This window comes from Eleutherodactylus coqui, chromosome 8, assembly GCF_035609145.1.
Source record: "Eleutherodactylus coqui strain aEleCoq1 chromosome 8, aEleCoq1.hap1, whole genome shotgun sequence".
In the NCBI taxonomy this organism is placed as follows: domain Eukaryota; kingdom Metazoa; phylum Chordata; class Amphibia; order Anura; family Eleutherodactylidae; genus Eleutherodactylus; species Eleutherodactylus coqui.
In genome coordinates this window covers 185883321-186027499 of record NC_089844.1, presented here as the reverse complement: position 1 = coordinate 186027499, position 144179 = coordinate 185883321, and the positions used below count along the sequence as shown (strand labels likewise).

General features: G+C 46.2%; 2 protein-coding genes across 2 annotated transcripts in view; both read right to left on the bottom strand.

Annotated features, from left to right (window-relative positions):
• Positions 1-40906, bottom strand: part of LOC136577720 (growth/differentiation factor 8-like) — a 52803-nt gene extending 11897 nt beyond the window's left edge. Inside the window, exons 1-2 of the mRNA XM_066577638.1 lie at positions 40476-40906; positions 18757-19121 (exon numbers count right to left, since the gene is read on the bottom strand). Coding sequence (XP_066433735.1) covers positions 18757-19121; positions 40476-40833 — 723 coding nt within the window. The 5' untranslated portion in view covers positions 40834-40906. The remainder of the gene's footprint in view (positions 1-18756; positions 19122-40475) is intronic.
• A 28026-nt stretch (positions 40907-68932) lies between these two features.
• Positions 68933-124923, bottom strand: LOC136577261 (growth/differentiation factor 8-like). The gene is made up of 3 exons (XM_066577096.1): positions 124362-124923; positions 78943-79310; positions 68933-73502 (listed from the first exon to the last, which is right to left on the bottom strand). The coding sequence occupies exons 1-3, from the start codon at positions 124723-124725 to the stop codon at positions 73122-73124; spliced, it is 1113 nt and encodes a 370-aa protein (XP_066433193.1). The 5' UTR covers positions 124726-124923; the 3' UTR covers positions 68933-73121.
• Positions 124924-144179: the final 19256 nt, after the last annotated feature.

Here is a 144179-nt window from a genome sequence, read left to right as displayed (position 1 = left end):
ATGAGTAGTGTGATATCAGGGAATCATGAGTGTGATGTCAGGGAAGGTCCTTTAGGCCCCGAAGCGGCGGTACAGAAGAAGAAATCGGTGCAGAAAGTTTCTCCCAGGAATCCGCAGCGGTGCAGGAGCGTTGGATGGCAGTGCAGCGAGTACCGCATAGCAAAGCTGCTTGCAAAATAGTTCAATCATTAAATTATAGAACAGATGGGTTTTTAGCAGCTTACTTTATAAGTAAAGGTAATGATTACAGATAGGTTACCTTTACTTAAAAAGCCATCTGTGGCCCCAAGATATATGCACATTTTAATTTTGGTCCCTACTAGAGATGAGCGAACGTACTCGTCCGAGCTTGATACTCGTTCGAGTATTAGGGCGAGCACCCACTGGCGTTTGCGTTTTCCGCGGGAAAAAAACGCAGCGTTTTCGCCGCGTTTCCCGCGTTTTTCCGCCCGTTTTCCGCGGCGTTTTTCGCGGCGTTTTCGCGGCTTTTCCATTAATTTCCATGGAGAAAAATAAGGACACATATGCAACTGACAGCTCCTATGTTAAAAACGCAAACGCAACGCAAAAAAAACGCCAGTGGACAGGAACACATGTTATCTCTATGCCTGTGCAGGAAAAACGCAAAACGCAAAACGCAAAACGCAGGTAAAAAAACGCCAGTGGGTGCTCGCCCTTAGCGTGTTCGAGATGCTCGTTACTCGTGACGAGTACCACGCGATGTTCGAGTTACTTTCACTTTCATCTCTGAGACGTTAGCGCGCTTTTCTGGCCAATAGAAAGACAGGGAAGGCATTACAACTTCCCCCTGCGACGTTCAAGCTCTATACCACCCCCCTGCAGTGAGTGGCTGGCGAGATCAGGTGTCACCCGAGTATAAAAATCGGCCCCTCCCGCGGCTCGCCACAGATGCATTCTGACATAGAGGAGGGAAAGTGCTGTTGGTGCCGGAGCTGCTATAGGGAGAGTGTTAGGAGTATTTTAGGCTTCAAGAACCCCAACGGTCCTTCTTAGGGCCACATCTAACCGTGTGCAGTAGTGTGGAGGCTGCTTTTTGCAGTGTTGCACTTTTTTTTTTTTTTGTATATCGGCTGTGCAGAGCATTGCGCCCTGCAGTAATTATACATACTCCAGGGCCAGTAGTGGTGGTGAGGCAGGGACAGAAGACATATATTTATTGAATATAGGCAGTGGGCCTTTCCAAAAACATTTGGGAAAAAAAATCTATTTGGGCTGCCTGTGAGTGTCCTCAGTGTACTGGGTCTGTGCTGGGTGTAGTTGTCCTCCTAATTCATACGCAGCCAGCTAAGTGTTACAGCAGGCTTGCGCAAAATTATTTCCTGGCTCTGTGTTGGCTGTTACATCACCGCTGTATTCCAGTCCACAGTGCAACAGTCTGCAGTTATTTTACATACTCCAGGGCCAGTAGTGGTGAGGCAGGGACAGAAGACATATATTTATTGAATATAGGCAGTGGGCCTTTCCAAAAACATTTGGGAAAAAAAATCTATTTGGGCTGCCTGTGAGTGTCCTCAGTGTACTGGGTCTGTGCTGGGTGTAGTTGTCCTCCTAATTCATACGCAGCCAGCTAAGTGTTACAGCAGGCTTGCGCAAAATTATTTCCTGGCTCTGTGTTGGCTGTTACATCACCGCTGTATTCCAGTCCACAGAGCAACAGTCTGCAATTATTTTACATACTCCAGGGCCAGTAGTGGTGAGGCAGGGACAGAAGACATATATTTATTGAATATAGGCAGTGGGCCTTTCCAAAAACATTTGGGAAAAAAAATCTATTTGGGCTGCCTGTGAGTGTCCTCAGTGTACTGGGTCTGTGCTGGGTGTAGTTGTCCTCCTAATTCATACGCAGCCAGCTAAGTGTTACAGCAGGCTTGCGCAAAATTATTTCCTGGCTCTGTGTTGGCTGTTACATCACCGCTGTATTCCAGTCCACAGAGCAACAGTCTGCAGTTATTTTACATACTCCAGGGCCAGTAGTGGTGAGGCAGGGACAGAAGACATATATTTATTGAATATAGGCAGTGGGCTTTTCCAAAAACATTTGGGAAAAAAAATCTATTTGGGCTGCCTGTGACTGTCCTCAGTGTACTGGGTCTGTGCTGGGTGTAGTTGTCCTCCTAATTCATACGCAGCCAGCTAAGTGTTACAGCAGGCTTGCGCAAAATTATTTCCTGGCTCTGTGTTGGCTGTTACATCACCGCTGTATTCCAGTCCACAGTGCAACAGTCTGCAGTTATTTTACATACTCCAGGGCCAGTAGTGGTGAGGCAGGGACAGAAGACATATATTTATTGAATATAAATATATGGGTGTAGCTGTCCTCCTAATTCATACGCAGCCAGCTAAGTGTTACAGCAGGCTTTATTTCCTGGCTCTGCTGTGCCTTCGGTAAGCGAAGTCAGCCTCCAACCACAGGACAATAAGCGGCACATTTAATTACAGCGTTCTGTTTCTGCACTACTGGTAATACACCATGCTGAGGGGTAGGGGTAGGCCTAGAGGACGTGGACGTGGGCGAGGACGCGGAGGCCCAAGTCAGGGTGTGGGCACAGGCCGAGCCAGTGCGGTGGCCAGGGGTAGAGGCAGGGCCAGACCGAATAATCCACCAACTGTTTCCCAAAGCGCCCCCTCGCGCCATGCCACCCTGCAGAGGTCAAGGTGCTCTACGGTGTGGCAGTTTTTCACAGAGACGCCTGACGACCGACGAATAGTGGTGTGCAACCTTTGTCCCGCCAAGATCAGCTGGGGAGCCACCACCACCAGCATGCGCAGGCATATGATGGCCAAGCACCCCACAAGGTGGGACGAAGGCCGTTCACCGCCTCCGGTTTGCACCACTGCCTCTCCCGCTGTGCCCCAAACTGCCACTGAGATCCAACCCCCCTCTGAGGACACAGGCACTACCGTCTCCTGGCCTGCACCCACACCCTCACCTCCGCTGTCCTCGGCCCCATCCAGCAATGTCTCTCAGCGCAGCGTCCAGACGTCGCTAGCGCCACTGTTTGAGCGCAAGCGCAAGTACGCCGCCACGCACCCGCACGCTCAAGCGTTAAACGTGCACATTGCCAAATTCATCAGCCTGGAGATGCTGCCGTATAGGCTTGTGGAAACGGAGGCTTTCAAAAGCATGATGGCGGCGGCGGCCCCGCACTACTCAGTTCCCAGTTGCCACTACTTTTCCCGATGTGCCGTCCCAGCCCTGCACGACCACGTCTCCCGCAACATTGTACACGCCCTCACCAACGCGGTTACTGCCAAGGTCCACTTAACTACGGACACGTGGACAAGCACAGGCGGGCAGGGACACTATATCTCCCTGACGGCACATTGGGTGAATTTAGTGGAGGCTGGGACCAAGTCAGAGCCTGGGACCGCTCGCGTCCTACCCACCCCCAGAATTGCGGGCCCCAGCTCGGTGCTGGTATCTGCGACGGTGTATGCTTCCTCCACTAAACCACCCTCCTCCTCCTCCTCCTACGCAACCTCTGTCTCGCAATCAAGATGTGTCAGCAGCAGCACGTCGCCAGCAGTCGGTGTCGCACGGCGTGGCAGCACAGCGGTGGGCAAGCGTCAGCACACGGCCCACGAACTGCTGCAGGGTCTGACAGAGCAGACCGACCACTGGCTTGCGCCACTGAGCCTCCAACCGGGCATGGTCGTGTGTGACAACGGCTGTAACCTGGTGGCGGCTCTGCAGCTCGGCAGCCTCACGCACGTGCCATGCCTGGCCCATGTCTTTAATTTGGTGGTTCAGCGCTTTCTGAAAAGCTACCCACACTTGTCAGACCGGCTCGGAAAGGTGCGCCGGGTCAGCGCACATTTCCGCAACTCCAAGACGGACGCTGCCACCCTGCGGACCCTGCAACATCGGTTTAATCTGCCAGTGCACCGACTGCCGTGCGACGTGCCCACACGGTGGAACTCTACGCTCCACATGTTGGCCAGGCTCTATGAGCAGCGTAGAGCTATAGTGGAATACCAACTCCAACATGGGCGGCGTAGTGGGAGTCAGCCTCCTCAATTCTTTACAGAAGAGTGGGCCTGGTTGGCAGACATCTGCCAGGTCCTTGGAAACTTTGAGGAGTCTACCCAGATGGTGAGCGGGGTTGCTGCAATCATTAGCGTCACCATTCCTCTGCTATGCCTCTTGAGAAGTTCCCTGCAAAGCATAAAGGCAGACGCTTTGCACTCGGAAACGGAGGCGTGGGAAGACAGTATGTCGCTGGATAGTCAGAGCACCCTCATATCTATATCTCAGCGCGTTGAGGAGGAGGAGGAGGGGGAGGAGCATGAGGAGGATGGGGAAGAGACAGCTTGGCCCACTGCTGAGGGTACACATGCTGCTTGCCTGTCATCCTTTCAGCGTGTATGGCCTGAGGAGGAGGAGGATCCTGAAAGTGATCTTCCTAGTGAGGACAGCCATGTGTTGCGTACAGGTACCCTGGCACACATGGCTGACTTCATGTTAGGATGCCTTTCTCGTGGCCCTCGCGTTACACGCATTCTGGCCACTACGGATTACTGGGTGTACACACTGCTCGACCCACGGTATAAGGAGAACCTTTCCACTCTCATTCCCGAAGAGGAAAGGGGTTCGAGAATGATGCTATACCACAGGGCGCTGGTGGACAAACTGATGGTAAACTTCCCATCCAACAGCGCTAGTGGCAGAAGGTGCAGTTCCGAGGGCCAGGTAGCAGGGGAGGCGCAGAGATCAGGCAGCATGTACAGCGCAGGCAGGGGAACATTCTCCAAGGCCTTTGCCAGCTTTATGGCTCCCCAGCAAGACTGTGTCACCGCTCCCCAGTCAAGGCTCAGTTGGCGGGAGCACTGTAAAAGGATGGTGAGGGAGTACGTAGCCGTTCGCACGACCGTCCTCGGTGACGCCTCTGCCCCCTACAACTACTGGGTGTAGAAGCTGGACACGTGGCCTGAACTCGCGCTGTATGCCCTGGAGGTGCTTGCTTGTCCTGCGGCTAGCGTCTTGTCAGAGAGGGTGTTTAGTGCGGCTGGGGGAATCATCACGGATAAGTGTACCCGCCTGTCAACTGACAGTGCCGACAGGCTTACGCTCATCAAGATGAACAAAGCCTGGATTTCCCCAGACTTCTCTTCTTCACCAGCGGACAGCAGCGATACCTAAGCAATACGTAGGCTGCACCCGCGGATGGAAGCATCGTTCTCTATCACCATCAAAAATGGGGACATTTTTGCTTCATCAATCTGTGTATAATATTCCTCCTCCTCCTCCTGCTCCTTCTCCTGAAACCTCACGTAATCACGCCGAACGGGCAATTTTTCTTAGGCCCACAAGGCTCAGTCATATAATTTTTCTAAACAATTTTTATACGTTTCAATGCTCATTAAAGCGTTGAATCTTGCACCTGAACCAATTTTTATTTTAACTGGGCTGCCTCCAGGCCTAGTTACCAATTAAGCCACATTACCAAAGCGATTAATGGGTTTCACCTGCCCTCTTGGTTGGGCATGGGCAATTTTTCTGAGGTACATTAGTACTGTTGGTACACCAATTTTTTGGGGCCCTCGCCTACAGTGTAATCCAATTAATTTTTTGCCCACCTGCATTACAGCTGACGTTACATCAGCTGTGTTGGGCACTGCAATAGGATATATTTATGTACCGCCGGTGGGTTCCAGGGAGCCACCCATGCCGTGGGTCCACACGGAGTTGTAACTACATGTGTCCACTTCTAAAGAGCCCCAGTCTGACTGGGGCATGCAGTGTGGGCCGAAGCCCACTTGCATTAAACATGACATTACCTCAGCTGTGATGGGCAATGCAATGGGATATATTTATGTACCGCCGGTGGCTTCCTGGCACCCACCCATGCTGTCGGTCCACACGGAGTTGTAACTACATGTGTCCACTTCTAAAGAACCCCAGTCTGACTGGGGCATGCAGTGTGGGTCAAAGCCCACCTGCATTTAATCGGACGTTACCTCAGCTGTGATGGGCACTGCAATGGGATACATTAATGTACAGCCGGTGGGTTCCAGGGAGCCACCCATGCTGTGAGTGCACACGGAATTCCCATTGCGGAGTTGTACCTGCCTGTGACTATTTATAAAAAACCCCGGTCTGACTGGGGCATGCAGACACCTTGACAGAATGAATAGTGTGTGGCACATAGGTTCCCCATTGCTATGCCCACGTGTGCAGCTCCTGATGGCGGTGGCACAGAATTATATTTCTCATTGCTTCTGTATAGCATTGTGGGCTATCGCCCCACCCCTTTTAAAGAGGGTCGCTGCCTAGCCGTGCCAACCCTCTGCAGTGTGTGCCTGCGGTTCCTCTGGCAGACGCACTTATAAATAGACATGAGGGTGGTGTGGCATGAGTGCAGCTGAAGGCTGCACAGGGACACATTGGTGTGCGCTGTGGACACTGCGTCGTGCGGGGGGGGGGGGGGCCGTGTTGGGCAGCATGTAACCCAGGAGAAGTGGCAGCAGAGTGTCATGCAGGCAGTGATTGTGCTTTGTTGGAGGTAGTGTGGTGCTTAGCTAAGGTATGCATTGCTAATGAGGGCTTTTCAGAAGTAAAAGTTGTTGGGGGGGGGGCACTCTTGCCGCTATTGTGGCTTAATAGTGGGACCTGGGAACTTGAGATGCAGCCCAACATGTAGCCCCTCGCCTGCCCTATCCGTTGCTGTGTCGTTCCCATCACTTTCTTGAATTGCCCCGATTTTCAGAAATGGAAACCTTAGCGAGCATCGGCGATATACAAAAATGCTCGAGTCGCCCATTGACTTCAATGGGGTTCGTTACTCGAAACGAACCCTCGAGCATCGCGATAATTTCGTCCCGAGTAACGAGCGCCCGAGCATTTTGGTGCTCGCTCATCTCTAGTCCCTACTTATTGTCAAGTGGTAAAGGTCTGACATAAGGTCTCACAGTACATGACGGAGCCAAAACCAAGCCATGCAGATGAAAGAACTGCTCAGAGACAGGATTGTATGGAGGCTCAGATCTGGAGAAGCTGTAAAAACATTTCTGCAGAACTAAAGGTTTCCAAGAGCCCAGCAGTCGTCATAAGTTTTATATGGAAGATGTTTGGAGCAACCAGAACTCTTCCTAGAGCTGCTGACCAACCGAACTAAGAAATTGGGAAAAAAGGCCTTGGCAAGAGAGGTGACCAAGAATCCAATGGTCACTCTAGCTGATGCGAGAAACTTCCAGAAGGTTAACAATCACTGTAGCATTCCACTAATCTGGGTCATATGGTAGAGTGGCTAGAAAGAAGCCTCTCCTCAGTAAAAGACACATGAAAATCCACCTGAAGTTTGACAAAAAGCACTTAGAGGACTTTCAGACCGTGGGAAACAAGATTCTCTGGTCTGTTGAAAGCAAGATGGAACTTTTTGGCCTCAATTCTAAGCATTATGTCTAGTGAAAACCAGGCACTACTCATCACCTGCCCAATACCATCCCTACAGTGAAGCCTGGTGGGGGAGCATCATGCTGTGGGACAGAGAGACAGGTTAGGGATGGTGAAAAGCTGAATGGAGCAAAGTACAAAGGTAATAAAAACCTGATCCAGAGCGCATGGGACCCCAAATTGCGTAGAAGGTCAACCTTCTAACAAGAGAATGACCGCAAGCAGACAGCCCAAACAACACAGGGATGACTTAGGGACAACTCTGTGAATGTCTTTGAGTGGCCGAGCCAGAGCCCTGAACCCAATGGAACATCTCTAGAGAGACCTGGAAATGGTTGTCCACAGATGGCCCCATCCAACCTGACAGAGACGAAATTTTCACACAAACTGAAGGCAGCCTATGAAGTCTGCCAATATGGGTAATAAACAGTATAACCAGAGTCTTGGCATTAGGAAGACTAGGCAGAGCAGTTAAATAATACATCTTACTAAATCGGTTCACCACCATCCAAACTATCACATTCTCTTTGGGGGTCGGTAAGTCAGTGTTGAAGCCCACAGAGGAGGAAGCAAGTCCATGGTTTCTCGGATACAGGCAGAGGCAACAATTTCCGAGCAGGAAGAGTCGAGCACAGATCACATGCACTAACATAACTGTAAATATTACGTCTTTGGTAAAGAGAACTAATTAGCGCTAGATCTATTAAACTCCCTACACTGATAAACAATTATGTAAAGCTCAATGTAAGGTTTTTCTGTTAGACTTCCTGGGCAAAGCATACCTTAAAAACAATGGTTTATTTACTTCTCCTGCGCTGCGCGTGAATTACCGTGGACTGGCTGGACCATCTCTGAAAGCCTGCATGTTTCCCCTAACGCCACCCCTCTTGATTAAGTACTAGCATGAACACGCACTTAGCACTACAATAGCTGTCCTATTAAAGGGGTTGTCCACTTACTGGACAATCCTGCTTCAATAAGGCTGTATAGGTTAAAATACCAAACTGAAACCTACTTATCCTCTGTGACCACCGAGATCAGACGCTGACATCACAGGAAATCAGGTGACCGCTGCAGCTTATCACATTCCTCAATTCCAAGGATATGAGCGCTGAGGCAAGGAAAACAAGCTGTGACACTACGGCCTCTGATTGGCTGCTGCGGTCACCTTACCTTCGGTGATGGCAGCTATCACAACAAATGCTAACCCATACAGCCCTATTGAAGCAAGGTTGTAACTGGACAACCCCTTTAAGTTCTGCATACTCTTCATACTCTTTATACTCTGTACTCAGCAATGTTGCAACTTAAATTGATGCTGCAGTTTCAGGATAAAATTCTGGTCCAGGACCGTTAGGGAAGGGAGATACATTGACTGCAGCTGTCCTTATATGCCATCCTTCCAATCCATCAATTCCAGATCCCATTTTTGGCCATCCAAGATGGCCGGTGCACACTTCAGGCTACTAAAGCCCCACAGTGCATTGCTAGTGTTAGACTACCAATGCACTATATCTGTTTTCTGATTGGCCAGAATAGCTCACATGATCAGCACAAGCCAATCAGAGAAAATTGTACTGTGGGAATTAAAGGGGTTGTCCCGAGGCAGCAAGTGGGTCTATACACTTCTGTATGGCCATAATAATGCACTTTGTAATATACATTGTGCATTAATTATGAGCCATACAGAAGTTATAAAAAGTTTTTTACTTACCTGCTCCGTTGCTGGCGTCCTCGTCTCCATGGTGCCGACTAATTTTCGCCCTCCGATGGCCAAATTAGCCGCGCTTGCGCAGTCCGGGTCTTCTCCTCTTCTCTATGGGGCTCCGTGTAGCTCCGTGTAGCTCCGCCCCGTCACGTGCCGATTCCAGCCAATCAGGAGGCTGGAATCGGCAATGGACCGCACAGAAGCCCTGCGGTCCATGAAGACAGAGGATCCCGGCGGCCATCTTCAGCAGGTGAGTATGAAGACGCCGGACCGCCGGGATGCAGGTAAGCGCTGTGCGGGTGGTTTTTTTAACCCCTGCATCGGGGTTGTCTCGCGCCGAACGGGGGGGGGGTTAAAAAAAAAAAAAAAAACCCGTTTCGGCGCGGGACAACCCCTTTAAGTAGTCTGAAGATTGAATGGCCAAAAATGGCTTCCAGAATTGGGGGATTAGAGGGGCAGCAGAACGATTGCAGGGGATTTACTTCCTTCCCTCTTTCTTGTCGAAAAACCAGAGAGCTGCTTTAAACGGAATATATCCCCCTTTCTTTTACTAATTAAAGCCAAAAGGATAATCATTTTCCATTTTTCTAACCTGTTTTATTTTCTGATTGTAAGATATTTTATTCTGTTGTTTATACCTGACTATCGGGGCAGACGGCCATCTTTCCAGAGCTACATTCAACAGCATTTAGAGAGATGCTTCACAGCAATTTTATGGGCCATTCACACAATTAATTTTTTTAAATATAGATCGTGACTAGAGATGAGCGAGCATACTCGTCTGAGCTTGATGCTCGTTCGAGTATTAGGGTGGTCAAGATGCTCGTTACTCGAGACGAGCACCACGCGGTACTCGTCTCGATTAAACGAGCACTGACCATTGAATTCAATGGAGCTGGCAATACAGCCGGCTCCATTGAAAGCAATGGGCTGCCGGCGAGCGTGGGATGAATTTTCGGGAAGGGCTTAAAAATATAAGCCCTTCTCTGAAAATCATCCAAAACTGTGTAAAAATTAAAAATATATATATACTCAGATTGTCCCGGCAGACAGAGTTCAGCTGCGGCCGGCCGGCAGTTCTCCTGAACTGCTGTGAGTAGTATTCAGCAGCCGGGGATTTAAAATCCCCGCCTGCTGACTGAGCTGCCTCTGATTGGTCACAGCCTCACCAATCAGAGGCAGCTCTCACTCACCCATTCATGAATTCATGAATGGGTGAGTGAGTGCTGCCTCTGATTGACAGCTGAGAGCTGCCCCTGATTGGTCCCTGCGCTGAGCCAATCAGAGGCAGCTCTCACCCATTCATGAATTCATGAATGGGTGTGAGTGAGAGCTGCCTCTGATTGGTGAGGCTGTGACCAATCAGAGGCAGCTCATTCAGCAGGCGGGGATTTTAAATCCCCGGCTGCTGAATACTACTCACAGCAGTTCAGGAGAACTGCCGGCCAGCCGCGGCTGAACTCCGTCTGCCGGGAAAAGGTGAGCATATATATATTTTTTATTTTTACACAGTTTTGGATGATTTTCAGGGAAGGGCTTATATTTTTAAGCCCTTCCCGAAAATTCATCCCGCGCTCGCCGGCAGCCCATTGCTTTCAATGGAGTCGGCTGTATTGTCGGCTCCATTGAATTCAATGGGCTAACATCGTTCTTCTCTGCCACAGCTGTTACAGCTGTGGCAGGGGAGAACGATCTTTATGCTGACAGTGCAAGGTGGGGGTCTCACTCTTGCCACTATTGTGGCTTAATAGTGAGACCTCGGAGCCCGAAATGCAGCCCTGCATGTTGCTCCTCGCCTGCCCTATCCATTTCTGTGTTTTTTACATGACTTTGGTGATTTGCTAAGATTTTCACAAATGAAAACCTTAGCGGAGCACCAGTCATATACAAAAATGCTCGAGTCGCCCATTGACTTCAATGGGCTTCGTTACTCGAAACGAACTCTCGAACATCACTGAAAGTTTGACTCGAGTAACGAGCACTCGAGCATTTTGGTGCTCGCTCATCTCTAATCGTGACTAGAGATGAGCGAGCACCAAAATGCTTGGGTGCTAGTTACTCGGGACGAATTTATCGCGATGCTCGAGGGTTCGTTTCGAGTAACGAACCCCATTGAAGTCAATGGGCGACCGGAGCATTTTTGTATTTCGCCGATGCTCGCTAAGGTTTTCATGTGTGAAAATCTAGGCAATTCAAGAAAGTGATGGGAACGACACAGCAACGGATAGGGCAGGCGAGGGGCTACATGTTGGGCTGCATCTCAAGTTCACAGGTCCCACTATTAAGCCACAATACCAGCAAGAGTGGGGCCCCCCCTACCAACAACTTTTACTTCTGAAAAGCCCTCATTAGCATGGCATACCTTAGCTAAGCACCACACTACCTACAACAAAGCACAATCACTGCCTGCATGACACTCTGCTGCCACTTCTCCTGGGTTACATGCTGCCCAACCCCCCTCCCCCCTGCACGACTCAGTGTCCACAGCGCACACCAAACTGTCCCTGCGCAGCCTTCAGCTGCCCTCATGCCACACCACCCTCATGTCTATTTATAAGTGCGTCTGCCATGAGGAGGAACTGCAGGCACACACTGCAGAGGGTTGGCACGGCTAGGCAGCGACCCTCTTTAAAAGTGGTGGGGCGATAGCCCACAATGCTGTACAGAAGCAATGAGAAATATAATCCTGTGCCACCGCCATCAGGAGCTGCACACGTGGGCATAGCAATGGGGAACCTATGTGCCACACACTATTCATTCTGTCAAGGTGTCTGCATGCCCCAGTCAGACTGGTAATATGTACCTTAACAGTAACCGCGTTGGTGGTAATGTGGTGGTGACTGCGGACCTAGTAGCGCGGTTGTATTTTGTTGGTTTTCGGAATGTGGCCAGGATTAAGTTGGCCATGGCGGGGGATGTTTTTGAGGCACTACGTGTCCTCTCCACGTGTCCGTGGTTATATGCACCTTAACAGTAACCGCGTTGGTGGTAATGTGGTGGTGACTGCGGACCTAGTAGCGCGGTTTTATTTTGTTGGTTTTCGGAATGTGGCCAGGATTAAGTGGGCCGTGGCGGGGGGATGGTGGGGGGGGGGCTCTCTTGTTGTGTCGGTAAAGGTGAAATTCTTGGACTGCCACCAGACGAACCAATGCAAAGGCATTTGCCAAGAATGTTTTCATTATTGGAGGAGGAGGGGGATGTTTTTGAGGCACTACGTGTCCTCTCCACGTGTCCGTGGTTATATGCACCTTAACAGTAACCGCGTTGGTGGGAAATGGCCTCGCCGCCATCATGTCTTTGGGAAGCCTTTGCTTCCACACCCCAGAGACATACCATTAGCAGCGGTATAGGCAGAGCCCAGAATTCGTAACATTTCAGCTGTAGCATTAGGACAGGCCCCACTAACATATCACTAGCAGCATTATAGGGGGAGCACAGTATTAGTTCCATTTCAGTAATAGTAGCACTCAAGACAGGCCCCAGTAACAATTCCGAAGCAGCAGTATAGGAGGAGCATAGTCTAAGTTCCATTTAAGTAATAGTAGCAGCCTACACAGGCCCCAGGAACAATTCCGAAGCAGCAGTATAGTGGGAGCGCAGTCTTAGTTCCATTTCAGTAGCTGCAGTATAGCCAAGGCCCAAGTTACATTTATGTAGCTAAAGTGTAGGCCAACCCCACACACCTTTCTGTACCATGAGTGCAGGCGAAGAACATAGAAATTGCTATGATTACACTGTAGGTGAGGGCCCAAAAAAATTGGTGTACCAACAGTACTAATGTACCTCAGTAAAAATTGGCCATGCTCAACCAAGATGAAGAAGAGAAGTCTGGGGAAATCCAGGCTTTGTTCATCTTGATGAGCGTAAGCCTGTCGGCACTGTCAGTTGACAGGCGGGTACACTTATCCGTGATGATTCCCCCATCTCACCATCCTTTTACAGTGCTCCCGCCGACTCAGCCTTGACTGGGGAGCGGTGACACAGTCTTGCTGGGGAGCCATAAAGCTGTCCAGGCCCTTAAAGACTGTTGCACTGCCTGGGCTGTACATGCTGCTCGATCTCCGCACCTCCCCTGCTACCTGGCCCTCGGAACTGCGCCTTCTGCCACTAGCGCTGTCGGATGGGAATTTTACCATCAGCTTGTCCGCCAGGGTCCTGTGGTATAGCAACACTCTCGAACCCCTTTCCTCTTCAGGAATGAGAGTGGGAAGGTTCTCCTTATAGCGTGGGTCGAGCAGTGTGTACACCCAGTAATCCGTAGTGGCCAGAATGCGTGTAACGCGAAGGTCACGAGAAAGGCATCCTAACATGAAGTCAGCCATGTGTGCCAGGGTACCTGTACGCAACACATGGCTGTCCGCACTAGGAAGATCACTTTCAGGATCCTCCTCCTCCTCCTCCTCCTCCTCCTTTTCAGGCCATACACGCTAAAATGATGACAGGCAAGCAGCATGGGTACCGTCAGCAGTGGGCCAAGCTGTCTCTTCCCCCTCCTCCTCATCCTCCTCATGCTCCTCCTCCTCCTCCTGAACGCGCTGAGATATAGACAGGAGGGTGCTCTGACTATCCAGCGACATACTGTCTTCCCCCGGCTCTGTTTCCGAGCGCAAAGCGGCTGCCTTTATGGTTTGCAGGGAACTTCTCAAGATGCATAGCAGAGGAATGGTGACGCTAATGATTGCAGCATCGCCGCTCACCACCTGGGTAGACTGCTCAAAGTTTTGAAGGACCTGGCAGATGTCTGCCAACCAGGCCCACTCTTCTGAAAAGAATTGAGGAGGCTGACTCCCACTGCGCCGCCCATGTTGGAGTTGGTATTCCACTATAGCTCTACGCTGCTCATAGAGCCTAGCCAACATGTGGAGCGTAGAGTTCCACCGTGTGGGCACGTCGCACAGCAGTCGGTGCACTGGCAGATTAAACCGATGTTGCAGGGTGCGCAGGGTGGCAGCGTCCGTGTGGGACTTGCGGAAATGTGCGCAGAGCCGGCGCACCTTTACGAGCAGGTCTGACAAGCGCTGAACCACCAAATTAAAGACGTGGGCCAGGCATGGCACGTGCGTGAGGCTGCAGAGCCGCCACCAGGTTACGGCCATTGTCACACACGACCATGCCCGGTTGGAGGCTCAGCGGCGCAAGCCAACGGTCGGTCTGCTCTGTCAGACCCTGCAGCAGTTCGTGGGCCGTGTGCCTCCTATCTCCTAAGCTGAGTAGTTTCAGCACGGCCTGCTGACGCTTGCCCACCGCTGTGCTGCCACGCCGCGCGACACCGACTGCTGGCGACGTCCTGCTGCTGCTGACACATCTAGATTGCGAGACAGAGGTTGAGGAGGAGGAGGAGGGTGCTTTAGTGGAGGAAGCATACACCGCCGAACATACCACCACCGAGCTGGGGCCCGCAATTCTGGGGGTGGGTAGGACGTGAGCGGTCCCAGGCTCTGACTCTGTCCCAGACTCCACTAAATTCACCCAATGTGCCGTCAGGGAGATATAGTGGCCCTGCCCGCCTGTGCTTGTCCACGTGTCCGTAGTTAAGTGGACCTTGCCACTAACCGCATTGGTGAGGGCGCGTACAATGTTGCGGGAGACGTGGTCGTGCAGGGCTGGGACGGCACATCGGGAAAAGTAGTGGCGACTGGGAACTGAGTAGCGCGGGGCCGCCGCTGCCATCATAGCTTTGAAAGCCTCCGTTTCCACAACCCTATACGGCAGCATCTCAAGGCTGATAAATTTGGCTATGTGGACGGTTAACGATTGAGCGTGCGGGTGCGTGGCGGCGTTCTTGCGCTTGCGCTCGAACACTTGCGCTAGCGACGGCTGGACTGTGCGGTGCGAGACATTGGTGGATGGGGCCGAGGACAGCGGAGGTGAGGGTGTGGGTGCAGGCCAGGAGACGGTAGTGCCTGTGTCCTGAGAGGGGGGTTGGATCTCAGTGGCAGGTTGGGGCACAGGGGAGAGGCAGCGGTGCAAACCGGAGGCGGTGAACGGCCTTCGTCCCACCTTGTGGGGTGCTTGGCCATCATATGTCTGCGCATGCTGGTGGTGGTGAGGCTGTTGGTGGTGGCTCCCCGGCTGATCTTGGCGCGACAAAGGTTGCACACCACTGTTCGTCGGTCTCTTTGAAAAACTGCCAGACCTTAGAGCACCTCGGCCTCTGCAGGGTGGCATGGCGCGAGGGTGCGCTTTGGGAAACAGTTGGTGGATTATTCGGTCTGGCCCTGCCTCCACCCCTGGCCACCGCACTGCCTCTTGCAACCTGCCCTGCTGCTGCCCTTGCCTGCCCCTCTGAAGACCTGTCCTGAGTAGGCGTTGCACACCAGGTGGGGTCAGTCACCTCATCGTCCTGCTGCTCTTCCTCCGAATCCTCTGTGCGCTCCTCCCTCGGACTTACTGCCCTTACTACTACCTCACTGCAAGACAACTGTGTCTCATCGTCATCGTCCTCCTCACCCACTGAAAGGTCTTGAGACAGTTGCCGGAAGTCCCCAGCCTCATCCCCCGGACCCCGGGAACTTTCCAATGGTTGTGCATCAGTGACGATAAACTCCTCTGGTGGGAGAGGAACCACTGCTGCCCAATCTGAGCAGGGGCCCGAGAACAGTTCCTGGGAGTCTTCCCGCTCCTGAGCATGTGTCATTGTAGTGGAGTGAGGAGGCTGGGAGGAAGGAGGAGCAACAGACAGAGGATTCGGTTTTGCAGCACTGGACGGCGCAGAACTCTGGGTGGATGATAGCTTGCTCGAAGCACTTTCTGCCATACACGACAGGACCTGCTCACACTGCTCATTTTCTAATAAAGGTCTCCCGCGTGGACCCATTAATTGGGCGATGAATGTGGGGACGCCAGAAACGTGCCTCTCTCCTAATCGCGCAGCAGTCGGCTGCGACACACCTGGATTAGGAGCTCGGCCTGTGCCCACACCCTCACTTGGGCCTACGCGTCCTCGGCCGCATCCACGTCCTCTAGGCCTACCCCTACCCCTCAGCATGCTGTATTACCAGTGATTTCCAAGCCAGGAAAGAAATTGGCGCAAGCCTGCAGCCAAAATAGAATTTTTTCCCTTGTTTTTCAAAGGACAAGCCACACTGCGTGTATTCAATGAATACTACTAAGTTTAATAACTGTGTTGTGGCCCTGCAAATGTGTCACAGAACTGCAGTGATGCAAAGTTATTCGCTACAGCAGATCAGGGATTTCCCATGCAGGAAAAAAATTGGCGCAAGCCTGCAGCCAAAATAGAATTTTTTCCCTTGTTTTTCAAAGGACAAGCCACACTGCGTGTATTCAATTAATACTACTAAGTTTAATAACTGTGTTGTGGCCCTGCAAATGTGTCACAGAACTGCAGTGATGCAAAGTTATTCGCTACAGCAGATCAGGGATTTCCCATGCAGGAAAAAAATTGGCGCAAGCCTGCAGTAAAACGTAGCTGGCTGCGTCTGATTTTTTTTAACGTTCTGCACGCAGCACACACGTACCCAGAGCCCTGAGGACTGTCAGAGGCAGGCGAAATAGAATTTTTTCCCTTGTTTTTCAAAGGAAAAGCCACACTGCGTGTATTCAATGAATACTACTAAGTTTAATAACTGTGTTGTGGCCCTGCAAATGTGTCACAGAACTGCAGTGATGCAAAGTTATTCGCTACAGCAGATCAGGGATTTCCCATGCAGGAAAAAAATTGGCGCAAGCCTGCAGCCAAAATAGAATTTTTTCCCTTGTTTTTCAAAGAACAAGCCACACTGCGTGTATTCAATGAATACTACTAAGTTTAATAACTGTGTTGTGGCCCTGCAAATGTGTCAGAGAACTGCAGTGATGCAAAGTTATTCGCTACAGCAGATCAGGGATTTCCCATGCAGGAAAAAAATTGGCGCAAGCCTGCAGCCAAAATAGAATTTTTCCCTTGTTTTTCAAAGGACAAGCCACACTGCGTGTATTCAATGAATACTACTAAGTTTAATAACTGTGTTGTGGCCCTGCAAATGTGTCACAGAACTGCAGTGATGCAAAGTTATTCGCTACAGCAGATCAGGGATTTCCCATGCAGGAAAAAAATTGGCGCAAGCCTGCAGTAAAACGTAGCTGGCTGCGTCTGATTTTTTTTAACGTTCTGCACGCAGCACACACATACCCAGAGCCCTGAGGACTGTCAGAGGCAGGCGAAATAGAATTTTTTCCCTTGTTTTTCAAAGGAAAAGCCACACTGCGTCTATTCAATGAATAATGTATGTCTTCTGGCCCTGCCTACACAATTCTATCCCTGTAGTATTAATGTCGGGTGCAATGGTCTGCACAGCCGGTTTTGAGAAAAAAAAAAAATATATGCAACACTGCTAACAGCAGCCTGGACAGTACTGCACACGGATAGATGTGGCCCTAGAAAGGACCATTGGGGTTCTTGAAACCTACACTCACTGCTAACACTCTCCCTGCCTAACCACCACTTCTGTCCCTATTGCAGGGCGCAATGCTCTGCAGATCCAATTTTGAAAAAAAAAAAAAAAATACAGTGCTAACACAGTACTGCACACTATTAGATGTGGCCCTGAGAAGGACCATTGGGGTTCTTGAAGCCTACACTAACTCCTAACGCTCTCCCTACAGCAGCTCCAGCACGATAGCACTTTCCCTCAGCTAATTTACAAGACATCTGAGCCGAGCCGCGGGAGGGGCCAATTTTTATATTCGGGTGACATCAGATCTCGCCAGCCACTCACAGCAGGGAGGTGGTATAGGGCTTGAACGTCACAGGGGGAAGTTGTAATGCCTTCCCTGTCTTTCAATTGGCCAGAAAAGCGCGCTAACGTCTCAGAGAGGAAACTGAAAGTAACCAGAACATCGCGTGGTACTCGTTACGAGTACCGAGCATCCCGAACACGCTAATATTCGCCCGAGTATCAAGCTCGGACAAGTACGTTCGCTCATCTCTAATCGTGACCAAAAATAAGGAAAAAAATCACAAAAAAATATGTTTAACCAAAAAATGTAATTTCTATAATAAGCCAAGTTCCTTAAAGTTATATAAAGCTAAATAGTTTTGACTTGTTGGATAACATGTGGAGATGATCATAAGCATATAGGGGCTTATTAACTAGTACTGTCTAAAACCTAGACAGTGCAAACTTGGGCAAGACGGTCTTAAAATGCACCGATTTATTACAAAAGCTTTGCTCAATGATGAATCTGTCGAATTTCAAGATCACCGAGTCTAACCTAAGTTGGCTTAGTTTATGTCAAAATCGTAGGGAAATTCTCACTAATTTGGTGCACTTTTGGGCAGTTTGAAAAAACTTTTTGAAAGTGTCTAAAAATGTGGCACAAAACATGTAAAACCTGCACCAGAAAACTCCTGTATCTTGAATAATAAATCTGCCCCTTTCGATGGTCTAAATATTTAGCCATATTGGTACAAATTCCAGAATTTATGAAAATTAACTAGGGGATGTTAAGCATGTCCTCCTTACAATACAGCCTGCTCTGTACATAAGAACAAAGCTTAATAATGGGCTTTCAGTAAAGTTTTATCTCATGCAATGAAGAGTCTAATTCCCATAAGTACATATTAGTACATAGGTAAAACATACTGATATCAGAGCCAATCCTAAATCCATGCCAACTGAGATATGATATTTACCAGCCCGTTTTCATTGTTGGTTACGGCAAGGTCTTCTCCATTTCCATCAAATGCTTTAATTTCAATCCCGAGATTGGATTCAGGATGTCTCAGCCAGTTTTGAAGCACAGTTTTCACATCTATACTTTGCCAAGACCCGGGTCCTGGATTCATTTCAAGTTTTAATGCTCGGATTCCAATGTGTCTTGAACCATCTTTCAAAGGCTTAATGAGCCTTAAGATTTGCACCACAACTGTTGTAGGCCGCTGGACGGGCTTTAGATGAATCCATAACTGCGCCTTCGATATTTTATTTAGCTGGACTTTAGAGCTCACTTTAAAGTAGCAGCATTTGGGTTTTTCGGTCGTATCGGCTGCAAATTCAGCTGTAAAGTAAAAAAAGACCATAAATCATTTTAAAGTTTTTTCATCATTCTCCTTACAATGTGACTTCTAAGTAGTAATGATTGTCTTTTCTCATCTTTGTTATCCACTTTATACCAACAGCCTCATCATTGCAACAATTGAGACTAAAACACTGAAATAAATAATATGGAAAGTGATTAAATCTATAACGTATTTTACCTCATGTAGTAATACTGGACTGATTTTACTTTTAAACATGAATAGAGATGAGCGAACACCAAAATGTTCGGGTGTTCGTTATTCGTAACGAACTTCCCGTGATGCTCGAGGGTTCGTTTCGAACAACGAACCCCATTGAAGTCAATGGGCGACCAGAACATTTTTGTATTTCGCCGATGCTCGCTAAGGTTTTCATGTGTGAAAATCTGGGCAATTCAGGAAAGTGATGGGAATGACACAGTGACGGATAGGGCAGGCGAGGGGCTACATGTTGGGCTGCATCCTAAGTTCACAGGTCCCACTATTAAGCCACAATAGCGGCAAGAGTGGGCCCCCCCCCCTCCCAACAACTTTTACTTCTGAAAAGCCCTCATTAGCATGGCATACCTTTGCTAAGCACCACACTACCTCCAACAAAGCACAATCACTGCCTGCATGACACTCCACTGCCACTTCTCCTGAGTTACATGCTGCCCAACCGCACCCCCTCCCCCCCACAGCGCACACCAAAGTGTCCCTGCGCAGCCTTCAGCTGCCCTCATGCCACACCACGCTCATGTCTATTTAGAATTGCGTCTGCCATGACGAGGGACCTCAGGCATACACTGCAGAGGTTGGCACGGCTAGGCAGCGACCCTCTTTAAAAGTGGCGGAGCGATAGCCCACAATGCTGTACAGAAGCAATGAGAAATAGAATCCTGTGCCACCGCCATCAGGAGCTGCACACGTGGGCATAGCAATGGGGAACCTATGTGCCACACACTATTCATTCTGTCAAGGTGTCTGCATGCCCCAGTCAGACCGGGCTTTTTAATTCATAGACACAGGCAGGTACAACTCCCTATTGTGAAGTCCCTGTCGACCCACAGCATGGGTGGCTCCCTGGAACCCACCGGCGGTACACAGAAATATCCCATTGCATTGCCCAACACAGCTGAGGTAGTAATGTCGTGCTTAATGCAGGTGGGCTTCGGCCCACACTGCATGCCCCAGTCAGACTGGGGTTCTTTACAAGTGGACACATGTAGGTTTAACTCCCTGTGGACCCACTGCCTGGGTGGGTGCCAGGAAGCCACCGGCGGTACATAGAAATATCCCATTGCATTGCCCAACACAGCTGAGGTAGTAATGTCGTGCGTAATACAGGTGGGCTTCGGCCCACACTGCATGCCCCAGTCAGACTGGGGTTCTTTAGAAGTGTACAGATGTATTAAAAACTCAGTGTGCACCTACAGCATGGGTGGCTCCCTGGAACCCACCGGCGGTACACAAAAATATCCCATTGCATTGCCCAACACAGCTGAGGTAGTAATGTCGTGCGTAATACAGGTGGGCTTCGGCCCACACTGCATGCCCCAGTCAGACTGGGATTCTTTACAAGTGGACACATGTAGGTTTAACTCCCTGTGGACCCACTGCCTGGGTGGGTGCCAGGAAGCCACCGGCGGTACATAGAAATATCCCATTGCATTGCCCAACACAGCTGAGGTAGTAATGTCGTGCGTAATACAGGTGGGCTTCGGCCCACACTGCATGCCCCAGTCAGACTGGGGTTCTTTAGAAGTGTACAGATGTATTAAAAACTCAGTGTGCACCTACAGCATGGGTGGCTCCCTGGAACCCACCGGCGGTACACAAAAATATCCCATTGCATTGCCCAACACAGCTGAGGTAGTAATGTCGTGCGTAATACAGGTGGGCTTCGGCCCACACTGCATGCCCCAGTCAGACTGGGATTCTTTACAAGTGGACACATGTAGGTTTAACTCCCTGTGGACCCACTGCCTGGGTGGGTGCCAGGAAGCCACCGGCGGTACATAGAAATATCCCATTGCATTGCCCAACACAGCTGAGGTAACGTCAGCTGTAATGCAGGTGGGCTAAAAATTAATTTGATTACACTGTAGGCGAGGGCCCACAAAAATTGCTGTATCAACAGTACTAATGTACATCCCAAAAATTGGCCATGGCCAGCCAAGAGGGCAGGTGAAACCCATTAATCGCTTTGGTTAATGTGGCTTAAGTGGTAACTAGGCCTGGAGGCAGCCCAGTGTAACGAAAAATTGGTTCAAGTTAAAGTTCCAACGCTTTTAAGCTAATTGAAACTTATAAAAATTGTTCTGAAAAATTATTTGAGTGAGCCTTGTGGCCCTAAGAAAAATTGCCCGTTCAGCGTGATTACGTGAGGTTTCAGGAGGAGGAGCAGGAGGAGGAGGAGGAGGAATATTAGACACAGATTGATGAAGCACAAATGTCCCCGTTTTGGATGGTGAGAGAGAACGTAGCTTCCATCCGCGGGTGCAGCCTACGTATTGCTTACGTATCGCTGCTGTCCGCTGGTGGAGAACAGAAGTCTGGCGAAATCCAGCCTTTGTTCATCTTGATGAGTGTTAGCCTGTCGGCACTGTCGGTTGACAAGCGGCTACGCTTATCGGTGATGATTCCCCCAGCCGCACTAAACACCCTCTCCGACAACACGCTAGCCGCAGGACAAGCAAGCACCTCAAGGGCATACAGGGCTAGTTCAGGCCACGTGTCCAGCTTCGACACCCAGTAGTTGTAGGGGGCAGAGGCGTCACCAAGGATGGTCGTGCGATCCGCTACGTACTCCCTCACCATCCTTTTGCAGTGCTCCCGCCGACTCAGCCGTGACTGGGGAGCGGTGACACAGTCTTGGTGGGGAGCCATAAAGCTGGCCAGGCCCTTAAAGACTGTTGCACTGCCTGGGATGTACATGCTGCTCGATCTACGCACATCCCCTGCAACATGGCCCTCGGAACTGCGCCTTCTGCCACTAGCGCTGTCGGCTGGGAATTTTACCATCAGCTTGTCCGCAAGGGTCCTGTGGTATAGCAACACTCTCGAACCCCTTTCCTCTTCGGGAATCAGAGTGGGCAGGTTCTCCTTATACCGTGGATCGAGCAGTGTGTACACCCAGTAATCCGTAGTGGCCAGAATGCGTGCAACGCGAGGGTCACGAGAAAGGCATCCTAACATGAAGTCGGCCATGTGTGCCAGGGTACCTGTACGCAACACATGGCTGTCTTCACTAGGAAGATCACTTTCAGGATCCTCCTCCTCCTCCTCCTCCTCAGGCCATACACGCTGAAAGGATGACAGGCAATCAGCCGGTGTACCGTCAGCAGCGGGCCAAGCTGTCTCTTCCCCCTCCTCCTCATCCTCCTCCTCCTCCTGTACGCGCTGTGAAATAGACAGGAGGGTGCCCTGACTATCCAGCGGCATACTGTCTTCCCCCGCCCCCGTTTCCAAGCGCAAAGCAGCTGCCTTTATGGTTTGCAGGGAATTTCTCAAGATGCATAGCAGAGGAATGGTGACGCTAATGATTGTAGCATCGCCGCTCACCACCTGGGTAGACTCCTCAAAATTACCAAGGACATGGCAGATGTCTGCCAACCAGGCCCACTCTTCTGAAAGGAATTGAGGAGGCTGACTCCCACTGCGCCGCCCATGTTGGAGTTGGTATTCGACTATAGCTCTACGCTGTTCATAGAGCCTGGCCAACATGTGGAGCGTAGAGTTCCACCGTGTGGGCACGTCGCACAGCAGTCGGTGCACTGGCAGCTTAAAGTGATGTTGCAGGGTGCGCAGGGTGGCAGCGTCCGTGTGGGACTTGCGGAAATGTGCGCAGAGCCGGCGCGCCTTTACGAGCAGGTCTGACAAGCGTGGGTAGCTTTTCAGAAACCGCTGAACCACCAAATTAAAGACGTGGGCCAGGCACGGCACGTGCGTGAGGCTGCCGAGCTGCAGAGCCGCCACCAGGTTACGGCCGTTGTCACACACGACCATGCCCGGTTGGAGGCTCAGCGGCGCAAGCCAGCGGTCGGTCTGCTGTGTCAGACCCTGCAGCAGTTCGTGGGCCGTGTGCCTCTTATCGCCTAAGCTGAGTAGTTTCAGCACGGCCTGCTGACGCTTGCCCACCGCTGTGCTGCCACACCGCGCGACACCGACTGCTGGCGACATGCTGCTGCTGACACATCTTGATTGTGAGACAGAGGAGGAGGAGGAGGAGGAGGGTGCTTTAGTGGAGGAAGCATACACCTCCGCAGATACCACCACCGAGCTGGGGCCCGCAATTCTGGGGGTGGGTAGGACGTGAGCGGTCCCAGGCTCTGACTCTGTCCCAGCCTCCACTAAATTCACCCAATGTGCCGTCAGGGAGATGTAGTGGCCCTGCCCGCCTGTGCTTGTCCACGTGTCCGTAGTTAAGTGGACCGTGGCAGTAACCGCGTTGGTGAGGGCGCGCACAATGTTGCGGGAGACGTGGTCGTGCAGGGCTGGGACGGCACATCGGGAAAAGTAGTGGCGACTGGGAACTGAGTAGCGCGGGGCCGCCGCCTCCATGATACTTTTGAAGGACTCCGTTTCCACAACCCTATACGGCAGCATCTCAAGGCTGATGAATTTTGCGATGCGGACGGTTAACGTTTGAGCGTGCGGGTGCGTGGCGGCGTACTTGCGCTTGCGCTCGAACACTTGCGCAAGCGACGGCTGAACGGTGCGCTGAACTACACTGCTGGATGGGGCCGAGGACAGCGGAGATGAGGGTGTGGGTGCAGGCCATGAGGCGGTAGTGCCTGTGTCCTGAGAGGGGGGTTGCATCTCAGTGGCAGGTTGGGGCACAGGGGGAGAGGCAGGGGTGCAAACCGGAGGCGGTGAACGGCCTTTGTCCCACCTTGCGGGGTGCTTGGCCATCATATGTCTGCGCATGGTGGTGGTGGTGAGGCTGTTGGTGTTGGCTCCCCGGCTGAGCTTTGCGCGACAAAGGTTGCACACCACTGTTCGTCGGTCGTCAGGCGTCTCTGTGAAAAACTGCCAGACCTTAGAGCACCTCGGCCTCCGCAGGGTGGCATGGCGCGAGGGGGCGCTTTGGGAAACACTTGGTGGATTATTCGGTCTGGCCCTGCCTCTACCCCTGGCCACTGCACTGCCTCTTGCAACCTGCCCTGCTGATGCCCTTGACTCCCCCTCTGAAGACCTGTCCTCCTGAGTAAGCGTTGCACACCAGGTGGGGTCAGTCACCTCATCGTCCTGCTGCTCTTCCTCCGAATCCTCTGTGCGCTGCTCCCTGGGACTTACTGCCCTTACTACTACCTCACTGCAAGACAACTGTGTCTGATCGTCATCGTCCTCCTCACCCACAGAAAGTTGTTGAGACAGTTGGCGGAAGTCCCCAGCCTCTTCCCCCGGACCCCGGGAACTTTCGAATGGTTGGGCATCAGTGACGATAAACTCCTCTGGTGGGAGAGGAACCGCTGCTGCCCAATCTAAGCAGGGGCCCGAGAACAGTTCCTGGGAGTGTTCCCGCTCCTGAGCAGGTGTCATTGTAGTGGAGTGAGGAGGCTGGGAGGAAGGAGGAGCAGCAGACAGAGGATTCGGATTGGCAGCAGTGGACGGCGCAGAACTGCGGGTAGACGATAGGTTGCTCGAAGCACTTTCTGCCATCCAGGACAGGACCTGCTCACACTGCTCATTTTCTAATAACCGTCTCCCGCGTGGACCCATTAATTGGGCGATGAATGTGGGGACGCCAGAAACGTGCCTCTCTCCTAATCGCGCAGCAGACAGCTGCGACACACCTGGATCAGGAGCTTGGCCTGTGCCCACACCCTCACTTGGCCCTCCGCGTCCTCGGCCACGTCCACGTCCACGTCCTCTAGGCTTACCCCTACCCCTCAGCATGCTGTATTACCAGTGATTAGATTTCCCAGGCAGGAAATAAATTGGCGCAAGACTGCAGGCCAAATATAATTTTTGCCCTTTTTGGAAAACGAAAGGCCCCACTGCCTCTAGTGAATGAATTATCTAAGTTTAATAACTGCGCTGTGTCCCTGCTTATGTGTCACAGAACGTGAGGGTAGCAGAGTTATTAACTGTGGCAGAGCAGGTATTTTTTTTCCCAATTAAGGAAAGCAAATGGCGAACCCAGCAGTAAAGCGTAGCTGGCTGCGTATGATTTAGCAATGTTTTTCACGCAGCTCACACGTCTCCACAGGCGTTAGGACGGACACAGGCTGGACAAATAGATTTCTTTTCAGTTTTTTCCCACCAACAGGCAGCACTGCGTATATTCAATGAACCTGCGAAGTTTAATAACTGCGCTGTGTCCCTGCTTATGTGTCACAGAACGTGAGGGTAGCAGAGTTATTATAACTCTTGGAGAGCAGGTATTTTTTTTCCCAATTAAGGAAAGCAAATGGCGAAGCCAGCAGTAAAGCGTAGCTGGCTGCGTATGATTTAGCAATGTTTTTCACGCAGCTCACACGTCTCCACAGGCGTAAGGACGGACACAGGCTGGACAAATAGATTTCTTTTCAGTTTTTTCCCACCAACAGGCAGCACTGCGTATATTCAATGAACCTGCGAAGTTTAATAACTGCGCTGTGTCCCTGCTTATGTGTCACAGAACGTGAGGGTAGCAGAGTTATTAACTGTGGCAGAGCAGGTATTTTTTTTCCCAATTAAGGAAAGCAAATGGCGAAGCCAGCAGTAAAGCGTAGCTGGCTGCGTATGATTTAGCAATGTTTTTCACGCAGCTCACACGTCTCCACAGGCGTAAGGACGGACACAGGCTGGACAAATAGATTTCTTTTCAGTTTTTTCCCACCAACAGGCAGCACTGCGTATATTCAATGAACCTGCGAAGTTTAATAACTGCGCTGTGTCCCTGCTTATGTGTCACAGAACGTGAGGGTAGCAGAGTTATTATAACTCTTGGAGAGCAGGTATTTTTTTTCCCAATTAAGGAAAGCAAATGGCGAACCCAGCAGTAAACCGTAGCTGGGTGCGTATGATTTAGCAATGTTTTTCACGCAGCTCACACGTGTCCACAGGCGTTAGGACGGACAGAGGCTGGACAAATAGATTTGTTTTCAGTTTTTTCCCACCAAAAGGCAGCACTGCGTATATTCAATGAACCTGAGAAGTTTAATAACTGCGCTGTGTCCCTGCTTATGTGTCACAGAACGTGAGGGTAGCAGAGTTATTAACTGTGGCAGAGCAGGTATTTTTTTTCCCAATTAAGGAAAGCAAATGGCGAAGCCAGCAGTAAAGCGTAGCTGGGTGCGTATGATTTAGCAATGTTTTTCACGCAGCTCACACGTGTCCACAGGCGTTAGGACGGACAGAGGCTGGACAAATAGATTTGTTTTCAGTTTTTTCCCACCAACAGGCAGCACTGCGTATATTCTATGAATAATAACTGTGTTGTGGCCCTGCCTATACAATTCTTTCCCTGCAGTATCAATGGAGGGTGGAATGCTCTGCAGAGGCGATTTTGAGAAGCCCAAAAAAAATGCAGCACAGCCAACAGCAGCCTGGACAGTACTGCACACGGATAAATATGGCCCTAGAAAGGACCGTTGAGGTTCTTGAAGGCTACACTCACTCCTAACACTCTCCCTGCCTATGCAGCACTTCTGTCCCTAATGCCAGGTGCAACGGTCTGCAGAGGCGACTTTGAGAAAAAAAAAAATCCCACTGCTAACAGCAGCCAACACACAGCTATCAGTGGCCCTAATAAGGACCTTTGGGGGGTCTTGAAGCCTACACTAACTACCAATTCTTTCCCTACAGCAGCTCCGGTATAAACAGCACTGTCCCTCATCTAACTCACACCGCATCTGAGGCGAGCCGCGGGAGGGGCCGACTTTTATATTAGGCGAACACCTGATCTCGCCAGCCACTCACAGCAGGGGGGTGGTATAGGGCTTAAACGTTGCAGGGGGAAGTTGTAATGCCTTCCCTGTCTTTCAATTGGCCAGAAAAGCGCGCTAACGTCTCAGGGAAGGAAGTGAAAGTAACCAGAACACCGCATGGTGTTCGTCACGAATAACGAACATCCCGAACACCCTAATATTCGCACGAATATCAAGCTCGGACGAACGCGTTCGCTCATCTCTAAACATGAAATATTATTATTATTGGTTTTTTTATGCTTTTATTTATTAATTTATTTTTTTAATTTAGTTATTTAGAATCCTTTTATTTATGAATTTTTAAATGTTTTTTAAATACATTTTTTAATTTAAAAAAAATTTAAATAAATAATTACTGTACATACTCGAGTATAAGCCTAGTTTTTCAGCACATTTTTTAATGCTGAAAAAGCCCCCCTCGGCTTATACTCAAGTGAGGTTAAAGAAAAAAACAACAAAAACCCTGCAATACTCACCTCACAGCCTGCATCTGTGTCCCTGGCACGATAGTCTCCACGGCAGTGCGGCAAGCTGCTTGAGAATTCTCCCCGCTGTCATCTCCCTGCTCGGCTTTGAATTCCCCTGCCGTCAGTGCTGTGTAGGCAAGCACTCTGATTGGATCGAGCGCCAGCCAATCACAGCCGGTGCTCAATTATTCACAGCCATTCAGTGGATGACATCACTGAATGGCTGTGATTGGTTTATCGAGCGCCGGCTGTGATTGGCTGGTGCTCAATCCAATCACAGCACTTACTTACACAGTGCTGACGGCGGGGGAATTCAAAGCCCAGCGTGGAGAATTCTCAAGCTGTTTGCCGCCCCGCTGGGGAGATTATCGCACCAGGGACACAGACGCCTGCTGGGAGGTGAGTATTGCATTTTTTCTCTACCTAGTATATACTGGAGTATAGCTAGGCTTATACTCAAGTAAATAAGTTTTACCAGTTTTTTTGTGTTAAAACTTACTGACTCGGCTTATACTCGGGTCGGCTAATACTCGAGTATATACGGTATCTGTATTTTAAATGAATGCAACTAAGCATATTGCAGGTTGGTGCGGATTGCGCAGCTGCACTTTACTAAATATTTCTATCGTAAAACCGATAAGGAAGCTAAGTGTTTTGGACAAGATAGACTTTCCCTCTTTTATTCTCAGTACTGGGAATTAAAAACTGCATTTAGAAGCTTGATCAGAATGAGAGAACTGAATAAAGTCCACGTTGTTCAATGGACGGATTTAAGGACGCTCCAATAGGACCCCCTGGATTAAAACAATACACTGAGCTATCCTTACCGCTGAGATCCAGCATTGGGAGGCTGCAGTATTGCCGCTTGTTCTCCTGGCACATTCTGAGGGCTATAGTGTCAGGAGTTCAGGAACGTGATGATGCAGCCTCAGTTTGGCTGCAGATTTCCTGTGACATCACCTGTCCCAACAATCACTGGGACCACAGCAAGCTGCAGATCTGGATCATGGCAGCCACGGAGGTGTAGGTGTAGTTCAGTTTATTATTTCAACATAGGGGTTCCTATTGAAGTTAGGGTGTTCAGTAACCAGAGAACCCCTTTAAAATAGCATTGAAACAATTTTTAGATATGGTTGCTAAAGCCTTGTGTGGCAGCAGAAATGCAATCCTAAGCTCTCGCTCACAACATGAAGGTTGCAGGTTCAATCCCCGCAGGGTTTAGGTAGCCGGCTCAAGGTTGACTCAGCCTTCTAAAGTCGATAAAATGAATACCCAGCTTGCTTGGGGATAAAAGACGACTGGGGAGGGCAATGGCAAACAACCCTGCAAAAACAGTCTGCCAAGAAAACCTCACAATGTCACCTAAAGAGTCAGCCCTGACTGCTTGCATTGGGGGACTTTACCTTACCTGGTTTGGTACTTAAGGATTTTCATCTCCACTTTTCAAAGGCCATACGTTTTCCATTTTTCGTTGACAGGGCCGGACAAGGGCTTGTTAGTTGTGTGATGAACTATAGTTTATATTGGCACCATTTTGTGGTACATATCATGTATTCCATAACTTTTATACATTTTTGGGGAGAACAGGGAGAAAGAACATCATTTCTGCCATTGTTTTTTTTCTGTATTTTTTCAAACGACATTTAGTATGTGGTGCAAGTGACATGAAAATCTTTTTTCCGTGGGCCGGTATGATTACAACGATACAACAATTACATTCATTTTTAGATTTTTCCACTTTTTCACAATGAAAAGACTTTTTTGGAAAATTCTTTATCTTTATCACTGCATTCAAAAACCTAGAATGTTTGTATTTTTCCATTAATAAATTTGTCTGAGGGTTTGTTTTTGCATCATGAGCTGTACTTTTTATTGCTGCCATCTTAGGGTGTATATCACTTTTTTAAGCATTTTAATTGTGTTTTTGGGAGATGAGTGTGAACAAAAAAAAATAATAGTGACTTTGCTTTTTTACACAGTTTGCAGTGTGAAGTGTATTCAATTCATTGTACGCGTCATCATTATGTATTATTTTTGAAGAAAAAAAGTGCACAAAATAGGGTTTCTAAATTGTTTTTCTTTTACGTGGATACGTTTAAAATTATTATATTTTTTTCCACCTTTTTTAGGTCCCTGTAGGGGACTTGAATCTGCGATGCTACAATTGCTCAAATAATACACTGCAGTACTTCTCTACTGCAGTGTATTATCTATTTTTTGCCTATGAAAAGTCATGGCAAACCTAGAGGCTATTCTGGCATCTGGTTGCCAAGGCAACCTACCAATCGTCAGCAAAGGGCTAACAATGTCACAGAGAGTTGGTCATCCCTCTATTGACTCCAGACATGTTGCAATTAACATTGACCATGGCATGTAAGGGATGCATGGAAGTAATTAGAGTTCTCTGCATCTCCCAACGTTGCAGCAGGAACCCAGTTGTCAGATTTTCATTTCATTACATTAGACTTCTATCTCAGATTCTTACAAACATAAAGCCAAAATCTTGAATTCCCTTCAAAAGGGTTGCCTGGTTGTAAAATATTCATGACCTACCCTTAGCAAAAGTTAGCAATAGTAAAATGGCAAAGGATTGTTACCCAGGCTCCCTGCAAATCAGCTGGGCCAGTGCACTGAACTGATTTCTGCAGGAAGCAGACAACTCTGTTCCCACTGCAGTGGCCAGGCTTGGTATTACAGGCATTGAAATGAACTGGAACTTTGCCTGCAATACCAAGCTTGGCCAGTGCAGTGGTAATGAAGCGCTTCCTGCAAAAATCACCTCAATCCACAAGTCCGCATGCCTAGCAAGCAGCTGATCAGGGGTGGTCCAGGCAGCGGACCCCTGCCAATTCACTATTAATGACTTTTCCTGATCGTAGGCCATCAATAGTTTACAACCAGACAACCCCTTTAATTTCCACTCAGTAGGGTCATCCATAATTGTTGGGACTTAGATACACCAAAAATAAATCATCGATGTACTTATCGTCATATTGGCATACGGCTCCTGTCACAACTTTCATAACATACTTTTCCCTGACTGTGACTGCGAGTGAAACTAAGAAGGCATGGGACCCGGGATCACTTACTCTGCTGGCTTGTACATCTAGTTACCTGTTTCTAAGAAGCGCACATCGTTCTGTGCATTAAGCAGAGTTGGAGCACGCACGTTCTCCTTATTGCAGCTGCCGCTGCCCGTCCCGTCTGCTGGGTCACAAAGAATTACGACCATAAAGTTATGCAAATTAAGAATTGCTGAAGTGACTCTGCTAGGGGATCGCTGGGTTTTAGATGCTTTGGATGGAAAAGCATTATCACTTACACTTGTATTATATCTAAGCAGCTGCTTCTCCTGCCAAGATAACAGTTACATTCCATTTGTAAGACCGTTACCCAACTAGATATGATTTAAAGCTGCTGCCTTTTAACATTTCTTAAGGCTGTAATAGCATCGTCAGATGCTCCAGATAAGGCGCATAACAGTGATACAATGTTCACATGCTGCATTATTGCAGATTTACACTGCTTTTCTGCAAATAATCCCTTAGTGACCAACAATACGCCTTTTTACTGAATGGGCTTTAAACCTGCACATACATCTTTTAAAGGCGGTATCTTGGCTAACTACTGACAGCCAGGCTCCTGCTCTAACCATCAGTAGCAGAGAAACTCTTACATGCCACATGATGCCGCCCCATTGAAAGCAATGGGATGAAGGCAACCCCTGCTCAGCCAATCAGAGGCAGCGCTTTCTGAAGATGGGGATTTTTCCCCGGCCACTAGAATACAGAGAAGACTGCCGGGGATGGTGAGAAAAGCCGGACAGCGCTTCTAGGTGAGTTAACTTTTTTATTTTTCACAGCTAGGGATGATTTTCGGGGTAGAACTTATATTTCAAGCCCCCCACCCCCTGAAAATCATCGCTGCGAGGGTTGCCTTCATCCCATTGCTTTCAATGGGGCAGTAGCAGCGCCTGCTCCATTGAAAGCAATGGGGTAGCATCGCGGTCCTCTGCCACAGTTGTCACATCCCCGCGGGGATGAAGGGATCCCCTGCCATCCCCGCGGGGATGAAAGGACCCCTATAGTCACAGCTGTTTTTAATCGGGCCAGTGCTGCTGCTGGTCCAATTAACAACAAGGTGAAACCCCTGGATGTGAAAGCATCCGTCGGTCACATGTGATACACGCTGTCCTATTTTTAACAGGTGTGAGTTTTTTGCGCATGTAAAATTGGACATGTGACCGCTTCAATTGGAAAGCATTGGTTCTATCAGATGCGATTTTTTGTGTGCCTATACATGCGCTAAAAAAATAGCTTGTCTGACTGAGCCCTTAAAGGGATCCTGTCAGCTTGAACACGTCATCCAAACTGCAGACATCACGTTACAGAGTAGGAGGAGCTGAGCAGACTGATATATAGATTTATGTAGAAAGATTAGACTCCGCGTCCCGCTCCCCGCTCTCCTGTCACTGTAGGGGTCGCTTCTTTTTCCTGCAGTGACATCACTCTAAATAGAGCGCTGGCCAACCATGCACAATCGGTGCTCCATTCATTTTATTGAGGCTGATGAAAATAGCTGAGTTGGCGCACCACTTGGGTCCCTCAGCAGTCCCATTGAAAGTGAATAGGGAGCTAGTGCTACTTTTTGGATAAAAAAGATTATTTTGCATTTCTACATTCAAAGTCCCATAATTTTTTTATTTTTCCATGGACAGACCTCTGTAAGTGCTTGTTTTTTGTGTGTCACACTGTAGTTTATATTGGTATCATTTGGGGGTAAGTATGGCTTTTTGATCCCTTTTATTGTATTTTGTAGGAGGAAAAGCATTTTGGTTCAGTTTTTTTTTGCCTTTTTTCAAATTGCATTTGCCATGTGGGCTACAAACTGTTGTGTTCAATGTATTGTATCGGTCATTATGGATGCAACAATACCAAATGTGAGATTTTTTCAATTTGCATTTTTTTTCTAAACAAGAGGAGGAAAGTGCACAAAATGTTTTTGTTTTTTTTTTCCAGTTTTTATGTCTCCGTAAGGGACTTAAACCCACAATGCTATGAGCACTCTAATAATACACTGCAGTACCTCTGTACTGCAATGCATTATCGCTTATTATATCCATCACAGGCCATGGCAGACGCGGATGCCATTGACTGGCGTCTGGTTACCATGGCTATCCAGCTGTGGATATCACAAAGCCTCTGAGCACCTTTTACATGCTACGATCACCATTGATTGTAGCATGTAAAGAGGTTAACAGCAGGGATCGGTGTTCTTACTGGCTGTCAGTCACAGCCAGCCTCTGCAGATGGCATGCGCTCAGCATTTGAGCCTGCGCCATTAGAGATGAGCGAGCATACTCGCTAAGGGCAATTGCTCGAGCGAGCATTGCCCTTAGCGAGTACCTGCCCTCTCGAGAGACAAGGTTCGGGTGTCGGCGCAGGGGACTGGTGAGTAGCGGCAGTAAGCAGGGGGGGTGGGGGGGGAGAGGGAGAGAGAGAGATCTCCCCTCCATTCCTCCCCGCTCTCCCCTGCAGCTCCCTGCCCGCCACCGGCACCCGAACCTTTTCTCTCGAGTGGGCAGGTACTCGCTAAGGGCAATGCTCGCTCGAGCAATTGCCCTTAGCGAGTATGCTCACTCATCACTACGCGCCATCCCTTGCGCTTACCTGTACGCCCATTCGTGGAACCCCTTCTCACCCAGAGTGGAAAGGGGTTAAAGTGGTATTCCTGTCTCAGCGTTTCATTTCTGAGATGAGAAACTCACAGCTGTTTCCCAACCACCTTGTCGGGTGTTACGGAAACAGCGTCAGGTTGCCTCCGCAGATGTTTTCTTAAATGAATCGCTGACTGTCTTTTACACGTCTACTAATACAGCTATTCATAGTACAGTGTTTCTAACACTTTTGTGGCCTCCATCTTTTTTAACTAGCTGCGTGTTACCTTCATATTATTACATATCTGTTACCTTCATTAATATTTTCACATACACTCATTGGCAAAAAAAATCCATCCCCTATACCGTAGTTCATTCCACAGCGGATATCTGGAAGACTTGTCCCCATTTTATGAAAAGCTGTATACTCTGAGAGGGGATGTGGAGCAATATGCATGCTCCCCCAAAGGTGACATTGATGCCTATGTTCACAAATATGTACCTACCCCTATAGACCCCAACGTAGCCCAGGCTATGGACACAGATTTCTCGGCTCCTGAGTTATTGGAGTCGGTGAAGAATTTGAGGCCTGGTAAAAGTCCGAGCCCAGATTCTATAAATTGTTTCAGGAAGAGGTCTCTCTCTTAGTCTTGTGCTCCTTTAATGCGGTCGCACGTGGATGTCCTTTTCTTCAACAGGCCCTTCAAGCTAAAATAGTAGTCATCCCCAAACTGGGCAAAGATGACTCAATCTGTGGAAGCTATAGACCAATATCACTTACAGATATCAATATCAAACTATTCTCCAAGATGATAGCGATACGTCTGCAGTCCCTCCTGCCAGCTCTAGTCCATAAAGACCAGGTGGGCTTCATACCCATGAGGGAGGCCAGGGATAACACCATACAAATCCCTGTCTCTAATTGCTTGGGCCCATGAGATGAAATCCTCTCTATGCATTCTGAAGGTTGATGTGGAAAAGGCATTTGATAGGGTAAGATGGAACTTTCTGGCAGCAACACTGAGGAGGATTGGGGTGGGCCGCAGTTTTTAACATGCCCACTGCATAGGTCAGGGTCAACGGCTCGCTATCCGAACTTTTTCAGATCCACAATAGTACACGTTAGGGATGTCTCCTTTTTCCTGCTCTATACATTCTTGTTATGGAGTCTCTAGCTAATACAATTCCAGAAAAAGGACTTGATAAAAAGGGTAAGGGTGGGCCCCTCAGATTTGAAGCTCTCACTCCTTACAGATGACTTGCTCGTGTACCTGTCGTGCCCGAGCTCCTCCATCAGAAACTTGGGGATACCGTAGTGGCTGGTACTGGTGTACCTTGACGCAACCAAAAGTGGTGGGTGTACACCAGTGTTAGACTGCTTGACAGCAAGGTGACGCCGCCACTTCATTATTGGCTAAAAACCTCCTGCTGTGCAAGGTCCTAGGAGTGTGGAAGGAGTTTTGTAATGGATGGAGGGTTAGGGCTAGGGGTTGTTTCACAATAGGCGTACATTATTACCTAACCCCAACCCTCCATCCATTAGCAAACTGCTTCCACACTCCTAGGCCACGGTGGTCGGTACTTACCCTCTTCCTCCTCTGGAGTGCTCTCAATCCAGGACCGGTGACATACAGATAACATGGACTGTAGGGCTGTTTCTCTTCCCCACCTCTGAGCTATAGCCTGTCACCGCTTAAAGTGAATTGTACCTGTATTACCTGTTATACAAGTTATTATTCAGTAAAAGTTATACCAGGCCCTAACCATTCCTAGGGCCCCAAGGTACTAACTATACACAAGTCTCCGTGTTCATTTCTCCGCCGCATAGAATAATGGTGTGTGGGAACGGTGGCGTTACAAGTGATAAGTACTACTACACCCCCCATTCCATTTATTGGTGCTCGCTGCCAAAGGAGTGCCGAAGCTGGCCTGCGATCCTGCTCTGGCCTTGGCTATGTGTCATCCCTCAGGGATCAGAGCCTGGTAAGTGCCACTGTGACAAGACAGCACTTATCCCTCCCAGCTCTTCACGTTAGCCAGGTGCTCAGGGTCACCCCACTGAGGTGTTGCAATACACTTGCGGGAAGACTCTTCCCTGGCTTTCTCCCATAACTTTAAACCTTTATTGTCAGGCATTGAGAGGGATCTGGAGAGATGGAGCCCACTTTATGTGTCATGGTTTGCTAGAGTTAATGCCATTAAAATGGATGTTTTTAAACGGGCCGTATTTAATGAATATTCACTCTTTGATCTCTGAAATATGACATCCTAAGCTCCTGGGTGGAATGGGTTTACCAGACTTCTCCTTATATTACGGCTTTTATCAGTAACTGTGTTCTTGATCTTATACATCATCATTCTAATAAATTATAAGTAGAAATAGAATATGACCAAAAACCAAACATGATTCAGGGAGTTTTTTGGATTCCGAAGAGGTGTCTTGGTGAACTCAGGGTCTTCTCCCCAGTTGTGAAGCAGCTATTGCAAATTTGAGCTGGATTTGCTGTCCCACTAAGCCAACTTAACTCTCCGGTCCTCTCACCCTGTTAATAGGCAATCTTCAATTCAGGGCTCCTCTTCAGAACTCTTCTTTGTTATCTCTTCCCAGCTTCCCTATACCCCACTTGAGGGATGTTCTTTCTCAATCAGGACTAAGGCCCGCCAGGGCCTGGTTCAAATATTCCCAGTTGAGAAGTTTTGTGGCCTCCCTGACATCCTCAATAGACCCCCTCACTCCATTTGAAGCTCTGTGTGTATTCAGACCCTCCATCTAAGTGATTTACAGAGTGCTGCTAACTTAAGAGATGGGGGACTCCCATATGTAGTGGCATGGGAGAAGGAATTAGGTAGAAGCTTCTCCATGGCACTCTGGCTTAAGGCTATCACATGGGATAGCAGTATCCTGTAGGTTGCAGGAGTTTAACTATAAGTACAGAACACCAGAGAAACTACATAAAATGAACAAACAGCTCTCTCCCTTATGTTGGAGATGCTCCGCTGAAGGGGGCATTATGCTCCACCTCTGGTGGGAGTGTCCTCTGGTAACAAGCCTTTGGCGGGATATCATGGCCCTCCATAGTTCTGCATGTGGTCTGTTTGTTGCCTTAACTCCAGAGGCTGCCCTTTTGTTGTTGTTCCCAGGACGCATTTCAGAAACGAAGAAGTGTTTATTACGCTTCTTTGTCCTGGCGGCCATACAGATCATTCCTAGTCTGTGGCGCACCATAACTGCTCCCTCCAGGGCATCATGGATGGAATCCATGAACACCCTTTGAGGAAATGAGAGCTGATGAAGAAAACATATAGTCCAGTTTCTGTGCCATTTGGCAACCAGGGTTGTTGATTCAACCCTCGCAGAGATTCAGTAGCTGCATAAGTTTGGGTCTTCACGTTCTATAATGCCCACATTATTTTGGGTACAGTAAAGGCAGATCTACCTAGCGACCTCCTATCACTCCACCACTTGCTTCACCCTTGCCTTCTATCTTTTAGCTTCTGTTTTATGCACCCTGGTATGCTCGGGTATAGTTGGCTTGTTAACGTAACAGCATTTACTTTATACAAAACCGGCAGCCGTGATTTTTTCTGACCCAGGCCTACGGTAGGGCCTCGCAGGCGTGTACTCAGTCTTATTGGTGCAAATGTATAATATGTATTGTTTATGTTTTTTTCTCAATTGTTAATGGCTGTCCAATAAAATACCTTTGAACATAAAAAATCCATCCCCTATGTGGAGTTTTACTCTAACTGGTCAGTGCTGATCATGTGGGCATCACTGGTTAATCAAAGGAGGCCTGAGTATGTGTGACCACCTTAAGATTTACTGAAGAGAGCTGGACACAGAAGAGCTCCTCAATAGAACCCACAGGGGACGGGATTCTTCCATTAGTCCTGGAATATGTTTGAATATAAAGAGCAGGGGGCGCTATTTTAACATACGCCATAGAATATCTGTGAATATAAACAGCAGGTGATGTTAGTCTAACATAGATCCTGCAGTATCTGGGAATGGAAACAGCAGGAGGCGCTATTCTAACATGAGCCCTGGAATATCTGCAGAAATACACAGCAGATAATACACGCAATATCTGGGAGTCGAAAAAAAAAGGGGCGCTATTCTAACATTAGTCCTGGAATATCTGGGATATAAACAGTAAGTGGAGCTAGTCTAACATAAGTTCTGGAATATCTGTGGGTGGAAACAGTATGGGGCACTATTTTAACTTTAGCACTGGAATATTAAGAGGTATAAACAGCAGGTGATGCTATTCTACCATTAGTCCTCGAAATCGGGGTATAGATACAGCAGGGAGTGCAATTAAAAATTTAGTCCTGGAATATCTGGGGTATAAACAGTAGGGGGTGCTATTCTAACATCAGTCCTGGAGTATCTGGGGATAGAAACAGCAGGGGGCGTTATAATACAATAACATTAGTCCTGGAATATCTGGGGTATAAACAGCAGGGGGTGCAATTCTAACATTAGTCCTGGAATATCTGGAGTATAAACAGCAGGGGGTGCAATTCTAACATTAGTCCTGGAATATCTGGGGTATAAATAGTAGGGGGTGCTATTCTAACATTAGTACTGGAATATCTGGGGATAGAAACAGTTAAGGGCGCTATTCTAACTTTAGTCCTGGAATATTAAGAGGTATAAAGAGCAGGTGACGCTATTCTACCATTAGTCCTGGAAATCGGGGTAAAGATACAGCAGGGAGCACCATTAAAATTTAATACTGGAATATTCAGGGATAGAAACAGCAGGGGGTGCTCTTCTAACATTAGTCCTGGAATATGTGGGAATAGAAACAGCAGGGGGTGCTCTTCTAACATGATTCCTGGAATATCTGGGGTATAAACAGCAAGGGGTGCTATTCTACCATCAGTCCTGTAATATCTAGGATATAAACAGCAGGGGGTGCCATTCTAACATTAGTCCTGGAATATCTGGGGATAGAAACATCAGGTGGTGCTCTTCTAACATTAGTCCTGGAATATCTAGGTTATAAACAGCAGGGGTGCTATTCTAACATTATTCCTGGAATATCTGGGGTATAAACAGCAGGGGGTGCTATTCTAACATTATTCCTGGAATATCTGGGGTATAAACAGCAGGGGGTGCTATTCTAACATTAGTCCTGGAATATCTGGGGTATAAACAGCAGGGGGTGCTATTCTAACATTAGTCCTGGAATATCTGGGGATAGAAACATCAGGTGGTGCTCTTCTAACATTAGTCCTGGAATATCTAGGTTATAAACAGCAGGGGTGCTATTCTAACATTATTCCTGGAATATCTGGGGTATAAACAGCAGGGGGTGCTATTCTAACATTATTCCTGGAATATCTGGGGTATAAACAGCAGGGGGTGCCATTCTAACATTAGTCCTGGAATATCTGGGGTATAAACAGCAGGGGGTGCTATTCTAACATTAGTCCTGGAATGTCTGGGGATAGAAACATCAGGGGGTGCTCTTCTAACATTAGTCCTGGAATATCTGGGGTATAAACAGCAGGGGTGCTCTTCTAACATTAGTCCTGGAATATCTAGGTTATGAACAGCAGGGGTGCTATTCTAACATCAGTCCTGGAGTATCTAGGGTATAAACAGCAGGGGGTGCTATTCTAATATTAGTCCTGGTATAGCTGGGGTATAAACAGTAGGGGGTGCTATTCTAACAATAGTCCTGGAATATCTGGTTTATAAACAGCAGGAAAAGCTATTATACCATTAGTCCTGGAATATTCCTGGGGTATAAACAGCAGGGGGCGCTATTCTAACATTAGTCCTGGAATATCTGGGGTATAAACAGCAGGAGGCGCTATTCTAACATTAGTCCTGGAATATATGGTTTATAAACAGCAGGAGAAGCTATTATACCATTAGTTCTAGAATATCTGGGGATGTATGCATGTTTTTATTAGTAAATGTGAGTGCAAAAACTGTTTATAATTTAGGACCGGATTTAACTAGAAAGAGGATTCCCCTTTGAGGAGCTTCTGGGCACAGTGAGATTTATTTAGTAGATTAAACGTAGATTTACATAGGGGAAAAGTTTGTTTGCTTTTATAAATAGTTGAAAGTCATTTTCTAACAACCTTCTTTTTACCTTTTGGAAAATGCATGCGTAATAAAAATTCTAAACTCATTTTATAACGTGTGATTTACGGAATGGAGGAAATGAGCGCAATAATCCCGGGGATAACCGGAACATTATAAACTAGTACTGAGTGGCCTGCTACAGTCCATTATAGAGCAGCATGGTTACAGGAAGCCGCACAGTAACTGCTGTTCATCCTTACTATAAGGCTGGCTGCACACCAGAGTAGTTTGCTGCCTGCCGTCCGCATGTGACAGTCTTGCTGCGGGCCGCCAATTGCCAAGGACTATCTTGGAACGTAATATGCGCCGAGATGAAACACGCTGTGATCTTTATTGCACACGTATTTTTTGCAATAAAATCACACGAGAATGGGTGAAAACGCAGAATTATTAAACCAATTATTTTCAATGGTTTCCTTCACATTTGCGATGTTTTCACTCATGCGATGAAAAAAAAAATCGCGGCATGTCCAATCTTTCTGTGTTTTGCGTTTTTTAATCTTCCATGTTTCCCCATGGAGCGTCATTTTAATTGCATCGCAAAGCAAGAACTTGCTATTTTCGTTCGATACGTTTTTAACATTAGAAAGCCCTATTGACTTTCGCGCTAAAAGATTGTGGCAAAATGACAAGAAAATCGTAAGTGGCAGCGATGTTTTTGCAAGAAAAAGCAGTGCTGATGCTCACTAATCGCAGGAAGAAAGTCGCAATTTTGCAATATCACAAGTGTGAAGGAGCCCTTAAGGTGAAGAAGCATAAGCAATGCAGCAGCAAAATACCACTAAGATGCCGCGTGTTCATCAAAGGGTGGCTTCACATCTGCGTTTGAACCTTCAGTCGGAGGATGCGTCACAGTATGGCACAAAATGCCAGAAAAAGTGCTACATGCAGTCAATGGGGTCCGTTCCGCTCTATTTGGTCCCATCATAAGACGGAGCCATTTGGCCATGGGAATCTCCCTTATCTATTCCCCGAACGCAGCAGTAAACCAGAACCCCCAACGCAGATGTAAAACCCCCTTACAGATGAGGACATTACAGGTGGAAAATACAAATAACATCAACTTTCTATACGAAAGAGAAAGTCTCTACACGATGAACTCATTGGTTTGTCGCTACTTGAACGCAGTGCCTCGTTCCTACATTTGCGGCTTAGGAGCCCGGGATGAGATGAAAGGTCATAATTCACTTCCCCCTTTTCTATTGACTTACGTTCAGTCGGCATCATGATGACAGTTTCGGTGGTGGCGTGGTAGTCGTCTTCTTCTACCGCCCCGTCACTGCTAGAATCTCGTTGCACATCGTACTGGTCTATGATGTCTTGCAGTGGTGGAGCTCTTGGCAAGGTGTACTTTATAGCGTTCTTGCTGATGTTTGGCGTCTGCTCAAGTCGCAGCTTACTAAGTATCTGGAACTTTATGGTTTCTAGTCTTGAGAGTTTAGTGCTTTCCCTCCAGGTACATGCGGTGCACGAGGGGTCCTTATCCTCCGCCTGGTTGCTCTTGTTCAAATCCACCAAGGGAAATCCTACCAGAATGCACAGACTAATACAGACGTATATCTTTGTCATCTTCTCATTAAGTGGCACGAGTTATTCTCTCTATATCTCTCGCGTTGTAATAGCTGAAAGCAGATCTTAGGCCTCTTCACAAGACTTTCATGTCAAGAGGAGTTGAGGAGGCTGTCGTACTAATACAACACATCCCGGCAACCTGTACTTTTATACTGCAACTTAAGTTTCACTTGCATCGTCACAACCAATGATTGCTTGCCACATAAACAATGAATTCAGCTGTCAAAGACATTGAAGTTGGGTTAGTATGATAGCAGGTTGTTGGAAGCAGCAAATGACTTATTATTTATCTTGACACGGACTGTGACGCGTTTATAGAGTACTAATAGCGGTATTGGATACAAACTTTATGCCTTCACACAACCAGATAGAGGAAATTGATTTGAGAGCTGTTTCTTATAACCAGTTAAAGGCTTATCTACAAGTTTGTGCAACGCACAGAACTCATTTGATATATTAACCTATTGCTTCCTGATGCTGCAAGACAGAAAAACTGCGGTGTGTTCCCTTTTTCTGCAATATCGTAGAAGTCCCCCCCGTTATTTGCTAAGGTTGAGTTAGAAATCGCATTGCACTTGCATGAAACTCGCATGTACACTACCGATCAAAAGTTTTAGAATACCTCAATTTTCCAGTTATTTTTGACATGAACACAGTTTGTCAGGAAATAACGTGAAATGGTTCAAAAGTAAGGTAAAAACGTAAAATATTATACAATTCTTACGTGAAACATAACAATAGTCTGATTTTATAATTTTAACCAAAAGCTTTTTTCAGGGAACACATCACGGACGGCTGCTCTGCAGCACAGAAGGCAAATTGTGGTTTAAAATTGGATGCAAACTTTTCTACAGGTGTCACAACTTTTGTAGATTACTTTCAAACCCTCAGATTCTATATAACCAGTGTGGGAACAGACTGCCCTCTAGGGTAGGACTTGGAGGACAGAGCACACTGTTATCATAATGGTAAGAAAAAGGTAATTAATAGAGATGAGCGAGCGTACTCGGATAAGCACTACTCGCTCGAGTAATTGGCTTTATTCGAGTATCGCTGTGCTCGGGGCTAAAGATTCGGGTGCCGGCACGGAGCGGGGAGCTGCAGGGGAGAGCGGGGAGGAACGGAGGTAAGATCTTTCTCTCCTTCTCTCCCGCCCGCTCTCCCCTGCTCCCCGCTGCGACTCACCTGTCAGCCGCAGCGGCACCCGAATCTTTAGCCCCGAGCACAGCGCTACTCGGATAAAGCCAATTACTCGAGCGAGTAGTGCTTATCCGAGTATGCTCGCTCATCTCTAGTAATTAACCAAAGATGACAGACAGACAATTATAACCCTTAGAAGTGTAGGTCTATCATACAGAGAAATTGTGAAGAAAGCCAAGATGGCAGTCAGTGCAGAATCCTATACCAACAAAAGGTACTTGAAAACTGCAAGAAACTCTGACAGGGAGAGGTCCGGTAGACCAAAAGTCACTACAAAATCAAATGCAATGTTTTTGACAATCAACAGTTTGGTGATCGGCGCCTCACAACACAAAATCCTCAAGCACAGCTTAACGCAGCAAAAAATAAACACATTTCCATTTCAGCTGTGAAGAGAAGACTTCTATCTGCAGGTCTGACAGGTAGAGGATCAGGAAGGATTGCAGAAGAAACAGACTTTCCTGGGCCAAGCAGCACCTCCAGTGGACTACTGAAGAGTGGAAGAAGGTCTTATGGACTGTTTAAGTGATGAATAATTTACCTGAAAGCGCTGCAGAATACGTTGGCGCTTTACAAATAACAAGTCCCCCCCTCTTTCCTTTCCCTGATATTTTTGGTTCATCATGCAGGGTTTTTGAGTGGGTGACACCAACTGTCAAAAATGGCGGAGGGAGCATGATGGTCTGAGGTCTTTTCCTGAATCCAGAGTTGCACAGGATAACTGGCACACCAGACAAAAAGGGCTACTACAGCATTTTGATATGCCATAAGACACCCTCTGGTGTACGCCTAGTTGGTCTGGGGTTCATATTACAGCAAACCAATATTTAAAATATACTTATAGGTTGTGTCAGAAGTACTTAAGAAGAAAAGAAGAAGCTGCCGTTTGGCTTCAAAGAATGGGAGGGCCTGCACAGTCTCCAGACTTAAAGTGACCACTCTTTTTGCACCCCTACCTGAGGTCAGCACAAGGTAGTGTCAGGCACTCTGATTACAGTGATATGGCTTCTATATGGATCTGTGCAGGAGTTTTAGAGGAACTTGCCTTTTATCAGTAGCAGCACACGTACAGAGGACTACTTGAAGTAGTCCTGGATATTCATCATCTGCAGGCTAGCTACACCAAAAAAAATCTAGATTAAACTTGGTGGATCAAAGTTAATTTATCTGATATCGCATTTACATAGAAATCGAGTTTCTCACACCAATATCGCACTTCCCTGTGTAAATCCGGCCTTAGGAAGATTCCAGGCTGCAGTGTGCAATAAAATTGACAAACATTTCTAGGAAGCCCAAAAAACACATAATTCGCTATTTAGGACCAATCAGCGTCCCAAGAGCCCTATTATTATCTCTCTCTACAAGTCAGTGCAGACCTTAACTCTAGAGCCACTTTAAAGGCCCATTTAGATGGGACGAATGTTGGGCAAATGATGCCCGACACTCGTCACCGCATGTTACTCGCTCCCACGCAGCAGCACGAGAGCTAGTATCGCTGGCTCGCTCACAGAACCACCAGCAGGGGGGCAGGGAGGCTGCAGGAGATTTCACTCCTCGCTCTCTCCTGGCCCTCTCCATTGACTTAATATAGCAGCCGTTCAATACTGAACAGCTGCTATTTACACTGAACTATCATCGTTCAGCTCATCGTCCAGCGTTTATGCAGCATAAAGCAGATCGCTGATCGTTCAGTGTAAATAGCAACCATTCAGTACTGAACAGTCGCTATGTTATGTCAATGGACAGGGGCGGGGTAGAGCGAGGTGTGCAATCTCCTCCAGCCGCCCCACTGTGAGCCAGTGATACTAGGTCCCATGCAGTGGTGCGGGAGCGAGTACATGCGGGGACAAGTGTTGGGCATCGTTTGCCCAACATTCGTCCTGTCTAAATGGGCCTTTAATCCCCTAATATCACCGACAGGACGAAAACTATCTGGTTGGCAATCAGATGTGTCTACGGCCGGCCACTCATCTTTGTTATGTACCAGGTGGGTGTTTTGTTGCGTAGAAGAGACCTTCTGATGAGCTGAAGACTTTTTTAAATTTTATGCATCAGGTTGGTTCATCTCAGAAAGTTTTGAAAAACTTTTGTGTAACATGAGCGTCGTCATCAGCATCGATGACATCATCTCCAGTTGCATCCTGCTCATCACTGGCCTCTTGCAGAATGATGACTGTAGCTGCAGCAGCAACAGCACAAAGCCTTGTGGCAGCGCCTCTTCTGGCACCTCCATGTCATGGACATCCTCTAGACGAGGTGACACCTGGAGGAAAGCAAGGGAAGTCTCTGAAAGAACAAAAGCTCTTTTTGCAACCAAGAACAGCAAAATAAAGACAACTGATAGACAGAATTGTTTTCGCTGTCACTCTCCTCTGATTCCTCTGCTGTGCTCGCTCTTACACCCTAATCAGAATCACTGTTACTTGAAGTATTGTCTCCATCTTCATCTTCCCATTGATGTTCTGGAAGACCATTCAGTAAAGCCGTGGTGTCCTCATACATAAGTCTGTGATGACGCACCACGCTCCAGGGCTTCGGAAGTGCCAGTCCCTTAGTCTACGTTCCTACATCGGAAGAACAAGTGCAAAGAGCCAAATAGCGCTTTCATGTCTTGAAATCCCCTCATGTAAATAGCGCTCTATCCAGATTATATAACATAGAAAAATCAACAAAAAATTGGCAGAGTTGGCAAAAAAAGTTGACATCTGGCTCGTCAATCATGTTGTCTTTATGAGTAATTGGACAAAACTGACGACCGCTGATGATGTATAATAGCCAACTGCACTGAATTCCAATATGGGACAAAAATGTCTCGGCGGTTTTAGATATTTCTATTTTTTTCAGAAACTGTATATTCCAAGGCGACAATTTTTTTTCAGAACGCGCTATTCTAAGAAATATTAACTCCTTGCTGCTACAAGATGTAAGTTTATGTCGTGGCTAAAAAGGGGTTCCCACATATGGTCATAAACTTACATCCTATGGATGTCATGGGTCCAGCTGGTTGTGACTGGCAGCCGGCCGCCTACAGCTGCAACAGTGGGAATCAGTAGTGACACCGATCCCCCTGTTAACTTCTTACATGTCGCAATAAATGTTAATCGCAGCATGTAAAGGTTCACAGAGGGACAGCGCTCCCTCTGTGATATCATTGGCCCTCTGCCATGTAATCCTGGGTGGCATCCGGGTCTGCAACATCCTATGATCGCTAATAATAGCAATAATACATTGCAGTACGGAAGTACTGCAATGTATTATCATAGCGATCACAGGTTCGAGTGCTCAGCAAGGACATAGAAAAATGTAAAATAAAAAAAATAGTAAAAAGAAAATGTAAAAATTTAGTGGTAAATATAGCTTTTTGTGTACTTTACCCTCTTTGTTTATAAGAAAAACCCCACATGGTTGTGTCATCACATTCATAACAACCTGTACAATAAAATGAAAACACTATTCTGTAGGGAGAAAACTGTAAAAAAAACAACTAAAAATGTAGCGAAAATAGTTATTTTGTTCACTTTGCTTCACCCAAAAATGCAATAAAAGTGATCAAAAAGGCAGTATGTACCCCAAAATGGTACCAATAAAAATGACATATATTGAAACAAAAAAACAAGCCCTCACAGAGCTCAGTGGATGGAGAAATTAAAAAAATAATAATAATTTCACAAAAAAGGGTTTTTACTGCAGAAACTGTGAGCAGAGCATCGCGGCGCTCCAGAACGGGCTACGGGTACATCGGGGATTTACTTCAAATGATTGTTTTATATTTTAGGTTTATTTTTGCATTTTTACACAGGGAATTGAATCAGAAGGTAATGGTAGTGAAATTTCAGTATTTTTGCAAAAACAGGAGAGCTGGCTGTGACTGATGGCGGGGATCGGTGAAAACACAATCTCTGCTGTTAACCCCTTACATGCTGTGATCAATGTATATCATGGCATGTAAAGAGTAAACAGGGAGAGGGTACTCCCTCTGTGACGTCATTTGTCCTCCGCCATGCAATCGTGGGGGGGCTGATTGGTTGCCATGGCAATTGGAAGCCTGTTAATGGTGCCTGGGCCTGCCATGGCCTGTGATCGTCATGATAAGTGACAGTGCATTACAGTACAGAAGTACTGCAGTGTATAATCACTGTGATCATAAAGGGACATAAAATGCAGAAAAATTTAAAAAACACAGTAAGAAAAATTGAAAAAAAGACCCATTTTTGCACACTTTCCACTCTTGTTTAAAAATGAATTAAAAAAAACCCCACTTGTCATTACTCGTCGCATCTGTAATGACCCATACAATAAATTAAATACACTGTTTATCCCGTGCTAGAAAGCTAGAAAAACCTAGCCAAATACTTTTTTGTTCCTTTTAAGCCTCCCAAAAAAGCGCAATAAAAGTGATCAAAAAAGTCATAATGGTACCAATGAAAACTACAGCCCTTGAAAAAATAGAAAAAGTTCTGGGAGTTTGAATGTGGCAATGGAAAAAAAGAGTCTTCTAAAAAAAATAGGTGTTTTATTGTGTAAAAATGGAAAAGTCTAAAAAAATACAATTTTGGTATTATCGTAATTGTACGGACTCACAGAAAACATGTATCATGCCACTTATGCTGCATGTTTAATGCTGTAAAAAACAAAAAACGAAGCTAGAATTGAAGTGTATTTTCTCCCTGCCCTCCAAAACCAAATGAATAAAAGTTCCAATACATTATATGCACCCAGAGTGGTCCCAATAAATCCTCCAGCTCCCCACATCATAAACAAGCCCTCATACGGCGGCCTGGTCGATGGGAGAATAAAAAAGTTATGGTTTTTGAAAAGTGGAGATGAAAATCCCCCCAAAATTACGTCCTAATGGCCAAACCAGGCTGCGTCCCTAAGGGGTTAAGTATGATAGGATGATATTTTATTTTAGTGCTTCTCCTCCTCTTTCATGTTTACATCCCAGCTTGCGCTAATAGGAATCATTTCACAGAGAACACTTCCTTATCAGAGAGCCTCTAAAGCCGGTGGAGAACAGATAGGATATTTTGGGATAATAATTTGTAACTATATCCTGAGTCTATTTTTTGCATCCTTAACTAAAGTAAGAAGCTTAGTGACTCTGAGAAGAGGGAAGCACATTTGGCAGGAGCTCCACTAAGAAAGACTGTTGACCTTGCAGATTCTGCATAGCACTTAAAGTAAAGACATCAACAGCTAAGAAATACTGAGGTCTACTGTGGGTGAAAAAAGCTTCTCTAAGCGTGACTGAAGCACATCAAATGTGGCACAAAATCATCCAGAAAATTAAGCCTGGGGATACGGGCTCCTTCATTGTATTTATTACTGTGAGAGTGAGTCAAAAATTATCCGCACTCTAGTTATATTAAAACTTCAGTTGGCCTCGCTGTCTTATCAACACTTTCCGTTATAGGTCGCTATCCCCCAGTCCCTACTGTGCAGGTTTGAATGTGTTACATCAGTTAATTTGTAATTGCAGTGCAAGAAAAAATGTCTGCCCCACCTGTGATTTGCATTAGAGAAAAGTAGCATGCAGTGATTAGTTTTTTGATCTAGCAGAGTATGGAATGGAAACATCCTCAATCGTCGACTGAGAAAAAACCTCAAAAGATAGCCATCAGCTGGAAAATTGACACTTACAGTTTGCTGGGATTCTCAAGGGTCAGAATTGGAACATTATCAGGATAAACTTTGTTGTGAGTTTTTAAAGCATCCTCCCTATAGTTCTGATCTTCCCCCATTAGACTATCACCTGTTTGGTCCCCTGAAATAAGCCCTAAGAGGTAGAAGATTCATGTCTGATGAAGAGGTGAAGACTGCGGTGCATTCGTGGCCCAGCCGAAAACATTTTTTAATGAGGGAATACGAAAGCTTGTTGACAGATGGACAAAGTGTAGTGAAAAGCAGGGAGATTGTCGAAAAATAATGTATTTGTCTTTTCTGAAAGTTAATTAAAATAAACTCTGCACAGCCCTTTGGTCAGGCGTCATCATGCTATTCAATGATATATGCAGCCTATCTGTCGTTCTCACATTTGAGATGGCCCTGTTGTCCATATACCCGGGAGCCATTGCCAGTGTAAAGAAGGGTCTGTTAAGGTTTTTCGTCCAGGCCGTCAGGCAAATTATTCACAGATTATGGAAATCCAGTTCACCCCGAACTAGAATCCAATGGGTAGAAGAAATCAATACTCTTGTGCGGTACGAAGAGATGAGAGCAGAGGAGGAAATGGATATTGAGGGGTTCTACGCATTGTGGTAGCCTTGGTTAGACTTCAGGTCATCCCTTAAACTTGGGGAGTGGTTGTCTGTGGTTGGCCCACACCCTACCGCTCCCTCTCCACTGGTCTGGTGGCTACTCTCCACTCTAGTCTATCTCCAGACTATTTTATTTCCATTTCTTCTATTCTCGTCCTCTGCAGGGGTGGTTCTCTTAACAGAAATTCTTGGGGCTGAACCCTTCCCCTTACCTTATCCTCCCTCCTTCCCAAGTTATATAGTTTCTTTTGCAGGACTAGATGTACGCCTGTTTAATTGAAAACAACTGATAGGGGAATCTCCTCGAATGCACATAAGGATGTTCAGAAGTTGCTCTTTCCTGTTATTGCAGTACTTGGATCACAACCTTTCATGCCGCATATACATGTATTAATGTCATTACTGTTTTGATTCCTCTGTCTCAATAAAAGCTTTTTGAACCAAAAATAAACTCTGAGGCCAAAGTGCGATAATTGTTAACTCACCCTCATAAAACTATAAAAGAAAAAACTTTGTAAGTGGCCTGTGCTTCTCACTCAGACTTCTTTGATATATATTTTATTGATTTTATATAAAAAATGCATACATTAGGTTATGAGACACGTGATTATAAAGTAGTAATAGTTTTCAACATAACAATAATATCACTAGGTTCTAGTTTTGACCATATAATTTTCCCCAAAGAGTAATGAACTAGGAGTCCAAGCCAGGGATTTAATTGTAATTCGATGTTGGAGAGTACATAATCTTATTCTGCCTGTATTATGAAGTTTGCTGCTTGAGCTCGGCTATCTAACATAGAATGCTCGGTCTCAAAATGTGGAAGGGAAGGGGAAAAACAAGTAACAAACACCTAATAAGAACAAGACCCCAAGTTGTACATGAGTTATGGTCTGCGATGCATGACACTAGGATGATAGAGTGGTTCATCCGTACTGTTATAAGGAGGTTAGGTAGAAATAGTTATATACAAAACTTTTAGAAATTCAGGTGGAATTCTAGGACACCAAATACCTCAAAACCCCAAAGTTCATTTTATATAAATAATAAAAATCTTGTTATTTGTATAGCACCAACTTATTCTGCAGCGCTTTCAGGTAATTTATTTATTGCCCCCCACCAAGCAGGGTACTCATTTTACCAACCTTGGAAGGTTGGAAGGCTGAGTCATCCTTGAGCCAGCTAACGAAGCCAAGTGGGAATTGAACTTGCAATCTTCAGGTCGTGAGCGAGAGCTTAGGACTGCATTTCTACTGCCTTATATAAGTTAATTAGCAGGAGTACCCTGAGAATCTGAACCATTTTGACCATTGTTTTTTAAATTTGGGTAGTTGATCAAGTCCAGATGCAGTCAGATGCTCCATTAGACAGTTATGCTGGACTATTAGAAACATTTCAGGTAGTGAAGGTCGTTCGGGGCCTCTCCACCTCCTGGCTATAAATGCTCTGGTTGCTGTTAAAATATGAGAAGGGATGAGAAGATCCAGGACATTGAGGTTTTCCAATCCCAAAGACAGAAGGGCAACCTCTGGACCCCATGATATTTTGGCTTAGAGTATTAATGCATTATAATGCATTATAAATGTGTTCCCAAAATGCTTTAAGGGGGTCACACAACCACCATATATGTAATAATGTGTCTGGGACATCTCCAACATACATCAGAGTTCTAGTCTATACAAGGTATAGTACCATCTTCATAGGAATTTTCCATTTGTTTCTAAGTAGTTCACACAGTGGGAAAATGTGGAGCTTATTGAGTATGCCTGTGCCCATCGGTCTGTGGAAAAGGATTTCTGAAGGTCTTTTTCCCATTTAGAAATGAAGGTAAATACGTACGAGGTGGAAGAGGTGGAAAATTCTGCATAAGCTTTGGAAATACCTTTAAGTTGTGTCCCATTACTATATAGGAAAGATTCATATTTCGAGAGTGGTGTAGTGGTGGGGGAGGAAACCATGCTAAGAAGTGTCATAATTATAGATATTTATAGAATTCTTTATGTGGAAGAGAGAACATTTCATGAAGTTGGGTGAATGATTTTTATATTGAATTCTCCATAGGTTTTCTATTTTATGAATACCTCTAGTGTGCCAAGTAGTGAGATCTATATTTGGGATAAGACTTTGTATCACTTCTACCGGGATCTTTAGAATACGCAGAGGGAGAGGGTTAAGGTGTAAAAAACGTCTTCTTCCAAATGTGTTAAGTAGCTTCTATTGTGGGGAAGGAGGAGGTGGGAAATTCCTTAGATAGTCTAGAAACCCACAGCAAGTGGGAGAGTTTAGAGTGTTTGTACATATGGGATTCTTTATACACCCAATGCTTGGAGGAGTCATCTGACCACCAGCTTCTCAATTGACCTAGTAATGAGGCATAGTAATAGTTTATTACACATGGGAAACCCAGTCCTCCTTGGGAGGGTTTAACTTGTTCAATTTTTGCGAGTCCTCTCGCTTTTTAATTGTGCAAAATAAAGCATGTTAGCAAATGTTATATTCTATTTAGGGTAGATTTTGGTGTGACTATCGGGAGATTGTAAAAAAATATAACTTTTATGGAAGTAACATCATTTTGGTAACGGCGATGCGGCCTATCCAGGAAATCATTATGTTAGAATCATATTTAATATCTTTCTCTAGAAGCGATACTACAGTTTTGAAGTTAATCAAGTCAAGCTAAATTGTGTATGGGAAGGGTTAATATGATGCCCAGAGAGGGTATTTGTTAGAGATGAGTGAGCACCGAAATGCTCGGGTGCTCGTTACTCGAGTCGAACTTCCCGCGATGCTCGAGGGTTCGTTTCGAGTAACGAACCCCATTGAAGTCAATGGGCGACCCGAGCATTTTTGTATGGGACCTATGCTCCGCTAAGGTTTTCATTTGTGAAAATCTGGGAAATTCAAGAAAGTGATGGGAACGACAGAGAAACGGATAGGGCAGGCGAGGGGCTACATGTTGGGCTGCATCTCAAGTTTCCAGGTCCCACTATTAAGCCACAATAGCGGGAAGAGTGGGCCCCCCCCCCAACAATTTTTACTTCTGAAAAACTGTAATTAGCAAGGCATACCTTAGCTAAGCACCACACTACCTCCAACAAAGCACAATCACTGCCTGCATGACACTCCGCTGCCACTTCTCCTGGGTAACATGCTGCCCAACCGCCCATTTCAGTAATAGTAGCAGTCAAGACAGGCCCCAGTAACAATTCCAAAGCAGCAGTATAGGGGGAGCACAGTATTAGTTTCATTTCAGTAGTAGTAGCAGTCTAGACAGGCCCCAGTAACAATTCCAAAGCAGCAGTATAGGGGGAGCACAGTATTAGTTCCATTTCAGTAATAGTAGCAGTCTAGACAGGCCCCAGTAACAATTCCGAAGCAGCAGTATAGGGGGAGCACAGTATTAGTTCCATTTCAGTAGTAGTAGCAGTCTAGACAGGCCCCAGTAACATATCACTAGCAGCAGTATAGGGGGAGCACAGTATTAGTTCCATTTGAGTAGTAGTAGCAGTCTGGACAGCCCCCAGTAACATATCACTAGCAGCAGTATAGGGGGAGCACAGTATTAGTTCCATTTCAGTAGTAGTTGCAGTCTAGACAGGCCCCAGTAACATATCACTAGCAGCAGTATACGGGGAGCACAGTATGAGATCCATTTCAGTAGTAGTAGTAGTCTAGACAGGCCCCAGTAACATATCACTAGCAGCAGTATAGGGGGAGCACAGTATGAGTTCCATTTCAGTAATAGTAGCAGTCAAGACAGGCCCCAGTAACAATTCCAAAGCAGCAGTATAGGGGGAGCACAGTATTAGTTCCATTTCAGTAGTAGTTGCAGTCTAGACAGGCCCCAGTAACATATCACTAGCAGCAGTATACGGGGAGCACAGTATTAGTTCCATTTCAGTAGTAGTAGTAGTCTAGACAGGCCCCAGTAACATATCACTAGCAGCAGTATAGGGGGAGCACAAAATGAGTTCCATTTCAGTAATAGTAGCAGTCAAGACAGGCCCCAGTAACAATTCCAAAGCAGCAGTATAGGGGGAGCACAGTATTAGTTCCATTTCAGTAGTAGTAGCAGTCTAGACAGGCCCCAGTAACATATCACTAGCAGCAGTATAGGGGGAGCACAGTATTAGTTCCATTTCAGTAGTAGTAGCAGTCTGGACAGCCCCCAGTAACATTTCACTAGCAGCAGTATAGGGGGAGCACAGTATTAGTTCCATTTCAGTAGTAGTTGCAGTCTAGACAGGCCCCAGTAACATATCACTAGCAGCAGTATAGGGGGAGCACAGTCTTAGTTCCATTTCAGTAATAGTAGCAGTCAAGACAGGCCCCAGTAACAATTCCAAAGCAGCAGTATAGGGGGAGCACAGTATTAGTTCCATTTCAGTAGTAGTAGCAGTCAAGACAGGCCCCAGTAACATATCACTAGCAGCAGTATAGGGGGAGCACAGTATTAGTTCCATTTCAGTAGTAGTAGCAGTCTAGACAGGCCCCAGTAACATATCACTAGCAGCAGTATAGGGGGAGCACAGTATTAGTTCCATTTCAGTAATAGTAGCAGTCAAGACAGGCCCCAGTAACAATTCCGAAGCAGCAGTATAGGGGGAGCACAGTATTAGTTCCATTTCAGTAGTGGTAGCAGTCAAGACAGGCCACAGTAACATTCCCGTTGCAGCAGTTTAGGGAGATAACAGTCTCTTTCACATTTCAGTAGTTGCAGTATAGACAAGGCCCCAGTTACATTTATGTAGCAAAAATGTAGGCCAACCCCACATACCTTGCAGTACCATGAGTGCAGGCGAAGCCCATAAAAATTACTAGGATTACACTGTAGGCGAGGGCCCAAAAAAATTGGTGTACCAACAGTACTAATATACCTCAGAAAAATTGCCCATGCCCAACCAAGAGGGCAGGTGAAACCCATTAATCGCTTTGGTTTCTGTGGCTTAATTTGTAACTAGGCCTGGAGGCAGCCCAGTTAAAATAAAAATTGGTTCAGGTGCAAGTTTCAACGCTTTAATGAGAATTGAAACGTATAAACATTGTTTACAAAAGTAATATGACTGAGCCTTGTGGGCCTAAGAAAAATTGCCCGTTCGGCGTGATTACGTGAGGTTTCAGGAGGACGAGCAGGAGGAGGAGGATGAATATAATACACAGATTGATGAAGCTAAAAGGTCCCCGTTTTTTATGGTGATAGAGAACGATGCTTCCATCCGCGGGTGCAGCCTACGTATTGTTTAGGTACCGCTGCTGTCCGCTGGTGGAGAAGAGAAGTCTGGGGAAATCCAGGCTTTGTTCATCTTTATGAGTGTAAGCCTGTCGGCACCCTCAGTTGACAGGCGGCTACGCTTATTCGTGATGATTCCCCCAGCCACACTAAACACCCTCTCTGACAAGACGCTAGCCGCAGGGCAAGCAAGCACCTCCAGGGCATACAGCGCGAGTTCAGGCCACGTGTCCAGCTTCGACATCCAGTAGTTGTACGGAGCAGAGGCGTCACGGAGGACGGTCGTGCGATCGGCTACGTACTCCCTCAGCATCCTTTTACAGTGCTCCCGCCGACTCAGCCTTGACTGGGGAGCGGTGACACAGTCTTGCTGGGGAGCCATAAAGCTGGCAAAGGCCTTGGAGAGTGTTCCCCTGCCTGCGCTGTACATGCTCCCTGATCTCCGCGCCTCCCCTGCTACCTGGCCCTCGGAACTGCGCCTTCTGCCACTAGCGCTGTCGGATGGGAATTTTACCATCAGTTTGTCCACCAGGGTCCTGTGGTATAGCATCACTCTCGAACCCCTTTCCTCTTCGGGTATGAGAGTAGAAAGGTTCTCCTTATACCGTGGGTCGAGCAGTGTGTACACCCAGTAATCCGTAGTGGCTAGAATGCGTCTAACGCGAGGGTGACGAGAAAGGCATCCTAACATGAAGTCAGCCATGTGTGCCAGGGTACCTGTACGCAACACATGGCTGTCCTCCCTAGGAAGATCACTTTCAGGATCCTCCTCCTCAGGCCATACACACTGAAAGGATGACAGGCAAGCAGCATGGGTACCCTCAGCAGTGGGCCCGGCTGTCTCTTCCCCCTGCTCCTCCTCAGGCTCCTCCCCCTCCACCTCCTCTTCCTCTTCCTCAACGCGCTGAGATATAGACATGAGGGTGCTCTGACTATCCAGCGACATACTGTCTTCCCCGCCTCCGTTTCCGAGCGCAAAGCATCTGCCTTTATGCTTTGCAGGGAACTTCTCAAGAGGCATAGCAGAGGAATGGTGACGCTAATGATTGCAGCATCGCCGCTCACCATCTGGGTAGACTCCTCAAAGTTTCCAAGGACCTGGCAGATATCTGCCATCCAGGCCCACTCCTCTGTAAAGAATTGAGGAGGCTGACTCCCACTACACCACCCATGTTGGAGTTGGTATTCCACTATAGCTCTACGCTGCTCATAGAGCCTGGCCAACATGTGGAGCGTAGAGTTCCACCGTGTGGGCACGTCGCACAGCAGTCGGTGCACTGGCAGATTAAACCGATGTTGCAGGGTCCGCAGGGTGGCAGCGTCCGTGTTGGACTTGCGGAATGTGCGCTGACCCGGCGCACCTTTCCGAGCAGGTCTGACAAGTGTGGGTAGCTTTTCAGAAACCGCTGAACCACCAAATTAAAGACGTGGACCAGGCATGGCACGTGCGTGAGGCTGCTGAGCTGCAGAGCCGCCACCAGGTTACGGCCGTTGTCACACACGACCATGCCCGGTTGGAGGCTCAGCGGCGAAAGCCAGCGGTCGGTCTGCTCTGTCAGACCCTGCAGCAGTTCGTGGGCCGTGTGCCTCTTCTCTCCTAAGCTGAGTAGTTTCAGCACGGCCTGCTGACGCTTGCCCACCGCTGTGCTGCCACGCCGCGCGACACCGACTGCTGGCGACGTGCTGCTGCTCACACATCTGGATTGCAAGACAGAGGTTGCGTAGGAGGAGGAGGGTGGTTTAGTGGAGCCGCCGCAGATACCAGCACCGAGCTGGGGCCCGCAATTCTGGGGGTGGGTAGGACGTGAGCGGTCCCAGGCTCTGACTCGGTCCCAGCCTCCACTAAATTCACCCAATGTGCCGTCAGGGAGATATAGTGGCCCTGGCCGCCTGTGCTTGTCCACGTGTCCGTTGTTAAGTGGACCTTGCCAGTAACCGCGTGGGTGAGGGTGCGTACAATGTTACGGGAGACGTGGTCGTGCAGGGCTGGGACGGCACATCGGGAAAAGTAGTGGCGACTGGGAACCGAGTAGCGCGGGGCCGCCGCCGCCATCATGTTTTTGAAAGCCTCCGTTTCCACAAGCCTATACGGCAGCATCTCCAGGCTGATCAATTTGGCTATGTAAAGAGCAATAAGGACAGCGCCCCTCTTATGAATATCCAGATGAGCCAAGCAATATGGTGAAGTAAAAATTAGAAACGACTTACCCGGTGTAGGTGGAGGGTGCTTCCCATTGGGGGAGGACCCTTCCACTCCACACCTCCAAGTCCTGGTCGGCAAGTAGAGTCAAAGGACGAGCATCAGCAGGATCCAATGAAACATAGAATGTATTCCTTAGATGACCCCCCGTGGAAGCGGGGAGGAGCTAGCCCAAGGTTGTTGTATCCCCCAAAAACAAGGGGATTCAACTCCTCAAGAGGAAAACAAATGGAAGGATATACGAAAATATCTTAGGCGCGCCAAAGGACCATTCATATTAAAGTGAAAATGCAGGAAATCCCTGCTGAATTTATTCAAAAGATAAATAAAATAATAGCAAAAAATATGCCAGTAGCAGATTATGCAAATATGCACGCGTTTCGTCGCCCCTATGACGACTTTCTCAGGCATGCTTGAGAAAGTCGCCATAGGGGCGACGAAACGCGTTGCATATTTGCATAATCTGCTACTGGCATATTTTTTGCTATTATTTTATTTATCTTTTGAATAAATTCAGCAGGGATTTCCTGCATTTTCACTTTAATATGAATGGTCCTTTGGCGCGCCTAAGATATTTTCGTATATCCTTCAATTTGGCTATGTGCACGTTTAACGCTTGAGCGTGCGGGTGCGTGGCGGCGTACTTGTGCTTGCGCTCAAACAGTTGCGCTAGCGACGGCTGGACGCTGCGCTGAGAGACATTGCTGGATGGGGCCGAGGACAGCGGAGGTGAGGGTGTGGGTGCAGGCCGGGAGACGGTCGTGCCTGTGTCCTGAGAGGGGGATTGGATCTCAGTGGCAGGTTGGGGCACAGGGGGAGAGGCAGTGGTGCAAACCGGAGGCAGTGAACGGCCTTCGTCCCACCTTGTGGGGTGCTTGGCCATCATATGCCTGCGCATGCTGGTGGTGGTGGCTCCCCGGCTGATCTTGGCGCGACAAACCTTGCACACCATAGTTCGTCGGTCGTCTGCACTCTCAGTGAAAAACTGCCACACCTTTGAGCACCTCGGCCTCTGCAGGGTGGCAAGGCGCGAGGGGGCGCTTTGGGAAACAGTTGGTGGATTATTCGGTCTGGCCCTGCCTCTACCCCTGGCCACCGCACTGCCTCTTCCTACCTGCCCTGCTGCTGCACTTGCCTCCCCCTCTGAAGACCTGTCCTCAGTAGGCTTAGCAAACCAGGTGGGGTCAGTCACCTCATCGTCCAGCTGCTCTTCCTCCGAATCCTCTGTGCGCTCCTCCCTCGGACTTACTGCCGTTACTACTACCTCACTGATAGACAACTGTGTCTCATCGTCATCGTCCTCCTCACCCACTGAAAGCTCTTGAGACAGTTGCCGGAAGTCCCCAGTCTCCTCACCCGGATCCTGGGAACTTTCCAAAGGTTGGGCATCGGTCATGAGAAACTCCTCAGGTGATAGAGGATCCATTTTTTCGCACTCAAGGCCAGGACCCGAGAACAGTTCCTGGGAGCCTGCCTGCTCTTCTGAATGTGTCATTTGCTGGGAGGGAGGAGGCTGGGAGAAGGGAAGAAGAGCAGCGAGAGGATTCAGGGATGCAGCAGTGGACGGCGTAGAAGACTGGGTGGTGACGGTGGATAGTTTGCTGGATGCACTTTCTGCCATCCACGACAGGACCTGCTCACACTGCTCAGTTTCTAATAAAGGTCTACCGTGTGGACCCATTAATTGTGAGATGAATCTGGGGACCCCAGAAAGTTGCCTCTCTCCTAATCCCGCAGCAGTCGGCTGCGATACACCTGGACCAGGAGCTCGGCCTGTGCCCACACCCTGACTTGGGCCTCCGCGTCCTCGTCCGCGTCCACGTCCTCTAGGCCTACCCCTACCCCTCAGCATGGTGTATTACGAGTAGAGCAGAAACAGAATGCTGTAATTAAATGTGCCGCTTTTTGGCCTGTGGTTGGAGGCTGACTTCGCTTACGGAACGCACAGCAGAGCCAGGAAACAATTATGCGCAAGCCTGTAGTCAGACCTAGGTGCGTATGACTGAGCTACTGGAATTCACAGCGAAGAACCAGTCAAGTGGCCAAAGACCAGTGGTAGGCCTTAAGTATTTTGCTTAAATATTTTAAAATGGTGAGGTGAATAACCAGACAGACACCGTATGCAGCGTATATATGTATACTCTTTCCCTCTGGCGGGATGACGGCGATCATGTAACGGACACAGCAGAGCCAAGGAACAATTATGCGCAAGCCTGCTGTAACGCTTAGCTGGGTAATAATGAGCAACTACTACCCCCAGCAGACACGCAGTAAACTGAAGACGGTCACAGGCAGGCCAAATATAGTATTTTTTCCCAATTTTTGGGAAAAAGCCCACTGCCTATATAGCCTGTATATGGATTTCCCTGTTGGAGGATGACTGTGGTTATTGAAAGCACAGTGCAGCCAGAAAAAATTATGCACAAGGCTGGGTATTAATGAGCGACTACTACCCCCAGCAGACACGCAGTAAACTGTACACGGTCGCAGGCTTGGCTGGGTAATAATGAGCGACTACTACCCCCAGCAGACACGCAGTAAACTGAAGACGGTCACAGGCAGCCCAAATATAGTATTTTTTCCCAATTTTTGGGAAAAAGCCCACTGCCTATATAGCCTGTATATGGATTTCCCTGTTGGAGAATGACTGTGGTTATTGAAAGCACAGTGCAGCCAGAAAAAATTATGCGCAAGGCTGCAGTAAAACCTAGCTGGGTAATAGTGAGCGACTACTACCCCCAGCAGACACGCAGTAAACTGAACACGGTCACAGGCAGCCCAAAGATTTTTTTTTCCAATTTTTTTGAAAAAGCCCACTGCCTATATAGCCAGTATATCTCTTTCCCTGTACCACTGTCCCTGCCTCACCAGTACTGCCCCTATACTCAGTAAAATGACTGCAGACTGAGGACGCTATGGTCTGCACTAGAGATGAGCGAGCACCAAAATGCTCGGGTGCTCGTTATTCGGGACGAACTTTTCGCGATGCTCGAGGGTTCGTTTCGAGTAACGAACCCCATTGAAGTCAATGGGCGACCCGAGCATTTTTGTATTTCGCCGATGCTCGCTAAGGTTTCCTTGTATGAAAATCTGGGCATTTCAAGAAAGTGATGGGAACGACACAGCAACGGATAGGGCAGGCGAGGGGCTACATGTTGGGCTGCATCTCAAGTTCACAGGTCCCACTATTAAGCCACAATAGCGGCAAGAGTGCCCCCCCCCTCCCAAAAACTTTTACTTCTGAAAAGCCCTCATTAGCATGGCATACCTTAGCTAAGCACCACACTACCTCCAACAAAGCACAATCACTGCCTGCATGACACTCCACTGCCACTTCTCCTGTGTTACATGCTGCCCAACCGCCCCCCCTCCCCCCCACAGCGCACACCAAAGTGTCCCTGCGCAGCCTTCAGCTGCCCTAATGCCTCACCACCCTCATGTCTATTTAGAAGTGCGTCTGCCATGAGGAGGAACCGCAGGCACACACTGCAGAGGTTGGCACGGCTAGGCAGCGACCCTCTTTAAAAGGGGCGGGGCGATAGCCCACAATGCTGTACAGAAGCAATGAGAAATAGAATCCTGTGCCACCGCCATCAGGAGCTGCACACATGGGCATAGCAATGGGGAACCTATGTGCCACACACTATTCATTCTGTCAAGGTGTCTCTGCATGCCCCAGTCAGACCGGGCTTTTTAATTCATAGACACAGGCAGGTACAACTCCCTATTGTGAAGTCCCTGTCGACCAACAGCATGGGTGGCTTCCTGGAACCCACCGGCGGTACATAAAAATATCCCATTGCAGTGCCCAACACAGCTGAGGTAGTAATGTCGTGCTTAATGCAGGTGGGCTTCGGCCCACACTGCATGCCCCAGTCAGACTGGGGTTCTTTACAAGTGGACACAGATGCATTTATAATTCCCTGTGGACCCACAGCAGGGGTGGGTGCCAGGAAGCCACCGGCGGTACATAGAAATATCCCATTGCATTGCCCAACACAGCTGAGGTAGTAATGTCGTGCTTAATGCAGGTGGGCTTCGGCCCACACTGCATGCCCCAGTCTGACTGGGGTTCTTTACAAGTGGAAACAGATGCATTTATAATTCCCTGTGGACCCACAGCAGGGGTGGGTGCCAGGAAGCCACCAGCGGTACATAGAAATATCCCATTGCATTGCCCAACACAGCTGAGGTAGTAATGTCGTGCTTAATGCAGGTGGGCTTCGGCCCACACTGCATACCCAGTCAGACTGGGGTTCTTTACAAGTGGACAGATGTAGGTTAAACTCTGTGTGCACCTACAGCATGGGTGGCTCCCTGGAACCCACCGGCGATACACAAAAATATCCCATTGCATTGCCCAACACAGCGGATGTAACGTCAGCTGTAATGCAGGTGGGCTAAAAATTCATTTGATTACACTGTAGGCGAGGGCCCACAAAAATTGCTGTATCAACAGTACTAATGTACATCCAAAAAATTGGCCATGGCCAACCAAGAGGGCAGGTGAAACCCATTAATCGCTTTCGTTAATGTGGCTTAAGTGGTAACTAGGCCTGGAGGCAGCCCAGTTTAACGAAAAATTGGTTCAAGTTAAAGTTTCAACGCTTTTAAGAGCATTGAAACATATAAAAATTGTTTAGAAAAATTATATGAGTGAGCCTTGTGGCCCTAAGAAAAATTGCCCGTTCAGCGTGATTACGTGAGGTTTCAGGAGGAGGAGCAGGAGGAGGAGGAGGAATATTAGACACAGATTGATGAAGCAGAAATGTCCCCGTTTTGGATGGTGAGAGAGAACGTAGCTTCCATCCGCGGGTGCAGCCTACGTATTGCTTACGTATCGCTGCTGTCCGCTGGTGGAGAAGAGAAGTCTGGGGAAATCCAGGCTTTGTTCATCTTGATGAGTGTAAGCCTGTCGGCACTGTCGGTTGACAGGTGGGTACGCTTATCCGTGATGATTCCCCCAGCCACACTAAACACACTCTCTGACAAGACGCTAGCCGCAGGACAAGCAAGCACCTCCAGGGCATACAGCGCGAGTTCAGGCCACGTGTCCAGCTTCGACACCCAGTAGTTGTAGGGGGCAGAGGCGTCACGGAGGACGGTCGTGCGATCGGCTACGTACTCCCTCAGCATCCTTTTACAGTGCTCCCGCCGACTCAGCCTTGACTGGGGAGCGGTGACACAGTCTTGCTGGGGAGCCATAAAGCTGGCAAAGGCCTTGGAGAATGTTCCCCTGCCTGCGCTGTACATGCTGCCTGATCTCTGCGCCTCCCCTGCTACCTGGCCCTCGGAACTGCGCCTTCTGCCACTAGCGCTGTCGGATGGGAAGTTTACCATCAGTGTGTCCACCAGCGCCCTGTGGTATAGCATCATTCTCGAACCCCTTTCCTCTTCGGGAATGAGAGTGCAAAGGCTCTCCTTATACCGTGGATCGAGCAGTGTGTACACCCAGTAATCCGTAGTGGCCAGAATGCGTGTAACGCGAGGGTCACGAGAAAGGCATCCTAACATGAAGTCAGCCATGTGTGCCAGGGTACCTGTACGCAACACATGGCTGTCCTCACTAGGAAGATCACTTTCAGGATCCTCCTCCTCCTCCTCTTCCTCCTCCTCAGGCCATACACACTGAAAGGATGACAGCCCAGCAGCATGTGTACCCTCACCAGTGGGCCAAGCTGTCTCTTCCCCCTCCTCCTCATCCTCCTCATGCTCCTCCTCCTCCTCCTCAACGCGCTGAGATATAGACAGGCGGGTGCTCTGACTATCCAGCGACATACTGTCTTCCCCCGGCTCTGTTTCCGAGCGCAAAGCGTCTGCCTTTATGCTTTGCAGGGAACTTCTCAAGATGCATAGCAGAGGAATGGTGACGCTAATGATTGCAGCATCGCCGCTCACCACCTGGGTAGACTCCTCAAATTTTCCAAGGACCTGGCAGATGGCTGCCAACCAGGGCCACTCTTCTGTAAATAATTGAGGAGGCTGACTCCCACTGCGCCGCGCAAGTTGGAGTTGGTATTCCACTATAGCTCTACGCTGCTCATAGAGTCTGGCCAACATGTGGAGCGTAGAGTTCCACTGTGTGGGCACGTCGCACAGCAGTCGGTGCACTGGCAGATTAAACCTATGTTGCAGTGTCCGCAGGGTGGCAGCGTGCGTGTGGGATTTGCGGAAATGTGCGCAGAGCTGGCGCACCTTTCCGAGCAGGTATGACAAGTGGGGGTAGCTTTTCAGAAAGCGCTGAACCACCAAATTAAACACATGGGCCAGGCATGGCACGTGCGTGAGGCTGCCGAGCTGCAGAGCCGCCACCAGCTTACGGCCGTTGTCACACACGACCATGCCCGGTTGGAGGCTCAGCGGCGCAAGCCAGTGGTCGGTCTGCTCTGTCAGACCCTGCAGCAGTTCGTGGGCCGTGTGCCTCTTCTCTCCTAAGCTGAGTAGTTTCAGCACGGCCTGCTGACGCTTGCCCACCGCTGTGCTGCCACGCCGCGTGACACCGACTGCTGGCGACGTGCTGCTGACACATCTTGATTGCGAGACAGAGGTTGCGTTGGAGGAGGAGGAGGAGGAAGGTGCTTTAGTGGAGGAAGCATACACCGCCGCAGATACCACCACCGAGCTGTGGCCCGCAATTCTGGGGGTGGGTAGGACGTGAGCGGTCCCAGGCTCTGACTCTGTCCCAGCCTCCACTAAATTCACCCAATGTGCCGTCAGCGAGATATAGTGGCCCTGGCCGCCTGTGCTTGTCCACGTGTCCGTTGTTAAGTGGACCTTGGGAGTGACCGCGTTGGTGAGGGCGCGTACAATGTTGCGGGAGACGTGGTCGTGCAGGGCTGGGACGGCACATCGGGAAAAGTAGTGGCGACTGGGAACCGAGTAGCGCGGGGCAGCCTCCGTTTCCACAAGCCTATACGGCAGCATCTCTAGGCTGATCAATTTTGCAATGTGCACGTTTAACGCTTGAGCGTGCGGGTGCGTGGCGTCTTACTTGCGCTTGCGCTCAAACTGTGGCACTAGCGACGTCTGGACGCTGCGCTGAGAGACATTGCTGGATGGGGCCGAGGACAGCGGAGGTGAGGGTGTGGGTGCAGGCCAGGAGACGGTAGTGCCTGTGTCCTCAGAGGGGGGTTGGATCTCAGTGGCAGGTTGGGGCACAGGGGGAGAGGCAGTGGTGCAAACCGGAGGCGGTGAACGGGCATCGTCCCACCTTGTGGGGTGCTTGGCCATCATATGCCTGCGCATGCTGTTGGTGGTGCCTCCCCAGCTGATCTTGGCGCGACAAAGGTTGCACACCACTGTTCGTCGGTCGTCAGGCATCTCTGTGAAAAACTGCCACACCGTAGAGCACCTTGACCTGTGCAGGGTGGCATGGCGCGAGGGGGCGCTTTGGGAAACAGTTGGTGGATTATTCGGTCTGGCCCTGCTTCTACCCCTGGCCACCGCACTGGCTCGGCCTGTGCCCACACCCTCACTTGGCCCTCCGCGTCCTCGGCCGCGTCCACGTCCTCTAGGCCTACCCCTACCCCTCAGCATGCTGTATTACCAGTGATTTGATTTCCCAGGCAGGAAATAAATTGGCGCAAGCCTGCAGGCCAAATATAATTTTTTCGCTTTTTTGCAAAGGGAAGGCCCCACTGCGTATATTCAATGAAAAATACGTTTAATAACTGTGGTGTGGCCCTGAAAAAGTGTCACACAACTTTAGTGTAGCAGAGTTATTAACTCTGGCAGAGCAGGTATTTGCCAGTCAGGAAAGACAATGGCGCAAGCCTGCAGTAAACTGTAGCTGGTTGCGTCTGATTTTTGTACGTTGTCCACGCAGCACACACGTACACGGAGACCTTAGGACTGACACAGGCAGGCCAAATATAATTTCTTTTCCTTTTTTGCAAAGGGAAGGACCCACTGCGTATATTCAATGAACAATAACTTTTAGAACTGTAGTGTGGCCCTGAAAAAGTGACACACAACTTTAGTGTAGCAGAGTTATTAACTCTAGCAGAGCAGGTATTTGCCAGTCAGGAAAGACAATGGCGCAAGCCTGTAGTAAACCGTAGCTGGTTGCGTCTGATTTTTGTACGTTGTCCACGCAGCACACACGTACACGGAGACCTTAGGACTGACACAGGCAGGCCAAATATAATTTCTTTTCCTTTTTTGCAAAGGGAAGGACCCACTGCGTATATTCAATGAACAATAACTGTGTTGTGGCCCTGCCTACACAATTCTGTCCCTGTAGTATCAATGGAGGGTGCAATGCTCTGCACAGACGATTTTTAGGAAGAAAAAAAATATGCAACACTGCCGACTTTTATACTCGGGTGACATCTGATCTTCCCAGCCACTCACTGCAGGGGGGTGGTATAGGGCTTGAACGTCACAGGGGGAAGTTGTAATGCCTTCCCTGTCTTTCAATTGGCCAGAAAAGTGCGCTAACGTCTCAGAGAGGAAACTGAAAGTAACCAGAACACCGCGTGGTGCTCGTTACGAGTAACGAGCATCCCGAACACCCTAATATTCGCACGAATATCAAGCTCGGACGAGTACGTTCGCTCATCTCTAGTCTGCACACCTGATATACAAAAAAAAAAATGTGCAAAACTGCTAAAAGCAGCCTCAACAGTACTGCACACGGTCAGATGTGGCCCTAAGAAGGACCGTTGGGGTTCTTGAAGACGAAGATAACAGCCTAACACTCTCCCTATAGCAGCTACAGCAGGACGGCACTTTCCCTAATGTCTCTCAGCGTGCATCTGTGGCGAGCCGCGGCCGGCCCCAGTTTAAATACTCGGGTGTCACCTGATTTCCCCAGCCACTCACTGCAGGGGGTGGGATAGGGCTGGAACTTCACAGGAGGAAGTTGTAATGCCTTCCCTGTGTTTCTATTGGCCAAAAAACGGCGCAAACTTTTCTGGAAAGAAAATGGAAGTGACTCGAACACCGCGTGATGCTCGTCTCGAGTAACGAGCATCTCGAGTACCCTAATACTCGAACAAGCATCAAGCTCGGACGAGTACGCTCGCTCATCTCTAGTATTTGTCCATCTGACCATTTGAATAGGTATAGATTTTGTAAGCGTGCTTTAATGATCTCAGGAACTCCCATATTGTGAATTAGAGATTTGGATGTGTTGGCTTCATAATAACTAACCGTGCTAAATTTCGTGATGATGCAACAAGAGAGAATCCAAACTTAAAATAATATCATCCGCAAAGAGGCCAATGTAGTGTTCTGTGTTTCCTATGGTAATGCCTAATATATCTGGAGATGAGTGGATTAGTTGAGCAAAGGCTCCATTATGAGAGCCAATATTGTTGGAGTTGAAGGGCAGTCTTGACGAGTTCCATTGCTAATATTAAATAAAGTAGAAAGGAAGCCTGCATCGTACACCTGCTCCGAGGGGTAGGAGTATAAGGCTAGTACAGCAGAAAGTACAGGTCCCTCAAATCCAAATTTTTAAAGTACTTCTCCAAAATCTCAATGAACTTTGCATTCCAAGGCTAGGAGCAGAAGGCATTCCCCATCTTGACACCAATGATACTATTTCACCGAATCGTCTCGTACCGTCTATTGTTTGATGTCCTGCAATAAATCTCACTTGATCTTTGTGGATCAATGGGTGGGAAATTCGGATTTGAATCTGCCCCCTCTGATAGGTTGATGGGAGATGAAGGGGCGGGGTATTGGAAAACTGAATGTCGGTGGGAGGTGTGCTCCAACACCAATGGTTATTAAGCGCTCAACTAGTCAGGATCAGTGAACCCACAGGGAGTGGTCAGCAGAAATCAACCTGCTGAAAGGCTGGGGAGAATTGAAAAGGTGGGGTGATGGAGAATGGGTTGACATTTAGTATTATACATATTGTACATAGTGGGGATAAAAAGGGTATGGAATGGTGGATAGGTATGATGGGCTGACCATGTGGCAAAGGGTACAGGAAAGAACGGATGCCGTGGTATTGGTATCGCAGAGATTGGAATGTCCGTAAGACAAAGAGCGGGAAATTCAAATCCCTGTAACCTAATTGGCCAGGGCAGGGAATGGGCGGGGTAGTATGGATTTCAAAATTTCAAAAGCAAAAAGATGCAGAAGATTCAGATTAGAATCACTGCCTCCTGATATGCTGAGGGATAAAGGGTCAGTGTTGAAGAGACTTTGAATGCCGGCAGGATGTGCATTCACTCTGTTTCTGAAAAACCTACGTGTGGGTTTTAGGTTTATTACGTGGGGTGGAAAGAAGAGGGAATGGTATGGAGAGGGGATGAAGTTGGGTGGACTGAAATAAAATGTTTTTGTGGTGTGAATGGTATATGGATCAGAGAAATCCCCAGTGAAGGTCATTCAAATTCCTGTCCAATGATTGGCCAAGGGGAGGAAAGGGGTGGGGTTAAACAGAATTTATAAGATTCATGGGGAACAGGCGGGGAATTTGATTTCACATTTCTGATACATTAAGAAAAAATAAATGGGCGTGGTTAGAGGAACTTGAATACGGGCGGGATGTACAAATCTTTATTAGAGGAATGAGTGGGCTAGAGAACAGGAACGGAAGATGTTAGAATAGTGGCCAGTGTATAAGATGTAGGTAATAGGAATAGATGGGAAATTCGAATAGATGTCTAATCTTAAAAACAAAATAAGAATTCAATATGGGAAATGGCGACAGCGTATAGGTGCTACATTCTAAATCAATTCTTCTGAACAGAAGTGTGCACATATGACCCGGCATGCATAAATTGTGTAATAAAAAATCTAAATACTAATGACCATCTGTCTGTGAGTTACATGTTTCACCCCTGATCACATGACGGTGACATCATCACAGATCCAAAAACATAAAGCATGCAGAACTTGACAGTAGCCATGTGCTTGCAGGACCTGTGATGATGTCACCATCATGTAATCAGTCACCTGTGTGGGAGGAGTCCCGGGTCACATGACAAGGGGTTGATCAGTGTGTGCAGGACTCTGCTGTGCTGATTGTGATCCCTGTTGTAATGGATGCAGAATCTATGTAGCAGAGCTGTATGTGATGTACATGAACCAGAGCTGTGTGTGTGACGTGCATTTGGCAGAGCTGTGTGTATGCGTGCTGTGCTTGTAGCAGAGGTGTGTGTGTGACATGCATGTAGCAGAGCTGTGTGTGGGGGATGTTCATGTAGTAGAGCTGTGTGTGAAGTGCATGTAGCAAGGCTGTATGTGTGTGTGACATGTGTGTAGCAGAGCTGTGTGTGTGTGACGTGCATGATATCATTATAAACAGATCATGGGGCAGATCTCTGTATTGTCCCCTGATATATCTGTACATAGTTTTAGAGTGCTCCCTTGTTACAGTCCTGGGTATAAATAGATGATGGGAGAGATCTCTGTACTGACCCCTGGTATATTTTCATAGTTATTAGAGTGCCTTCTTGTTACAGTCCTGGGTATAATAGATGATGGCAGAGATCTGTGTACTGTTCCCTGATATATCTGTAAACAGTTATTAGAGCGCCCTCCTATTTCAGTGCTGGGTATAAGAGATGATGGGAGAGATCTCTGTTCCAACCCCTGATTATTTGTATAAAAAAAACCAACATATATATATATATACATACATATACATACACACACACATCTCAGACGTCTTTTTTCTAAACTCCCTAATCCCAATTTTGATAACCTCTTTGGGAATTGTAGTCTGCCCATTCTATTAATTACTTTAGTTGCCCGCCTTTGTACCCACTCAAGCTCTGATATGTCCTTCTTGAGTACTGCTGCCCAAAACGGTCCACAATATTCCATGTGTGGTCTGACCAGTGACTTGTAAAGAGGAAGAACAATGTTCTCATCATGTGCCCCTAGACCTCTTCTGATGCCCACATGATCCTATTTGCCTTGGCAGCAGCTGCCTGATACTGGTTGCTCCAGTTAAGCTTACAGTTAACTAAAATCACCCAAGTCCTTCTCCATGTCAGTGTCCCCAGTGGTTTCCCATTTAGTATGTAATGGTGACATGTATTTCCCTGCCCGTGTGCAGGACCTTACATTTATCGGGCACTCTAGACTATATAGTAAATACAGCATTACTCAATTTATTACTACTTAAAGCGTTACATCAAGATAGACTTTTATCACCTATTCACAGTATATACACAAGATAAGTGATAAAAGTCTGATTGGTGGGGGTCTCTCCACTGAGACCTCCACCGATCCCAAGAAGGAGAGTCCCATTTCCCCTTCTTCTCCTCACTGTACCCAGTGCAGTGAGGAGGAGATTGAATGGTTGTTGCATATGCGCAGCGCCGCTCCATTCATCTTCAATAGGATTACCCGAGATAGAGGAGTGCTTGTACTTGGTTATTTCCATCAGCCCCACTCAAATGAATGGAATTGTGACTTCCGCTTCACTCAATCTCCTCTTCACTGTTCACTAAAGGATGTGAAGTGATGAGAAGAGGTGGACATGAGGCAGCTTACAATGTTGGGAAGGCTGTGTCAGGCTGTGTTTCTTAACACTCAGTGCTGAACTCAACTTTCCCTAACAACGTCGGGTGATATAACGCTGGTCTTCAAAAGCAGCAAGGTCTCTGGCTGCTTTTGGTCTTCGAAGACACCCTCATTCCTGCAGTCTTTTGCTGGTTTGGCCTTCAAGGGAACACAGTTGAACCAAGGCTTGAACAAAAAAAAGACAAAGTTCTTGAGAAGAGCGAGAAGCCGCAGCACTAACTCTTCAGATGAACTAGCAACACAAAAAAATACCGGCCAAAGTAAAAGGAGGTGTGGTTGGGGGTGTGGCCAAAGTAGTAATAGTGCCCCCAATAGTAACAGGGCACCCAGTGTTAATAGTGCCCCGAGAAGTAGTGCAAATAGTAATAGTAGCCTCAGTAGTGGCCACAATAGTAATAGGGCCCCCTCATTGTACCCTACCCACCCTGTGGCCGGGCAGCGACCCCGCACCATCCAGTATGTTACTCTCTCTACCTCCCGTTGGGCCACTGCTGTTGTAATCAGAGACTCTTGACCTATCCTCCCAGTGTCTGCATACAGGATGAAGATGCTGGGAGGAGAGGTCATAGATCACAGTGCCTGCATACAACAGCGGTGGCTAGAGGCAGCTAGAGAGAGTGAGTATCATGGGTCTTTACTCAATAAGTGTGACGTTCTCTTATTTCTTTTCTCATTACTCTTTATTGCATTGTATTACTATATGACAAAAGTGTAATAAGAATCATCATAATAATACAGCAGAGCAAGAAATACAATAAGATTATTTTGGCATCACTTATTTTATTTACAAGAGTAGGCAGGCGATAACAGGTTTTGCGGTGTGAAATCGGTAACATTGTGCTTTAACCATTTTTAAATATGCTGTTTTGGGTCGAGGCTGCTTAACATTAGTCACTTTTTAAAGGGGTTGTCCATGATATAATTTTTTTTATTTTTTAAGCTCAGGCGAAGTTCTAAAATAACAAAAGAAGCAATTCTAAGCAGTTCAATGCCCCGCTGCTCCAGCGTTGCCGTTGTGGGCCTCCCAGCTGTGCTTACATGGCTGCAACAGTGAAATCCTGGTATAGTGATGTGACTACTGCAGCCAATCAGTGGCCTCACAGGTCTTGTGCTGTACACCTCTGAGGCCAGTGATTGGCTGCAGCGGTTAGGTGGGTATACAGGCATGTCACCACTGAAGTAATGTAAACAACTGCAGCAGTGGGGGATTGCTCTAGTGAATATGGCTTCATTTTTATTTTAGAACGCTTTCTACAATTTTACCGTCTCTGATGCCCGCTTTAAAGCACATGCTGGATAGGCTTTTGAGGTGTTGAACATGAATTTGCAACCTATAGGTGGCACCAGAGGCACCATTTTATTCCTTCTGGAGGAGCTTTTTGTATACTTTTCCAAGGGAGCATTGCCTAAAATTCTGCTGAATCTTCACAATGAAAATCAATATCCATGTGAGATTGGAAACAGAATATGTGGCGGACCTCTTAAAAGGGATTGTCCAATTCTCAACTACTTATGGACTATCCCTAGGGTAAGCCATCAATACTAGATTGTCGGGGTTCCGTTGCCTAGAAGCCCCGCTGGTCAGCAGTTTTCTAGGCCAGTGTGCTTGTCCTGCATGAAGTAGACAGCTCCATTTGTACTAAAGTGGCCAGGTTTGGTATTACAGGCCATTCGCTTCAATGGAAACTTTGTTTGTAACACCAAGCTTGGCCATTGCCCCAGCTGATTGTCGGAAGACTCAGGCAGCAAGCCCGTACTAATTTACTATTGGTGACTTATCCCGAGGAAAGCACATTATTAGTTTACAACTGGACAGCTCCTTTGAACCCAAATGGTGTTTTGAATGTATCAGCAGCTGTGGGCTCAGTTCGTGTTAGACTTGGTTGGGTCTCTTTCTCTTTCATTTTCCACTTTTTTTGCCTATAAATTTCTATCCCCCACACTATAAAGTAGAATATGCAATGTTTTCAAGAGACACGGCTTCTTTCTCACACAAAGGCAGATAAGGGAAGGCCTTACAGCATTTGCAGTTTGCTAATTTTCTCCTTAACAAATTTATATAAAAAAGTCACAAGTACTTTGGAGGTGATAACCTTATTGGCTAACCAGAAACATTATATATGCAAGCTTTTGGGGCTACTTTAGGTCTATTTATCAGGCTATAGTCAGATTATAACTGAGGACACACATATATACACAAAAGTTCAGAGATATCGGTGCTATTAATGAACATTTAAAGAGGTTCTCCAGTTGTATACTATTGATGGCTTATCCTCAGAATCTGTTATCAATAGTAAATTGGCAGGGGTCCATCATCAGGGAGCCCTGCTGATATGCCGGTCTCTGAGCCAGTGCACTCATACATACATGGCCTGCAATACCATGCTTGGCCACTGTAGTGGGAACGGAGCTGTCTGCTTCCTGCAGAAATCAGCTCAGCGCACTGGCTCAGAGAACAGCAGATTGGCAGGGATCCCAGACAATTGACCTCCACCGATCTACTATTGATGACTTCTCCTGAGGATAGGCCATTAAGAGTTGACAAGTGGACAACCTCTTAAAAAAGGCAGTATATCGAAATAAGCACTGAGAGCAAGAGTACAATAACGATAAACTAGAGTCATAGGACTAAAGTCCCTTTTACACAGGACATAAATTAAAGACTGCTTGTTTCAACTGAATAATGCAGCGGTAGACCAATTTTATGGCCTGCAATTCTGACTTATCGCTGATCGGTCTTTCCCTGCATGCATTCACACTGCGCAATTGCCACGCAAACTAACGAGAAATTTGCACTATAATCTATCCTTGTAAAAGAGGCTTAAGGCTGGTGTATTAACACGTGGTCTTAATTTAGACTCAGGGTTTATGACTCATTACCTGGACACATCACAGCCATCAGCCTAACCAATGACTTCCTGACTCAGGCGTTGAGTGATCACCTTGTGCTCCAGTCAGAGGATGCAGAAGACAAGCAAGGTGTTCCCGCTTGTCTTCTGCATCCAGCTGTTCCCCACTCGCAGCGCCCAGCTTTTATACAGCTGAGCGCTCCTAGCGGGGTATGGAGAATACAGCTGGACCGCTCTGTTCTTCATACCGCCCCGGTCTTCAGGGAGAGGGATACAGCTGAAACAATAGTATCAGCTGTATCCTGCTGTGAATCCTTGATAACTGATCGCTGATCTTTTAGACAACGACGAGCGACGGCTTAACGAAAACTCCACGATGTCAGTACAGTTACACACAACGATTATTGCTCAAAAGACGGCTTTGAGCAATTTTTGAGTGAAAATCGTTGTGTCTAAAAGCGCCTTAAGTCTTATGACTCTAGTTGATGTAAATGCTGTACTCTGGCCCCATTTGTTATCTTGCCTGCACAGACATGGTGTGATTAATTTACATTTAATAATCTGTCGTGTATATATGTGTTTCCTCAGTTATAATCTAACTAGAGCCTGATGAAGAGCCTGAAGTCGCCTTGAAAGCTTGCATGTATCCTTTTTCTGGTTAGTCTATAAAAGAATCACTTTTATAATACTTTTATCTTTTTTTGGCCCCCTGCTGATCAACTGTTCACTATGCTGATTCGCATTCTGGAGGAAGCAGACAGCTCCATTTGCACTGCAGTGGCCAGGTTTGGTATTGCAGGCCATTCACTTCAATGGGAACTTTGCCTTTAATACCAAATCTGGCCACTGAAGTGGGAACAGAAGTGTCTGCCTAGGTCATCAATAGTTTACAACTGGACAAACCTTTTAACATCACATAGATTTTTCTGGCTAACACGGTACTGCGCTATTTTTTTCTACAACTTTTTAAATAGATAATAGTTTAAAGAATAGAAGGTTTAAAGGTTTCCGTTCTATTTGTAACTCGAGCTCAGATAGGCTAAGATAAACTTCACATTCCCCAAGACGATGGGCATGTGCTTTAACAAAAGTTTAATTTCTATAACTTTTTATAGCTTGAAAATGACCCACAGACACGAAGAAAAAGAGCCTTTGTAAGGACTATCGAAGAACAACAGCGGTTCATCCACAACGCTCCGAGGCTTGTAGAATGTGGCAGAACATTGGCCTTCCAAGCATCCATGAATCACTGCGTCATTGCCTTGGAACTTAACAGGCCTTTGCAGGTAGGAGGGGTTAATCATAGACTGCCGTTACAATGTAACTCTTCCTGTGCTGACCTCTGATATCACACGGGAGCGAACATCTGACCTACGTGTTATAGAGTATGTGTGTCAATGCTGGTACTGTACAATGATGCGGTCTTAAACTATTATATGGGCGCTATGTCATTATGACCACGAGTATCATACGGGCATCATAACTGCCGCTAACATGGATGGCATTACGTACATTATTATGGTCACCATGTTGAAGCACTATCACTTGAGCACTGGATGATGTTGGTGTTACTATGTGGACAATTTGTGCCATGAGATTTACATAAGTGGGGGTAGCAAAAAAATTTGGGAATCTTGTTTTAGTCATTGGGGTATTACTAGTACCGGCTTCTGTTGGTTGGTGAATGTTTGCCGTTCTGCTCTGAGGCGGTACGCCAGCCAACATTGTTGGGGAATGTTAGGTTTGGCTCCATAATTCTCTATAACAGAAGCCTGTACTAGTAACGCCCCGCCCACCAGGAGAAGATTCCTGTTTCTTCTGCGTACCCCCTCATATATATATAAAGATATGATTTGGCCAATGAATTTAGAATGCAGTGATTTTTTTTTACAGGGTTCCGAAAAATTGCCCTAAGCTTGATGGATGTTTTATGATTCGTCCCAAATTTAGGGTCTAGAACTTTCACTGTTTGTGACTTAATTTAGAAATTGCCGCCGTTCCTTAACCTTTGAAGCAAATAAAAACTGGGCCCCACCACTTTAGAGAAGAATGGACACTCATGAGCAGCCGCAGCGGTCGACGACCATCGCAGGGATCTTCCCATAGATAATTTGTTCATTTTCATTGAAATACAGCATGTTGATTGGGGACATTTTTGTGGGCGTACAGCAGGGGCCTGCCGATCCCCGCGGGTTTGCTTGCTGAACCAGATGAGTATGAGGGTATTTCTGCAAGAACACAACTCCACATTCTCCAGAGCAGTAATTCGCTTTATATCTCTTTGGTGCAATAATCCAGTCCCATCCGAAGGCTTCAAAATCTACCGTCAGTTGGTATCGGCAGCAGCGGGACTCGGCGGAGTGCTCATCACAGTCCAGGCCAAAATCTCTACGGGATCTTTTGGGAGTGTCCATAACCTTAACCTCTATGAATGGATTCTGAGGGTAAAAAATAAGAATTAGGATAGTAGTTATTATATCGTGTACACAAGTTCTACAACGGAAGGAATGCATTTCTATGGAAAGGTGTATCGTATATAAAATATCCCTTCCGGCTGCAGCACTTTTGTCTTTTCATTTTCTCCTCCCGCTTTCAAAAAAAAAAATCCTGAAACTTTTTTCGTTTTCAGGTGACGGATCTACATGAGGTTTTTTGGAGGAAGAGTTGTGTTTTTCAATGGTATCATATAACATAACATAGTATCATGTATTGGAAAATGTTCACAAATTACTAACTGAGGCTAAATGGAAAGAAAACACAATTGCGCCATTATTTGGTGGGGTTTGCTTTAACGGCGTTCATGATGCTGTAAAAATGATAGGTTATCGTTATTCTGTGGCTCAGCATGTTTACAGATATACCAAATTTATAGAGTTTTTTTTAACCTTAACGCTCTATGACGTACGTTTATGTAACTGGCTGGATTTTGCTTGGCGTAAAAGAAGTGAGCCCGCGCCATCCAGCAATGGGAGCCCGCTCTGACTGAAAGCACTTTGGTGGGGATTGGTGTGAACAACGATCCCCATGCTTAAGCCATTAAATACTGCAATCAATGTAGATCGAGGAGTGTAAGGGGTTCACAGTACAACTCTTTCTAGTTCAATGTCCCCTATAAAAACATAAAATGTAAAAAAAATTAAATAGTTAAAAACATAGTAACAAAAACCCCTATTTTGTATAAAACAAAAATGTAAACTGAAAAGACCCCCACACACACATATTTGGTATCATGGTATCCATAATGACCCATGCAATCAATTGAACACTCTATTTATCCCGCACAGCAAAAGCTGTAAAAAAAAAAATGACCCAAAATCCTTATTTTGGTAATTTTGCCTCCCAAAAAAAGCATGAAAAATGATTTTAAAAAAGCCGTATACACCCGAATATGATACCAATAAAACTACAGCTTATGAAAAAAAAACAGCCCTCACAGAGCGAAGTCAATGGAAAAAAAAAGTTATGGGACTTTGAATGCAGCGATACAAAAAAAAGGTTTTTATTGTGCAAAAGTGAAAAAAAAAATGAAAAAAAATATATATAATTTTGCTATTGTTGTAATTATACCAGCCTGCAGAAAAAATGTATCATGTAAATTATGCTGCATGATTAACTCTGAAAAAAACACACAACTTAAAACAATGGCAGAATCAATGTTTTTTCTCCCAAATCTCCAAAAAATTAAGAAACCTTACACAATACATTATATGTACCAAAAAATAAAAACTGCAGCTCGCCACGCAAAATACAAGCCCTCATATGACCATGATGACGGAAAAATAAAAAATGTATAGCTTTAGAAGAGTGGAGATGAAAATCCCTCCAAAATAGTAGCATCCTTATAGCAAAAATAGACGGGATCACTGAGGGGTTAATGTAGCACTGCTTAAAAAAGACCTTTTTATTGAACAAAACTGCTGTTCATCGACATCATTTGATCCCAATGACTGTTTTAACTTTCATTGACGCGGCTGTGGCGGCTCGTTTTTTTTATTGGTAACTAGAGATGAGCGAGCATACTCGCTAAGGCACATTACTCAAGCGAGTATTGCCTTTTGCGAGTACCTGCCCACTTGTCTCAAAAGATTTGGGGGGCGGCGGGGGATGGGGAGCAGCGGGGGGAGAGAGAGTGAGAGAGAGATCTCCCCCCTGTTCCTCCCCGCTCTCCCCCACCGCTCCCCGCCCCCCGACAGCACCCGAGTCTTTTGAGATGAGCGGGCAGGTACTCGGAAAAGGCAATACTCGCTCGAGTATTTGCCCTTAGCAAGTATGCTCGCTCATCTCTATTGGTAACATTTTGGAATACAAACAACTTTGCGATCACTTTTTTTCCACATTTTTTCTTGGAGACGGAGTGACCGAAAAATGCATTTCTGGTGTTTCCTATTTTTTCTCATGACTTTCACTGTGCAGGATTAATAATGTGATAGATAAATAAATCTTGGACACATCCCGGATATCCTGGGGGGTGCAGGGGTGTGGAAGGTCTTCTTCCCCTTCTTAGTGAGGGCACACTTACTATTGAAGCCCCAACCACCTCAGACCCTCCATATCCCAGTGAGGCCCGCTCTTGAGTGTCCTGCCTGTTTTTCTTCTATTTCCTTGCATTCAGTATGTGTTGAAGTTGTGGATAAAGGCTGCTGACCCCGGGTGGGAGTAGGTGGAGGGACTCCTGTGCTTGGATTCATCAATTGATTGGATCTGGCCTGGCACCAATAGGTGCCGCACTCCTGGTGGATGCCTATCTCATAGCCCTTGTGTACTTCTGATCCCCGGTGAAAGGAATCTTCAAACTCATTTTATTAAACAATAAATATAAGGGAAAAAAGGAAAAATACCACTTTTTCAAGCTAAAGGAGAATTACGCAGGTACGTTTTTTACAACCGACATATAAGTAGACTACATTAGTGCGTTAGACCTCGGTGTCAGCAAAATTAGCCAGTTGGCACCCACATTACCGACCAGCCCTAGATACAGCTCTAGTCAATAAACCTTGGAGCACGTTTCTGTGTGGACGTTGTGTCCGTCGAGCCGCACCATCTCCCCCAAACCTTATGGAATTTCTCCGGGCTTTTTCTATTTTTATAGACTATGTTCTCATACGGCAAAGTGGAATTAACGATATTCTGCACATTGAGAGCGTTGGGGAACGCCTATCTATCCAGCGTAAGGCTATTGTTTTGCGGGCCAGGAACACCTTAGTAAGGAATATCCGATCATGAAATTGTCATTGCTCTTCATCCAAAAGACCCAACAAGCATATAATCGGGTCTAGTGGAATTGGCATCCCCATTAGCTGGCTAAGAAATTCTGTAAACACCCTCCGGTATGTGTAGCTATCTGGGCAGCTCCATATTAAATGGTTGAAATTTGCCCCTGGTGCTCGGCACCGATGACGTACAAATGAACAATGGGGCCTGGTATTTATTCAGTTGTGCCCTGAAATCCAACGGGTGTTCCCTCCTTTATAGGCCTTGCCATGGGTCCTGTAAGTAAATTAGGGTCACAATGGGTATGTTTCTGAACACGGGACAAACGGGGGTATCCATTTGGGGGTGAACGTCTTTCATTCCTTAAACTGTTTTTAAATTTAAAAAATTGCCAAAAAAATTGAAAATCGTAACTTTTTCCTTCTGCTTTGCTTAAATTCATTCAAATACTGTGGGGTCAAAATACGCAGTACACCCCTAGATGAATTTGTTAAGGGGTCTAGTTTTCAAAATGGGGTCATTTGTGGGGGTTCTTTATAGTTTTGGCCACTCAATGGCTCAATAAGTAGGCAATGGGGCCTGGAATTTATTCAGTTGTACCCTGAAATCCAACGGGTGCTCCTTCCATTATAGGCCTAGCCATGTGTCCTGTAAGTCTATTAGGGCCACAATGGGTATGTTTCTGAACACGGGACAAACAGGGGTATCCGTTTTGGGGTGAAAGTCGTCATTTATATGTGTGCTGTACAAAAAACCCTGTTTTTAAATTGACGCAATAGCCCAAAAAATGAAAATTGTAATTTATTCTTACTGCTTTGCTTAGATCTATTCAAAAATTGTAGGGTTAAAATACACAGTACACCCCTAGATAAATTCGTTAAGGGGTCTAGTTTTCAAAATGGGGTAATTTGTGGGGGTTCTCTATGGTTTTAGGCGCTCAAGAACTCTACAAGTGGGCAATGGGGCCTAAAAGGACTTCAAGCAAAATCTATGTTCTGAAAGCCACCGATTACTCCTTTCATTTTGAGCTCCGTTGTGCATGCGGACATAAGATTAGGGCCACAATGGGTATATTTCTGAAAACATCACAAATAGGGGTATCCATTTTGGGGTGCAAGTCTTCCTTCATATGTGTGCTGTACAAAAAAAGCTGTTTTTAAAATGACAGAATTGCCAAAAAAATGAAAATCCTAATTTTTTCCTTTTGCTTTGCTTGAATTTATTCAAAAACTGTGGGGTCAAAATACACAGTACACCCCTAGATAAATTCGTTAAGGAGTCTAGTTTTGAAAATGGGGTCATTTGTGGGGGTTCTCTATGGTTTTGGGCGCTCAAGAACTCTACAAGTGGGCAATGGGGCCTAAAAGGACTTCAAGCAAAATCTATGTTCTGAAAGCCACTGACTACGCCTTTCATTTTTGGCCCTGTTGTGCATCCAGACATAAGATTAGGGCCACAATGGGTATGTCTCTGAACACGGGACAAACAGGGGTATCCATTTTTGGGTGCGAGTCTTCATTCATATGTGTGCTGTACAAAATAAGCTGTTTTTAAAATGACAGAATTGCCAAAAAAACGAAAATCCTAATTTTTTCCTTTTGCTTGGCTTAAATTCATTCAAAAACTGTGGGGTCAAAATATGCAGTATACCCCTAGATAAATTCCTTAAGGGGTCTAGTTTTCAAAATGGGGTCATTTATGGGGTTTTTCTATGGTTTTGGGCACTCAAGAACTCTACATATGTGCTATGGGGTCTAAAAGGACATCAAGCAAAATTTCTGTTCTGAAAGACACTGACTACTCCTTTCGTTTTGGGCCCCGTTGTGGACTCAGATATAATATTAGGGCCACAATGGGTATATTTCTGAACACGGGAGAAACAGGGGTATCCATTTTGGGGTGTAAATCCTCATTTTCGTGTAAACTGTAGGAAAAAAATATGTCTTTAAAATGATAGAATTGCAAAAATATGAAATTTTACTTTTTCTCCTCTAAATTGAATTAATTCTTGAAAAAAAACTGTGGGGTCAAAATACTCAAAACACCCCTCAGTGAATACACTAAGGGGTGTAGTTTTTAAAATGGGGTCATTTGTGGGTATATCTATTATTTTGACACTCATGAGCCTTTCCAATCTTGGCTTGGTGTAGGAAAACAAAGTGTTTTTCAAAATGCTAAAAAGTAATGTTAAATTTGTACGTCTCCTAAATGGTTAAAAAAAAACGAAAGTTTTTCCAATGTGCGCCCAAAATAAAGTAAACGGGTGGAAATATAAATCTTAGCAAAAATTTCTATATTATGTTTGCACATATTTAAGAAATTGCAGTTGGAAATGTGAAAAAATGACGATGTTTTCAAAATTTTCCCAATTTTGGCGCTTTTAATAAATAAACACAAATTCTATCGGTCTATTTTTTTCCGCCTAAATGAAGTACAACATGTGGCGAAAAAACAATGTCAGAATCGCTTGGATATGCAAAACCTTTTTGGTGTTTTTCCATGTTAAAGTGACACATGTCAGATTTGCAAAATTTGGCCTGGTCATTAAGGCGCAAACAGGCTTGGTCACTAAGGGGTTAAAAGAAGTTGGGGGGGCCCCAAGATAAACTTTTGCACCTGAACCACTGGTTGGTGCTATATAAATAAAGATTATTATCTATAACGTACCATTCCATCTTCATTTGAACCACGATGGCCAACTGGAATATCTCTTCCATTTTCATCAGTAGCTTTCACCTCAATGCCAATATTGGATTCAAGTTGTTTAAGCCAATTTTGGAGAGCAGTTTTCACATCAATGCTTTTCCAAATCCCAGGACCGGGGTTCATTTCGAGCTTTAGTGGTCTGATTCCGGTAGACCGCAAATTATCATTCACATATCTGGGTAATCTGAAGGTCTGTATAAAAACAGTGGTGCGTTTTTGAACGGGTTTCAAATATATCCACAGCTGAGCCTTTGCTATTTTATTGTACTGTATGATCGAGCTGAACTTGAAGTAGCAGCACTTTTGCTTTTCTCGTGTCGAAAAATCAGCTGTAAAACAAGAGAGGAACAGATTGTCACCAAAACATGATACAACAGGTGCAAATGGTTATTGCCGGCATCATGCAAGACTAGATCAGTTCGTTCAGTAGAGGTTTATATAGGTTTACTATCTAGATTCAATAAAAGCTACGGACGTACTGGAGACATTTAAAGGGGTAGTCCGGGCATTTACTATTGATGAGCTACCCGCTGCTCCAGATTCCCGCAGATCAGATGATCCTACAGCCCACTGTCGGTGCAGCAGGGCCGGACATTCACATTCAGGTTAATGTATTCTAAAGGACCACTTATAACTTCCTTCAAGTAGGTCTCCTTAGGGCGAAGTCAGACAAGCTATGTGCGCAAAAAAACCTTGTCTATTAGATCCATTGGTTTTCTATGTAGTGTTCACATGTCCTTTTGTTAAAGGTGCAAAATCTTTCCACCTGCAAACGATAGGACATGCATGCGCTGGGAAGGTCCGTGCTGCGCATAGATTCCCCTGCGGGGAGTCCCCTCATCACTGAACACTGTGACAGCGCTGTCACAGTGTTAAGTGGTGATGGGACTCCCCGCAAGGATGAAAGAATCCCCTGTGGCACAGCTGTGGCAGAGGATCGCGATGTTCTCCCATTGCTTACAATGGGGCCAGCGCTGCAGCCGCCCCATTGAAAGCAATAGGATGCAGGCAACCCCCGCAGTGATTTTCGGGGAAAGGCTTGAAATACAAGCCCTTCCCTGAAAATAACCCCTAGCTGCTGTAGAAAATGTAATGAATGGCTGAGTGCTGCCTTTGATTGGCTGAGCGCTCAGCCAATCAGACCCAGCTCTTTCAGGAGGTGGTGATTTTTAAATTGATTAAAGATGTTCACAACATAGCCGGGAAGTCAGCGAGAAGATGCACTGGAGCTGCACAGAGGCGGAGAGGTGATGTGTAATATATATTTACTTTTTATATTTTTTACAGCAGTTAGGGATGATTTTCAGAGAAGGGCTTATATTTCAAGATCTTCACCGAAAATCACTGCTATCACCGAATATCTCTGTTATGCGGATGACTCAACTCTGCTTGCAGAAACAGAAGCCGGTCTGAATCAGCTGATCTTTAAGAATACAACTGAAAGTGAAAAAAATGGGCCTCTACCTGAATATAAAGACGACTAAAATTATGACAACTGCAAAAATGGCCAAATTCAAATCAAAATCAACATTGAGGTCATAGAATGCATGCGAGACTTCACCTTCCTTGGCTTAAAAATTGACCAGGATGGAGAATCTATGAGAATCTAGGATAGCATTGGGGCGAAGCGTAATGCTAAACATGGCCAAAATCTGGAAAAGTAGGGATATCGGCATAGCAACTAAACGCAGGATAGTGCAAACCACTGTTTTCCCCATAGCCAAGATGACCGGGCCCAGGCTCACAGAGGCCAAGATGACCGGGCCCAGGCTCACAGAGGCCAAGATGACCGGGCCCAGGCTCACGGAGGCCAAGATGACCGGGCCCAGGCTCACGGAGGACAAGATGACCGGGCCCAGGCTCGCGGAGGCCAAGATGACCGGGCCCAGGCTCGCGGAGGCCAAGATGACCGGGCCCAGGCTCGCGGAGGCCAAGATGACTGGGCCCCGGCTCGCGGAGGCCAAGATGACCGGGCCCCGGCTCGCGGAGGCCAAGATGACCGGGCCCCGGCTCGCGGAGGCCAAGATGACCGGGCCCAGGCTCACGGAGGCCAAGATGACCGGGCCCAGGCTCGCGGAGGCCAAGATGACCGGACCCAGGCTCACGGAGGCCAAGATGACCGGGCCCAGGCTCAAGGAGGACAAGATGACCAGGCCCAGGCTCGCGGAGGCCAAGATGACCGGGCCCAGGCTCGCGGAGGCCAAGATGACCGGGCCCAGGCTCGCGGAGGCCAAGATGACCGGGCCCAGGCTCGCGGAGGCCAAGATGACCGGGCCCAGGCTCACGGAGGCCAAGATGACCGGGCCCAGGCTCACGGAGGCCAAGATGACCGGGCCCAGGCTCACGGAGGCCAAGATGACCGGACCCAGGCTCACGGAGGCCAAGATGACCGGGCCCAGGCTCACAGAGGCCAAGATGACCGGGCCCAGGCTCAAGGAGGACAAGATGACCGGGCCCAGGCTCATGGAGGACAAGATGACCGGGCCCAGGCTCACGGAGGACAAGATGACCGGGCCCAGGCTCACGGAGGACAAGATGACCGGGCTCAGGCTCACGGAGGACAAGATGACCGGGCCCAGGCTCACGGAGGACAAGATGACCAGGCCCAGGCTCGCGGAGGCCAAGATGACCGGGCCCAGGCTCACGGAGGCCAAGATGACCGGGCCCAGGCTCGCGGAGGCCAAGATGACCGGGCCCAGGCTCACAGAGGCCAAGATGACCGGGCCCAGGCTCGCGGAGGCCAAGATGACCGGGCCCAGGCTCGCGGAGGCCAAGATGACCGGGCCCAGGCTCGCGGAGGCCAAGATGACCGGGCCCAGGCTCACGGAGGCCAAGATGACCGGGCCCAGGCTCACGGAGGCCAAGATGACCGGGCCCAGGCTCACGGAGGCCAAGATGACCGGACCCAGGCTCACGGAGGCCAAGATGACCGGGCCCAGGCTCACAGAGGCCAAGATGACCGGGCCCAGGCTCAAGGAGGACAAGATGACCGGGCCCAGGCTCATGGAGGACAAGATGACCGGGCCCAGGCTCACGGAGGACAAGATGACCGGGCTCAGGCTCACGGAGGCCAAGATGACCGGGCCCAGGCTCACGGAGGCCAAGATGACCGGGCCCAGGCTCACGGAGGCCAAGATGACCGGGCCCAGGCTCGCGGAGGCCAAGATGACCGGGCCCAGGCTCGCGGAGGCCAAGATGACCGGGCCCAGGCTCACAGAGGCCAAGATGACCGGGCCCAGGCTCACGGAGGACAAGATGACCGGGCTCAGGCTCACGGAGGACAAGATGACCGGGCCCAGGCTCACGGAGGACAAGATGACCAGGCCCAGGCTCGCGGAGGCCAAGATGACCGGGCCCAGGCTCGCGGAGGCCAAGATGACCGGGCCCAGGCTCGCGGAGGCCAAGATGACCGGGCCCAGGCTCACAGAGGCCAAGATGACCGGGCCCAGGCTCACGGAGGCCAAGATGACCGGGCCCAGGCTCACGGAGGCCAAGATGACCGGACCCAGGCTCACGGAGGCCAAGATGACCGGGCCCAGGCTCACGGAGGCCAAGATGACCGGGCCCAGGCTCACGGAGGCCAAGATGACCGGGCCCAGGCTCACGGAGGCCAAGATGACCGGACCCAGGCTCACGGAGGCCAAGATGACCGGGCCCAGGCTCACAGAGGCCAAGATGACCGGGCCCAGGCTCAAGGAGGCCAAGATGACCGGGCCCAGGCTCACGGAGGACAAGATGACCGGGCCCAGGCTCACGGAGGACAAGATGACCGGGCCCAGGCTCGCGGAGGACAAGATGACTGGGCCCAGGCTCGCGGAGGACAAGATGACCGGGCCCAGGCTCGCGGAGGACAAGATGACTGGGCCCAGGCTCCTGGAGGACAAGATGACCGGGCCCAGGCTCCTGGAGGACAAGATGACTAGGCTCAGGCTCACGGAGGACAAGATGACCGGGCTCAGGCTCACGGAGGACTGGGTGACTATATAAATAGTAATAAGATTAGTACTGAAAGTGTTGGCCTATTAATAAATAATGTAGGAGAAATTGTAGAGGGTGATGAGGAGAAAGCAAATTTATTAAATTTAGTTTTCTCACTAGTGTATTCACAGAGAAAAACAAAATGTCAGATGAGATGCAGAGTGGTAAACTCTCCATTAAATGTCTTCAGTCTAAGGGTACTTTTAGACAGAACGAATATCGTTCAAGCGAGCGAAAGTGAACTATAATAGTTCATGAGCCAGTGACTATATGATGTTGATCATTTTATGGAGGCATAAAAACCACAGAGGACTCATTCACTTATCGTTCAGTTTAAACATGTGTTTGCCTGTCTAAACAGGCTGCATGAGAATGAAAGAGGTAGCGATGATGCCACTCAGTCATTCAAACGAGAAGCTGCTCATCTAAAGGACCCTAACCCAGGAACAAGTGCAGAGCCACCTTTAGGCCTCATGTTCACAGGGAAAAGAAGAATTAAAATCCGCAGCGGATTTTAACTCTTCTCCCGCCCGTGGATCTGCACCCCATAGGGATGCATTGACCACCCGCGGGTAGATAAATACCCGCGGATGGTCAATAAAAGGGAATTTAAAAAAATATGGAGCATGAAAAAAAATGGACATGCTCCATTTTCGTGCGGGTCTAAAATAGGAATAAATTTACCCGCAGCGGACTGGGCAGATCTTCTTTCTTCGGCCCGGCGGATGTGCCTGGCGCAAGTTTATTCTTATTTTCTCCACTTATGTCCGTGGGCCACAGGGATCCGCTGCAGATTCTCCATGGAGAATCCGTAGCAGGCCTGATTTTCCCCGTGGACATGAGGCCTAAAAAGATTAAAATAGACAAATTGCCAGATCCCTTAGCCATATACCCCTTAGTAATCAGGGAATTAAGTAATGTAATAGGCAGAACCTTTTCTTATACTTAAGGACTCTGACTATACACCAATCCAGTGGAACTGAGCCCGTCACTACAATGTGGTGGCAATATTCAAAAACTGAACCTGGAAATTATAGGCCGGTAAGTCTTACTTCTATTGGGGGTAAAATGTTTGAAGGGTTTCTAAGAGATGCTATCCTGGAGCAGCTCAAGGAAAATAGCTGTATAACTTCGTATCACCACGGGTTTATGAGAGATCGCTCCTGTCAAACCAACCTAATCACACTTCTATGCGGTGGTAGGTTCTAGAATGGACTAGGGAGAGTCGCTTGATCTTGTGTATCTGGACTTTTTAAAAGTGTTTGATACTTTGCTGCATAAAAGGTGGGTATATAAAATGAGAATGCTTGGTCTGGGGGAGAATGTGGGTAAGTAACTGGTCAGTGATAGAAATCACAGGGGGGTTAAAAATTGTACATACTCTGATTGGGTCACTGTTACTAGTGGGGTACCATGGGGGCAGTATTGGAGGGGGTCATCATTACCAGTGGGGTACCAAAGGGGGTGGTATTGGAGGGGTCACCATAACTAGTGGGGTACCACAGGGGGCAGTATTGGAGGGGTCACTCTTACTAGTGGGGTACTACAGCGGGCAATATTGGAAGGGTCACAATTACTAATGGGGTACCACAGGGGTATATACAGTTGCAAATGGATCTGGCTAAGTTGGGGGCAGTAAAGTGGCAAATAAGGTCTAACACTGATAAATTTAAGGTTCTGCACATGGGCAGGGAAATACATGTCATCATTACACACTAAATGGGAAACAACTGGGGAACCCTGGCATGGAAAAGGACTTGCGGATTTTAGTTACCTGTAAGCTTAACTGGAGCAACCAGTGTCAGGCAGCTGCTGCCAAGGCAACTGGGATCATGAGGTGCATCAAAAGAGGTCTAGGGGCGCATGACGAGAACATTGTTCTCCAATTTTTAGGAGTCACTGGTCAGACCACACATGGAATATTGTCGACAGTTTTGGGAATCGGTACCCAAGGAGAACATATCAGAGCTTGAGCGGGTACAAAGGCGAATAAAGTAATAAATAGAATGGGCGGACTACAATACCAGGAGAGGTTATCAAAATTAGGATTATTTAGTTTAGAAAAAAAAAACGTCTGAGGGGGGGATCCAATGACTATGTCATCTATTATATCAGGCGTCAGAACAGAGATCTCCCCCATCATCTATAATACTCAGGACTGTAACAAGGGGGCGCTCTAATAACTATGTATAGATATATGAGGGGTCGGTACAGAGATCTCTCCCATCATCTATTATACCCAGGACTGTAACAAGGGAGCGGTCTAATAACTATGTATAGATATATCAGGGGTCAGTACAGAGATCTCTCCCATCATCTATTATACCCAGGACTGTAACAAGGGGGTGCTCTAATAACTGTGTATAATATATCAGGGGTCAGTACAGAGATCTCTCTTATCATCTATTTATACCCAGGACTGTAACAAGAGGGTGCTCTAATAACTATGTATAGATATATCAGAGGACAGTACAGAGATCTCTCCAATCATCTATTATACTCAGGACTGTTACAACGGGGTGCTCTAATAACTATTGTGGCAAGTTGGAGTTACTCGCCTATCGGATCGCCATATTTCAGTCAGGCTGGTTGGCACACATGCATAAAAGGCTCAGGAGAGTTGCAGTTTCTTTTCAGTTCTGGAGCCTGTAAGTATTTATTCCATCCACAGCACATGCAATACTTAGTACATACAGTTCTCAGGGTTCACAACACACAGGGTGTCTGTCACCACTCCTCACCCCGTGAGTCTAGAGGTGTCCTCCTCTGGTCACACTTGGGACGGGCACCAACTGGTCCGTGCCGGACTTCAGGCTCCTAGTTCCTGATGCAAGGTCTTCACACCGCCTCTCACTCTGGCTCTCAGCCAAGTTCTCCCTCAGTGTGGCAGGAACTAATCCTTTTATCTAACTTCCTGCCACACCCACAGGTGTTTTCTCTCTTTTCAGGTATAATACCTGTCCACATCTTGAATGCCTGTTTACAGACCTCTGCAGGCCATTTTGTGTACTACAGCATCACACTATGTATAAATATATCAGGGGTCAGTACAGAGATCTCTGCTATCATCTATTTATACCCAGGACTGTAACAAGGGGGCGCTCTAATAACTATGTATACCCATAGGTAATATCTCCTAAAATGTAATCTAAATACTTTATTATTCAAAAAAGACAACATTGAATGATATTTAAAATAAAGATTATTTTTATGGGTTAGATAGGCCATAGAAAGGAATAATAAAATCTAGGTAAACACATCCGCTCTCGAGTACAGCAAACTACAGCTAACAAAGATGTTGTAATCGTCATATAGTCGAATAATAGTTTATTTAAACTAAATATATCAGCTCAATTTATATACAGGAAATTCATATCAGCCAGAAGGATTATATAAATGGAGACAATAGAAAATCTTCATTAAGACCAGTAGGACTCGTGGATTTCAACCTAAATATCCACCTAGATTCCTTACGTCTCAATCTGAGATCCAAATTACCACCATGAGGTCCCAATCGAATCTGACTGAGGCCTATGACTCTCAAGCAATAATGATCACCACCATGGATTATACTAATATGGCGAGCCACTGATGTGTCTTTTTTAGTCTGGATAGTGCTAAGATGTCCTGGACATCCTATTCCTCATTTCTTGGATGGTTTTTCCAAAGTAAATCTTTTGCCATCAATAGGATCCACAAAGATGTTGGTCAAATCAACTTGTGGAAAGTGCATCTTTTGCCCCCAAGGTGAACATCCAGTGGGGTGGGGGTGGGGGTGGGGGATCAGCAATATTTATGGAGGAGTTTGGTAACTGCGTGGTGTATCCATCAAATGTACCAATATATCTGATTTATTTGGATTCCATTTTTGTATTTTTAATAGGCCTCAAAAATGTATCTCTGTCATCCGAGCCTGAACGCTTATATACTTTCTTCAGAATGTGAGTAGGATATCCTCTAGCTTTAAATCTAGCATATAATCACATTAAGCGTGAAAAGAGGCCAATTTCTCCTAGCTCTCAAATATTGGCCAACCGGTATCCCTTTCGTCAAAGCGGGAGCGTAGTGGCTCTGCCATGCCAAAAAACTATTCGTTGAGGGAGATTTACAATAGATATTAGTATGAATGCACCCATCATCTTCAAGTCTGATAGTAAGGTCAAAAAAATTAGCACTACGATCCCCAATCTCATACATGAACTTCATGCCGATCAAGTTATTATTCAATCCCTCCAAAAAGGAAATTAGATCAGCACATTCACCCTCCCAAATTAAAAGGATATCGTCAAAGTAACAACCCCCAAAAAATGTGTTAGTCAATTTCCTCTATATCATCTGAAAAGATATGCGTAGCCTCCCACCAACCTAAAAAAGAGATTTGCATAAATTGGTGCAAAGATCGTCCCCATAGCAGTCCCACGTAATTGTAAATATGCCTGAGGAAGAACCCTCAAAGGTTGGAAAGCTCGCTATAACATCCTGTATTTTTGTTACCCATTAAAGGTATCATATCTACAAGATTACTTGGTTTCTCTGGGTGGGAACAATCACATTTTGCTTTACTGGCTAACACAATACCAAACTTGTTGCATTACACCAAAATAGGTCATTAAAGTGAATGGGCCGCTGCAGTGAAGGGGGAAGGGACTTGTTATTTGTATAACGCCAACTTATTCCGCAGCACTTTCAGGTAATTTTTATTTATCAGCCCCCACCAAGCTGGGTAATCATTTTCCGACCTCGGAAGGATGGAAGGCTGAGTCAACCTTGAGCCGGCTACCTGACCCAAGTAGGGATTGAACTTGGAACCTTCAGGTCATGAGCAAGAGCTTAGGACTGCATACTGCTGCCAATTAATGGGCCCTTCTGCCTGTTTTCCACAGACTGACCAAAATATTCAGGTAATTGTGATTTTCCATCTTATAAATACACATTAGTGAATCCCGGTTTTAGTGAATCCAACATAAAACCCCCAACAGGACATTTACTGCACAGAATCAGGCACACAACATGGGACGTGGAACATGTGAATGTCCCTGGGATCTTATAGTCCTGCTGTGTGTTGGGGATCCGTATCCTGTCCGCAGTCAGTATATGTGAGCAGGTCTTACAGCTCCTTACATTACAGGGATAAGTTCCTTTTTGAGTGTCAAAGGGCAATTCACTCCAGACTATAAATATTAAATTAGGAGGTTGTCTGCCATAGAAGGGGAGGGTCCAGGAATATGGTTTTTAAACGGTCATCCTTGTGTAGGGTATGAGGATCCCCAGATCCTAACAGTAACCGGATGCTTCATTGTAGCTGTAAGGCAATCAGGATGTAAATGTTCTCTAGTTCTTCTCCTTACGTACTTTATGCCATCACTACCAAATAGGGAGATTCTGGTCTCATCACTGCAGATGCTTCTGTCCGGATAACATGGGCTTTAGCTCCCTGCAATCTGCAGTCTTTTTTGAGTGATATAAATGTTTTTTTTTCATGGACTTTGAGCATCTAGACCATATTCTTTCGGTCTGTGCTGAACAGTCCTTGCATTTTATATCACATTGAGACAGTTCTCTTTCTGTAGATTCAGATGATTTTCTTTGGTTACCTAGACACAAAACTTTTAATACTTCTATCACCACCGGCTGTGATGCGTCACTTCCTGCCTTTAGCAGCCTGGTTCTGTACCGACTTCATAGACCTCTTCAAAATTTTGAAATTACCTCCTTTGGTGATGTTTCCACCAGTTTTTCTTCTAATTTAATCATAAGTGTGGCCTTGTTCATACAAAATTACTATTTTGTGTTGTTTTCTGCGTAACCAGTCACCCTTTTCACATTTTATTTCATGTTACTAAAGGTGTATTTACACTGCAAAGATGATCGCTGAAAAGATGGCTTTTGAGCGATCATTTTGCATAAACTACTACTTGGTACTAATGTCTATTAGTACCAATTAGTAGCGTGACCCACCGGGAGCTGTATCCAGGGAACAGACCACCCGCTGTTTCCTGATTACATTCCTTTTGTAATGATATGGGACTGACAGCTAAGAGAATGCACTCAGCTGTAATCAGTGCTCCCTGGGCAGAACACAGCGTGCGGTCCTGCTTATTAGCTGTTCTACTGAATGACGGTTTTCAAGCAGAACTGAAAACCGTCCTTCGGCAGAAAACTGAAAGAGAGGCACATTTACACCCAATGATTATCGCTCAAGAGACGTCTTTTAAGCGAATTTTGAGCGATAACCGTTGCGTCTAAATGGGCCTTAAGTTGCACAAGGCTCACTACAGGAAAGGAAAACAAAAATTGATTAACTTGATAACAGTAACACAAGGCAAAGACAGCTGACAGCTCGAATACATGACCTTGAGAGCTGAATGATACTGGGACCTCACTGGTTATCTAAACTGTTATGCAGTTAAAGTTGTAGATCAACAGTATGTAGGAAAAGAGGTATTTCCTGCCAAGCTTGACACAATGAAATTTAGGCTTGAGGAACAGCCAAAAAGTGTTAGGGTTGACCATCCAAGTCAGGTTGTATCCAGCCTGGAGAACAAAAAGGAAAAGAAGACAGTAGGTGAAGTCAATGACTGAAATGCTGAAATAGAAATTCCTCTGAAGGCCAAGGGCAAAGCAGAAGATGAGTGTCACGCTGAAAAGAAAGAGCCTAAATCATGGGTATTGGAAGAAACAAGCAAGTTAATAAGACTTGTGGAAAAAGCCGTCAGGTTGTGTCCTTGTGTAGAAGAGGCCAAGAGGCAAAGGTTATTGGTAGAGAAAGTCACATGACGGAGGGCTGAATCGGGAAGGTTAAAAGAACTTTTCCCCTGAAGTGGGAAAAATTAGCTTCTACCTCATGGAGATTGGGAGGGGGGTGCCTTCCTCCGGATCAACATTGCAGGGTAATAGGCTGAACTGGAAGGACAGGTGTCTTTTATCAGTCTTACACACTATTTTACTGGGTGGTTCCTGAATGCAAAATTGGCTACCATCACTGAAGTCACGTGGTTGAAGATAGAGGCCAAGATAGCCTTGGAAAAGAAGGTAGCTGAGAATGAGCCCCTCAGAAGGTTGGCCAAAAGAAATGTTCCAAGTGAAAATGAAGGTGGGAGTGGCTCTAGTAGTGAAGGCTGAATTCTATTAGTACCAATTAGTACCATGAACCACCTGGAGCTGTAGTCAGGGAACAGACCACCCGCTGAGTAAACAGTAAACAGTTGAACAATGAGATGGAATTCTTTGTGAGTTCCAAACATAATACTGAAAAGATTGTTCGGAGACTAGACAAATCTAAAACAGCAAGGGGAAGAAATGAAGAATCAGTTGGAGAAACTTGAGGAGGAGTTACAAGCCACAAAGATTGGCAAGTTGTGCTTAGAGACCTGTAAGATATAAAAGGAATAGTTTGAGGTGAATCAAAAAGGTCTTTAAGCAGCAAGTTGTCTCTACAATAAACAGTAGAGAGGAAATCATCCAGTAACGGCACAAACTGCAGGTGAGGTGAAGAGCTGAAGAGTTGGAAGACCTAGCGTTTCCAGGGTTGACATGTTGGCTCAGTTTAAAGAGAGTGAGAAGAAGCTGAGATGTCGAGTAGCAGAGCTAATCCATGTGTGGAAGGAGAATGAGGTTTCTGTGAAGATGAAGGTGAAGCATGGGTGTAAACCGAAAAGGCCACCAGTAAAGCCATTCAGTCATAGCAAACAGTTGTGGTTTTTCTAATAACAGATAAGAATACGGTAGTGACTGCTAACACCATGAGGCAAGTGGTGTAAGAAAAGATTGGTCAAAGAACAAAAGAGACTGACATAGTTAAATATGATTGTGTTATGGCACAGAGCCCAACAGTTGAGAGAAGAGTCTCCAGTGCAGTTCACATGATGATGTTGCTGGGCCTGAAAGATGCAAGTAACGTGTCCAGTGATGGTGATGGCAAAGTTAAATTGGTAGTGATGCTGCAACGTAATGCTGCCGTACGTGAGATCAAGACTGTCAAAGGTAAAAGTTCCCAAGAAAATGTTTCTACAGTGAGTAAACTCCATGTGGCCAGTGACTAAAAGGTGAGTAGAGGACTTAGGACAGAAGAGTCTGTTATTCAAAATTAGTGGTGGAGGTGCTGCCAACGAGGTAAACCTACTAAATGCACAATGGTGGCCTCTGGGCCATATTGGAATGAGGCAGTGAGCAGCGGTGGGGGATTGACAGTTGAGGGGAGAGAGAGCAGTGCATCGGGCTCAGCTAATCAGCCTGGGAAAAGACTAGATGGCTTTGGACTCCTGGATTTAATCCACCCCCCTGTCCCAATGAGAGTCAAATTTTGGTACCTCTCAGCAAGACTGATGAAGTGCTGTGTATCTTATGGTTGGTTTTAATTTACTAAATAAAAGAGAAGTCGGATATTTTATCCCATTTCCTATTGTGTTTTACTGGAGAGTTACGCCAACATAACAATTGTTTCCATAGTTCCTACCTTTAGCAGACATCTTGGCCTGAGCCTTGAGATGTCACAAGGAAAACACACAGGTGCAGGAAACCCATTTGTCTCAGGTCATTTTAAATTAGACCATATAGCCTGGTATCCTGCTACCCTGAATCAGTTGGAGGATCAGGCTCTAAAGAGAAGTATCAGCTAGTGTTAGAGCCGGTCTGTAAGCATGATCACCTGGAGGGCGCATGGGCCAATATGCTTTGATAAAAATATATGGTAAGAATAGAATATAGGTATAAGCCGTACACTATACAGAGGAGATGGAAGGTTCTGTATACAGGATGCTATAAGCCGTACACTATACAGAGGAGGTGGAAGGATCTGTATATAGGACACTATAAGGTATGCACTATACAGAGGAGATGGAAGGATCTGTATACAGGATGCTATAAGCCGTACACTATACAGAGGAGACGGAAGAATCTGTATATAGGACACTATAAACTGTACACTATACAAAGGAGATGGAAGGTTCTGTATATAGAACACTATAAGCCGTACACTATACAGAGGAGATGGAAGGATCTGTATATAGGACACTATAAGCCGTACACTATACAGAGGATATGGAAGGATTTGTCTATAGGATGCTACAAGCCGTATACTATACAGAGGAGATGGAAGGTTCTGTATACAGGATGCTATAAGCCGTACACTATACAGAGGAGATGGAAGGATCTGTATATAGGACACTATAAGCCGTACACTATACAGAGGATATGGAAGGATCTGTCTATAGGATGGTATAAGCCGTACACTATACAGAGGAGATGGAGGGATCTGTATACAGGACGCTATAAGCCGTACACTATACAGAGGAGATGGAAGGATCTGTATACCGGATGCTATAAGCCGTACACTATACAGAGGAGATGGAAGGATCTGTATACAGGATGCTATAAGCCGTACACTATACAGAGGAGATGAAAGGATCTGTATATAGAATGCTATAAGCCGTACACTATACAGAGGAGATGGAAGGTTCTGTATACAGGATGCTATAAGCCGTACACTATACAGAGAGGATGGGAGGATCTGTATACAGGATGCTATAAGCCGTATACTATACAGAGGAGATGAAAGGACCTGTATACAGGACTCTATAAGCCGTACACTATACAGAGGAGATGGAAGGTTCTGTATACAGGATGCTATAAGCCGTACACTATACAGAGGAGATGGAAGGATCTGTATACAGGATGCTATAAGCCGTACACTATACAGAGGAGATGGAAGGTTCTGTATACAGGATGCTATAAGCTGTACACTATACAGAGGATATGGAAGGATCTGTATACAGGATGCTATAAGCTGTACACTATACAGAGGATATGGAAGGATCTGTATACAGGATGCTATAAGCCGTACACTATACAGAGGAGATGGAAGGTTCTGTATACAGAATGCTATAAGCCGTACACTATACAGAGGAGGTGGAAGGATCTGTATATAGGACACTATAAGCCGTACACTATACAGAGGAGACGGAAGGATCTGTATATAGGACACTATAAGCCGTACACTATACAGAGAGGATGGAAGGATCTATATACAGGACACTATAAGCCGTACACTATACAGAGGATATGGAAGGATCTGTCTATAGGATGGTATAAGCCGTACACTATACAGAGGAGATGGAAGGATCTGTATACAGGATGCTATAAGCCGTACACTATACAGAGGAGATGGAAGGATCTGTAAATAGGACACTATAAGCCATACACTATACAGAGGATATGGAAGGATCTGTATACAGGATGCTATAAGCTGTACACTATACAGAGGATATGGAAGGATCTGTATACAGGATGATATAAGCCGTACACTATACAGAGGAGATGGAAGGTTCTGTATACAGGATGCTATAAGCCGTACACTATACAGAGGAGATGGAAGGTTCTGTATACAGGATGCTATAAGCCGTACACTATACAGAGGAGATGGAAGGATCTGTATACAGGATGCTATAAGCCGTACACTATACAGAGGAGCTGGAAGGATCTGTATATAGGACACTATAAGGTATACACTATACAGAGGAGATGGAAGGATCTGTATACAGGATGCTATAAGCCGTACACTATACAGAGGAGATGGAAGGATCTGTAAATAGGACACTATAAGCCATACACTATACAGAGGATATGGAAGGATCTGTATACAGGATGCTATAAGCTGTACACTATACAGAGGATATGAAAGGATCTGTATACAGGATGCTATAAGCTGTACACTATACAGAGGATATGGAAGGATCTGTATACAGGATGCTATAAGCCGTACACTATACAGAGGAGATGGAAGGTTCTGTATACAGAATGCTATAAGCCGTACACTATACAGAGGAGGTGGAAGGATCTGTATATAGGACACTATAAGCCGTACACTATACAGAGGAGACGGAAGGATCTGTATATAGGACACTATAAGCCGTACACTATACAGAGAGGATGGAAGGATCTATATACAGGACACTATAAGCCGTACACTATACAGAGGATATGGAAGGATCTGTCTATAGGATGGTATAAGCCGTACACTATACAGAGGAGATGGAAGGATCTGTATACAGGATGCTATAAGCCGTACACTATACAGAGGAGATGGAAGGATCTGTAAATAGGACACTATAAGCCATACACTATACAGAGGATATGGAAGGATCTGTATACAGGATGCTATAAGCTGTACACTATACAGAGGATATGGAAGGATCTGTATACAGGATGATATAAGCCGTATACTATACAGAGGAGATGGAAGGTTCTGTATACAGGATGCTATAAGCCGTACACTATACAGAGGAGATGGAAGGTTCTGTATACAGGATGCTATAAGCCGTACACTATACAGAGGAGGTGGAAGGATCTGTATATAGGACACTATAAGGTATACACTATACAGAGGAGATGGAAGGATCTGTATACAGGATGCTATAAGCCGTACACTATACAGAGGAGACGGAAGAATCTGTATATAGGACACTATAAACTGTACACTATACAAAGGAGATGGAAGGTTCTGTATATAGAACACTATAAGCCGTACACTATACAGAGGAGATGGAAGGATCTGTATATAGGATACTATAAGCCGTACACTATACAGAGGATATGGAAGGATTTGTCTATAGGATGCTACAAGCCGTATACTATACAGAGGAGATGGAAGGTTCTGTATACAGGATGCTATAAGCCGTACACTATACAGAGGAGATGGAAGGATCTGTATATAGGACACTATAAGCCGTACACTATACAGAGGGGACGGAAGGATCTGTATATAGGACACTATAAGCCGTACACTATACAGAGGATATGGAAGGATCTGTCTATAGGATGGTATAAGCCGTACACTATACAGAGGAGATGGAGGGATCTGTATACAGGACGCTATAAGCCGTACACTATACAGAGGAGATGGAAGGATCTGTATACCGGATGCTATAAGCCGTACACTATACAGAGGAGATGGAAGGATCTGTATACAGGATGCTATAAGCCGTACACTATACAGAGGAGATGAAAGGATCTGTATATAGAATGCTATAAGCCGTACACTATACAGAGGAGATGGAAGGTTCTGTATACAGGATGCTATAAGCCGTACACTATACAGAGAGGATGGGAGGATCTGTATACAGGATGCTATAAGCCGTACACTATACAGAGGAGATGAAAGGATCTGTATATAGAATGCTATAAGCTGTACACTATACAGAGGAGATGGAAGGACCTGTATACAGGACTCTATAAGCCGTACACTATACAGAGGAGATGGAAGGTTCTGTATACAGGATGCTATAAGCCGTACACTATACAGAGGAGATGGAAGGATCTGTATACAGGATGCTATAAGCCGTACACTATACAGAGGAGATGGAAGGATCTGTAAATAGGACACTATAAGCCATACACTATACAGAGGATATGGAAGGATCTGTATACAGGATGCTATAAGCTGTACACTATACAGAGGATATGGAAGGATCTGTATACAGGATGCTATAAGCTGTACACTATACAGAGGATATGGAAGGATCTGTATACAGGATGCTATAAGCCGTACACTATACAGAGGAGATGGAAGGTTCTGTATACAGAATGCTATAAGCCGTACACTATACAGAGGAGGTGGAAGGATCTGTATATAGGACACTATAAGCCGTACACTATACAGAGGAGACGGAAGGATCTGTATATAGGACACTATAAGCCGTACACTATACAGAGGAGACGGAAGGATCTGTATATAGGACACTATAAGCCGTACACTATACAGAGAGGATGGAAGGATCTATATACAGGATACTATAAGCCGTACACTATACAGAGGATATGGAAGGATCTGTCTATAGGATGGTATAAGCCGTACACTATACAGAGGAGATGGAAGGATCTGTATATAGGATGCTATAAGCCGTACACTATACAGAGGAGATGGAAGGATCTGTATACAAGATGCTATAAGCTGTACACTATACAGAGGATATGGAAGGATCTGTATACAGGATGCTATAAGCCGTACACTATACAGAGGAGATGGAAGGATCTGTATACAAGATGCTATAAGCCGTACACTATACAGAGGAGATGGAAGGATCTGTATACAAGATGCTATAAGCCGTACTCTATACAGAGGAGATGGAAGGATCTGTATACAGGATGCTATAAGCCGTACACTATACAGAGGAGATGGAAGGATCTGTATACAAGATGCTATAAGCCGTACACTATACAGAGGAGATGGAAGGATCTGTATACAAGATGCTATAAGCTGTACACTATACAGAGGAGATGGAAGAATCTGTATACAGGATGCTATAAGCCGTACACTATACAGAGGAGATGGAAGGATCTGTATACAGGACGCTATAAGCCATACACTATACAGAGAGGATGGAAGGATCTGTATATAGGATGCTATAAGCTGTACACTATACAGAGGAGATGGAAGGATCTGTATATAGGATGCTATAAGCTGTACACTATACAGAGGAGATGGAAGGACCTGTATATAGGACACTATAAGGTATACACTATACAGAGGAGATGGAAGGATCTGTATATAGGATGCTATAAGCTGTACACTATACAGAGGAGATGGAAGGATCTGTATATAGGATGCTATCAGCTGTACACTACACAGAGGAGATGTAAGGATCTGTATATAGGACGCTATAAGCCGTATACTATACAGAGGAGATGGAAGGATCTGTATATAGGATGCTATAAGCCGTACACTATACAGAGGAGATGGAAGGATCTGTATATAGGATGCTATAAGCCGTACACTATACAGAGGAGATGGAAGGATCTGTATATAGGACGCTATAAGCCGTACACTATACAGAGGAGATGGAAGGATCTGTATATAGGATGGTATAAGCCGTACACTATACAGAGGAGACGGAAGGATCTGTCTATAGGATGGTATAAGCCGTACACTATACAGAGGAGACGGAAGGATCTGTATACAGGATGCTATAAGCCGTACACTAGACAGAGAGGATTGAAGGATCTGTATATAGGACGCTAAAAGCCGTACACTATACAGAGAAGACGGAAGGATCTGTATATAGGACACTATAAGCCGTACACTATACAGAGAAGACGGAAGGATCTGTATACAAGATGCTATAAGCCGTACACTATACAGAGGAGATGGAAGGATCTGTATACAAGATGCTATAAGCTGTACACTATACAGAGGATATGGAAGGATCTGTATACAGGATGCTATAAGCCGTACACTATACAGAGAAGACGGAAGGATCTGTATACAAGATGCTATAAGCCGTACACTATACAGAGGAGATGGAAGGTTCTGTATACAGGATGCTATAAGCCGTACACTATACAGAGGAGATGGAAGGATCTGTATACAGGATGCTATAAGCCATACACTATACAGAGGAGGCGGAAGGATCTGTATACAGGACGCTATAAGCCGTACACTATACAGAGGAGGCGGAAGGATCTGTATACAGGACGCTATAAGCCGTACACTATACAGAGAGGATGGAAGGATCTGTATATAGGACGCTATAAGCCGTACACTATACAGAGAAGACGGAAGTATCTGTATACAGGACGCTATAAGCCGTACACTATACAGAGAAGACGGAAGGATCTGTATATAGGACGCTATAAGCCGTACACTATACAGAGAAGACGGAAGGATCTGTATATAGGACGCTTTAAGCCGTACACTATACAGAGAGAATGGAAGGATCTGTATACAGGATGCTATAAGCTGTACACTATACAGAGGAGATGGAAGGATCTGTATATAGGACGCTATAAGCCGTACACTATACAGAGAGGATGGAAGGATTTGTATATAGGAGGCTATAAGCCGTACACTATACAGAGGAGACGGAAGGATCTGTATACAGGACGCTATAAGCCATACACTAGACAGAGAGGATGGAAGGATCTGTATATAGGACGCTATAAGCCGTACACTATACAGAGAAGACGGAAGGATCTGTATACAGGACGCTATAAGCCGTACACTATACAGAGAAGACGGAAGGATCTGTATACAGGACGCTATAAGCCGTACACTATACAGAGAAGACGGAAGGATCTGTATACAGGACGCTATAAGCCGTACACTATACAGAGAAGACGGAAGGATCTGTATACAGGACGCTATAAGCCGTACACTATACAGAGAAGACGGAAGGATCTGTATACAGGACGCTATAAGCCGTACACTATACAGAGAAGACGGAAGGATCTGTATATAGGACGCTATAAGCCCTACATTATACAGAGAGGATGGAAGGATCTGTATATAGGATGGTATAAGCCGTACATTATACAGAGGATGGAAGGATCTGTATATAGGACACTATAAGCCGTACACTTTACAGCGGAGACAGAAGGATCTGTATATAGGACACTATAAGCCGTACACTATACAGAGGAGACGGAAAGATCTGTATATGGGATTCTATAATGAGTGCACAAAAGAAAGTGGGACTTTATGGAAAATTACTGGAAAAAAGCTAAAACCTAATAAAAAACATAAGAAAATACATTTGGAGTTTACCACTCAGCATACGGCCAACTCTGACACATTGCAGAAGAGTCTTTTTGTCTGATGAGAATAAATTTGAACATTTGGCCATCATGGAAGGACCTATATGTGGAGTAAATGCCAACCCTTCCCGTCACTCCAAGAACACCTTCCCCATAGTGAAGCGCAGTGGTAGCCGCATGGTACTGTGAGAGGCTCTTCAATGACAGGGACCACAAAACTGGTCAGAATTGAAGGAAGGATGGCAGAAATTCTTGAGGAAAACCTGTTTCAGTCTGTCAGATTGAGAGGGTCAACCGGGTCATAATTATTGAGCTTCAACATGGGTGTAATTTCAGGAGAGCCAAATAAAAGTCGGGAATCCATCCTAGATGATAAGCTACTGAAGTATGAGTTGCAGGGTTTGTAGCTATAGGCTCGCGGGCCCGGGTGCAATGGTTCAGCTCCGGGGCCCCCACCTGTACCCATACCTAAACCGCGTTGCATACAGCTGCAAAACAAATATATATGCATGATCTAGACCCTTGGCATAGAATCCTAGAATGGTAGAGTTGGAAGGGACCTCCAGGGTCATCTGGTCCAACCGCCTGCTCAGTGCAGGATTCACTAAATCATCCCAGACAGATATTTGTCCCGCCTTTGTTTGAACACTTTCATTGAAGGAGAACTCACCGCCTCCCGTGGTAACCTGTTCCACTCATTGATTCCCTCACTGTCTAATATCTAATCTGTGTCTCCTCTCTTTCAGTTTCATCCCATTGCTTCTAGTCTTTCCTTGTGCAAATGAGAATAGGTCTGATCCCTCTGCACTGTAATAGCCCTTCAGATATTTGTAGACCGCTATTAAGTCTCGTCTCAGCCTTCTTTTTTGCAAGCTAAACATTCCCAGATCCTTTAACTGTTCCTCATAGGACATGATTTGAAGACCGCTCACCATCTTGGAAACTCTTCTCTGAACTTGCTACAGTTTGTCTAGGTCTTTTTAAAAAATGGGGTGCCCAGAACTGGACACAGTATTCCAGATGAGGTCTGACTAAGGAAGAGTAGAGGAGGATAATTACCTATAGTGATCTAGACTCTATGCTTCGCTTAATACATCCCAGAATCGCGTTTGCCTTTTTGGCTGCTGCATCACATTGTTGACTCATGTTCAATCTAAGATCTATTAGTATACCCAAGTCTTTTTCACGTGTGCTGCTGTTTAGCCCAATTCCTCCCATTCTGTATGTGCTTTTTTCATTTTTCTTGCCCAGATGTAGGACTTTGCATTTCTCCTTGTTAAATACCATTCTGTTAGTCGCCACCCACTGTTCAATCTTTTCTAGATCTTTTTGAATACTCTCCCTCTCTTCCCTAGTGTTAGCTATCCCTCCTAGCTTTGTGTTGTTGGCAGATTTGATCAGTTTCCCATCAATTCCCTTCTCCAGATCATTTATAAAAATGTTGAACACTGGGCCTAGGACAGAGCCTTGTGGTTCCTCACTTGATACATTCTTCCACTTGGATGTGCAGCCATTTATGACCATTCTTTGAGTACGATCACTCAGGCAGTTGTGAATCCACCTTACAGTTGCCTTGTTAATCCCATATTTGGTCATTTTTTTCAATAAGTATGGTATGAGACACTTTGTCAAATGCTTTACTAAAGTCAAGATATACTAGATCCACTGCATTTTCCTGATCAACCCAATCATAGAAGGAAATTAGATTCATCTGGCATGACTTGTGTGTTACAAACCCATGCTGGCTCTGGTTAATTACTCCATTTTTATCCAAGTACTTGCATACATGCTGTTTAATAATTTGTTCAAAGATCTTTCCATGTATAGACGTCAGGCTCACAGGCCTGTAGTTTCCTGGATCCACTGTCTTCCTTCCTTTTTTTTGAAGATAGGAACAACATTTGCCCTTTTCCAATCTTCTTGGCCTTCTCCTGTTCTCCAGGAATTTTCAAATATTATGGCGAGTGGTTCAGCAACTACCTCCGCTGCTTCCTTTAGTATCCTAGGATGTAATTCATCTGGACCCTGAGACTTGAATTCATTTAAGTTAGCTATGTGTTCCCTCACATCTCTCTGCTTATAGATAGCCTGCATTCTTTTATTCCCCCCCACTCCCAATAGCACAGGGAAGATCAGTTGATGTTCCATCTACTTTCTGAGAGAAAACAGATACAAAGTAGGAATTTAAAAGTTCAGCCTTCTCAACATCATTTTTAACCAATTCACCATTTTCATCTTATAAGTATCCAATAGCATCTTTGACTTTTCTTTTGCTTTTGACATACCCCCCAAATCTTTTTTTATTGCTTTTGGCCTCTGTTGCAAGCCTCAATTCATTATTAGCTTAAGCTTTTCTGACACTTGCCCTACAGTTTCTGCAGACCGCATTATATTCTTCTTTAGATATTCCCCCCTCTTTCCATTTGATAAACATATTTTTCTTCCTTTTTAACATGTGTACAAGTTCTGTGTTCATCCATCCTGGTCTCTTTAAATGCTTCCCATTCTTCCTTATTTTAGGGATTGTTAACGTTTGTGCTTTGAGAATCTCATTTCACAATATTTCCCAACCTTCTTGGACATTTCTGCCCTTAAGAACATCCAGCCATTGGATTCTTCCTACCCTTTTTCTGAGTTCAATAAAATCTACCTTTCTGAAATCCAACCTTGAGGTCTGAGTTTTCTCTGGTCTTCCTCCCCTTTTATCCAACATCCAAGGATAGCATTATCACTGCCTCCTAAGGTCCCAGCCACCCTTACTTCCTCAACCCTTCCCTCCACGTTGGTAAGAATTAGGTCCAGGATAGCAGATCCTCTTGTTTGCTCTTCTACCTATTCGAAGATAAAGTGGTCAGCAAGAGCGGTTAAGAATTTGTTGGATCCATTACTTTTACCTGAGAGAGATTCCCAACAAATGTCTGCATAGTTAAAATCCCCCATGATCACTATGTCATGCTTTTTTGAGAGCTTGGCCATCTGATGTAGAAAGAGTTCATGAATATCTTCTGCTTGTCCAGGTGGCCTATAGTAAATGCCTACAATGGTGTCCTTTCTGTTGTCCTCTCCTTGTATTCTTACCCAAACAGTTTCTATGCTCTGAAGCTTGAATCTCAGTGGTGATGAATATTTTCCTAACATACAATGCAACACCTCCTACCCATTTTAGGTCAGTTTCTTATAAATCAGTTGCATCCTTCAAGCCTTGTATTCCAATCATGTGTATCATCCCTCCAAGATTCTGTGATTCCTATGACATCATATTTCTCTTCCTGTGTTTGGAGCTCCAATTCTCCTTGTTTGTTTCCCATGCCCTGTGCATTTGTGTAAAAACATGTTAGTTTGTGATCGGTGTCTCTTGCTCCACTACTTGCCTTCTGATTTTTTTGTCTTTGTACCTTCTTTCCACTTCTAATAGCAAGGTTCTCAAATGTATTAATTAGCTGTATATGTTTACCTGGCCTTTCACTTCCCTTCCCATATTGTTCTAGTTTAAAGCTCTCCTAACGAGTGAAGCAAGGCGTCCACAAAATATATGCTTACCTGTCTCTGTAGGGTGCTACCCGTCTCTAGCAAGCAGTCCATCGTAAAGGTAATTCACTCCATGGTCTAGAAATCCAATGTAGCCAGTTGTTCACCTCTAGAATCCTGTTCCATCTTCTTATTCCATGGCCATCCACTGGGAGGATGGATAAGAAGACTACCTGTGCGCTCCTAGCTCCTTCACCTTCTTTCCAAGGTCTTCAAAGTCTCTGGAGATAGTTGCAAGAGGTGTCATTTGTCCCTACATAGATTAGAAGGAATGGGTGGTGTTCTGTAGGACTGAAGAGTCTTGACAGCCTATTAGACACATCTTTGATTTGTGCACATGGAATACAGCACACCTCTCGTGAGGTGTCAGGTCTGCAGACAGCGGCCTCTGTTCCTCCCAATAGGGAATTCCCAACAACCACCACTCTCGTTTTCTTCTTCACAACACCACTTCTTTTCCTCCATTCAAGAGGGCTCTATGTGCTTACTACACAGTTCTTTGTGGGTAGAGTCATTTCTTGCTGTACCTCTTTCTCCCCTGCTCTGCTCTTTGTGGGTAGAGTCATTTCTTGCTGTACCCCTTTCTCCTCTGCTCTGTTCTTTGTGGGTAGAGTCATTTCTTGCTGTACCTCTTTCTCCTCTGCTCTGTTCTTTGTGGGTAGAGTCATTTCTTGCTGTACCTCTTTCTCCTCTGCTCTGTTCTTTGTGGGTAGAGCTCCTCATCACTATATATACAGGAGATGTAGAACTTATACCAGCTGTACATATATAATTATATGTAGGAGATACCCAGGTTATACCAACATGCTCCATATCACTATATACAGGAGATGTATAACTTATACCAGCTGTACATATACAATTATATACAAAAGATACCCAGGTTATACCAGCATGCTCTATATCACAATGTTCAGGAGATGTATAACTTATACCAACTGTACATATAATTATATACAGGAAATACCCAGGTTATACCAGCATGGTTTATATCACTATATTCAGGAGATATATAATTTATACCAGCTGTACATATATAATTATATACAGGTGATACTCAGGTTATAGCAGCATGGTACATATCACTACATACAGGAGATTTATAAATTATACCAGCTGTACAAATATAATTATACACAGGAGATGCAAAGCTTATACCAGCATGCTCCATATCACTATAAAGAGGGAGATGTATAACTCATATCAGCAGTACATATATAATTATATACAGAAGATATGCAGGTTATACAAGCACCATCATTATTATTATATACACACACAGGAGATACGTAAGCTTTACATTTTGTAACATCTAGTGGATTGTCACTTGCTCAGGATCGCTGTCTTCTATTCTGAGACGGTTGGCGGCACTTAGAAAACCCACACAGGCCAGTTTGTGGTGAAAGTATAACAAGTCTGTCTCTTTTTAATGACATGGGGAAGAAATCAACAACATTCCATTCAGGCGTTCTCTCAGGAGCCATTTAGAGGGCAGCAACATATAAGAGCCTCTAAAATACCAGAGAGGGCAATCTTACCCAGCCTTGAGGAATTCCACAACCCACTGAGTGTGGAAGGAACGAAAGCTTCTACCTGCCACACCAAAACAGGTGTCCTCTCCCATTAGTTAGCAGAATGACTGCTTTGGAGCCCTCTGATGGTCACTGTACTAACTGCACTACCACATATTTTCCCCATTTGACAAGGACCACTGATCTTTTCACCATTTTGACCCCCCCCCCCCCCCCCCCCCCCCCCCCAGAATTGAGGCACCATGCTTGGGGATCTCCCTCTGTCTTGCTATCCATTCTCTGACACTTCTAGATTTTTAATCTCTTGTGGAGACTCATTTCTCTCATGCTCTTGATCAATTGCTGCTCATCCATGAACTGCTGGTGGCTCTCCAGTTGCTTCTTTAGAGACTGAATTTGCGGTTGTAGGTCAATTATCTGACAGCTAGGCAAGACGTCCTGCAGTCTCTGTAACACTTCCTTCTCTCCCAGATGCAGAGTGCTCTTGTGTAGAGTCTGCCTCTACTGATTCTGTCTGTTCTCTTCGCCCCCAGCTTCTGAGTCCTCTTTTCCAGTCTCTGCTTCTTCAATGGCTTTTTCAGCTTCAGCAGCCTCACCTTCTGCCTTCCTTTGGTCTCTTGCACTTCAGAGTATTGTTAAGCCTCCATCTGTTGCTCAGCCCTCACCTTCTCAAATGTCTCTACTGAACTGTTTTTCAAGCTTCTGTAATGCAGAACTTCATCTTTAAGGAGTGTGATTTGTTTTTCTCGTAGCATCTCTGACTGACACTTCAACGGCTCAATCTCCTCCTGAAACCGCAGCTGCTGGTCCGACACTCTAGTTCTGTAGACGGAGCTTCCTGTTCTTCTAGGATTTCTCTTTTGCTCTTCCACAGAATCCAAGCATGCAGGGGTCTCCTCCATTTTCTTTGTCATATCTGCAGCCATATTCTGAAGTGTTGCAATCTGCTCTGACGAGATTTCTATTAGTTTCTGCATCTTCCTCTAACTGCTTGAGGAGCACATCTCTCTCATCTTCCATTCTCTTCAGGTGTGCACTAAGGCTTCTAAGACTCTTGGATCTGGGATTCCATTTTCACTTGTAATCTATTTGTCTTCTCAGACAGCTCTGTCTGAACCTGTCACATTCTGCGATTTTTACTTGTAGCTCTTGAAGCTGCATCTCTACTGTGTTTCTCTTGTGTTCAGAGTCATGCTTGTCTTCCGATAGCTCCTTCACCTCATGAGTCAGTCCAGTACACTCATTTTCCAAAGCCTGTTTGGCCTTTTCAAGGTTTTTTTTTCACCCTTTCAGTTTGCTTTAGCTGTTCTGTTAATTTCTGGATCTGGGTTTCATATACTTCAGCTTTCTTATCCAAGTTTATCTGTAGCTGGGTCACCACTTGCTCATGGAGTGCTTCCTGGGCTTCTTTGCAGTCCAGTATATCTTCCAAGACCTTTGTTTGTTCATTCGTCCTGCTGCAAGCAGCTTTTTCCAATTCCATGTTTTCCTTGAGTTCACTTATCTCAGACTCTAGTTCACCATTTTTCTTAAGAGTGATAGTCTGGTGTGCAGACACTTCCTCTACTCTTGTCAGAGAAGCATGCAATTCTCCTTCCATCTTAACCATCTGCATTTTCAACTCCGCCATTTGTGCTTGCAACTCTATAATATCTCCCTCTAGCTTGCAATGCGTCATCTCTGACTCTTGGGCTCTCATTTGCATTTTGAGATCCTGCATCCCTTCATGGCCCTTTGAAAGATATTCCTAAAACTTTTTTTCTCATTTTTACATTTTTTTCCAAAGTCCTGTTCACACTGAGCAGCTTGCACCTCCAGACATAATCTGCGATCAGCTTCATCTTTAGCTATATTTCTGAGGTTCCTGATAAACTCAATTTCCATTATAAACTTAGAAGCTTCTTTGAGAGTGTCCTCCCTTTTCCAGTTTCCTCTTCTACCAGTAACCTTTGTCTCTTGGCCTCTCTTGCATTTAGACACAAGCTGGCACATTCCCTTTTCAACTGTATGTTGTATATTTTATTTGTAGCTTGACATTCATCTACTGAAAATATCTTGGCCTTCAAAAGACCATACATGCAAGCTCACATCTGTACAAGTTCCTCTTGAACTCCGAGCAACTGTTCACTTTCTTATCTTGGACCTCAGGATCTGCACGAACTACATCTACTATCATCAAAGAGCAGTTCTTTTTTTTCCTTTGCAATTGTACTATCTGTAGTCCCAGAGGACATTTGGTTGCTACTAGCAACTACCTGAGCTTCACAGAAAATTATACTGGCAACACCTCTCTCTAGTTTGCTCTTAGTTCCTGGACTACATCAAATGCCCTCACCATTTCTATATTCTACCACCAGGGGCACATTTGAGCTAATTTCCACATGGGCTGTGTCGGGGCCTTCTATCACAGCCTGTTCACATGCTGCATTCACCTGTGCAGATTGTGGAATACTTTCCCATATCAAAGACATTTCATCATATATAGTGTTCATTTCAGCAGAGCCTTGGTCTCTTGGTGTTATTTTCAGTACACAATTCTTCATCATTTCCCATTGGTCTCTCCTGTGGAACTGCTACTTCAGTAACAGTGGACAACAGTTCAGGAGTTACCTGTGTTGAGAATGATGAACATGCACAGTCACCTGACTTAGCATCATTCCCAACATCCACATGCTGTTCAATGTGCAGCTTATGTCATCTGGATGTGTCTTTGCAGGTTCATGCCTCGCCTTGTCAACCTGCAACAGTTTTTCATTTCACACTCCTTCCACTTTGGGGCTAACTTTATCAGCCAAAGTTGCTTTCATTTCACTTGCAAACTTAGCAAGAACTGCAACAACATTAGCACTTTGTTCATTCTGCAGCTCACAGTTTTCAGCAACATTCATCTCACACTCCATTTTTCCTGCGGTGTCCGCACGGATGGCTTCCATTGAAGTCAATGGAAGCCGTCCAACCCGCAGCCCGTCCGCAATTGATATTGCGAACAGGCCGCAGATTGTGGGGAAAGCAGGAGTTTTTTTTTAAAGTCTGTACTGCGCATGTCCAATGGCGAGCCGTGTGGACCTTCCGCAGTACAGATGAAGATCAAGAAAGCAGGTACGCGTGGACGCCACTGCTGCCAGAGACAGATTTTGCTGCGGGATTTCGCATTTGCAATTCGGCTCTGCCATGTGCCGCCTTACTGTGGCTAGTTATCAAGAGTTCTAGAGGCAAATGACCCAGGTGAGTCCCATGTAATGTAGCTTTGCTCTTTGTAGGCCGCAAAGTGGTTAACGATGCGGCGTGGGACTGGGGGCAGGGGGGTGAGGGGTTTAGACATTAGCGAGCAAAGGTAGTGGGGAGGGAGGAGCTAGAACAGGAAGTAGAAAGGAGAAGAGCGGGAAAAGCCACAAACTGCCGAGGAGTGGAAGAAGAAGGACGTAAGAAAGAGCAGACGAGCAGAAGAAGAAAGTAGGAGCAGCAGCAAAGACAAAAGAATAAAGCAAGACTCGGAGCACAGACGACAGGAGTCGGGCAAGAGAGAAGCCATCAGAAGATAAGCCTAGAAGAGTCGGGTGGAAGATTGAAGCGGCGGAGGAAGAGGAGAAAATGGACGACTTACGGGCCATGATCCAGGAAGCAGTGATGCAAGACGGCACCGGATGGCTTGAAGAGGTGCTGGCAAGCTGCAGGACGATCGCCGAAGCCAGAGAGCCAGTCGGGGAAGAAGGACAGCAGCGGAGATCGGGAGAGGAGCCAGCCTGCACGCAAGAGGCGACACGAGGAAGACCGCAACAGAGACCGGGAAAGGAGCCAGCCAGCACGCAAGAGACACCGCGAGGAAGACCGCAGCAGAGGTCGGGAAAGGAGCCAGCCAGCACACAACAGGCACCGCGAGGAAGACCGCAGCAGAGATCGGGAAAGGAGCCAGCCAGCACGCAAGAGGCACCGCGAGGGAGACCGCGCCGGCGAAAGCAGCCCCCTGCGAGGCTCAGTCCGAGCCCCGCGCCGAAGAGGGGAGGAGGAAGAGCCAGTCAGGGCAGCGCAGGCCCGAGGAGGGACGGAGGAGCAAACCGGAAGTCAGCGCCGGTACTTAGAAGTACGGTGGGAGGACTGGCAACGGAGGCACAGAGGACTCTAACAGTGGAGGGTCCGGAGCTCGGAGGACGGCGTTCGGAAGCTACAGCGGGCTCCGAACAGATGCAGCATCGCGCAGCCGGGCGCAGGACTACAGGACTCGTGCGAGGTGAGCGCAGTATGAGCAGTGGAGAGGAGCAGGGGAGCGCGCGGTCCGGCCGCACGTCCTCGCAAGATGGCGGCGCAGCGCACGTGGCGGCACAGGCAGCGCTGGGGGCACGAAAAAGAAAGAGCCCGCTTGGCAGGGGGGAAGGGGGAGGGGGGATAGGGAGCGAGAGGAGGGGAATGGGTAACAGGGGCCCACGCAACCCCCCCCTGACACACAGCCCGGTTAGCACCAGCGGGTCCGACAGCAGCAGGGAGGGGGGAGGCAGGTCACGTTACCCTCCATTGGCAGCACGGGGTGCAGGGTTAGCACGCCACATAGAAGGAAACAGGCCATTTAGGACCCCACACAGCCCTCAGGGGGGAACGGGGAGGGTACACCCAGACACATGGCCTATTCAACTGCCCCACCCCCCCCAGTACATGGACACATTTCAGGCCCGCCACCCCCCCCCCCCCACACCAACACCCACCCTCCTTCACCTTGTACCAGCGCCCACCAGCCCAGACCAAGGAATACAGACAATGCTATGTTAACCCCCACTACATTCCCCCTCCAGCAGATCCCGTAGTTTATCTCCCCACACATAGCCAGGCCCCACGCCGGAGCTCTAAGAAACAGGGCCAGGGGGCCAGGCAGAGGCAGAAAGAGCGAGCCAGACAGGAGAGGCAGGATAGAGAGTTCCAAGCGCAGCTAGAGAAGGCAAGCGTAGGGCGTAGTACCAGCAGCAGGGCGCGCGAGTCAAGCGAAGAAGTGCCTAGCAGCGACCAGGACGAGTATTGCGTGCGAGGGGAGCAGCCACGGAGGGCGGACCCGCAGTCATCCCTTTATCAGAAGGTCCGGGAACGCCGTAGGTGGCAGGAGCTTGCGCAGGATCGGTCAGGGCCGGACCAGCCTGGCACGTCCCAGTCGGATAACGCAAGGAGGGTTCGGCGGTCGAGTGGTCGGCAGCCCGTATATGATCTAGGACGGAACCAAGGGAGCGGTACAGCGAGGGCATCACCCTTGGCAACGCCGGAGGTCCGTCCAGTTGGTGAGTCTACCCTATACAATGTTCTTAAAAGTGTGTCGAATCCCGCAGCGGGTGCGGAGAAAGATGATTTAGTGTCGGTTCTGAGGTCGCTGTTGAGCAAGGTTGATTCAGAAAAGGGGCTTTTAGTGTCCTGTGTGGCTCCAGGGGGCGCAGGCCCGCCTGCGGGTAATATCGGTGCTTGCTCATCAGCGGGCACAGAAAGTGTTCCTACGGATAGTTTACAATATGCTGATTCGTTGTTTTGTGGTGTTGCCCCTTTGGGGGTGGGTCTGCCCGATGATGTTGTGGAAAAGATTAAAAATGGCTTGTATATTGATATATGGTCCTTGCTTTCTGCGGACCACGTGATGGTTGACAAAGAGCGGTCAACAGAGCGAGGTGCTGACAAAAAAACGAAGATTGCAAAGACTTTTGGAAATTGGTTGCAAGCTTTTGTGATTTTGGTTCATGTGACGTGTCAGTATCAGCCGCGCAAAGCGACGGAGATGATGGTATATCTAAATACCATTTATAGCGCGTACCGATTGCACGGAGGTGCAGCGTGGTGGCGCTATGACGAAGATTTTCGGCGTCGCGTGTCGGGAACTCATACGAGCTGGGCCTCTAAGGCCACTGATGTATGGATTTAGCTGATCCTAGCGCAGCGTCCAGCTAGGACTTCCTTTCCCGGGGGAGCCGCGGGAGGGCCATCTCAACCACCCGCGGCATCTCCTAGGCCGAATGGCTCCTGTTGGTTGTACAATGAGGGCCATTGTCGATTTTACGCAACCTGCAAATTCCGGCACGAATGCTCGGTATGCGGGGGGCAACATGCGGCGATTCGCTGTTTCCGGAAACAGAGGTCGGTACCCGCGGTGGGTAACACCGGCGGAAATGCGAACGCCAGTGAGAAGCCAGTACCTGGATCCGTGGTTAAACATGTACCACAGGAAACAGGAAGCAGAAATCCTTAGGTCAGGATTTCGGGAAGGCTTCAGAATTCCGTATGCGCATCAGCCTGCCACTATGTTATGCCCCAATTTGAAATCGGCAAGGGACGATATCGAATTGGTAAAAGAGAAGGTTCAAAAAGAAGTGGAGTTGGGCCGGATGGCTGGCCCTTTCAGTGATCCTCCTTTCGAGGACTTGCGAGTGTTTCCTTTGGGTCTGGTACCTAAGAAGGAAACCGGGAGGTTCCGATTGATACATCATTTATCTTTTCCGACCGGGGGATCGGTCAATGATGGCATCTCAAAAGAAGAGGCAGCGGTAGCCTACACGTCGTTCGATTGTGCGGTTTGGTTAGTAAGGTCGGCGGGTAGATTTGCGCATTTGGCAAAGGCTGATATCGAATCAGCGTTCCGTTTGCTTCCGGTTCATCCGGAGTGCTTTCATCTTTTGGGTTGTAGAATTGAGGACCAGTTTTTCGTCGACATGTGCTTGCCGATGGGATGCTCGATCTCATGCTATTTTTTCGAGTTATTTAGTTCCTTCCTTGAATGGATGTTAAAGTATGAGACGGGTATCACATCGGTGATCCATTATTTGGACGATTTTTTGTTCGTCGGCTCAAAGACATCGGGTGATTGTGGGTTCCTAATGACGAATTTTAAGAGGTTAATGCGTGCAGCGGGGGTCCCATTGTCCGAAGAAAAGACGATGGGCCCAGTTACATGCCTAACGTTTTTAGGGATAGAAATTGATTCGGTGGATATGGTTTTCAGGTTGCCGGCGGACAAAGTGGCTAGGTTGCGGCAAATGGTAGGCGAAGTGGCTAAGTGTAAAAAGGCGACGCTGCGGCAGGTTCAAGTTTTGTTGGGTCTTTTAAATTTCACCTGCAAAGTGATTCCCATGGGGCGGCCGTTTGCCAGGAGACTATCATTGGCGACGGTGGGGGTCCGCGAACCACACCATTTTATACGTGTGACAGCAGGAATAAAGGCAGACTTGCATGTATGGACGGTGTTTCTGCATTCTTTCAACGGGCAGGTGGTGTGCCCCAAGGAAGATGTGGAAGGAACCGACATCAGTTTGTTTGCCGATGCGGCTGGTTCGGGCGGTTTTGGCGTGATTTTCAACAGCCATTGGTGCAGGGAGTCCTGGCCAAGGTCATGGAGAGAAAAACGGTGGACGAAGAACGTAACGCTGCTGGAATTTTTTCCGGTGGTGGTAGCAATTGAGTTATGGGGAGCAGAGTTACGAGATCGGAGAGTATGTTTTTGGTCGGATAATGCGGCGGTCGTACAGACGATAAACAAACAATCGTCGGCCTCCCCGCCGGTCTTGGCTTTGTTGAGACATGTGGTGCTAAGATGCTTACAGGGCAATATGTATTTGCGTGCAAAGCATGTCCCGGGTTGTGACAACAGAGCAGCTGATGCACTCTCTCGTTCACAGATGGAGCTGTTCAGGGAACGGTACCCGCAGGCGGATGCCGAAGGGGTACGCTGCCCGCCTTCCTTATGGAATCTGGCAGAGGAGAGTTGTTGAAGCTGGTGGAGTCATCGGTGGCGGCTTCAACGTGGAGAAATTACAATTCAGTTTGGTTATCATGGTTAAAGTTTGCTGGTGGAAAAGTGGTAGGAGGTGAAAGGGCAAGGTCAGCGACCTTGGATATGCTGACGGAGTTGCGTAAAAAACGGTTGTCGGTAGGAGCGGCCAGAAAGCATCTAGCGGGAGTGGCTTTTTTGTTAAAATTACACGGGAGGCCAGATGTGACTAAGGATTTTGTGTTCCAACAGATAATCCGCGGGTGGAAAAAAGAAAAGGTCCAGACGGACACGCGACGTCCAATCACGTTTTCAGTATTGACAAGCCTGTTGTCAGTTTTGGAGTCGGTTTGTGCGGATGAATACGAAACACTGTTGTTTAGAACGGCTTTTTCATTAGCATTTTTCGCGGCCTTACGTATCGGAGAGATGGTCCCGGCAAGTAAAGTCAAGTCGGGTGGCCTACGGGCCAACGACGTTATCGCTACGGGACCGGCCATACGGATAGGTATAAGAAAGTCGAAAACGGACATTTATGGGAGAGGTGACTGGCTCACCATTAACCAATTAGGGGCACAATGGTGCCCGGTGCAGGTTATTAGCGAGTTCATAAAAAAGCGCCCCCAGAGCGGGCAATTTTTAGTGCATGCATCTGGTTCCCCGCTCACGCGTTTTCAATTTTCGGCGGTTTTACGTTCGGCATTAAAGAAGTGCGGTTTGGAGCCGGTAGAATTCGGGACACATTCTTTTAGGATTGGGGCCGCTACGACGGCGGAAGCCCACGGCATGACGGAGGACGGTTTGAAACGGTTGGGGCGATGGAAATCGCAAGCGTACAAGTCGTACATACGACCGGACCGTACGGTAGACGTGGTTTTGGAGTAGGATTGATGTGTACGGAAACGCTTAGGGTTACGTAGGTGTTTTTTCTTGCAATTTGCGGGTATTTGCTATGTTTATCTTGTTTCAGCAACTGACCCATGGCATGTTTGGATCATCGGCCACTCGTTTATCTATTGGGCGGAGAGAAGAGCGGCCACTCGACCTATGGGAAGGAATCTGGGTCTGAGTGGCGCGCTGGTAAACTGGATTGGTGTGCGGGGGCTTCAATGGCCCAGGATTTTACAATTCGTGCTAAAAATCAGCAGGTGGACCCCCCGGAGAGTTATACTGGTCGTTCACGCCGGGGGGAACGACTTAGGAAGAACTAAAATGAACGAATTACTAGTGCTGATGAAACAAGACATGATGCGTTTTCGAGACTGTTTCCAGGATTGTGTTCTTGTATGCTCGGATATCGTGGCCAGGAGATGCTGGAGGGGTGCCAGAGACGGTGATGCGATTGAGCGAGTAAGAAGATTGATAAACCTGAGGATGTCTAGATTCGTTCAATCGTTGGGTGGAGTGGCAGTTCGCCATTGGGAACTCGAGGACAAGGAAAAAGGAGCACTTAGGGATGATGGAGTGCACCTTAATGACGTTGGTTTGGACACGTTTTTGTCAGGACTTCAGGACGGGGTGGAGATGGCATTGGCTAGGGTTGGCATGGTGGGGCGGGATGCGCCATAGGAATACGGCGCATACCGTGTGCCGGGAGCTTCCCATGCGGGCTACGGCTTAGAGGAGGGTTTGCAAGCCCTAGGTAACAAGGGGCTTACGAACGTCCTGTGGCCGTTACGGTAATAAAAGTTCAACAGTTTACGGCATGGGAAAGCGTGAGGAATTTAGACTTAGGAAATTAGGTTAAATTAAAGGTTATAATATATGTTTTAAAATGTTAATAAAGCTGTGGCCAACCCACGTTTTCAGCAAGAAGTTGTAAGTATTGGTTATTATAAGATAGGTTTATTATATGGTAAGTGAGCGTACACTTAGGATTAGGATGCCCCCAGTCTTGTAGGCCGCAAAGTGGTTAACGATGCGGCGTGGGACTGGGGGCAGGGGGGTGAGGGGTTTAGACATTAGCGAGCAAAGGTAGTGGGGAGGGAGGAGCTAGAACAGGAAGTAGAAAGGAGAAGAGCGGGAAAAGCCACAAACTGCCGAGGAGTGGAAGAAGAAGGACGTAAGAAAGAGCAGACGCCCACCAACCCGCCCAGGTAAGGGGCAGGGTGCAGGGAGGCAAGGTGTTCTAAGGAGTCGGAAGTTGTCACAGCTGGTGAATGTAGGCCGGGAGCTTCCCATGCGGGCTACGGCTTAGAGGAGGGTTTGCAAGCCCTAGGTAACAAGGGGCTTACGAACGTCCTGTGGCCGTTACGGTAATAAAAGTTCAACAGTTTACGGCATGGGAAAGCGTGAGGAATTTAGACTTAGGAAATTAGGTTAAATTAAAGGTTATAATATATGTTTTAAAATGTTAATAAAGCTGTGGCCAACCCACGTTTTCAGCAAGAAGTTGTAAGTATTGGTTATTATAAGATAGGTTTATTATATGGTAAGTGAGCGTACACTTAGGATTAGGATGCCTCCAGTCCTTTAGAAGCCAATTCACACTGTAGTTTTGAATAAGACACATTATGTAACACATTTGCAACATTGAGTCCATCAAGTCCATACTGCGACCCTTCACGAACCCCGGGAATCATTTCACTACTCCCAAGCCTTGCTATGCGGCAGTGCAGCTCTTTGCATTTGGACACAGATCACACTCAACCTTTCTTCCACCACCTGCTGCCCTCCAGGCTGTAACACCTACACGGAAAAAGTTCACTGAGCTGTCTGTAGCTGTCCTCCACTGCACAACACATCCGTTGCCCACAGCAATCTCACTTTCTGACCTCATGGCCCTTTAAATTTCCGCAGACTTCTCCCAGAAGTGCTCACCACCATAGCTCTGGCCTCTCAGGGCTCCACAGTGCGCCATTTTCATTGCCCGCCATATGATCCACCATATGTGACCATCTGGTGGATTGTCACTCGCTCAGGATCGCCATCTTTTATTCTGAGATGGTTGGCAGCACTTAGAAAACCCACACAGGCCAGATTGTGGTGAAAGTAAAAAAAATCTGTTTCTTTTCAATGACATGGGGGAAAAAAATCAACAACATTCTATTCAGGCATTCTCTCTGAAACCATTTAAAGGGCAGCAACATATAAGCTACCCTCTGGGATCTCACAGGCCCTCATCCCACAAAGGGCAGTCTTTCTTAGACTAAAGGAACTCCACAACCCCTGAGTGTGGCAGGAACCAAAGCTTTTAACTTCTTTCCTGCCACATCCACACAGGTGTTCTCTCTCAGTAGTTAGCAGACTGACCGCTTTGGATTCCTCTGCTGGTCACTCTGCTAACTACACTCCCACAATATGTAATTATATACAGGATATGCACAGGTTATACCAGCATCCAGCATTTACATCTTCCTATATATAGTGATATGCAGCATGCTGGTGTAACCTGGGTATTTCCTGTGTATATGTATCTACAGCTGGTATAAGATATACATCTCCCATTATATATGGAGCAAGCTGGTATAACCTGGGTATCTCCTGTATATAATTATATATGTACAGCTAAATTATACATGCTGTATATAGTGATATGCAGCATGCTTGTGTAACCTGGGTATATCCTGTATGTATATATATATATATGTATGTACAGCTGCTGTGAGTTATACAGTATAACTTCTACCAGCTATATAAATGTAATTACACACAGCGCATACCGCGTTGCATCGCATGGTTCCCTAACTTCTCTTTCACTATCAGCCACTGTCGACCGGATTAACCACGCAGCACTGATAGACTGCAGTTATGATCACGCATCAGGGGAGTCTGTAGCGCTGAATTAGCTGCCCCTCCCCGAGGTAACGACCCTCCTCTCCCTGAGCGCCACCCACAGCGGCAGTAAAACTGTATATGGCGGGGGACAAGGGGCCCCCATTCACTAGGCGGCCGGGTCAAAATTACGACCCTTATGACCCCTAGCAGTATGCCAGTGATGAGCAGTGAAGTTTGTTCTGAAAGTATACTTGTATTAAAGCCTAACTTTTCCAATATATGTGAATGCTGCAACCAAGAATGGTGAACACAATGCACGTTGCTCACATTGGCTACACTGCAGTGGTTTAAGGAGAAACATCTAAATGTCTTGCAATGGCCTAGTCAGAGCCTTAGAGCCCAGACCTTCATTCAACTGAGAATCTGTGGCATGACTTGACTACTGCACCCCAACACAACCTAAAGTCTCCGACACACTAGTGTATTTGGGTCTATGTGCTGCCCATGTTATTTTATGGATAGTACACAAACCCATTATAGCCTATGGGGCCATGCACAATGCTGAAAAAAGTCGTATGTCCTAATCTTGTTCGTACTGTGGCCGAGGATTAGTCAATGTGGCAGCCGTCCATGTAATGAACAGCACATGAAGAGGCCTCTTGGGCAGAACTCGCGCACATGGCAGGTGTGCCCCCCGGCCTAACTTAAAAGGATTAAACATTTGTACCTGGAAGCATGGACAAAAATATCAGGGGTGCAAAGCTAACCGGGACCCCAAGAGACCTGCACCTGTAAGTACAGCTAAAGGTGGTGCCAAAAAGCAATGACTTTCAGGGGGTAAATACTTATGCACCTTAAAGGGGTTGTCCCGCGAAAGCAAGTGGGGTTATACACTTCTGTATGGCCATATTAATGCACTTTGTAATATACATCGTGCATTAATTATGAGCCATACAGAAGTTATTCACTTACCTGTTCCGTTGCTAGCGTCCTTGTCTCCATGGTGCCGTCTAATTTCAGCGTCTAATCTCTCGATTAGACGCGCTTGCGCAGTCCGGTCTTCTTCCTGGTGAATGGGGCCGCTCGTGCCGGAGAGCTGGTCCTCGTAGCTCCGCCCCATCACGTGTGCCGATTCCAGCCAATCAGGAGGCTGGAATCGGCAATGGACCGCACAGAGCCCACGGTGCACCATGGGAGAAGACCCGCGGTGCATCGTGGGTGAAGATCCCGGCGGCCATCTTGCTAAGGTAAGGAAGAAGTCGCCGCAGCGCGGGGATTCGGGTAAGTACTAAACGTTTTTTTTTTTTAACACATGCATTGGGTTTGTCTCGCGCCGAACGGGGGGCCTATTGAATTTAAAAAAAACCCGTTTCGGCGTGGGACAACCCCTTTAATGCTTCATGTACACGAGCGGGTCAGATTCCGCATGCGGAAGACCGCAGCGGAACCCAACCCTGCCGGCGGCCTGCAACCATACGTACCTGTGCCTGTCTTCTTTTTCCTGTACTGTGGATGTGTGCAGAAGTGCCAGCCTGCGTGCCGGCGCACACGTGCTGTACAGTTTTTTTTTTTAAACCTCCTGCTTTCCCGTGGAATCCGCGGTCTGTCCACAGTGTCAACTGCGGAAGGGCAGCGGATTGGATGGCTTCCATTGACTTCAATAGAAGCTGTCCACACGGAATCCGCACTAAAATAGAGCGTGCTGCGATTTGTTTTCTGTATGCATAATCTGGAAAACAGATTTGTATGTGTAAATTGAACTGCGGACGCCCGTGCTTCCCTATGGGCAGCTTGAACTGCGGATCTTCCGCGTGGATTCTGCAAATCAAATCCGCCCGTGGACATTGGAAGCACGTAAACGCTGCAGCCAATCAGAGGCCGCAGCATCACCATTGTCGTTCCTGGTATCAGCGATCATATCGTGGGCGCCATGAAGCCAGGAGTTTGGGGACGGGAAACCACGGCGTCTGATTGGTCACAGTAGTCCCATGCTTACACCTGGCCATCTACCTGGAAGGCGGTGCTGGGACAGTGTAAGACGCTCAGCTCCTCTTCGGGGGTCCGAGGACAGGCGAGTAGAGCCTCGTGTGGCACAGCGTGCTAAGCCAGCAGAAATGCAGTCCTAAGCTCTCACTCACAATCTGAAGGTCCTAAATTCAATCCCTGAATGGTTCAGGTAGCCTTCTGAGGTCGGTAAAATGAGCACCCAGTTTATTGGGCCCCAGAGCTACCAGCCCAGAAACTTAGTTCATAGTGCTTATAGGACCTGACAGGTTCCCTGTAATTATCCTTTGTGTCGCAGAATAAAATATTTTGTACTTTCACAGTGGTCAGCGTGTTGTGTAAATCAAATGATCGTCCATCCATCCAAAAAACACTATTTTAATTCCAGACTCTAATGCAACAAAGTTCAAGGGGGGGGGGGGGGATTTTCACAAGGCGCTGTACGGGGTTATTGCAAATGATTCTTGATGTGACTCCTCATAACTCCCATTTAATGACACTCAGATACAGAAATTTAACACAACTGCCTACCATAAGACGTCCTTGTGGCCCCTAGGAACCAATCACAGCGCAGCTTGAATTTCTGAAGCTCCTGAGGTAGCATGAAAGCTGTTCTGTGATTGGTTGCTACGTTCAACACGGCAGTTTTGCTAAATGAGAACCAAAAAGATTTATTCTACAGTAGTCGTCACTAGGGGGATAATAATCTTTATAGTATAGCGCCAACTTATTCCGCACCGAGACAAAATGGCTGCCAGCGAAGACAGGAGAGAGTTTTGTTCTTGTTTTCCATCTACCGGTTTGTTATTAGTGAGCGATGTCATTTTTAAACAAAGTTTGGGGTACGCCACCCTGGGGACAGTGGGGATCACGAATTCTGGTGGGCAGTGTGGCTTATTAAACACTAAGGGGACAAATTGGTGCTTTTTAATTACTCCAGTGGACACAGTGGCATCGTTACAGGGGTTCTCAGAGAAAGCTTCTGCTTATCAACCCTTTGCAATCCAATTTTGGCTTCAGGGTTTCCTAGGGTGTTTTTTCTTTCACCATTATACAATGGCGCCATCTGCTGGCTAGAGCCAGTACTGCAGTAAGGGACATGCTGGAGAGGCCTCCGACAACAGAGCGGCCAGAAATATACAGTAAGAATACCCTGCCGGACGTCTTCCGACATCGGAGCTATACAGCCTTCAATCAGAATGTCTTTAGACGTCAGATAGTGGATTTGAAAGGGTTAAGCTGGCCCTGTCTGCAGTGGTAGCATTCTCACCTTCGCAGTTCCCCTGCTGGTCCTGGCTCATCTTCACTTCCAGGTGCAGGAGCCCGTGATGATATTACTGACACCAGATCAGGTCACTGCTGCAGCCAATCAGCAGCTCCCTTCATATAGTAGTTAGCTGCACCAGTCGCATGACTTAGCACCAGAATGTCTTCGCTACGCACCCAGAAGTGAAGCCTAATGGGGACCATGAGCTGGTGAAGCAAGAGCAACAGGAGGACAGGGATGTGAGAATGTCTTCTTTTATGTCAGACTGAGCCAGTTTTTGAAATAACAATGTCCCCCTGGACAATCCCTTTAAGAGTCTGGTTTCAAATAGGGGCTAACGATACGAAAAAATAAAAGAGCCAAAGCTGCAAGGTGACCTCTGAAAAGACAAGACGCATCTGTAAGAAGTCTTCGTGGTGGTCTGGGCCAGATGAAAAAAGGAACCAATCATGGGTGACGTCACGAAATGTCATTATTTATTCTGCCACTGACTGCATCAGATCAATCCTGTAGTCGCTGTTTGGTCTGCAGAGGGATGATGGCTGGTAGCATTCTTGCTTGGGAACTAATGACTCCTGGCATCTATTTAACAATGTTCGGGTGATACCGGGAGGTATAATTTCACATGATCCAAACTTCTGTTGCAGAGGATAACTCAACTTTTCAGTTTATCCCTTTATTAATCTTAGTTTCTGGTACATAACTACAATACCAGAACCAAGCACCTAACGTAAATAGAGCACCAGAAACAAGAACATACCATAACTATGGCACCAGAACCAAGCTCAGTACATAAGCTTGGTTCTGAGTTGTACTTATGTTATGAACTTGGTTCTGGTGCTGTATTCATGTACTTAGCTTGCTTGTGGGGCTGTATTTATGTTACTAGCTTGGTTCAGGTGCTGTATTTATGTTATGAGCTTGGTTCTGGAGCTGTATTTATATTACTAGCTTGGTTCTGGTGCTGTATTTATGTTATGAGCTTGGTTCTGGAGCTGTATTTATATTACTAGCTTGGTTCTGGTGCTGTATTTATGTTATGAGCTTGGTTCTGGGGCTGTATTTATGTTATTAGCTGGGTTCTGGAGCTGTATTTATTTTACTAGCTTGGTCCTGGTGCTGTATTTATGTTACGAGCTTGGTTCTGGAGCTGTATTTATGTTACTAGCTTGGTTCTGGTGCTGTATTTATGTTATGAGCTTGGTTCTGGAGCTGTATTTATGTTATGAGCTTGGTTCTGGAGCTGTATTTATGTTATTAGCTTGGATCTGAAGCTGTATTTATGTTATTAGCTTGGATCTGAAGCTGTATTTATGTTATTAGCTTGGTTCTGGGGCTGTATTAATGTTACTAGCTTGGTTCTGGAGCTGTATTTATGTTACTAGCTTGGTTCTGGTGCTGTATTTATGTTATGAGCTTGGTTCTGGTGCAGGTGTTTATATAATGAACCGTGTTCTAGTATTAAAAGAATATTTGGGGACTTTTTAAATTTCTCTATTGATGATCGACAGATCATCAATAGACAATTGGAGGGGCTTCACTGCTCAGGATTCCCAACCCAAGGATCAGCTGATTCTCAGGACTGTTGTATAGAGATGAGGGAGGAGATATATACGTGGCACTACACTGCAGAGAGCCTTATTGATAAGAGTGATCAGTATAATGACTGGCACAGGGTAGAGGAATCAGTATAGTGGCTGGCACAGAATGAAGGCATCAGTGTAGTGAATGGCACAGGGTAAAGGCATCAGTGCAGTGACTGGCACAGGATGGAGTCATTAGTGCAGTGACTGGCACAGGGGGAGGCATCAGTATAGTGACTGGCACAGAATGAAAGCATTAGTATAGTGACTGGCGCAGGTTAAAGGCATCAGTATAGTGATTAGCACAGGGTAGAGGCATCATTGCAGTGTATAGCACAGGGTAGAGGCATCACTATAGTGACTGGCACAGGGTGGAGGCTACAGTGCAGTGACTGGCACAGGATGGAGGCATTAGTGCAGTGACTGGCACAGAATGGAGCATTAGTATAGTGACTGGCACAGGGTAAAGGCATCAGTATAGTGATTAGCACAGGGTAGAGGCATCATTGCAGTGAATGGCACAGGGTAGAGGCATCAGTATAGTTAGTGGCACAGGGTGGAGGCATCAGTATAGTGACTGGCACAGAATCAAAGCATCAGTACAGTGACTAGCACAAGGTGGAGGCATCAGTGCAGTGACTGGTAGGAGGAGGCATCAATATAGTGACTGGCACATAATAGAGGCATTAGTATACTGACTGGCGCAGAGTGGAGGTATCAGTGTAGTGAATGGCACAGGGTAAAGGCATCAATATAGTCACTGGCACATAGTAGAGGCATTAGTGTAGTGACTGGCACAGAATGGAGGCATTAGTATAGTAACTGTCACAGGGTAGAAGCATCAGTAAAGTGACTGGCACATTATCGAGGCATTAGTATAGTGACTTGCACAGGGTGGAGGCATCAGTGCAGTGAATGGCACAGGCTAGAGGCATCAGTATAGTGACTGGCACATGGTAGAAGCATCAATATAGTTACTGGCACAGCGTATAGGCATCAGTGCAGTGATTGGCACATGCTAGGAGTATCCGTGAAGTGACTGGCACATGGTAGAGGCATCAATATAGTGACTGGCACAGGGTGGAGGCATCAGTATAGTGACTGGCACAGAGTAGAGTCATCAGTATAGTGACTGGCACAGAGTGCAGGCATCAGTGCAGTGACTGTCACAGGGTAGAGGCATCAGTGTAGTGAATGGCACAGGGTAGAGGCATCAGTATAGTGACTGGCACAGGGTAGAGGCATCAGTATAGTGACTGGCACAAGGTGGAGACATCAGTGCAGTGACTGGCACAGGGTAGAGGCATCAGTATAGTGACTGGCACAGAGTGCAGGCATCAGTGCAGTGACTGTCACAGGGTAGAGGCATCAGTGTAGTGAATGGCACAGCGTAGAGGCATCAGTGCAGTGACTGGCACAAGGTAGAAGCATCAGTATAGTGACTGGCACAGGGTAGAGGCATCAGTGCAGTGACTGTCACAGGGTAGAGGCATCAGTGTAGTGAATGGCACAGGGTAGAGGCATCAGTATAGTGACAGTGCACAGGGTAGAGGCATCAATGCAGTGACTGGCACAGGGTAGAGGTATCAGTGTAGTGACTGGCACAGGGAAGAGGCATCAATATGGTCACTGGCACGAGGTAGAGGCATCAGTATAGTGACTGTCACAGCGTAGAGGCATCAGTGCAGTGACTGGCACAAGGTAGAAGCATCAGTATAGTGACTGGCACAGGGTAGAGGCATCAGTGCAGTGACTGTCACAGGGTAGAGGCATCAGTGCAGTGACTGGCACAGGGTGGAGGCAACAGTATAGTGCCTGGCACAGAATGAAGGCATTAGTTTAGTGACTGGCACAGGGTAGAGGCATCAGTATAGTGACTGGCACAGGGTAGAAGCATCAGTATAGTGACTGGCACAGGGTAGAAACATCAGTATAGTGACTGGCACAGGGTAAAGGCAGAAGAATTAAATTGGCTGCTGCACTTAGGAAGGATTGTGGAGGGGAGAGTTTAGTGAGGGAAAGCCCATTCTTTAGGGAGTTGCAGTAATTAAACTGAGAGTGGATGTGGGCGACAATAAAAGATTACTCCACAGTAAGCAAAGTGAGAATTCTGGGGATGTTTTTGAGGTGCGCGTGACACGAGTGACTGAATATGGGGAGTGAAGGAAAGTTCAGAGTAGAACATGACCCCAAGACAGCGAGTGAGCTGCGGAGGAGCGGTGGTGGCGCCACACACTGAGGTGGTGATATCAGGTTTAAGTCGGTTAGTAGATGGCAGAAACACAAGAAGTTCAGTTTTTGCAAGGTTCAGTTTTAGCTGGAGACGGGCATGGTGTTAGAGACAGCAGATAGACATCACTGGGGTTCTGTAATAGTGGAGGTGTGATGTCATATATCTATGTCATAATAAGTATTACAAACTGGTGAAGCATCAGCACCCGACCGTGGCTCACATAAATGGCGCATTCCAAGCAAACACATCTGTTTCTCTAGAGACTCTCAGTGCCGCTGCATTTAATGTCATCCATGAAGACGAGGAAGGAAAAGGAAGACTACATGAATGTGCATTACAAGAACTATCCAGAAAGAGGTGGCAAATACAATGGAAGCAGCTGCTTATCTCTTATATGTGTTCTGCTTAAAATGAGCTAGAACTTTCTGGATCCATAGCAGAGATAAATGCCCTTCTCTATGCCTTATATTTAGGTTGGATATAAGAAAGCCGGGCCCCGAGCTATATATGTAGGACGGATCCTGGGACCAGGAGGTGCTTGTGCTTCTGTCTGGTCTCTACAGGATCTCCCTTTCAATTTGTACAATATAGTAAAGAAATAATAGCAAGGGTGTACTACACGGGCGAGTGCGATATCGGTCCGAGAAACCCGTAAACGAGGTGTTTAGGTTTCCGATGCCCTTTGTGATAAAAATACGTCCCATCGCACTGCTGCGTAAGCGATTTCACACGCATAAAAATCACATTGTTGCAATAGTAAAAATAGAAAAATTGTATCGAGCTTGTATGAAACTTACATGTGATTGTGATAGGACAGGCACTATTGGTGTAAGCGAAAAATCGCTCATGTGAATTATTGATGTAAAGAAACCAACGGCTTATTTTCCTACGCGAGTTGCATCCATATTGCAATCGGACGGAACTTGTGCAGGAAGATCGTTAGTGTGAATGCACCCTAACTAACTATAATGCTCGTCATCATCTTGTCTCTTTTGCCGAATCGTCTCTTTTCCTGGAGGTTATTTCTATAGCAGACATTCATTGACAGGCGTCTCTAACCAGTTTTGCCTCATTCCACCCACATTGTATCTCCGTCTATGTACTGTCATAGGCCAAAAAGAATCAGCATTTTGTGGTGACCCAATAACTACTGCTACTTATTTACAGACTAAGTTGAGTACAAGTTGTGTCTGAATAAGATATAATTCACTAAATTAGACCTGCTATTGAACATCGTGTGGTGAGACCTGACAGCGACGTTCTGCGTGGCGGTCAGCGCTCAGAAATCACATCACTCCGTCTGACATAAAGGGTCATTGCAGCATTTACTAGTCGTCTGCAGACGCAGCAAAGTTTTACCTGTGATGACTTTCTACAACAAGTTGCCAACCAGAATTTGCCTTTTTTTCTGGACAACTTATCCAAAAGTTGCCAACAGTTTGTACGAACACATTGGAAAAGTGTCATGAATGATAAGTGATACATTTCTCAGTTCACATGACTTTATAACCAACATTCACCGTGGGCTGTAAAATGGCTATAACTACAGTCATAAGAACCTGCCCAGGTAGCCGCAGCCTCAAGGACGCATCAATTGTCTTTCCACAGACACTGGAAAAAGTTGTGCTACTTTTTATAGACTTTTTATAGACTGTCCAGTAATTTCTGGACGGTTGGCAGCTCTGGACAAGTTATCTTTACTGAAGCCATTCAAAAGCTATTGTTACCTTAATGCAACAAAAGCCATTGAAAAGGGAAAGTAACTGCAACACAGAAAGTTATCAGACTGTGTTATAAAAAGTCGACTAAACTTTGTTACTTTTGTAGCAGTTGCAGATTGTTTTGAATACACATAGAATTGTATCGAACTCTAATTAATTTGATTCATTTCCCAATAACACGTTATTATTTGCCACAAGCCAAAAGTAATTCAGGGTTTTCTTTAAGTAAATGACACAGAATTGAACAGAAGACGGCGTGGACGCTCCCAACTAACACGGCTAATAGGCGTATAGCTGCACAGAACAGCCTCTCTTATCCCCAACAAGCCTGCAGCAAGAATGTCTGCAACTTGTTCATCATATATATCATATTCTCTCACTTCTAAAGCCTTTCCAATGTGATTTTAGTGATTTCACATGGACATTCAGAGCAGGCTGCACATGTCTACTAGTAATCCATGCATAGGGCACGGTCGGGTACAGTCAGGAAAACACAGCATTTGCCTTGTCTAATGAATGAACAACTGGAGGTTTTCTTGGGAGAATTACTGGCATTCTTTACTTACGCTCTGTGGACATGGTGATAATGGTTTCAGTGGTGGCATGATAATCATCTTCTTCCAAGGATCCTTCACTGCTGTCATCGCTTTGGACATCATACTGATCAATCAGCTCTTCTAACGGCGGAGCTTTAGGCATAAGATGTTTTATCGCATCCTTGCTGATGTTGGGTGCTTGCTCCAGTCGCAGTTTGCTTAGTATCTGTATTTTTATGGCTTCTATTCTTGAAGATTTGCTGCTCTGCCTCCAGTTACAAGAGCTACAAAGGGCGTCCTTTTCTGTTGCTTGGTTGCTGCTGTTCACATGCCCTGGAGAAAGTACTACCAGAATGCATAAGTAAGTATAACTGCAGGCACGTAACTTTAGCATGTTCCCTTTAAACAAAACAATGCCTTATGTTCCTTCTATACAATCAGTTTACAGATGATGAAAATAAATGGTCCTTAGAAAAGGAAGAATTCAGCAAAATAAAAAAAAATCAGCAATGTTAAGTCATGTATTTCTTAGGTGTACTTTTATACTCCAACTTGGGCTATGATTTTGTCATCAGAGCCAGCGATTGGTTGTTAGACGGACAATGAATATAACTGGCAGGAGTTAGGTTCTTGCTGTCAGAGGATGGATATTCAATACAGCTATACTGAACGGGCAAAATACAGAGCTTTTCCTGAAGGGGAATGTGCTGATATATGAGCCGTGAATGCAAATGGCTATTTACATACAGTATCCCTACTCTCTGCTGTTACAGTGTATCGGCACCTTCTCTTCACACTTCAGAATGTCTCATTCATTGTCCCTGTTATCTCATAAATTATTCATTCTTTACATCATTTAATGAATTTGATTTTAAAAAACTTAGCTTTTTCTTACTTTAATGCAAATATATAGATTTGACTTATGGTGCTTTTAGATGGAACAATTGTCATTCAAAAGAGCAAAGGTGAACGCTAATCGTTCGGTCTAAACGCGAGCCAACGACCAAAGGACGAACAATAATCATTCACTTTTTGTTCATCGTTCATTTTATGCAGGCATAAAAATAGTCGTTAGCTCATTCACTTATCGTTTGGTTGAAACAGTGAAGGACTGAGCAATATTGATTGAATGAGCCAACAGTGTATCTACCTGAATAACAGGCTGTACCAGCAAATGAGCTAATGATGATGTCACTCGCCCGTTCAAATGATAATTGACTCGTCTAAGAGAATCCTTAGGAGCTAAACATGCAACGATCTAACAGCTCTACATGCAGCAATTTAACAGCTATACCTGCAATAATCTAACAGATTTACACACAATGATCTAACAGCTCTACATGCAGTAATCTAGCAGCTATACCTGCAGCAATCTAATAGCTGTACATGCAACAATCTGTCAGCTCTGCAAGCAGCGATTTAGCGATTTATCAGCTATAGCTGCAACAATCTAACAGATCTCCATGCAGCAATGTAACAGCTCTACATGCAGCAAACTAAAATCTCTACCTGCAACGAGCTAACAGTTTTACCTGCAGCAATCTAACAGCTCTACATGCAGAAATCTAACAGCTATACCTGCAATGATCTAACAGTTCTGCATGCAGTAATATAGCAGCTATACCTGCAGCAATCTAATAGCTCTACATGCAACAAACTGTCAGCTCTATATGCAGCAATTTATCAGCTCTACCTGCAACAATCTAACAGCTCTTCATTCAGCAATCTAACAGCTCTAACTGCAACCAGCTAACAGCTCCACATACAGCAATCTAACAGCTCTATATGCAGCAATCTAATAGCTATACATGCAGCAATCTAACAGCTCTACATACAGCAATCTAACAGCTCTACATGCAGCAATCTAATAGCTATACATGCAGCAATCTAACAGCTCTACATACAGCAATCTAACAGCTCTACATGCAGCAATCTAATAGCTATACATGCAGCAATCTAACAGCTATACATACAATGATCTGACAGCTCTACATGCAGCAATCTAACAGCTCTACATACAGCAATCTAACAGCTCTATATGCAGCAATCTAATAGCTATACATGCAGCAATCTAACAGCTATACATACAATGATCTGACAGCTCTACATGCAGCAATCTAACAGCTCCACATACAGCAATCTTACAGCTCTACATGCAGCAATCTAACAGCTCTACATACAGCAATCTTACAGCTCTACATACAGCAATCTTACAGCTCTATATGCAGCAATCTAATAGCTATACATGCAGCAATCTAACAGCTCTACATACAGCCATCTAACTGCTATACATGCAGCAATCTAACAGGTCTACATGCAGCAATCTAACAGCTATACATACAATGATCTAACAGCTCTACATGCAGCAAACTAACAGCTATACCTGCGGTAATCTGACAGCTTTATATGCAGCAATCTATCAGCCCTACATGCAGCGATCTAACAGCTATACCTGCAATGATCTAACAGCTCTATAGGCGATGATCTAACAGCTCTACATGCAACAATCTAATAGCTCTACGTTCAACAATCCAACAACTCTACACACAGCAATCTAACAGCTCTACATGCAGCAATCTAACAGCTCTACATACAGCAATTTAACAGCTCTACATGCAGCAATCTAACAGCTCTACATACAGCAATTTAACAGCTCTACATACAGCAATCTAACAGCTTTACATGGAGCAATCTAACAGCTCTACGTTCAACAATCTAACAGCTCTACCTGCAACAAGCTAACAGGTTTACATGCAGCAATCTAAGAGCTCTACATGCAGCAATCTAAGAGCTCTACATGCAGCAATCTAACAGCTCTACATACAGCAATCTAACAGCTCTACATGCAGCAATCTAAGAGCTCTACATGCAGCAATCTAACAGCTCTACATACAGCAATCTAACAGCTCTACATGCAATGATCTAATAGCTTTACATGTAACAGCTCTACCTTCAACAATCTAACAGCTCTACATGCAGGAATCTAACAGCTCTACATGCAGGAATCTAACAGCTCTGTGTGCAACAAATTAAAAGCTCTAAATATAGAAATCTAACATCTCCAAATACAAAAATCTAATAGCTCTAACTGCAACCAGCTAAGGCCGTCTGCACACGGCCAGGCTCCGCCGCGTGAATTCCGCGGCGGAGCCGGTCACGGCGCCCCCCCAGAGACCCCAAACTTACCTGCGGATCCGGCGTCCTCGCTCCCGCAAGACGCGCGCAGCGTCATGTGACACGCCAACCACGTCACATGACACGCCCCCGTGTCACATGACGCGGCGGCGGTTGGCGGAGAGGTGATTTCACAATATCTTCAGTGGAAGATAGCGTGTACAGACGGCTTCCATTGACTGCAATAGAAGCCGTCCGCGCGTACACCCGCAGCAAATAGAGCATGCCACGGGTGAGGACGGGTGAATTCAAGGTGCGGAATTCCACGGTGGAATTCAATAGAACCTAATGGCTGTGGGCAACGCAGCGGATTTTCGCCGCGAATTACGAGGCGGAAAGCCGTCCGTGGGAAGGAGGACTAACAGCTCCACATACAGCAATCTTACAGCTCTACATGCAGCAATCTAATAGCTATACATGCAGCAATCTAATAGCTATACATGCAGCAATCTAACAGCTCTACCTGCAGCAATCTAACAGTTCTACATGCAGCAATCTAACAGCTCTACATACAGCAATCTAACAGCTCTACATGCAGCAGTCTAACAGCTTTACATGCAGCAATCTAACAGCTCTACATACAGCAATCTAACAGCTCTACATGCAGCAATCTAACAGCTCTACCTGCAACAAGCTAACAGGTTTACATGCAGCAATCTAACAGCTCTACATGCAGCAATCTAACAGCTCTACCTTCAACAATCTAACAGCTCTACATGCAGCAATCTAACAGCTCTACATGCAGTAATCTAACAGCTCTACCTGCAGCAATCTAACAGTTCTACATGCAGCAATCTAACAGCTCTACCTGCAGCAATCTAACAGTTCTACATGCAGCAATCTAACAGCTCTACATACAGCAATCTAACAGCTCTACATGCAGCAGTCTAACAGCTTTACATGCAGCAATCTAACAGCTCTACATACAGCAATCTAACAGCTCTACATGCAGCAATCTAACAGTTCTACATGCAGCAATCTAACAGTTCTACATGCAGCAATCTAACAGCTCTTCATACAGCAATCTAACAGCTCTACCTGCAGCAATCTAACAGTTCTACATGCAGCAATCTAACAGCTCTACATCCAGCAATCTAACAGCTCTACATGCAGCAGTCTAACAGCTTTACATGCAGCAATCTAACAGCTCTACATACAGCAATCTAACAGCTCTACATGCAGTAATCTAACAGCTCTACCTGCAGCAATCTAACAGTTCTACATGCAGCAATCTAACAGCTCTACCTGCAGCAATCTAACAGTTCTACATGCAGCAATCTAACAGCTCTACATGCAGCAATCTAACAGCTCTACATGCAGCATTCTTACAGCTCTACATGCAGCAATCTAACAGCTCTACCTGCAGCAATCTAACAGCTCTACATGCAGCAATCTAACAGTTCTACATGCAGCAATCTAACAGCTCTTCATACAGCAATCTAACAGCTCTACCTGCAGCAATCTAACAGTTCTACATGCAGCAATCTAACAGCTCTACATCCAGCAATCTAACAGCTCTACATGCAGCAGTCTAACAGCTTTACATGCAGCAATCTAACAGCTCTACATACAGCAATCTAACAGCTCTACATGCAGTAATCTAACAGCTCTACCGGCAGCAATCTAACAGTTCTACATGCAGCAATCTAACAGCTCTACCTGCAGCAATCTAACAGTTCTACATGCAGCAATCTAACAGCTCTACATACAGCAATCTAACAGCTCTACATGCAGCAGTCTAACAGCTTTACATGCAGCAATCTAACAGCTCTACATACAGCAATCTAACAGCTCTACATGCAGCAATCTAACAGCTCTACGTTCAACAATCTAACAGCTCTACCTGCAACAAGCTAACAGGTTTACATGCAGCAATCTAACAGCTCTACATGCAGCAATCTAACAGCTCTACCTTCAACAATCTAACAGCTCTACATGCAGCAATCTAACAGCTCTACATACAGCAATCTAACAGCTATACATGCAATGATCTAATAGCTTTACATGTAACAGCTCTACCTTCAATAATCTAACAGCTCTACCTGCAGCAATCTAACAGCTCTACATGCAGCAATCTAACAGCTCTACATGCAGCAAACTAACAGCTCTACCTTCAACAATCTAACAGCTCTACATACAGCAATCTAACAGCTCTACATGCAGCAATCTAACAACTCTACATACAGCAATCTAACAGCTATACATGCAGCAATCTAACAGCTCTACCTGCAGCAATCTAGCAGTTCTACATGCAGCAATCTAACAGCTCTACATGCAGCAATCTAACAGTTCTACATGCAGCAATCTAACAGCTCTACATACAGCAATCTAACAGCTCTACATACAGCAATCTAACAGCTCTACATGCAGCAGTCTAACAGCTTTACATGCAGCAATCTAACAGCTCTACATACAGCAATCTAACAGCTCTACATGCAGCAATCTAACAGCTCTACGTTCAACAATCTAACAGCTCTACCTGCAACAAGCTAACAGGTTTACATGCAGCAATCTAACAGCTCTACATGCAGCAATCTAACAGCTCTACCTTCAACAATCTAACAGCTCTACATGCAGCAATCTAACAGCTCTACATACAGCAATCTAACAGCTATACATGCAATGATCTAATAGCTTTACATGTAACAGCTCTACCTTCAATAATCTAACAGCTCTACCTGCAGCAATCTAACAGCTCTACATGCAGCAATCTAACAGCTCTACATGCAGCAAACTAACAGCTCTACCTTCAACAATCTAACAGCTCTACATACAGCAATCTAACAGCTCTACATGCAGCAATCTAACAACTCTACATACAGCAATCTAACAGCTATACATGCAGCAATCTAACAGCTCTACCTGCAGCAATCTAGCAGTTCTACATGCAGCAATCTAACAGCTCTACATGCAGCAATCTAACAGTTCTACATGCAGCAATCTAACAGCTCTACATACAGCAATCTAACAGCTCTACATACAGCAATCTAACAGCTCTACATGCAGCAGTCTAACAGCTTTACATGCAGCAATCTAACAGCTCTACATACAGCAATCTAACAGCTCTACATGCAGCAATCTAACAGCTCTACCTGCAACAAGCTAACAGGTTTACATGCAGCAATCTAACAGCTCTACATGCAGCAATCTAACAGCTCTACCTTCAACAATCTAACAGCTCTACATGCAGCAATCTAACAGCTCTACATGCAGTAATCTAACAGCTCTACCTGCAGCAATCTAACAGTTCTACATGCAGCAATCTAACAGCTCTACCTGCAGCAATCTAACAGTTCTACATGCAGCAATCTAACAGCTCTACATACAGCAATCTAACAGCTCTACATGCAGCAGTCTAACAGCTTTACATGCAGCAATCTAACAGCTCTACATACAGCAATCTAACAGCTCTACATGCAGTAATCTAACAGCTCTACCTGCAGCAATCTAACAGTTTTACATGCAGCAATCTAACAGCTCTACATCCAGCAAACTAACAGCTCTACATGCAGCAGTCTAACAGCTTTACATGCAGCAATCTAACAGCTCTACATACAGCAATCTAACAGCTCTACATGCAGTAATCTAACAGCTCTACCTGCAGCAATCTAACAGTTCTACATGCAGCAATCTAACAGCTCTACCTGCAGCAATCTAACAGTTCTACATGCAGCAATCTAACAGCTCTACATGCAGCAATCTAACAGCTCTACATGCAGCATTCTTACAGCTCTACATGCAGCAATCTAACAGCTCTACCTGCAGCAATCTAACAGCTCTACATGCAGCAATCTAACAGCTCTACCTGCAGCAATCTAACAGTTCTACATGCAGCAATCTAACAGCTCTTCATACAGCAATCTAACAGCTCTACCTGCAGCAATCTAACAGTTCTACATGCAGCAATCTAACAGCTCTACATCCAGCAATCTAACAGCTCTACATGCAGCAGTCTAACAGCTTTACATGCAGCAATCTAACAGCTCTTCATACAGCAATCTAACAGCTCTACATGCAGTAATCTAACAGCTCTACCTGCAGCAATCTAACAGTTCTACATGCAGCAATCTAACAGCTTTACATACAGCAATCTAACAGCTCTACATGCAGCAGTCTAACAGCTTTACATGCAGCAATCTAACAGCTCTACATACAGCAATCTAACAGCTCTACATGCAGCAATCTAACAGCTCTACCTGCAGCAATCTAACAGCTCTACATGCAGCAATCTAACAGCTCTACCTGCAGCAATCTAACAGTTCTACATGCAGCAATCTAACAGCTCTTCATACAGCAATCTAACAGCTCTACCTGCAGCAATCTAACAGTTCTACATGCAGCAATCTAACAGCTCTACATCCAGCAATCTAACAGCTCTACATGCAGCAGTCTAACAGCTTTACATGCAGCAATCTAACAGCTCTTCATACAGCAATCTAACAGCTCTACATGCAGTAATCTAACAGCTCTACCTGCAGCAATCTAACAGTTCTACATGCAGCAATCTAACAGCTCTACATACAGCAATCTAACAGCTCTACATGCAGCAGTCTAACAGCTTTACATGCAGCAATCTAACAGCTCTACATACAGCAATCTAACAGCTCTACATGCAGCAATCTAACAGCTCTACGTTCAACAATCTAACAGCTCTACCTGCAACAAGCTAACAGGTTTACATGCAGCAATCTAACAGCTCTACATGCAGCAATCTAACAGCTCTACCTTCAACAATCTAACAGCTCTACATGCAGCAATCTAACAGCTCTACATACAGCAATCTAACAGCTATACATGCAATGATCTAATAGCTTTACATGTAACAGCTCTAGCTTCAATAATCTAACAGCTCTACATGCAGCAATCTAACAGCTCTACCTGCAGCAATCTAACAGCTCTACATGCAGCAATCTAACAGCTCTACATGCAGCAAACTAACAGCTCTACCTTCAACAATCTAACAGCTCTACATACAGCAATCTAACAGCTCTACATGCAGGAATCTAACAACTCTACATACAGCAATCTAACAGCTATACATGCAGCAATCTAACAGCTCTACCTGCAGCAATCTAGCAGTTCTACATGCAGCAATCTAACAGCTCTACATGCAGCAATCTAACAGCTCTACATGCAGCATTCTTACAGCTCTACATGCAGCAATCTAACAGCTCTACCTGCAACAAGCTAACAGGTTTACATGCAGCAATCTAACAGCTCTACATGCAGCAATCTAACAGCTCTACCTTCAACAATCTAACAGCTCTACATGCAGCAATCTAACAGCTCTACATACAGCAATCTAACAGCTCTACATGCAGCAATCTAACAGCTCTACATGCAGCAAACTAACAGCTCTACCTTCAACAATCTAACAGCTCTACATACAGCAATCTAACAGCTCTACATGCAGCAATCTAACAGCTCTACATACAGCAATCTAACAGCTTGACATGCAGCAATCTAACAGCTCTACCTGCAGCAATCTAACAGTTCTACATGCAGCAATCTAACAGCTCTACATGCAGCAATCTAACAGCTCTACATGCAGCATTCTTACAGCTCTACATGCAGCAATCTAACAGCTCTACCTGCAGCAATCTAACAGCTCTACCTGCAGCAATCTAACAGCTCTACCTGCAGCAATCTAACAGCTCTACATGCAGCAATCTAACAGCTCTACCTGCAGCAATCTAACAGATTTACCTGCAGCAATCTAACAGCTCTACATACAGCAATCTAACAGCTCTACATGCAGCAATCTAACAGCTCTACATGCAGCAATCTAACAGTTTTACATGCAGCAATCTAACAGCTCTTCATACAGCAATCTAACAGCTCTACCTGCAGCAATCTAACAGTTCTACATTCAGCAATCTAACAGCTCTACATCCAGCAATCTAACAGCTCTACATGCAGCACTCTAACAGCTTTACATGCAGCAATCTAACAGCTCTACATACAGCAATCTAACAGCTCTACATGCAGTAATCTAACAGCTCTACCTGCAGCAATCTAACAGTTCTACATGCAGCAATCTAACAGCTCTACCTGCAGCAATCTAACAGCTCTACATGCAGCAGTCTAACAGCTTTACATGCAGCAATCTAACAGCTCTACATGCAGCAATCTAACAGCTCTACGTTCAACAATCTAACAGCTCTACCTGCAACAAGCTAACAGGTTTACATGCAGCAATCTAACAGCTCTACATGCAGCAATCTAACAGCTCTACCTTCAACAATCTAACAGCTCTACATGCAGCAATCTAACAGCTCTACATACAGCAATCTAACAGCTATACATGCAATGATCTAATAGCTTTACATGTAACAGCTCTACCTTCAATAATCTAACAGCTCTACATGCAGCAATCTAACAGCTCTACATGCAGCAATCTAACAGCTCTACCTGCAGCAATCTAACAGCTTTACATGCAGCAATCTAACAGCTCTACATGCAGAAAACTAACAGCTCTACCTTCAACAATCTAACAGCTCTACATACAGCAATCTAACAGCTCTACATGCAGCAATCTAACAGCTCTACATACAGCAATCTAACAGCTATACATGCAATGATCTAATAGCTTTACATGTAACAGCTCTACCTTCAACAATCTAACAGCTCTACATGCAGGAATCTAACAGCTCTATATGCAGCAATCTAACAGCTCTACATGCAGCAACCTAACAGCTCTACATGCAGCAATCTAACAGCTCTACCTTTAACAATCTATCAGCTCTACATGCAGCAATCTAACAGCTCTACATGCAGCAATCTAACAGCTCTACATGCAGCAATCTAACAGCTCTACATGCAGAGATCTAACAGCTCTACATGCAGAGATCTAACAGCTCTACATGCAGCAATCTAACAGCTCTACATGCAGCAACCTAACAGCTCTACATGCAGCAATCTAACAGCTCTACATGCAGCAATCTAACAGCTCTACATGCAGCAATCTAACAGCTCTACATGAAGAGATCTAACAGCTCTACATGCAGCAATCTAACAGTTCTACATGCAGCAACCAAACAGCTCTACATGCAGCAATCTAACAGCTCTACATGCAGCAATCTAACAGCTCTACCTTTAACAATCTATCAGCTCTACATGCAGCAATCTAACAGCTCTACCTTTAACAATCTAACAGTTCTACATGCAGAGATCTAACAGCTCTACATGCAGCAATCTAACAGTTCTACATGCAGCAATCTAACAGCTCTACCTGCAGCAATCTAACAGCTCTACCTGCAGCAATCTAACAGCTCTACATGCAGCAATCTAACAGCTCTACCTGCAGCAATCTAACAGATTTACCTGCAGCAATCTAACAGCTCTACATGCAGCAATCTAACAGCTCTACATGCAGCAATCAAACAGTTTTACATACAGCAATCTAACAGCTCTTCATACAGCAATCTAACAGCTCTACCTGCAGCAATCTAACAGTTCTACATTCAGCAATCTAACAGCTCTACATCCAGCAATCTAACAGCTCTACATGCAGCAGTCTAACAGCTTTACATGCAGCAATCTAACAGCTCTACATACAGCAATCTAACAGCTCTACATGCAGTAATCTAACAGCTCTACCTGCAGCAATCTAACAGTTCTACATGCAGCAATCTAACAGCTCTACCTGCAGCAATCTAACAGTTCTACATGTAGCAATCTAACAGCTCTACATACAGCAATCTAACAGCTCTACATGCAGCAGTCTAACAGCTTTACATGCAGCAATCTAACAGCTCTACATACAGCAATCTAACAGCTCTACATGCAGCAATCTAACAGCTCTACGTTCAACAATCTAACAGCTCTACCTGCAACAAGCTAACAGGTTTACATGCAGCAATCTAACAGCTCTACATGCAGCAATCTAACAGCTCTACCTTCAACAATCTAACAGCTCTACATGCAGCAATCTAACAGCTCTACATGCAGCAATCTAACAGCTCTACATGCAATGATCTAATAGCTTTACATGTAACAGCTCTACCTTCAATAATCTAACAGCTCTACATGCAGCAATCTAACAGCTCTACATGCAGCAAACTAACAGCTCTACCTTCAACAATCTAACAGCTCTACATGCAGCAATCTAACAGCTCTACATGCAGCAATCTAACAGCTCTACATGCAATGATCTAATAGCTTTACATGTAACAGCTCTACCTTCAATAATCTAACAGCTCTACATGCAGCAATCTAACAGCTCTACATGCAGCAATCTAACAGCTCTACCTGCAGCAATCTAACAGCTCTACATGCAGCAATCTAACAGCTCTACATGCAGCAAACTAACAGCTCTACCTTCAACAATCTAACAGCTCTACATACAGCAATCTAACAGCTCTACATGCAGCAATCTAACAGCTCTACATACAGCAATCTAACAGCTATACATGCAATGATCTAATAGCTTTACATGTAACAGCTCTACCTTCAACAATCTAACAGCTCTACATGCAGGAATCTAACAGCTCTATATGCAGCAATCTAACAGCTCTACATGCAGCAACCTAACAGCTCTACATGCAGCAATCTAACAGCTCTACCTTTAACAATCTATCAGCTCTACATGCAGCAATCTAACAGCTCTACATGCAGCAATCTAACAGCTCTACATGCAGAGATCTAACAGCTCTACATGCAGAGATCTAACAGCTCTACATGCAGCAATCTAACAGCTCTACATGCAGCAACCTAACAGCTCTACATGCAGCAATCTAACAGCTCTACATGCAGCAATCTAACAGCTCTACATGCAGCAATCTAACAGCTCTACATGAAGAGATCTAACAGCTCTACATGCAGCAATCTAACAGTTCTACATGCAGAAACCTAACAGCTCTACATGCAGCAATCTAACAGCTCTACATGCAGCAATCTAACAGCTCTACCTTTAACAATCTATCAGCTCTACATGCAGCAATCTGACAGCTCTACCTTCAACAATCTAACAGTTCTACATGCAGAGATCTAACAGCTCTACATGCAGCAATCTAACAGTTGTACATGCAGCAACCTAACAGCTCTACGCGCAGCAATCTAACAGCTCTACATGCAGCAATCTAGCAGCTCTACATGCAGCAATCTAACAGCTCTACATGCAGCAACCTAGCAGCTCTACATGCAGCAATCTAACAGTTCTACATGCAGCAATCTAACAGCTCTACATGCAGCAACCTAACAGCTCTACATGCAGCAATCTAACAGCTCTACATGCAGCAACCTAACAGCTCTACATGCAGCAACCTAACAGCTCTACATGCAGCAACCTAACAGTTCTACATGCAGCAATCTAACAGCTCTACATGCAGCAATCTAACAGCTCTACATGCAGCAACCCAACAGCTCTACATGCAGCAATCTAACAGCTCTACATGCAGCAATCTAACAGCTCTACCTTTAACAATCTATCAGCTCTACATGCAGCAATCTAACAGTTCTACATGCAGCAATCCAACAGCTCTACATGCAGCAATCCAACAGCTCTACATGCAGCAATCTAACAGCTCTACATGCAGCAACCTAACAGCTCTACATGCAGCAATCTAACAGCTCTACCTTCAACAATCTAACAGTTCTACATGCAGAGATCTAACAGCTCTATGTGCAGCAATCTAACAGCTCTACATGCAGCAATCTAACAGTTCTACATGCAGCAACCTAACAGCTCTACATGCAGCAATCTAACAGCTCTACATGCAGCAATCTAACAGCTCTACATGCAGCAATCTAACAGCTCTACATGCAGCAATCTAACAGCTCTACCTTTAACAATCTATCAGCTCTACATGCAGCAATCTAACAGTTCTACATGCAGCAATCCAACAGCTCTACATGCAGCAATCCAACAGCTCTACATGCAGCAATCTAACAGCTCTACCTTCAACAATCTAACAGTTCTACATGCAGAGATCTAACAGCTCTATGTGCAGCAATCTAACAGCTCTACATGCAGCAATCTAACAGTTCTACATGCAGCAACCTAACAGCTCTACATGCAGCAATCTAACAGCTCTACATGCAGCAATCTAACAGCTCTACGTGCAGCAATCCAACAGCTATACCTGCAGTAATCTAACAGGTTTACATGCAGCGAACTAACCGCTCTCCCTTGAACGATCTAATAAGTTTACATGCAACAACCTAACAGCTATACATGCTGCAATCTAACAGCTCTACATGCAATGACCTAACAGCTCTATCTTGAATGATCTAATAAGTTTGCATGCAGCAATCTTAACAGTTCTACATTAATGATTTAGTCCTCCTGTACATTGCACAGCCAGGATCCGCAGGCGGCAGCAGCTTCCTCAAGTACCTGGTTACTTTGTTTTCATCTTTGCTGCGGACGATCTGCATGACTCGCCATGAGACATGTGCAGTACAGATTTTTTTCTTTAACCCCTTAAAGGGGTTGTCTCGCGCCGAACCTTTTTTTTTTTTTTTCCATAGGCCCCCCTTTCGGCGCAGGACAACCCCAATAGATGTGTTAAAAAAAAACAAAACAGATTACTTACCCGAATCCCCGCTCTGCGACGTCTTCCTTTTTCCTACTTCTTCCTTCACCAAGATGGCCGCTGGGATCTTCACTCACGATGCACCGCGGGTCCTTTCCCATGGTGCACCGTGGGCTCTGTGCGGTCCATTGCCGATTCCAGCCTCCTGATTGGCTGGAATCGGCACATGTGACGGGGGGGAGCTACGATGACCAGCTCTCCGGCACGAGCGGCCCCATTCACCAGGAAGAAGACCGCACAGCGCAAGCGCGTCTAAAAACGCCAGAAGAAAGCGAAATTAGACGGATCCATGGCGACGGGGACGCTAGCAACGGAACAGGTAAGTGAATAACTTCTGTATGGCTCATATTTAATGCACGATGTACATTACAAAGTGCATTAATATGGCCATACAGAAGTGTATAACCCCACTTGCTTTCGTGAGACAACCCCTTTAAGGACCAGGCTGTTTTGTACCTTAAGGACCCAACACTTTTTAAGGATTTTACTTATGTGGTGGTTTTACTGCCCTATTTTTTTCCTTTAGCTACCAAAATAATTTTTGCTGCGTTTTTTTTCCGTGACATATAGGGCGATTTTTAAAATATCTTTTTCACTGACTTTTTTTCCATTTTTGAGTTTTATTGGGGGTAAAAATGATTTTTTTTTTAAATTTCTAGTTTTTTATTTATTAATCAGTATATTTACGCTCAAATAAAGTACAGGAACGGGTTCCTCATTTTGTTTCGGACATTTTGATATATAATGTGTATGGTTTTGGATTATAGGGCGCATAGGGCGACGGCTTTGGGTTATTTTCTTCCTACGGTTTTGACGCCGAGCCGATATACGGTGTCCTTGTCTGCAGGGGGGAGAGGATGGAAGAGCCAGGAGCAGGAACTGAGCTCCCGCCCCTTGCCACTATTTGCAATGGGAGGGGCGGAGCCAAGCGACAGGACTTAGCTCCGCCCCCGTCTCGCCCCCTCCTATTACAAATAGTGGCAAGGGGCGGAGAGGGGGCGGGAGCTCAGTTCCTCCTCCTGGCTCTTCCCTCCTCCCCCCCCCCCTGCAGACAAGGACACCGTATATCGGCTCGGCTTGAAAACCGAGCCGATATGCGGTCGTCTAAATAAGCCCTTATGTATATATTGTTGATTTATTCTGTAATTTTGTTTTATTTATGTAACTATTCTTTTTACTATCTATGTCCCCATGACGTCACATAAGACCTCTGGGGGACATTCACATGTTTTTTTTTATTTTATATGACATTTTTCCACTGTAGCTGGGGCATCCATAGGGAGCCTCAGTTACAGGGAGAAACATTAGTCATTGGCAGAGCTGTCAAAGGTCTAGTAGGACCCTACAGCTCTGCCATAGCAGGGAATCCCGGCAGTCACATGACCCCCGGGCTCCTGTGGTGGAAGTTACACTTCCACTTTCACTTTTTAGTACACAGTGCTCATTGAGCGCTGTGTACTCTGGGAAGGAGAAGGCAGAAAGGGTTAAAAACACCTCCTGCCTTCTCCTCCAGGTTATCAGCGGTCACTAACAGCTGACAACCCGTCCTGCTTCTGATTGATTACAGAAGCAGGGGGCTTTAATCTTTAATTTTACTGAGCTTAAAGCCAGAGACCAAGCACTGTATATTTACTGTGCCTGGTCCTAAATGGGTTAAACTACTACTTTTCCAATGATGTGATATCTGCATTGCGGAAAGGTCGCAGATCGGACGGCTTCCATTGACTTCAAGGGAAGCCGTCCAAGTGGAATTCGCGCCAAAATGGAGCATGCTATGGGCAGTATTTGCTGCAGATCCGCTGTGCGGACGCCCATCGTGTGGGCAGGAGGCCCTAACAACTATACGTACAATGATCTATAAGCATTTTCCTATACGGAGGAAGTAGTTTGAGTCCTCCACTCGTGTATCTGTACTCTCATACCGGTGATTTACCTAATGAGTATTATTTGTCTCAGGCAGCCAGGTATCTGTATATTTTACCTTTAGTAAGTGAATTTAAATGTATATCTTATATCAGTTATATTTTTGGGAACTTGGTATAGGGCAGTGGTGGCAAACCTATAGCACGCGTCGCCATCGTTCACTCACCAAGTTAGTGAATACCGGCAGGGGCCGCGGCTCCCCTGCCGGCATTCACTGAGCTGCGCAGCTAGCAGCGCTGATCCCAGTGCACACTGTAACATCAGTGTGCAGCTGGGATCCTCCTCCCCCTCCCGACATCAGTATTCTTGTATTATGTCGCCACTGGAAGTTAGGGGTGGCGACATAATACAGGAATTTGACATGTACTCACGCCCCCAGATTGTGATTGGCTAGGAGCGTCGGCGGCATCGACGCATCCCGAGAGGCTGGGGCGGTGGCAACAGCACATGCAGCGATGGCGGGATGAGGACATGGAAAGGCAGCGGAAGGACCACAGCTGCTGGCAGCGGATGCTGAAGGGAGCGGCGGCACCAGGACACTGAATGCCTGCGGCAGCACCACACCCGCTGGCAGCGGGTGCTGCAGGAGAGGTCAGCGTCTGCATTTTAGTTTGCTTTTCATTTTACCTGGCCTGGAGGGATATTTTCCAGTGAGGCTTTTCCATAATTGGGGGCCGCTATGGGGTGTCACTATTCTACGGGGGGCACTGTGAGGTGTCATTATTCTACGGGGGCCGCTGTAGGGTGTCACTATTCTGCTGGGGGCCGCTGTGGGGTGTCACTATTACGCTGGGGGCCGCTGTGGGGTGTCACTATTACGCTGGGGGCCGCTGTGGGGTGTCACTATTACGCTGGGGGCCGCTGTGGGGTGTCACTATTATGCTGGGGGCTGCTGTGGGGTGCCACTATGCTACCGGGGGCTGCCGTGGGGAGGGGGTCACCATTCTACCAGGGGCTGCCGTGGGGAGGGGGTCACCATTCTACCGGGGGCTGCCATGGGGAGGGGGTTACTATTATTGCTGGGGTATGTTTACATGTGGCGGAAATGGGCAGGGCTGCTTCAAAATAGGTAGGGTGCAGATTTTGACTGCTTTTTGGATGCGGAAATACTGCAGAACTTTCCACAGAAGTTTCCGCTGAGGACGTTCTGCAGCATTTCCACATCCAAAAAGCAGTCAAAATCTGTACGTGGTCTATTTTGAAGCGGTCCTGTCCTTTTTAGAATGACGTGTTGGCACTTGTTGCGATAAATATGCGAGTTTTGGTTTGCAGTTTGGGCACTCGGGCTCTATAAGGATCACCATCACTGGTATAAGGGTTTATGGTTTTGACAAACGAAGTAATAAGACAGAAAAGGTGGACATTTTTCCCATCTTTCTTTTTTTTCTCTGTACTTCTGGCTAAGAAATACTGATGCAAAATAATAACCCGAATCCTGCTGTGTGAAAGCAGCGAAAGAGGTTGTGATCAGAGGTTGTGGTTGTCTGAGACAGAATGTGAGCGGCAGAGACTAATCTGGTGATGGCAGTTTATCTTCAGTGCTGTGGAATATGTTGGTGCTATACAATATGAGGGGCATGAAGAAATATATCAATAAAGGCATTTTCATTTTAAAAAGCTGCTTTTATTAGAATCCTAGAATGGTAGAGTTGAAAGGGACCTCCAGGGTCATCGGGTCCAACCCCCTGCTCAGTTCAGGATCACTAAATCATCCCTGACAGATGTCTGTCCAGCCTTTGTTTGAACACTTCCATTGAAGGAGAACTCCCCACCTCCCGTGGTAACCTGTTCCACTCATTGATTCCCTCACTGTCTAATATCCAATCTGTGTCTCCTTCCTTTCAGTTTTATCTCATTGCTTCTAGTCTTTCCTTGTGCAGATGAGAATAGGGCTGATCCTACTGCACTGTGACAGCCCTTCAGATATTTGTAGACAGCTATTAAGTCTCCTCTCAGCCTTCTCTTCTGCAAGCTAAACATTCCCAGATCCTTTAACCGTTCTTCAAAGACATGATTTGCAGACCGCTCACCATCTTGGTAACTCTTCTCTGAACTTGCTCAAGTTTGTTGATATCTTTTTTAAATTGAGGTGCCCAAAACTAGACACAGTATTCCAGATGAGGTCTGACTAAGGAAGAGTAGAGGGGGATAATGACCTCACGTGATCTAGACTCTATGCTTCTCTTAATACATCCCAGAATTGTGTTTGCCTTTTTGGCTGCTGCATCACATTGTTGACTCATGTTCAGTCTGTGATCTATTAGTATACCCAAGTCTTTTTCATTTGCGCTGTTGCTTAGCCCAATTCCTCCCATTCTGTATGTGTGTCAGGGTACAAACCTGTGAACTCCCATGTCCTGGTGATGTCTCTCCCTATTGAGCTATTTAGCCTGCTGGACAGCTCCCCTAACTAACCTTGTTCAGTTTCTTGCTACTGATTAGCTGCACCCTGCATTCATTAGACACTCTATATAAACCTGTCCCTCCCTCAGTGCATAATTATTGTGCTCCCAGTCAGTAGTGGTTTCCTCACCTACTGCTCCTTCATACAGCTTCCTGACATACCTACCTGAGTATTGACCTCTGACTTCCCTGACTACGCTACCTGCCTGCTCCTCTGTACCACAAACTGATACTTATCCATGTACCGACCTCTGGCTTTCCTGACTATGCTGCCAATCTGCACCGGTTACAACAAGAGACTCCAACACTGAACCAGATCTTAACAAAATAATCACACCCAAAAATGGAGTCTGTTCTGACCACCTTGAGGAAACAGGTTGCTGAGCTTCAAGAATTTTGTGCCACCTACCAGGGAAAGGTTGCTGATCTGCAAAGAGAGATAGATGGTTTACATGGACTACTTCTTGATTTGCGCAATTCAGGTTCTGAAGTCCGCGTGCCACTGCCAGTAAAGTTCGTGGGGATTGTCTGAGGGTTCCTTAACCAGTGCCGTATCCACTTCCAGATGCAACCTACACTGTTTACCAATAACAGAAAGAGGGTTATATTCATCATCAACCTTCTCACGGATGAGGTGCTTGCATGGGCCTCGCTGTATGTGGAAACAAGCAGTACCCTCCTTGACAATCTCAATGCCTTCACTACCACTATGGATCAAGTCTTTGATGTCCAGAATCACTGTGCCACAGCAGAGGGTAGGTTACATAACCTACGACAACGGCAATGCTCTGTTGCTGAATGTACGGCAGAATTTCGTTGCTGGGTGACTGATACCACATGGAACCTAGCCGCCCAGAAGAGTCAATTCCAATGAGGAGTATCTGAAGAAGAGAAAGATGAGCTTGCCAGAGTTGAGACGCCTGACAATTTAGAGGACTTTACTCTATATTCGAATTGATCAGAGACTTACTGAACATAAAAAGGAGAAGTTTCTGGTTTTTGGAAACCCCTTGCATATTCTTTCAGTCAACTAGCATTTAACACCCAGCAAAGAACTGAAGCCGTACCTGAATCAATCATCCACAAACCCCTTTCCTTTGCAAAGACTGAAAGGCGCCGTATGGAGAATCTATGTATATTGCGGGGGCTCGGGACATTATGCTATTAACTGTCCCAACAAGTTCCAAAAGACTATTGCCTTTACCAGTGCTGACCATAGGCAAATCTGACATTGCCAAACAGCTTGGTTCCGTTTCAGAGGCCATTCCATCGATAACTCAAGATGAAGATGAGATATGTCCCTGGTCTTTTCACTGTCATCTGCATATAGGTCCTAATTAGGGACCAAAAACTACAATGCTCTGCTATGTTATTATTCACTGAGACAGAAAGGTTCTTATATAATGTTAGAAATTCACTGAAAAGAACACGCTAACGTTAGTTAGTCTCTCTCCCTCTCTGTGTCAGTGAAAACTGCCACTTATATACCCCTCTTCCTGGCCCAGCCTCAGCACCTGTGCTGATTAACCTTGCACTTACCACGCAGTGGAGGAAGTGGAATGGATGGCCCCACTATCAACCTGTCATCCATTTAAAAAATTCAGGCCCAAAGACTTTTAAAGAAAAGATCTCCAGCAACTACTTGTTGGAGATTACATTGCACTCCTGGACTTTCATGTCTCTAACAGCGGGACATGAACTTCCTCCAGCCCCACTAGGCATAATAGCGGAACCTAGGGTCGATGTAACGACCATTAGCTTTCATGCCCCTCAGTACCTCACACTATGTTATAAGAAACCCTGGAGAAGCTAA

Bases quoted from the DNA above. Each gene is read 5' to 3' on its own strand.
- LOC136577261 (XM_066577096.1), bottom strand. From the start codon at position 124,725: ATGCTAAAGTTACGTGCCTGCAGTTATACTTACTTATGCATTCTGGTA. The intron at 79,311-124,361 runs GTAAGTAAAGAA...CTTGTTTTACAG, and splicing joins TATCACCATGTCCACAGAGC to CTGATTTTTCGACACGAGAA. The intron at 73,503-78,942 runs GTACGTTATAGA...TTTTACCCTCAG, and splicing joins GTTCAAATGAAGATGGAATG to AATCCATTCATAGAGGTTAA.